The sequence below is a fragment of the Gallinula chloropus genome, assembly GCF_964237585.1.
Source record: "Gallinula chloropus genome assembly, chromosome: 16".
In the NCBI taxonomy this organism is placed as follows: Eukaryota; Metazoa; Chordata; class Aves; order Gruiformes; family Rallidae; genus Gallinula; species Gallinula chloropus.
Genome location: NC_140101.1, coordinates 894,654 through 1,027,735, shown reverse-complemented (window position 1 = coordinate 1,027,735; position 133,082 = coordinate 894,654). Strand labels below are relative to the sequence as shown.

General features: G+C 59.9%; 12 protein-coding genes across 12 annotated transcripts; 7 read left to right on the top strand and 5 right to left on the bottom strand.

The window, feature by feature from the left end:
- Positions 1-4,849: 4,849 nt before the first annotated feature.
- On the top strand, positions 4,850-14,477 carry TPX2 (TPX2 microtubule nucleation factor; the record flags this gene model as incomplete). Its single annotated transcript, XM_084271426.1, has 17 exons — positions 4,850-4,952; positions 5,211-5,333; positions 5,504-5,612; positions 6,414-6,545; positions 7,071-7,121; positions 7,245-7,367; positions 8,260-8,393; positions 8,694-8,851; positions 9,547-9,718; positions 9,870-10,008; positions 10,536-10,752; positions 10,999-11,097; positions 11,755-11,931; positions 12,068-12,214; positions 12,734-12,845; positions 13,509-13,696; positions 14,152-14,477. The coding sequence occupies 17 exons, from the start codon at positions 4,850-4,852 to the stop codon at positions 14,260-14,262; spliced, it is 2,295 nt and encodes a 764-aa protein (XP_084127552.1). The 3' UTR covers positions 14,263-14,477.
- Positions 14,478-19,477: 5,000 nt separating this feature from the next.
- On the top strand, positions 19,478-28,615 carry MYLK2 (myosin light chain kinase 2). The gene is made up of 12 exons (XM_084271680.1): positions 19,478-19,553; positions 20,503-21,959; positions 22,087-22,406; positions 23,332-23,437; positions 23,660-23,753; positions 23,929-24,038; positions 24,639-24,780; positions 25,053-25,123; positions 25,340-25,468; positions 25,794-25,946; positions 26,313-26,445; positions 26,882-28,615. The coding sequence occupies exons 2-12, from the start codon at positions 20,560-20,562 to the stop codon at positions 26,960-26,962; spliced, it is 2,739 nt and encodes a 912-aa protein (XP_084127806.1). The 5' UTR covers positions 19,478-19,553; positions 20,503-20,559; the 3' UTR covers positions 26,963-28,615.
- Positions 28,616-31,565: 2,950 nt separating this feature from the next.
- Positions 31,566-33,154, bottom strand: FOXS1 (forkhead box S1; the record flags this gene model as incomplete). Its single annotated transcript, XM_084271638.1, has 1 exon — positions 31,566-33,154. One exon carries the CDS (start codon positions 33,152-33,154, stop codon positions 31,793-31,795), a length of 1,362 nt encoding a protein of 453 aa, XP_084127764.1. The 3' UTR covers positions 31,566-31,792.
- An 896-nt stretch (positions 33,155-34,050) lies between these two features.
- On the bottom strand, positions 34,051-37,249 carry LOC311197748 (interferon regulatory factor 4-like). The gene is made up of 8 exons (XM_084271543.1): positions 37,061-37,249; positions 36,378-36,567; positions 36,144-36,187; positions 35,750-35,849; positions 35,343-35,444; positions 34,857-35,252; positions 34,589-34,707; positions 34,051-34,473 (listed from the first exon to the last, which is right to left on the bottom strand). Exons 1-8 carry the CDS (start codon positions 37,232-37,234, stop codon positions 34,333-34,335), a joined length of 1,266 nt encoding a protein of 421 aa, XP_084127669.1. The 5' UTR covers positions 37,235-37,249; the 3' UTR covers positions 34,051-34,332.
- Positions 37,250-40,831: 3,582 nt separating this feature from the next.
- Positions 40,832-47,013, bottom strand: DUSP15 (dual specificity phosphatase 15). The gene is made up of 7 exons (XM_084271406.1): positions 46,905-47,013; positions 45,260-45,293; positions 43,691-43,773; positions 43,191-43,240; positions 42,546-42,620; positions 41,948-42,119; positions 40,832-41,788 (listed from the first exon to the last, which is right to left on the bottom strand). Exons 1-7 carry the CDS (start codon positions 46,923-46,925, stop codon positions 41,576-41,578), a joined length of 648 nt encoding a protein of 215 aa, XP_084127532.1. The 5' UTR covers positions 46,926-47,013; the 3' UTR covers positions 40,832-41,575.
- An 11,990-nt stretch (positions 47,014-59,003) lies between these two features.
- On the bottom strand, positions 59,004-60,583 carry PDRG1 (p53 and DNA damage regulated 1). Its single transcript, XM_084271349.1, has 5 exons — positions 60,461-60,583; positions 60,304-60,379; positions 60,101-60,175; positions 59,716-59,796; positions 59,004-59,391 (listed from the first exon to the last, which is right to left on the bottom strand). The coding sequence occupies exons 1-5, from the start codon at positions 60,542-60,544 to the stop codon at positions 59,309-59,311; spliced, it is 399 nt and encodes a 132-aa protein (XP_084127475.1). The 5' UTR covers positions 60,545-60,583; the 3' UTR covers positions 59,004-59,308.
- A 5,975-nt stretch (positions 60,584-66,558) lies between these two features.
- XKR7 (XK related 7) lies at positions 66,559-73,916 on the top strand (the record flags this gene model as incomplete). The annotated part of the gene is made up of 3 exons (XM_084271581.1): positions 66,559-66,989; positions 72,555-72,754; positions 72,885-73,916. The coding sequence occupies 3 exons, from the start codon at positions 66,559-66,561 to the stop codon at positions 73,835-73,837; spliced, it is 1,584 nt and encodes a 527-aa protein (XP_084127707.1). The 3' UTR covers positions 73,838-73,916.
- Positions 73,917-77,694: 3,778 nt separating this feature from the next.
- Positions 77,695-81,918, top strand: CCM2L (CCM2 like scaffold protein; the record flags this gene model as incomplete). Its single annotated transcript, XM_084271595.1, has 10 exons — positions 77,695-77,724; positions 77,991-78,158; positions 78,545-78,628; positions 78,745-78,928; positions 79,647-80,101; positions 80,192-80,327; positions 80,460-80,523; positions 80,683-80,833; positions 81,017-81,155; positions 81,371-81,918. 10 exons carry the CDS (start codon positions 77,695-77,697, stop codon positions 81,646-81,648), a joined length of 1,689 nt encoding a protein of 562 aa, XP_084127721.1. The 3' UTR covers positions 81,649-81,918.
- A 4,003-nt stretch (positions 81,919-85,921) lies between these two features.
- HCK (HCK proto-oncogene, Src family tyrosine kinase) lies at positions 85,922-94,836 on the top strand (the record flags this gene model as incomplete). The annotated part of the gene is made up of 12 exons (XM_084271384.1): positions 85,922-86,038; positions 86,472-86,514; positions 86,779-86,878; positions 86,992-87,090; positions 87,230-87,333; positions 87,744-87,893; positions 88,368-88,520; positions 88,814-88,996; positions 89,455-89,531; positions 91,928-92,081; positions 92,609-92,740; positions 93,459-94,836. 12 exons carry the CDS (start codon positions 85,922-85,924, stop codon positions 93,659-93,661), a joined length of 1,515 nt encoding a protein of 504 aa, XP_084127510.1. The 3' UTR covers positions 93,662-94,836.
- Positions 94,837-95,205: 369 nt separating this feature from the next.
- Positions 95,206-111,395, top strand: TM9SF4 (transmembrane 9 superfamily member 4; the record flags this gene model as incomplete). Its single annotated transcript, XM_084271421.1, has 18 exons — positions 95,206-95,295; positions 100,873-100,986; positions 102,470-102,569; positions 102,960-103,128; positions 103,209-103,338; positions 104,282-104,405; positions 105,219-105,337; positions 105,480-105,591; positions 106,104-106,174; positions 106,579-106,711; positions 107,236-107,317; positions 107,431-107,506; positions 108,260-108,343; positions 109,015-109,190; positions 109,492-109,555; positions 110,105-110,224; positions 110,739-110,828; positions 111,121-111,395. The coding sequence occupies 18 exons, from the start codon at positions 95,206-95,208 to the stop codon at positions 111,268-111,270; spliced, it is 2,004 nt and encodes a 667-aa protein (XP_084127547.1). The 3' UTR covers positions 111,271-111,395.
- Positions 111,396-118,474: 7,079 nt separating this feature from the next.
- PLAGL2 (PLAG1 like zinc finger 2) lies at positions 118,475-121,411 on the bottom strand (the record flags this gene model as incomplete). The annotated part of the gene is made up of 2 exons (XM_084271674.1): positions 121,128-121,411; positions 118,475-119,693 (listed from the first exon to the last, which is right to left on the bottom strand). Exons 1-2 carry the CDS (start codon positions 121,388-121,390, stop codon positions 118,475-118,477), a joined length of 1,482 nt encoding a protein of 493 aa, XP_084127800.1. The 5' UTR covers positions 121,391-121,411.
- Positions 121,412-125,721: 4,310 nt separating this feature from the next.
- POFUT1 (protein O-fucosyltransferase 1) lies at positions 125,722-131,299 on the top strand (the record flags this gene model as incomplete). Its single annotated transcript, XM_084271635.1, has 7 exons — positions 125,722-125,875; positions 125,958-126,079; positions 126,300-126,482; positions 127,021-127,133; positions 127,799-127,991; positions 128,886-129,128; positions 129,539-131,299. 7 exons carry the CDS (start codon positions 125,722-125,724, stop codon positions 129,725-129,727), a joined length of 1,197 nt encoding a protein of 398 aa, XP_084127761.1. The 3' UTR covers positions 129,728-131,299.
- Between the last annotated feature and the right edge of the window lie 1,783 nt (positions 131,300-133,082).

Below are 133,082 nucleotides of genomic sequence, written 5' to 3'. Positions count from 1 at the left end.
GCGGCGGGGAGAGGCGCCGCGCAGGGCGGCTGCGGGCGCTGAGGTGAGTCGGTTGCCGGGCCCGGGGCGCCTTCCCGCTGCTGGCGGCGGCGGGAGCGGGGCCGTTGGCTGCGCCTCGCCTCCTCCCGGTGCTGACCAGGCGCCGTCCGGTAAGCGGGGCCCGCGCCGCGGCCCTTCCCCGCCGCCCGGGCGGGTCTCTCCGGCTGCGGGGGCCGGTAACCGGCGCGGCCAGGCCGGAGCCCGCGGCTGAGAGGCGGAGGGGGAAGCGAAGCGGTCTCGGGGCCTGAGGTCGGCTGGCGGGCGGGATCGCACGGGGGCTCACGGCGACACCCGGGCCGGTGCCTGCCCCGTCCCTGGGGGGCCGGGAGGGGGATCGGGTACCCCGTGCTGCCGAGATAACCCCTGTGGTGGGCTGGGCGCCCCGGGAGCGGAGCGGAGCAGCGCGCTGGGCCGGGGGCAGCCGCCGAACAAAGGCTGCAGCGCCGGGCGGCTGCTGCCCGCTCCCGGCGGCCGCCCCGAGCCCGGCCCGGCGTGCGGCTGAATTCCGGAGCCCAGGGCCGCGGGGCTGGCCCGTCCCAAGCCAGCCCTGCTTCCTGGGGACAGCAGGGAAGGAAGGCAGGCGGCACCTGGCTTCGGGAACAGAAAATGCACGCAGATGGCTGGTTTGATGCGGAGGTTTGGGGTGGTTTTAAGCCGGAGGAGCCTCAGTTTAACCTCACAACAAAGGGAGGTTGGGCTATAAATGATTTACTCTTCCTTGAACAGCTCTTCTTAGAACGTCCTGACTCCACATCTTCTAAAACTTGAGCTGTCGGGGCTGTTTATTTTGGGCTGTTGGAAGAGAGGCGGGTCTGGGCTGTCCTCAGTCTCTGGGGGAAAGCTGTTGCTCCAGGACTTGGCTGCTGTGCTTGCTGCAGGCTGATGATAGCAGGAAGGGCTGGTCCCTGCAGCTCTCTGCGTGCTCATCTGTCGCTGGCGTAGCACTTGAAGGCTTTATCTGCCCCTTTGAGTATTACAGGGTGGAACAGATGTTGCCTCAGTTCTGCAGCCTGGATGGTGAGTTCAGGGGTGGTTCTGCACCGTGGAAAAACACGCTTGAGCTTTGGGTGAGGAGCATCAGAGAGGAAGGAGAAGCTGTAGGTCCAGAGTTTTAACAGTTTTTGCCTAACCCTGCTCTGGGAAAAGCAAGGATGGCTTCTGTTAGTGCTTGCTGGCATCACACTCGGAGAGTTCACCTGCTGGCTTTTGGTGGGATAGCTGTGCTGACAGGCCTGTGTCTCCAGAGAGCTGGTTTCCACTCCCTTGTGATGGTTTAATTTACATATTACCCCATAAAAAGCCTCTGAGAATTTCCTCTGGATTATCATCCCTATAAAAGTGAAGCAAAAAAGCTTTGGGTTGCAGGACCATAAAGAAGCTGCCAGGCTGAGTTAAGCCAGACACCTGGTTAGTGCAGCATCTGGTGGTTAAACAGCAGTCAGTGTAGAATACCCAGCAGAAAGCATCAGCACCACTGCTGCACGCTGCTGTGCAGCTTCCTTGGCCTTGAGGAAGCTTCTCTTGCTTGCTGCTGGCTGCTCAGCTTGGGTTTTGAGGCACGTGGACCAACTGGCTTCAGACTTACCTGCTGATGTGGCCTGGAACAGCCTTTTTGTCTATTTGGTACGATTTCCCCCCATTTCCAACCCTGTTTAGGGTTTAGCATAAGTACCACCTGTGTCTTACAGAGCTCCAGTAGTGTGATAAGCTGTTGTCTCAAATCCACCAGAGGCTTGTCTGATGACATTGCAAGGTGGCAAGAGAGAGAGTGGATCATCTCTGCACTCTCCTCCTGTCCGTTCCCTGCTGCTCCCCACACCCCAAACTCCCCCATCTTCTTTCTTTCTGACCTTGATTTTCTCCTCTCCCTCTGTGGCCTCTCTGCAACTCAAAGGCTCACAGGGCTGGGAGAGCCCTTTGTCCCAGGCCATGGGTGCTGCTGCTTGGTGACCATCAGCCCATGTTGGGCTGCTGCTCTGAGAAAGAAGAGGCTCTTCTGGTTAGATCACAGCTGTGAAGTGCTCCCTTGGGACTTGCTTGCTGCTGGGGCTCACACCCTGCAGCCAGGCCACTATTGTTTAGGTCTTGTTAGAGTTTCTCCTCTCCAACCTTGTCTGGACTAAATGGTTTTGGCAAGAAATGAACAACTACACTGAGGAAAAGGTGCTGAGCACATGGGGGATGGAATCCTGTCAGCTAATTTGGATTAGAGGGAGGTGTGAAGTTATTCCCAAATACCTACTGCACTTGCTGCGGGATCAGCCTTACTCAGGGTCAGGAATGCTTGTTCCAATTTAAGTTAATCCTTTTTCAAAGCTAACTAATCTAAACCAGGCCAAGGCACTCTTTTGGAACGTGCCAAAGCCTAGTTACTCAAAAGAAACCTGAGGTGCAGGGAAACCAGCCCTCTGCTCCTGTGGATGGCTGTGAGGCACGTGTGGCTCAGGGAGGGCACTGGGACCAGAGAGAGGGAAGGCTTTAGGTGGGCAGGAACTTTTATTAGGGGAATTTGGGTTGTCTCTGGAAGGGAGGAGAGCAGATCCTCCCCTCCTCTCACACCAGCAGCGTTCTGAACCAGGTGAAAGCTGATCCAGCAGAAAGGGGGTGAGGGTTCCCCAGCTGGCTCGCCCTGTGAACACCAGTGTCAACACACGTGGTGATGGATGTGGGGGAGAGCAGGGTTATGCTTTAACTGCAGCCTAGATTTATGTAGGGTTACAGTGTGCCTGTAGCCACCGTGCCTGCAATTAGGTAGTGACCCTGCTAATGAGAAGAAATTTCTCTACCTCCCTTGAGGTGGAGAGAGAGAATTTTGCCTCCTGTCTTTAGAGGGAAAGGAGATGATGGGGGTTCTGCTGTTGAAATCCCAGCTGGGTGGTTTAAAATTCCCCAAGGGGAGTGGGCAGCAGACGTCAGGCTGCACTTGGCCGAGCCAGTTCAGACTGCAGGAGCCTTGCAGGGTGATAAATCACTGGGCCAGTTCCTAACTGGTGGGAGCTCAGCCCCAAGCTGAGTCTGTGGGTGGAGCAGCGAGATGCCTTTCAGCACACTGCTGCTTCACAGCAAATCCTCTTCTGCCCAGGGCTCAGGGATGCACAGGGATCTGAGAAGCCTTGCTGCAGCATCACCTGCCTGAAACAGACCCTCTGGAGTTACTCTGGAGGAACTTTTACCTCTCCACTGGCTCTTTCAAGAAACTTGGAGTTTGACAGTCTGGCATTGATGTGCTCGGACTTCATTTCCATGGGAGGGAAAGAGAGAGAGAGAAGGGAGTCAGGGATGTGAGGGTGCTGATGCTGTGGAGGAATGTGGGCTCTACGCAGGAAAAAGGCTGGAAGCCACAGCAGCAGCGTAGCAGGGGACACAAGTAGCTGTGAAACACGATGCTGGCTGCTCTGGGACTGACTGGGAGGGTGAGGGGAGAATGCAGATGACGCATTTGATTTCTTTTTAAGAAGTGGCTGGTGTTGACAGAAACTCTATCCTGATTGAGGGCGGTAGGAAAGCATTTGATTCCAGCCATGTCTTGAGCTCAGTTACAGTTGGTTTTGGCACCGATTCCTCTGTTTGCCTTCTTTGGGTCCTACCCTGACATCTCCCCAGCCATGGAGCTTCTCTCATCACATTCTTCCCTTTAACTATCTCAGTCCTGAGCCTGGGGAGCTCCAGACTCCTCTGTGTGGCCGTCCTCAGGACGGTGATTGTAAACAGCCCTGGTCCCTCCTGAAGGCTGCTGTGGTTCAGTCCTGAACACTCTGTTATTTATGGAGCATCCCCTCTGGGTTGAGCTCTGTGTGGTCTGCCTAGGCAGCTGGGGTAGGTCTGAGGCTTTGTGGATTAAGACTCTGCTGCTTCAGAGCTGGTTGGACTCCTCAAGCAAAGTTCAGGTGATTTCCTTAGGGAGTGTTTCATAACACACCCTCGTGGGCCTTGCCCTGCAGCTGCACCAGGCCTTGTGAAGGCATCAAAACACCTTTGCAGAAAGGTTTTGTAACAGTTTGTAAGGGTTCATAACTCCATTCCTGGCTTTATTCCTCTTCCCCTGAGTTTAGTATCACCTGTTGACACAGGGACTCCTCCTGCTGTCAGTGCTCCACTAATTAACTGCAGGGACTGTTCTTGACAGGGTCAGGGTGCTGGGTTTGTTTATAGCCTGGCCAGCCCCAGGGTAGTGCTGTGGAATGCAGCAGGGACCCTACGCTGCCCTCCTTCACTTTTGCCCAGTAACAATGCTCCCCAGAACTCTGTTCCTGCTTTGGAAATCAATTTGTTCTGTAGAAGAGCATGTTTGTGTCACTAATTCTTGTTTGTAGCCCTTTGGAGGGAGAAAGACTCTGCTTTGCAGGGCTCTGGGCTCAGCATCATCATCATCTTGCTTTAGAAATCTCTGCCCTGGTAAGGCTGTGAGAGCTCTGCTGTGTGTGGTGAGGGAGGGAAGCACAAACAGGTTGCTCTGGAAAAGCTTTGTGTGTTGCTTCCTTGTAAAAAAATACCATTCCAGCACCTGGAGGTACAAAGAAAACCTGCAAAACTCAGGCTTTTTGGTCGTTTTGAACCTTAGCTTTGCCAGTCAGCAGCAGAATCAACCCCCTGCCCTGCTTATGGGATGTTCTGTCCAAGGGCTGTGAAGTAGAAGCAGGTAAATGTACCAAAGACTGTCCCAGCATCTGTCTCTAGAAACCATGCAGGGGAAGGGATGTGGAGAAGGATTTAGCTGCCACTTGCACTGGGGTTTGGTGTAACAGGTGCTTGTTGTCTGAAGGACTGTGGCCGTGCGAGCAGAGCTCCCGAGGGCAGCGTGCAGGCGACGATGTCTCGCTCAGAGTCTCGCTACTCCTTCGACGTCCCAACCCCCTGCATCAACTTTGCAACCCTGAGTGATGATGACACACACAACGCAGACTCCTGGTTTGGTAAGTGGCTTCCAGTGCCTGGGGTTGTTCTCTCTGTGGCTGAGGGCTTGGTGTGGGGCTTGTTTGGGGCCTGGCTTGTGTGCTGATGGATGAGTCGCGTTGCTCACTGCATCACTCATCACTTGTGGGGGGTTTTGGGTTTGTATATAGACTGATTGTCACCTCTGACTTGACAGGTGGCTTTAACATACTGAGATCCTGAGGTATTGGTAAAAATTCCCAAAGCAGTGTGTGTAATGAAAGTCTCTCTCCTCACAGATCAAAAAGCCAACCTGGAGAATGTTCCTCCTGAGGAAAACCTGGCAAAGGTCTCACAGGACAGCCCTGCTTTTCCAAAGCCTCCTCTTATCCTGTCTTCTGTTGCATCACAAGAAGTAACAAGTAAGCTGACATGGCATGGGAGGGAATAAATTTCACCTGCTTTTCCCTGGCAAAACAACAAGGTCTTAGTCTGGCTGTTATGGGGTCATCCTCATAGATTGGTGTCTAGCAGGGTCTCACTTCAGCACTCCTCTGTGTGTGTGTGATTTGATGTTTGTCACTGTTCTCAGGTGAAACCCATGGTGAAGCAGAATGTGTGCAGGCCAGTGTGGCTCCTCAGAACATCGTTGGATCCCTGACAAGCTGGAGAGCTGCTGCTCCTGCAGAGGCCTCTCAAAGGTGAAATACTTCCATTGGGTTTGCATAAAGGTTGATGACGGTGTCCCTAAGCAGGTCCTTGCTCTCAGGATGTACAGTTCTAGCTGTTCTCAGGTCATCCTGTGGGTCTGAAGCTCTCTGGCACAGAGATAGTGGATTGGGACAGCTTATCTGCTTGCTAAGCTAGAGGGCTGATCTCGGGGTGGAAATGCAATGCAGCGTCTCAGATACTTGTCAAATGAGACTTGGTAGCACCAGGAGCTCCTGGAATGAGGATATCTGAAACTGAAGTGGCTTATAAAGTTTGTTTATATCTGCCTGGGTTGGGCAGAACTCGTTCTTGATATGAATGCAAGGGGCTCAGTGTAGGCTCATATACCAGAGGGTATTGGGTTGGTGGCTTAAGCAATTCCTGCTGCGTTTGGGTGGTTGTGTTAAAGACACAGTTTGTCCAGGGGGCTGTTGGAGTTTGGGAATGCACTACTGTAAACAGTGTTCCACACATCATGTGTCTCCTCAGACCTGAGGAAAAGCTCAGGAGGGAAGGAAGGTTTAGATTAGATATTAGGGGGAAGCTCTTTCCAGAGAGAGTGGTGAGGGGCTGGAACAGGCTGCCCAGAGAGGGGGTGGGTGCCCCATCCCTGGGGGTGTTCAAGGCCAGGTTGGATGGGGCCCTGGGCAGCCTTGTGTAGCTCCAGGCCTGGAGGTTGGTGTCCCTGCCTGTGGCAGGGGGTTGGAGCTCTGGGACCCTTGGGGTCCCTCCCAACCCAGCCCAGTCTGGGATTCTGTGAAAGCTAATCTCTGATTTCTGTTCTACTCTAGAGCGGGGAGAAGACGGGCTCCAAAGCAGAAAAAACCACAGCAGCACAAGCAGCCAGCTAGAGTCAAAGTGGAGAGAAATGTGACTGCCATGGTTGATAAAGAACAGGCTCCACCCCTGAAAAGAATGAGAATGTATGTTAAAAATCCTCCTGTTTGGGGCTGGGAAGGGGGAATGCAACTATTTCTGTGGAAAGGATTTCCACATGGCCAAGAGGCTTCTCGGAGAAAGGTCAGGGGGAGGTGACCAAAACCTGATTCCTGATACAGCCATGTCATCTTGTTTGTGAAACCAGTAAGGCCTGAAGGAAATAGCCTGTTTGGAGGTAGAGATGTGAATGAAATAAGCGTGGCTTTCTTAAGATTCCTACTCCACACTCAGTGTCTGTCAGCTAGCTTTAAATTTGGCTTAACTTGTCCATCGGGCAGGAATCCTGAGCAGGATGTCACCAGGCAGTCATAAGCTGTGAAACAGTTGCAGCTAAAATATTTCTCAAATTAGCTTAACCTCTAAAATACCATCTGGTGATAAGCTGGAGGTCAGGAAGTTGGAAGTGCAGTCTATCAAATGTTGCTGTACCTAGATGAACCACAGTCCACCTGCCTCCTCAGGAAAAGCCTGACTTCCCAAAACTCAGTGATTCATCTTCCCTTCCACAGCCTTAGAGTACCAGGGAAAACTAGACGATCTATACCTGGGCCTGTGGTGAGGTAAGGCTGGTCTATCATACCTTAGAATTCACCAGGTGTTGGGGTGTGGTGAGAGCTGCAAGTGATCTTTCATTTAGAGCAGACTTAATTGGAGTGGTTTGCTGTAATGACTTCTTACCTCAGCTCTAGCAGCAAAGAGAAGCTGACAGAAGTATCTGCAAAGAGGGAGCCCCAGCAGAATCCTGACCTGTCCCCAGGGAGAGGGAGAAGCAAACTGACCATGCCCTCCACACCAACAGTGTTAAAGTATGTGGCTTTCTTAGGACTTTGCTGATCACAGTTGATTGAGGTGATAGATAGCCCTGGGGGGAGTGTTTTCAGCTTAGGCTAAGTGTGTGATGGTTCAGCATTTAGTAAACACGGGATCAGGACAACAGTATTAGAGCTGTTGGAGCGAGTCCAGAGGAGGCCATGAAGATGATCAGGGGGCTGGAGCACCTCTCCTGTGAAGACAGGCTGGGAGAGTTGGGCTTGCTTAGCCTGGAGAAGAGAAGGCTTTGGGGAGACCTAATTATAGCCTACTAGTACTTAAAGGGGTCCTACAGGGAAGTGGGAGAGGGGCTCTTCACCAGGGAGTGCAGGGATGGGATTAGGGGTGGTGGGTTCAGGCTGACAGAGGGTGGGGTCAGGTAGATGTCAGGAAGAAATCCTTTACTGTGAGGGTGGTCAGGCACTGGAACAGAGTGTCCAGAGAGGCTGTGGAAGCCCCATCCCTGCAAGTGTTCAAGGCCAGGTTAGATGGGGTTTTGGACACCCTGGTCTTGTGAAGGTGTCCCTGCCTATGGCAGAGGGGGTGAAACTAGATGATCTTTGAGGTCCCTTCCAACCCAAAGCATCCTGTGAGTCTATGAGAACGAAGTGTACCTTCACCAACTGAACCTGTGCAGAGGAAAGCTCTGGTGCTCAGTTGAGTGAAAAGCTGTTGTTACTGATGGATGAGGTGTGCATACACCCAGTGGGTATGCAGGACAGCACTTAGCTGCAAGCTTTGAGCAAACAAAATCCAGAGAGGTCTCTTTAAAAGAGTGTATTTTTATAGTGAATGATGCTATGAAGTCTGAGCTGTGCATGTTCCTCTGCACTAACATCATGCTGTGAAGCAGGGGGGCACATCTCAGGCTTTGACATGCTCCTGCAGGAGAGCCAATCCTTCGGGCAAGGTGAAGAGCACAGAGGAGCAGGAGCTGGAGAAGATGGAGCAGTTGCAGCGGGAGGTTATGGAGCTGCGGAGGAAGAACGAGGAGTCTCTGAAAGCAGCTATTGCTGGAGCAGGTGGGCTCGCCCTGAATTGCAAATTGAAGCTGTACTGCTCAGCTGGAGAGGGCTGTGCAAGTACTTCTGGAAACAAACACTTCAGATTTATAGTAAATACTAGGATTAGGGGCTTTTCATGTGGATCAACCCCTAAACTGCCTGGAAACAGGTTTGGGTTTTGTCCTGTTTTGAAAGGTTATAAACAAGGTCTACAAAAATTGTTAAAGTTGTTAGGAAGTAAATGGATTTATTTTCCTTTCCCCAAGTCCATCTACCCCCAAAAGGCTTCTAAACCTCTTCCATGCTCTTTTTCTGTAGGACAACCTGTGAAGAGACCTGTTGGTCAAGTAACAAAGCCAATTGACTTCCACTTCTGCACAGAGAATAGAATTAAACAGCACACTGAAAGCCAGCCTGGGAACGAGTACAAGGAGCTGGATTTCAGAGCAGTGCTGAGAAAGCACCCTCCTTCTCCGGTGAGCAGCAGCATGTTGCCAGCAGTCAGCTGACTACCTCTTGGCATCACCTTCTTTCTGCTTTTGCAACCTGTGCTGCTGGGTAGCCTGCAAGGAGGGTTACTGTGGGAGAGGCAAGCATTGGCAGGACAAGGGGGATGGGTTAAAGCTGAAGGAAGGAAGGGCTAGGTGAGATATTAGGGGGAAGTTCTTTGCAGAGAGAGTGGTGAGGGGCTGGAACAGGCTGCCCAGAGAGGGGATGGGTGCCCCATCCCTGGGGGTGTCCAAGGCCAGGTTGGCTGGGGCCCTGGGCAACCTTGTGTAGCTCCAGGCCTGGAGGTTGGTGTCCCTGCCTGTGGCAGGGGGTTGGAGCTCTGTGACCCTTGGGGTCCCTTCCATCCCAGACCAGGCTGGCATTCTATGTGCAAGCTCACTGTGTATCTGCATTGCCATGAGACTCTCAAAGTCCCTTTGGAAAAGGGCCTTTTAGTGTCAAATCTTCCAGTCCTTACACTTGATGTTTTAATCTTCCACTTGATACAGTTTCCTGATACGATCAGCTTGTGCACATCTCCAGAGCTGAGGCTTAGTCTAATGTGAAGTGTTCAGTGAGAGGAAAGGAAAGATGCTGTAACTCTGGGGATAGGAAGCATCGTTGTAGCATCCTGTGCTAACTGGCCACATTGACTGTAGCTTGGTGTTTTTTTTCTCTCCAGGGGCGGATGCCGAAGGGTCCCACTATCCCCAAACCTTTCAATCTGTCCCAGGGAAACAAAAGAAAGCTTGAAGAAGCCACATCAGAGTATGTGTCCCTTGCTGAGCAGGTAGAAGCGTTCCAAAAACGCACTCCCTCTCGTTACCACCTGAGGAGCAGGAAATCTGAGGAAGGTGAGCAGTCCTGGGGATGTCCAGCCAGGACACTGTCCACAGGGATGGTGGCAGAGCCAGAAAGATCCCTTTGCTACTGTACTGAGCAAACAGCCTGTGTCTGCTGTGGGCACTGTCACTAACTGTTAGTGTCTGTGACTTCAATTGATAGGCCCAGTTCCAGGAAGGATGCTGAAGGCTCGGCTGACAAACCCTAAGACCCCAGTGCTGCTAACAAAGCAGCGCTTCAGGCCAGCCACCTGCAAAACCACAGCAGAGTTGGAAGCAGAGGAACTAGAGAAAATTCAACAGTAAGTAAGGGTTTGCTCTAGCCCTTCAAGAGAAACTTGTACCACACTGGAAATACCTTTCTCATGCCAAAATGACACTTCTCAGGAACACCCTTTTTGCATAAAAGACTAAGCAGCATAAAAATACTGAGATTCTTTTAACTTCTGCAAAATCCTATGGCTCAGACTGTAGGGATGGGAAAAGTAGCCAAATCCCTTTGAAGAAAGTGCTCTTGAGAGCTGCTCTTGGGTTGAGTACAGCTTATGATTAGTCAAGTAAACCCAGCATAGCAGCACAGCCTGTGTATGCTGTGAAACTTTCCTGTAGAAAGAAGTTTTGTGGTTCCAAGAAAGCAATCTGTAAGATCTTCCTGAACATCTTGCTGCTTCAAAAGTGAAGGAGAAGCTGCACACAGTGTAGTGAGTGTGTGTGACACAACAGCTTCTGTACCTGACTCTTGCTCTTTTATGCTGTGAGAGATGCCACTTGCTAGAAGCTGAGTCTTGCCACGTACAGGATGTCAGTGACTGTTCTTTTTCCTGGGTAGGTACAAATTCAAAGCACGAGAACTTGATCATAAAATCTTTGAGGGTGGACCCCTCCTGCCCAAGAAACAGCCTGTGAAGGAACTCACACAACCCATTGGCTTTGAGTTGGAGATAGAAAAAAGGATTCAGGAGCGGGAGAGTAAGAAGCAGCAGGAGGAGCAGCACTTTGAATTCCATTCCAGGCCCTGTCCAACGAGAATCCTGGAGGATGTTGTGGTGAGAAGCTTAGTTATACCTGGAACTGGGACTGACTTAGTTATACCTACACCTGGGAATTGGGACTGAGGTGGCAATTGGCTTCAAAATGTTGGTAGTTAAGTTGCATTATGTATTTAATTGTCTTCAGCAAACCCTGTTTTTCACTAGGTAAGAACAGCAGTGAGTGCCTACTGGGCTAGGCTGTTTCTTGTAGTCTTGGTGCTTAGGCTTGGGTAACTCCTTACCACTGGCTCTTGTGAACAGGGTGTTCCAGAGAAGAAATCACTTCCTGTCACAGTCCCCAAGTCTCCAGTCTTCACCCTGAGGAGCAGAACGCGGACGACTGGCAGAGATGAAGAAAAGGTGAGTGTAAGCCTCCTGGTCCCCCTGTGCTGGCTGCCTTGGCCAGCCTGCCACACTTCGGCTGCTTGGCTCTGGTCTGGCTTGGTTAGCCCCTTCCCTCCTGCTAGGAATTCCTCCAGTGCTCATCTTCCTTTGTGCCATTCCTCTCTAACCATCTACTTGCTGGTACTTGTACAGAAACTGAGTCCTCCTGCAGAATGAAACAAACCAGCTTGAACAGGAAGGCACTGATGAGGGATTTTGAGGTGTTGCTGCTATGGAGGATGAAAGTAAATCACTGAGGTTTCTAAAGGATGGTGCTGTTCTCTGCTGTGTTACTGAGAGGGGCAGATGTTGGATAGGACCTTTCTTGTCCCTGCAGTTGCTCTAGGGCCCTGGAGGTGGGGAGCAGGATTCAGAATACATTGTGTCTTTCCTCCTTTTCCTCTAATGAAGAGGAGGGGAAAGAATTACAATCTAATTAGGATGAGTATTAGAACTGATAGTGATTTGGAAAGAGGGAGAGCCTGCCTGTGGATTGGTACTCTTTGGCTATCGAAGTATTGTGCTCTCCACCCTGATGCTGTTGTGACTCTGGCATCCCTGGCTTGCTTTGGCAGGAGTTGTACTCTCTTCTTTCCCATAAAAATCACAAATTTGAACCTAATACCCTTTTAGGAAAAAGAAGTGGTCCCTGTGATCAAAGCAAACCCCATGCCACACTACGGAGTGCCCTTCAAACCCAAGATGCCAGAGCAGCGGCACGTGGAAGTTTGTCCCTTCTCTTTCGACGCCCGGGACAGAGAGCGACAGATACAGAAAGAGAAGAGAATTGAAGAGCTGCAGAAGGAAGAGGTGAGAACTCACAGCTCCCTCAGGTCCCACTCCTTCAGTAAAGGGAGTGGCAGGATTTGCCTCTTGCTGGTAAACCTGCAGAGCTTCGTGCCTTTGAGGAAAGGTCAAGAAATAGTTGAAGCTGTTTCTTTTTCAGGTGCCCAAGTTCAAAGCGCATCCTCTGCCTTACTTTGACCATATCAAGCTGCCAGAAAAGAAGGTCAAAACCCCAACTCAGCCTGAACCATTCAATCTGCAGATTGATGAACGGGGAGCTGCCAAGCTGGAGAGCTGGAAACAGCAGGTAGGGTGAAGAGAAATAGGTACAGCCAGCCTTAAAGGCAGCTAGTGGAGTTGTGATTGACTTGGTAGTGTGAGTTGAACCAGACTGTGAGTTTGAGCTATGAATTATCCTGTCCTTGGCATGAGACTTGTAGTGTGGGTTAAAGATGGGGTTGGGTTCTTCTTCCCTTTAAGGTCAGCCATGGGGTTTACCACAACAGCTCAAAGTATTTTCTCAGCAGCTCTGTGTGGCTGGATCCCTTTCTGCTGACCATCTCTGTGCCTGAGGATTTATGGACATAGAAATAATATGCTGCTTTTCTGGTGCAAAGTCTGCAGTGGACACCTGAAACTTTCCTCAGGCTATTTCTGGCAGCAGTAACTGGCAGACAACATGTGACACAACTCTTTTGGCTTTAATTTTCTATGCAAATGAATTGCTCTGAGCCAAACTGGCTTTTCTGGTGTTGGGAGTGCTGGAGTCTGGGGGAGATGGTGGTCTTGTAAGACCTGGCACTTGATGGGCTCTCTTCTCTTGCAGCTTGAAGAAGACTTGAAAAGGCAGAAAGAGGCAGCATGTTTTAAAGCTCGGCCCAACACAGTGGTGTACCAGGAGCCTTTTGTGCCCAGAAGGGAAAACAAGCAGTTATCAGGTCGAGTATTTGCTACACAGGCTTGGCTGATAACTCAGAACTGATGCAATTAAGTGATGTTTAGACTGGCTGTTTCCTCTTCTTTATCAGCACAGCCAATAGTGCTGTGTGCTTAATCAACTAATTCCCTAACAGCTTGTGTCCCTGGGGAGTGGGGAGGGGGGGGAGTTTCCTCTCTGCTGCCCCCCTGTCCTGCACTAACAGGCAGCTGCATTTAACAGCTATGCTACAATTGGCAGATGATTGATGTGTGCTAGCTTGGGATGAGGGTAAATAGCATGCAAGGAGCTCCCTGTGGAGACAGCTGGCATGTCAGCAGCAGCTGTCAGTCTGTCCCTTCCATTCCCAACAACGAGGTGAAGGCATCTCCAGCTTAGGCTGGCTGAGACTTTGTAGGGTATTAGAACCAACCAAAAACTTGTTTGTACTAACAATTGTGTGCTTGCTCCCTCCTGTGAGGACACCTATGATGGGGTAACACCAGCCTTAACGCTGCTCACGTCTGGGCATAAGGTTTTATCTAGTCCTGAAGCCTGGAGGTATCTACTAACTACCCTTGCAAGGTGAAGCGCTCCAGAGGGAGGCTTCCATGTGACACTAGTGCTGCTCTGCTTTACCTGACTGTCTTTGCACCAATGTTATCTCCTCTATTTCTAAACTTAGAGAGCCTTTCTGGTTCTGTAGTTCCTGAAAGCTTTGAGCTGGCAACAGAAAAAAGAGCCAGAGAGCGGCAAGAATTTGAGAGACACTTGGCAAATCTGGGAGCCAGGAAGGAGCAATATCAAGAGATGCTCAGACAGCAGCAGGAGGAGCGTGAGAAGGAAGAGGTTGCTAAGCTCAGGCAAGAAATGGTAAGTGAAGCTATTTCTGAGCAGGGGCTGTGAAGTAACCCAAAGGGATGTGGGAATGTGCTCAGTGAATCGCTGTCGGTGCTGAGCTGCAGTAAGGCTGTCTTTTCAAGTTTCCTGTGGCAAACTGACTCTTCGTTAACTTGACAACTGATCTTTAAAAGGGGGGGGGAAAAAAGCAAACCCACAAAAAAAGGCAGGCAGCTCTGCTGAGGGGACTGAGTTCTGGAGCCCTACACACGTAGCTGTTGGAACAGAAGGATCTCTGTTAAAGCCCACAGCCCCAGCGTGCCGGGCACGTTCCTGGTGACTCACTCCAGTGCCCTAGGCAGTGTGGTTGTCTGGTAGACAGATGCCTGCCTTCATTCCACTGATAGCTTGCCTGTAGACCTCAGCTTCATCCTAATTGTCAGAGTTTCCTTTGTGTTCTACTTATTTGGAGGGTTTTTCCCCCCCAGGTTCACAAGGCAAACCCGATACGCAAGTACCGCAGCGTAGATGTGAAGCCCAGTGATCAGCCACTGACCATGCCCAAGTCTCCAAACTTCTCGGACCGATTTCGGTGCTGATGAGCACCCCTGTGATGACAGGAAGAAGATCCCATCCTTCTCCACTCCTGAGAAGTGGAGAGGGAGCAGTTGTTTTTACGTGACTCAACTCCTACACTTGGCCCTGTTATGTTGAATAGTTGAACTCCACCTGAAGCAGGTGGCTGAGGCACAGCATCCAGGCAGTGCCAGGCAGCCTCTCTCCCCTTCTAGACAGCTTCTTTTCTAAAGACTAAACCAGGTTTTGATATTGTATACAGATATTTTGTGCCTGAAGCAAATAAAAATTCCCTGTCTGATAGCTGTCTCTTGCTAGTGGGCTGAATCCCTCTCCTGCAGAGGAGCTTATGAAGGGTGAGCACACAAGGATGTGCACGTCTGGAAGAGCTGGGTTGTTTCTGTGCATCTGTGGGTCTTCAAGTGTCTGTCTGGTCAAGCTTAATGCAGACTAGAAGTCTAACATAAGTAACGTGGCTTGTGCAAGCCAGCATAGCACAGGTCTGGCTCGTTGGTGTTTAGATGAGTGCTGATGTGACTCTTGCCTGTGTTTTATAGCTCCCTGTGTATATTAGAGCATTAACCCTTCTGCTCTCCTCTAGCTGAAGACCTTCTATGTGGGAAACCAGTGGCAAGTGACTTGCTGTGAGCTGCCCCCCTGGCTCCTGGTTAAAGACTCCTCATCTCCTAGCACAGCCAGTGTGGGTAGCAGAGCCAAGTACAGCCCTGTGCTGGCTTGGGCTGGTTTGCTTCTTAGTAACTGGTGTGGGGCTGGTCTAGATTTGTGCTGGAAACTGTTGATGGCTCAGGGGTGTGTTTGTTCCTGCTGAGCAGTGCTTGCACTGAGCCTGGGGTTTTCAGGTCACCACCCCATGAGTGTGAGACTGGGGGTGCACAAGGAGTTGGGAGGGTCATGGCTGGGACCCCATGACCCCAACTGCCCAGAGGGATGTTCTGTGCCATATGATGTCATGCTCTGTGCTTAAAGCTGGCGGGAAAAGAAGGAAGAGAAGGGTGTTTGGAGTGAGCTGTTGGTATTCCCAAGTCACTATTAGGTGTGATGGAGCACTGCTGTCCTGGGGCTGGCTGACAGCTGCCTGCCAGGGCAGTGGGGGCTTTACCTATTAAACTCTCTTGCTTTACCTATTAAACTCTTTATCTCAACCCACGAGTTGTCTGGGTTGCCTGATCTCTCTTGTCCTGCTGGGAGGGGAGGGAGGGAGTGGCTGTGTGGGGCTCTGCTGCCTTAAACCACGACAGCACCAACAGCTCTAATGTGCTGGAGCACAAACCTCAGGTGATCAAACAGCTTCAGTTCTCATGGGTCTCTGCTGGGATAACTTTTGGCTGCCAGCATGACCTGGCATGAGGCTGGCAAGGGCAGCCTGTGTGTGGGAAGGGCTTGGTGATTCAGATCCATGCTTGGTGCTCCTTGGTATTGCTACTGGCAGCCAGGCTGCCATCCTCAAGCTGCTGTGCTGATGCTGTTGGGATTTTTCCCTGTCTCTTCCCATCCCCAGGCTGGGATTTGTCATGCCACAAGCCCTGCTCAGCCAGGCAGTCCTGGGCACTGATGGGAAGTGGTTAAAGTGTGTGTCTGGGTTGGTTCCCCAGCGAGCCAGCCTGGCTGGCTTGTGTTACAGCAGCGTGGCTGGGATGCAGGTGGGGATGTTGTTCTCGCCTGCCCTGCCGCTCGATTTAGCCGGGGTGTAGGGTTTCCCGGGGCAGGGGCAGGGCTTGGCTGGGCAGAGCCTCCTTTACCCGTGAAAAGCAGAAAGGTTAAAGTGTGCTGCCCAAGTTGTGACAACCCTGTAGCTAGGGAACGGGCGTGCTTGATGCTTTGCCAGACAGCCCCAGGACAGGCTGCTTTCCAGCTGCAGCCAACGTAGACTCTGGCTGAAGCTCCTGAATGGGGAGGGGAAAAAACCCAACAAACCACCCTGAGAAACCTTGGTGCTGGGTGGTTTGCTGCTGGAGCACCTGGATGTGGGACTGTGGACCAAGCCCTCTGAAAACCCTGGTGTGCAGCAGCTCTCGCCCTTCTTGCCCTGCTCCATCTCTCTCTCATGAGGGGGCTCTTTCCAGCTTATTTTCCTTTGCCCACAAATAAGTTTTGCCTTGTAACAGTGCCAAACCAGGGAGTCCTCACTCTTCACACACATCCCATCCCCTTTGGAGAACCACGTCCCTGGCTCGCCAGCACCACCGTGCCCCTTCCCAGAGCTCTGCTTCCTCACCTTGTCCCAAGGCTTCGTGCCTGGACACCAACCCTGACCCCCAATGAGCAGGTAAGACTGCAGGCACCCCGGGAAGGCTGGCTGCTGTCCAGGCAGCTGCTCCTGCTCTGCTGGGGAGCTTTCCTTTGTTCCAGGGTCCTTGGTCTGAGGGGTCTGTGGGGTCTGTGGGGTATGGCTGGGGCATGCGGGCTCCAGCTCCCCTGCGTGGTGAGTGGACGTGCTCCTTCCACCCAGGGCTTGCTGGGAGGGTGCAGAGCTGAAGGCTGGTGGAGTGGTGGCAGCACGTGCCTCGTGTGACACTGGTGACCTCTGGGTGCCAGGCAGCCCTCGGCCAGGGGAAGGGAGAGGCAATTCCAAACTGTACGTTGGTGATGACAGTCAGCGGGCAGAGTCCCTGCTGCCCAAGGCACGACAGCTCCCTGGTTGCTGCTGCCAGTGCGCCCTGCTGAGGGGGGGGATTCCCAGTCGCCCCAGCAGCGGGGGCTGTGCTGGCAGTGGGAGGTGTGGGCGCTGCGGTGCCCAAGGGCTGTGGATGCCAGTGATGCTCCAGTCTCTGCAGGTACCTGACTGCATCGGCACTGCTGGTTGGAGCCGTGGGTCCTGCATCTTGGTTCTCATCCCAGACTGGGTCCTGCCTCTGCTGTGGGGAGGAGGGAGACTCTCCAGCGCAGGGCCGGGCTCACGAGCCACAAGTGCAAGTTGTGAGGGCTGGAGCAGGAGAGCCCCAAGTCTGCTCCAGAGTCCTGGGCTGCATTCTGCTGGGCAAGCATTGCTGCTGCACCGAGGTGGTGGTGATACCTCAGCTGCTTCTGCCGTGCTGCTGCTGCTGAGATGCTGGTTTTGCTGCCAGGACTAACTGGGCTCTGGGAGGAGACAGCTCCAGCTGTGAGGTTTGACTTGACTTTAGCTTAAACCTTGCCTGGGGCTGCCTGTGCAGCAGGGTTGTGAGTCCTGACTGGAGACTGCAGCAGTAAAGAGGTGAGAAAGCTTCCTGGGCTGGTGCTGTGCTCCAGGCTCCCTTCCCTCCTCTCCAGCCACCACCCAAGGCCAGAGCAGCATCACCTCTCACCTCACCTCTCCCATCAGTGAGGGGTACTGGCCTTGGGCTGCTGCCCAGGGCAGGGGAAGGGCATCTTTTGTTTCCCCCTTGCACTGCTCACTGGTGGCCTCCTCTGTAGCAGCAAGGAGTGCTGAAGACCTGATCCACTGGCTTCTTACTCCGTGGGGATGCCCCAGCCCTCTGTGCTGCCCGGGGCAGGGGCCAGCAGCACCTCCTGGGCAGGGGCACAGCCGTGTCCCCATCCTGGCTTGTCCCACTCTCAGCATCTTCTGTGAACTGCAGCTCCTCTGGCAAAGCCTGACCCCAACCCACGGGGCACAGGAGCTGGTGGCTTGCTGGGAGCTGGGATTTGGTTACATGGATCAGCACTGTCCCTCTGCCTGCCTGGACAGTGCTGCCTGGGCTGTGCTTGCAGGCAGGGTGAGTGCTGCTCGTGGGATGCTGCTGGTGTCGGCGCAGGAGTCCCACACTGCAGCAGCCAGGCTTGGTTGGTGCCTGGCAGGACTCAAGCTCCACGTGGCCACAGGCTGGGGAGACTGGGAGGGCAGAAACCCAGCCATCAGTGGGCTGTGGCAAACTCATGGAGCCCAGGACCACCTGACCCTGGGGAGAGCCCCCTTCCCCAGCTGGTCCTTGGCCCGTTGCTGCCCCATCCTGCCCGGCTGCTGGCAGAGCCCTGGGGAGGAGCTGGGGGTAGCAAGGAGTGATCAAGAGCAGGACCAGGGTGCCTGGTATGGGCAGCTCCAGGGGCAGCAGCTCTGACATCTCTTTCTGTCCTGCCACAAGCTGCTCTCCCTGCTTTTACTGAGCTGCAGCCTCCCCTTTCCCCCTGAAAGCAGCACCAGCTGCAGCCAAGGGGCTGAGCCCTTCCTTCTCTGCCCTGTGCTGGCTGCCCTGGTGTTCCTGCTGCCCCCACATGATAAATGGATGTTCTGGGTTTTTAATAGTTGGTATTACTGGAGTGCTTTCTCCTGGCAGTGCTGGCTGGGGAGGACTGGGTCCGGTTACTGGGGATTCCTCCTGCAATCCCCCCCCCGCCCCAGCAGCAACCTGAGCAGCGGGTGGCTGTTTTCGTGCCCTTGGTGAGGAAGGCTTTCCTCACCTTAAGGTCCAAAGATTTAAAGTAAACAGGGCAATGCTGGGTGGGGGATCCAGGCAGAAGCCTGGTGTAGCCCCTGGGAGTCCATCAATCAAGCTCAAGTCCCTGTGTGGCCAGGCTGTGCCCCTGCCCAGCTCTGCTTGCTGCCTTTGCAGCCCGTGGTGTCTCGCTCCCCAGGGCTCTCCTATGCCTGGCTTCAGCCCTGCACACTCCTTGAGGCCATGCACATGTTGCACCTTCAGCAGAGGCAGGTGATGCCCATGCACGGCCTGACCCCTCCAGCAGAACCCCCTGGCCCTTCTCTCTCTGTCCCTGGTCCCAAACCCACTTCATTTTGCAGGAAATTGAAATCTACCTGGTTCCTGGAGGATGCTCCAGGCACTGTCTGTCACCTGGCTTGCAGCTGCTGCCACTTCCCCTTCAGTCACCAGCAGCAGTGCCCAGACCTGGGGTGCTCGTGGAGGGCTGGGTCCTGTGGAGCTGCTCCTGAAGGGCTGGTCCCAGTGGGCAGAGCTGGGGGCCAGCACCATCACTGGTGGCTGCCTTGTGTCACCTGTGGGGCCCCGGGAAGCGCTTGGCCATTTGGGCTGTGTCCAGCTCGACCAGAGCCGACCCCCACGTGGGACGTTTCTGGGGTGCCTGGTGCCCGCCCTGCCCAGGCAGGAGGCGGCCCCATCCCCTGTGTCTGTGTGTCCCTGGCCCGCGGGGCACAGGGAAGAGTGGCGTGTCCTTTGAACGGGCTCCAGCAGCGACAGGTGCTGGGAAAGGCGAAGCGGCCCGGCTCCCGCTGCTGTAAAGGATCCTCCTCTGCCTGCGCTAATCCGGCTCCGTTACACCCGGGGTAGAAGAGGCTGCTGCGTCCAGGCGCTGCCGCAGTGTGGATGCTGCCCTCCTGACCACCCTCTGCACCGCCGCACAGGTAAAGGGGACTGGGGGGGGGGGGTGTCCTGTGGCCGCCCACTTGGGACATGGCACTGGGGGTCCTGGGCAGAGCGAAGCCTTCAGCCCTGGGAGGAATGTCTCCATCCCCCATCTGTGGGACCGCTCGGGCAGGGGCTGCTCTGCCACGGCTCCTGTCCCAGTAAAACCAGGAAGCAACTCCACTGTTACTGGGATGGATGCTGGTGTGTCTCTCCCAGGGCTGGGCAGTCCTGGTCGCTGGACAGTTGCGCAGGCTGAGCAGGGAGGGTATTTGGGAAGGTGGCCGGGCAGAGGAAGGCAGCAGAGCCCAGGGCAGAGCGGGGATTTGGGGGTTGGGTGCTGGGTCGGAGGGGATGGGGTGGCAGCTCATGCTGCAGCTGTATGCAGGCGCCAGCAGGGCTCCTTGGTGGGGACAGCTCAGGCAGGAGCTGTGGTCACCAGCGGGCAGGAGGAGAGGCAGCGCTGGCAGCTGCTGGGGCCGGTGGTCCGTGTGGTCCCAAAAGAGAAGGGGCTGTGCCCGCACGGCTGCACCCGCCTGTGTGGCTCAGGGGGGGCTGCAGGGGGTCCGTGCTGCGAGCGGTCACCTCCCCTGATCCCCACCCCACCAGCCTGGGGCTGGAGCTGCCATTTACTGCCCTGCCATGGAGGGACGTGGCCTTAAATTGGCACCCTGGCTGCGCTGGGCTGGTTGTTTGCACACTGGAGACCCCGTGGCAGCGACAGGTGCCGGCGTCCGGCCATCGATCCGTCACCACCGGGCAGATTCCGGGGTACAATGGGATGGTGCAAGGGACCAGCCGGCCGGGTGGCAGGGACAGGGCTCCTGGCTGGGTGGCAGCAGCTCCCCTCCTCTTCTGCAGGAGCAGAATCGCTGCCTGTGTCCCACTGTGCCCCCCTGCAGCCCGTCAGGTCTGGGGAGCCCTCAGCTTCTCTCTTCTCCCCCATAGGAGCCTCGCCGGACCGGGAGTGCCGCAGGGCAGCTGCCTCCTGCCCAGACAGTCCCCATGGAGCAGGGCGGTGCGGTGGGCAGCACGCCCGGTGCTGGGGCGGCTGGTGGCACGACCCCCCCCAAAACAGAGGGCAGCACAGCTCCAGCGACCTCCCAGGCTGCCCAGCCCCACGGGGAGATGGAGCCGGCTCCCACCGACGCGCAGGACAGAGGGAAGGAAGAGCCTGGGAAGGAGAAGGCTGCAGGAGAGGCTGGAGGAGGGAAGGCAAAGCCGGTGGGGGAGACAACCTCGACTGCTCCGGAGCCCCAGGGTGGAGGGAAGGCAGCGCTCCCGGAGCAGGCAGCTTCAGCTACGCAGCACAATGGAGCGCAGGCATCGTCCGTGAAGGAGAAGGGGCCAGCTGCCACCAAGGCCCAGGATCAAGGGAAGGATGAGCCTGTGGAGGAGAAAGCTCCAACTGCTGCCAAGGCTCAGGATGGAGGGAAGGATAAGCCTGGGGAGGAGAAGGCTCCAATGGTAGGAGAGGCCAAAGGAGAGCAGGCAGAGCCCGCAGGGGCTCAGGATGGAGGGAAGGACGAACCCAGGAAGGAACAAGCAGAGGCTGAGAGAGGGAAAGAAAAACCTGCAGAGGCGGCAGCCTCGGCTGCAGCACAGGCTCAGGATGGAGGCAAAGAAGAGCCTGCGAAGGAGAAAGCCACGGCCCCAGGGAAGGAGAAAGCCACGGCCCCAGGGAAGGAGAAAGCCACGGCCCCAGGGAAGGAGACAGCCACGGCCCCAGGGAAGGAGACAGCCACGGCCCCAGGGAAGGAGAAAGCCACGGCCCCTGGGAAGGAGACAGCCACGGCTCCAGGGAAGGAGAAAGCCACGGCTCCAGGGAAGGAGAAGGCCACAGCTCCAGGGAAGGAGAAAGCCACCGCTCCAGGGAAGGAGAAGGCCACGGCTCCAGGGAAGGAGAAAGCCACGGCCCCTGTGAAGGAGAAGGCCATGGCTCCAGGGAAGGAGAAGGTTCCAGCTGCTGGAAAGGCTCCGGATGAAGAGGAGAAAGCTGCAAAGGCAGAGAAAGCCCCAGCTGATAAAAAACCTGCCAAGGAGAAGGCTCCAGCTGCTGCGAAAGCTCAGGATAAAGAGAATAAAGTGGCAAAGGCAGAGAAAGCCCCAGCTGCAAAAACGGCTCAAGACGGAGGCAGAGAAGAGCCTGGGAAGGAGAAGGCTGCAGCTGCTGCGAAGGTGCAGGATGGAGGGAAGAAAGCGGCCAAGGTAGAACCCCCCAAGGCTGCGGCAGAGGCTGGGACTGGAGGTGAGGAACCCACAGAGGCAGCAGCCATGGCTCCTGCAACGGCTGCGGGGGAGAAAGCAGCAAAGGTGGAGGAGACGAAGGAGCAGCAGCCGAGAAACCCCGAGCCCCCGCGCCCAGCCCTGCTGCAGAGCCTGAGCTGCCCCGCTGCCTGCCAGAGGTACCCGCGCCCTCCTGGGATGGGGGTCCCTGCCCTCGCTGCTCCCTGGGGAGCCCCAGCTCCCTCTGGGCAGAGGTGGGTGCTGGGCTCAGGGGGCTGCTGGCTCACCTCCTGATTGTGCTTCCAGGGAGGAGCAGCCCTGGCCAGAGGCAGGAGTGATGGAGATGATACCAGAGGAGACGACTGCAGCGGAGTCAAAAGAGGGTCTGACAGAGCCTGGCCCTACCCTGCCAGCCCCAGGAGCCCTGCAGCCCCCCGGCCCTGTGGAGACCCCTGGCACCCCCCAAGAGAGGACATTGCCCGATGCCGTGGGGCAGAACCCAGACGCGGCCGGGGCCACGCAGCACCCTGGCTCTGGGGGTCACCCATCCCTGACGGAGGCAGAGCCACCCCCCAGCCCCTACCTCACCCCCGATTTTGGGAAGGAAGACCCTTTTGAGATCCTGGGTACGGCACCCTCGGCGGCGCAGCATCCCCGGGGTCCCCCCCGCTGCCCGCGCCGCTCTCCCGTGCTGCCGGCTCCCGCGCCTGGCTCCCTGCCCGCCCGGTGGCCTTGGAGCTCCCGTGTCGCTGTCACCAGGGCTAAATGTGTCGCGTCCCCTTCCCGGGCAGCTCCGGCCCCAGCCTGGCACCGGCCCCGCGGCCGCCCGGGAGGAAGAGGAGCCCGGGGAGTGACAGCTGCCGCCTGGCCGGGGGCAAGGGACGGCGTGTCCCGACCGGGAGGGCAGTGCTGGGGCCGCGGGGGACCCTGCGAGCCCGGCGCCGGGGAGGGTGGCCCGGGAGCGGGGCCGGCGGGTCTGTCCTGGGTGGGCGAGCAGGACGTGGTGGCGCGGCCCGGACAGGGGTGACAGGGCTCGGACAGGGGTGACACGGCCCGGACAGGGGTGACGCTCGGCAGCGTGGCCTGGAGAGGGCGAGCGTGACACGCGGGAGGGCGGGAGCCGCGCAGGAGCCGCGCAAGAGCCGCGCAGCCGAGGGGATGCCGGGCAGCCGGGGGGGGGTCCCATGCAGCCGGGGGTCCCATGCAGCTGGGGGGATGCTGTGCAGCTGGGGGGGTCCCATGCAGCTGGGGGGGCCCGTGCAGCTGGGAGGGTCCCGCAGAGCCGGACGATGCTGCGGGCAGTGGGAGGGGCCCCGTGGGAGGGTGCTGCGTGTCCCGGGGCCGCAGGCAGCCAGCACACCTTCCTCTGCAGTCAGGCACTCGGAACCTGCCTGTATCCAGCACACACAAACTTCAGCTGGGCTGTGTGACCGGGTGCCTGTCTTTGCTGTGTGTTGGGGCGCACTCACAGCCTGGGGCACCCTGGGGTACCCAGAAGTGGGGTATCCCGGCTGGGCAGCTCTCATCCTCACCCCAGCTCTTTCCTGGCAGATGATGTCCCTCCGCCACCGGCACCCTTTGAGCACCGCATTGTCACCCTGCGGTCTGCCAGCGTCAGCTCCCAGTTCAACCTCAGCTCCAAGGACATCCTGGGGGGGTAAGGAGGGGCCCAAGGAGGGTGGAGGATGCTCGGGTTTCCCCCAGTACAGCCCTGAGCTGCTGCCCAGTTCAATGGCTCTGGGTTGATGGGACTTCTCTGGCCATGGTGGGTTGGGTGGGTGTGGAGGGGAGCCCGGGACAGCACCCTGGGCAGGTGTGGGGGTCCCCAGCAGCCTGGGCAGCTGATGGCACTGGCACCTCTTCCTCTCTTCCTCCCCAGGGGCAAGTTTGGGGAAGTCCACACGTGCACAGAGAAGGCGACGGGGCTCAAGCTGGCAGCTAAAGTGATCCGGAAGCAGGGTGCCAAGGACAAGGTCTGACTGGTGCCAGGGCAGGGGGCTCCTTCTGGCCATGGTGCTACCAGTAAGCGGCATGGCCGAGGCAGTGGGTGGCAGTGTCATGCCCTGTGTGTGTCCCCAGCACTGTGACACAGCCTGTCCCATTGCCGGTGGGTCAGCCAGGACTGACACCCCACACCTCCTTCTGCAGGAGATGGTGCTGCTGGAGATCGATGTGATGAACCAGCTGAACCACCGCAACCTCATCCAGCTCTACGATGCCATAGAGACACCCCGTGAGATCATCCTTTTCATGGAGTTGTGAGTGCCAGGGCAGCGTGGGGCCCGATGCCTGGGTGAGGGGCACCATCGCAGGGGATGCTCCAGAGATGGAGCAGATGTGTTGGCCCCTTACCAAGCAGAAACAGTTGCCCCAGGGAATGTCTCACACTTCCCTGTTGCCTCTCAGGCACCTCTCATGTGCTGGGCTCAGAGGCGGCTTCAGCTGCCTGGAACAGCATCTCCTTCCACTGTGAGTGTGTGGAAGGTGGAGATGACCCACATCCTTCCCACACAGCTCCTTGTCTCTCTGTCCACTTGTTCAGGGAAGCTGAGACTGTGCTGGGGCTATTCTGCTCTGCAAACCCTGCCTGGGAAAGCTGGGGTGTCCTGGGGTAACCCTGCTCCCCCCATACCTCCCCTGGGGGGCTGTTGTACCCCAGCATCCATCCATCCATCCATCCATCCATCCATCCATCCATCCATCCACCCATCCATCCATCCATCCATCCATCCCACCGTGGCTCTGCTCAGCCTCTACACCAGCATCTCCACAGTGGGGCTGGGCCAGGGTGCCCGGGGTGGGCAGGGGGGTGGCACAGGGCAGGGAGCAGTGTGTGACCCCGGGCCCGTCCCGTGCAGCGTGGAGGGGGGCGAGCTCTTCGAGCGGATCATCGATGACGACTACCAGCTGACCGAGGTGGACTGCATGGTCTTCGTCCGGCAGATCTGCGAGGGGATCCGCTTCATGCACCACATGCGTGTCCTGCACCTCGACCTCAAGGTGTGGGGCCGTGGGGGGCACTGCAGGGGCTGGACGCAGGATGGGGGAGGCCAGGGAGTGGGGTGGCAGCGGGGGTCTGCAGCCAGCAAAGTGGGGAGTGCTGTGTGCTGGCCTGAGCCCTGCCATGCCCATGAGGGCAGCGTGTCCCTGGCACTGGCCAGCTGTGGGAGGGGGGGGTATCATTCTGGCATGGGTCAGCCACGGGCCACCAGACCTGCGTGCTGGGGACATCCCCTCTCCGTGGTGGGGCAATGGTCTCCCTGTCCCCACAGCCTGAGAACATCCTCTGCGTCGCAGCCACCGGGCACATGGTGAAGATTATCGACTTCGGGCTGGCTCGAAGGTGCTGTCTCCCCCTCCCCAGTTCCATCCCTCTTCTCCTGTTCCTTTCCCACTCTCAGGTTGCTGGGAGCCCTGGGACCCACCCTGGGCTGTGGCTTTGGGCCTGGCTGCCAGCCCCAGCTCTCCTTGGCTGGCTGAGGGGGGCAGCGCCTGCTGGGAGGGGGGTTTGAGGGAGCAGCCTGTTCCCCTCCTGCTGACCTGCCCTCTCCTGCCACAGGTATAACCCCCAGGAGAAGCTGAAGGTGAACTTCGGCACCCCTGAATTCCTCTCCCCTGAGGTGGTCAACTATGAGCAGGTCTCCTACTCAACGGACATGTGGAGTATGGGCGTCATCACCTACATGCTGTACGTCCTGGCTGCGTGGGGCACAGCGACCCTGGCACGGAGCTGGCCCCAAGCTGGGCTTGTGCCCCAGGCACCCAGATGCTTGGTGGGCTGGTGGTGGGTGCTGGGCAGGGAAACGGGCAGGTGGGGCTGGGGACCAGGGAGCATCTGTGCCCAGGTGCAGGCAGGAGCACAGCACGGTGCCAGCAGCCACATGCCACTTCCCTTCTCAGGGCCACCCTGCCTTGCTCCTGGGGCAGCCCTGGACAGGTCTGCTCCGTTCTGGGGGGGGTTGGAGGTGCCACAGCCCAAGGGCACCTGGCTCCTCACCCACCTGTCCCTCCAGGCTCAGCGGCCTCTCCCCCTTCTTGGGTGACAATGACACCGAGACACTCAACAACGTCCTGGCTGCCAACTGGTACTTCGATGAGGAGACCTTCGAGAGCGTCTCTGACGAGGCCAAGGACTTTGTCTCAAACCTCATCATCAAGGAGAAGAGGTGTGAGGCTGGAAGCGGCCCTGGGGGTCCCAGGGTGGGAGTGCCCAGCTGTGTGCCCAGCCCCTGGGTACCACACGCTGCCCTCTGCACCAGAACCAGCACGACACCCCAATGTCCTGTGCCAGATGAGCCTCACAGGGCCCTGCCCTGGTCACCGGTGTCCCCAGCAGAACCCTGTATCCCTCCAGGGTCACCTGCCCCAAGCAGGATGTGCTGGACCACTCAGGGTCTTGCCCATCCCCATCCCTCCGGCCAGTTCATCCCCTACACCTTTCGGGGGTTTTGGGGCTTTTGGGTGGCTGGAGAAGGCAGTGGTTGGGGAACAGGCTGTTGAGCAGGGCTGACCTGGACTCCTCTCACCCCCAGCGCCCGGATGAGTGCTGGGCAGTGCCTGCAGCATCCCTGGCTCAACAACCTGGCAGAAAAGGCCAAGCGCTGCAACCGCCGGCTCAAGTCCCAGGTGCTGCTCAAGAAATACGTCATGAGGAGGCGCTGGAAGGTGCGTGGGGCACGGGGCTGGCATGGTGAGGGGGGTCAGTGCTGTCTGGGGGAGCTGGGAGGAGCTGCCAGCCTCTGCCCATCCCGGGACGTGGAGAATGGCTGTATTGTGAAGTGCTGCTGGCAGCTGAGGCACACGGGCTGGGGGTCACTGAGCCTGCAGGAAAGGCTCCCCAGCACCCAGGCCCTTGCATGGGTGCCCCTAAGGTGGGACCCCTGTCAAGTATAGGTGCCTTCATGCTGGTGTCCCATGAGCTGATCCCAAGAGCACCTTTTAGGGGCAGAGTGTAGGGGATGGTCCCCAGCATCAGCCCTGCGCTTTCCTCCCACCCAGCCCGGTTCAGCTCCCTGCTCCCCAGCCCCAGGACTGGGGCCTGGCTCAGCCCTGTAGAAAGCCCTTGCAGTAGGATGAGCATCCCTCCTCTTCCCCTGTGCAGAAAAACTTCATCGGGGTGTGTGCTGCCAACCGCTTCAAGAAGATCACCAGCTCGGGGTCGCTGACAGCGCTGGGCGTCTGAGCAGGGCCGGGGCAGCCTTGGCCGCCTGGGAGCCGAGGCCAGAGAGGGAACTGCTTGAGAGGGTCCCACGTCAGGCTTGCTTCTGGACGGCAGCAGGACCTCGGGGGGGGGGGGGTCAGCCCCTGCCCGCTCCCAGCGCAGGGGCCAGGGGCTGGAGCTGCACAGCCCCCTCCCTGCCCGGGCTGCTGTGGACCCCGCGCTGCTGCGGGCTGCGCTGCTCCCTGCTCTGTGTCCCACGCCAGCGGCGCTGCTCTGCCACATCCCCTGGGCTGTGCCCTGCATTGGCACCCAGCAGCTGGGAGACTGCTCAGGAGCCAGGACCCCGCCGGGCTCCTTCCCACCCCCACCGCTGCGGAGCTGCTCTGCCAAGCTCATCCCAGCCTGAGTGGCATTGCTGCACCAGGGACCTGCTGCTGGGGATGCTGGCAGCGCCCTCCTGGGACTCCAGTCCTCCCATTCCCACGGAACCAGTGCTCCCAGCTGGATTTCCCCCAGACTGTGAGGCTGCCCCTGAGCGATGGTTTCTGGTCTCATCCCCGGCCTGCCTGTGTGATGCCCAGTTTGCAGCATCTCTGCTCCGCTCACGCTTCCTTCCCATGGCCTCAGAGGAGAAAGGTTGGCTGAGGAGTGCTGCTCCCGGGGCTGCCCTGCGTGCTTGCTGCTACCTTGGACCCAAGACTCGCGTGTGCTGCCTGTAAATGCTGCAGCCCTGCCCTGCCTTCGCTCCTGCCGGACCCTGAGCTTCACAACCTCCCTTCCCGGCGCTGTGGCTCGGCATGAGGATGCCAGAGGGCAGGCGTGGACCCTCACTCACCCTTGCGCTTTGGCGCCGAAGCAGCTCCTCCCTGGCTGGCCAGGCGTGCGGGAGCGGAGCTGGCCTCGAGCTGCTGCTTGCACAGGAAGGGAGGAAGCAGCAAGCACGCTTCCAGCAGCATCCCCAGCTGGGAGCCAGTGAGGGAAGAAGGAGGCTTTGTGTTCCTCCTGCCCTCCCTGCCCTTCGGCTCTGCCAGCGGGGGGAAAAACACAACCTCTGCTTCACCCGGCCTGGCCAGATCAAGATGAGCGAGGCGGCCTAATGCAGAGCAGCTGGAGCGCGCTCCCCCGCTCCCCCGAGCATCGCTCCAGCCCCGACCACCAACACACAGGAACTGCCGGTCAGCGGCCCTGGCCGACAGCTCCCCCCGCCGTGTGCGGGGGCTCCCTGGGACCGCCCGGGCTTGGGGGAGGCGGGCGCTGCTCCTCCACCTCACCCCGACCCCCTTCCCCTCTGCCTGTACCCCTCAGGGCTCCCCAGTGCTGCCAGAGGATGGGCATCCCTTGGGCGCTGCAGCTTCCAGCCTTGCCTGCTGTGAGGAGTGAGATGGGGAGGGGGGGGCTGGCAGGGGGTCCTGGGCTCCCCCTGCCCTCCAGCTTTGGCTTTCGCCAACCCCGAGCTGGGTGTTTGGTCTGGGGCCGCCTCTGCCTTGTTTGCCTTGTCTGCCTGCAGGACACACTTTGGGGAGAGACGGGGAGAGGCACTGGCCCCCCCAAACCCCTGGCTGCAGCAGGTGCGGGGGCTTCAGGCTTGTCCCCTCCAGGCAGAGGATGCAGCTTGTGGCCCAGTGACAGAGTTCTGCCCAGCTCTTGCCTTCTTGTAAATAAATGTACAGGTCTGCCCGCAGCACGTGCCTTCCCTGGGATGCTGGGGATGGGGGGAGCTGCTCCCAGCCCCCTCCCTGAGCCCCTGCTCCTGCCTGCATGGGCCGTGCAGCTGCAGCGTGGAGGCTGCAGATAAGCAGGGAGAGGAAGGGAAGCGGCTTCTCTTTCTTCCCTGGGGTGGGAGGGATAGACAGGGGCCCGGGCTGGGCTGGGGACGGGGTCCGCTCGGTGTGCCCCAGGCAGGGCTGTGCAGCTCATGACACCCAGGGGCTCTGCGCCCTGTGCTGAGCACCCCCAGGGTGCTGGGGGGAGAGGGAGGGATGGTCAGGAGTGTTCTCATGGCCTCTGCCCAACTAGGGTGGGATGCCCAGGGAAGGGCTGGCAGGGAGCTGGTGCCCCTCTGCCCTGAAGCAGTTAAGGCTGCCCGGTCGCCCGGATGGCGGGTCCCGCCGCGGGCGTCCCTCCCAGCCGCTTCCTGCCGGCAGCCTTTGGCCGGTTCCTGCCGGTGACCACCCTGCGGGCCTGGACGCCAGCGCAGCCCCATCTGGTTTGAGTTACGCTCCGCGGCGGTGACGTCTCCTTCCTGTCTGGCCCCAGGAGCCGCGCGTCGCCCGGCTCCTGACGGGCTGCAGGGCCTCGGTGCGGGGTGGCCCGTGGGGCGGCTGGCCAGGCTGTCGGTCCCGGGGCCGCACGCTGCTCCATGGCACCGGTTCCTGGGCACAGCCTGTGTGGGCACAGCTGTGGCACTGGAATTCACAGGCATTGCCCCCCCCCCCCAATCCCAAACCCAGGGTGCTGGACCCCTATCCCACAGGCTGGCTTGGCATCCCCAGCCCGCTCCTTTCCTGTCCTGGGGCACCCACTGGGACCAGAGGAGTTGGGCTGTGAGGCCGGTACCCATGTGTGCAGCTGTGGCCCCATCCTGCGTTCCCAGCCAAGGGCAGGACATGGCTCCAGAGGACTGATGCCATCGGCCTGCCACGGCTGATTAATGTGGTGACAGGGCTGGTTCTAGTCCAGCACAGGCCACAGTACCCGACACCATCCCTTGCGCTGGGGGTCCTCATTGCCCCACAAACACAGGGTGCCCATGTCCACAGCATTGATCCCCAGAACCCCAGGTGCTGGTGCAGAGCAGCACCCTTCATTCCACCTCTCTCTGCACCCCATCCACATCGCACCCACACTGCTGCGTGAGCAAGGGGCCCCGTGGGCAGCGGGCCCCGCAGGCAGCACAGGAAGGGAAAGGGAGCGGGCAGACCCCCTGCACTGGCACCCTGCAGCATCACCAACAGCAGGTTCTCCTCATGACTGGGTGCAGCCCTGCCATGGTCCATGGGAGCGGGCAGGGGGCCAGGCCACCCACTGCGAGCCGGCAGCGAGCCGGAGAGGAGATAGAGCAGGGAGAGCAACGGGTCTGTGGCCAGGAGCTGGGAGACAGGGTGGGCACGGAGAAGGGAGCACCGGGAGAGCAGCCAGCCCTGGTCTGCACACCCAGGGTGGCAGAGAGGGGTAGCGTCTGTGAGATGGGGGGGTCCCCCCATCCCCAAGGGCTGTGTCCTGGGGGGCCGTGGGGTGCACTCAGTGCTACACAGCGCTCAGAGCAGGGACCCCAGGCTGTGGCTGTGCGTTCCCAGGTGGTGGTGGGGGTCGGGGCGGGCGATGGGCTGGGCTGTGCTGCGTGGGAACCAGACGGCCCCTGGGCACGGCTGCGCCGCTCGCTTCCTCCCGCGCCCCCGGGGACCGTGCGAAGGAGGGGGCTGAGGTCAGCCGCTCGCTGCTGGCTGCTCTGCAGACGCCAGCATGATCTAGGAGCTCAAATATTGTTTTCCACTGGGGAGGGAATGAAAAAAAAAAGAGAGGTCCAGTGCTGAGTGTCCATCTTCACTCTGCCGATGATCCCTGGGGCTGGGATGTAGCCATGGCCCCGCAGCGACTGTCTGGGGGCTGGTAATAGGGTTGACGTGGCTGCAGTGCTCCCCGTCCCTGAGTGATGCTAGAACCATCGCTTAGTGCCAGTGTGGCCCCCGCAGAGACCCTTTGGGACTGGCCAAGTTGGGATCCCACCCAGCCTTGGGGGGCCAGGGGGACTCTGCCACATGCCCACTGCCCACGGCAGTGTGGAGAGCCCCCACCAACCCAGCATCCTACTCCTGTGCCCACCCTGGGGCTGGCTGTGCCACTGGGTCTGGGCATTGCTGCTCCTGGAGTCTCACCTCTTCCAGCCTGGGGTGGTCAGGATGGGGGTACAGGGACAGCCCCCCCACTTTCCCAGCATCCCTCTGGCACTGCTCCAGCACAGCAGAGATGCTGGTCTGGCTGTCCTGGCAGTGTGTGGGAGGGAGCTGGTGGCCAGGTCCCAGTCCAGGGCTGTGTTGGGACCCCTGCCCACCACAGTACTCCCAGCTCAGATGGCCAGGGTAGGCCCTTGTGCCCAGCCTGGTGCTGGCAGCGGTGACTCAGCCGGTGCCTCCTCACCAGCAGCCGCCCACTGTGATTCAGGTCAGAGGAATCCACTTTCCCCAGTAGTTCCCATCACAGCCGCAGCCCTTGGCTCAGCAGGGCTCTGTGGGGTGCTCCAGCCTCGGGGAGTCTGCAGTGACCCACTGGGACCCCATCTGGGCACTGGCATGGCCCCAAGCAGGGACACAGAGGGTAGGGGGCCCTGTCCCACCCAGGATGGAGCCCCCCCAACCCACAAAGCCCCCGCACTCCTCCCCAGAGGCTCTCCAGGGGCAATGCCCTGAGGCTGGTGCTGGTCATGCCACGTGTGGTACCTGTGGCAAAGCTGGGCACTTTGAGCAGTCCCGGGCATGGGGAGGGGACAGCAGGGCTTTGCAGGGTCTTGCTCCTGCCACAACACATCTCCCTGTCCCTCATGGATGAGATTCCCCCCCTCAACCACCCAGGATGCCTGACATGCTGACAGGACCTTGTCCCCAGCAGGACCTGGGTGTGAGTGCCCTGACCTGGGCCGTGCCCCATCCTCCTGTGGCCTCACAGTCCGGGCAACGACTGCTGATGGCAGGTGGCCTTGGGGGTCACGTATCCCCCAGCCAGTGCCCGAGCTGAGGCAGAGGGTCCCCACTTGCCCGCTGCCCACCCTGAGCAGGGCGCAGAGACCACAGAGGCAGCGTTGGGGAACGTGCTTTATTGGGTGCCAAGGTTGGGGATACCCAGGGGGCCAGTCCCTCACTCGAAGAAGAACATACCGGGTGTCGGGTAGAGGCAGGGGGGCAGCCCCAGCGGGTAGCCACTACCCCCCTGCAGTGGGATCGCACCCCCGGCCCCCCACGGCTCCTTTTGCTCGCCCACCCGTGGCCCCGAGGCCCCAAAGGGCGGCTGGCGGGGCGTGGCGGGGGCCGGGGGGGCTGTGGCCAGGAGATGTTCCAGTGCCGCGCCGCACGGCCGCTCCTTCACGCAGAAGCTCAGCGCCTGCACCCGGCACTGGTAGCTGCCACCCAGCGCCTCGGGCCCCGACCGGCCAAAGGATCCGAAAACAGGCAGGGGGGCTTGTGCGTAGCCCTCTCCCTCCAGGAAGCAGGATGGGGGAGGCTTGCCGGTGCCCAGGAGCGTGCCAGAGAACGTGGGGGGCACCTGCCCGAAGGCCTGGCCCGCTCCCAGTCCAGGGGTGGCTGGCTCCTCGACCTCCAGCTGCCCCGGGGGGGTACCTGGGGGGGCTGGGGAGTCCTGCGGGGTGTCCCTGGGCTGGGTGGGCAGCAGGCTGGGCAGCAGGGCCGGGTGCGGCAGCCGGGGCTCCCCGGGCAGCGGGTACTGACCTGGCCGGGGCAGCTGCAGCGCTGCCGGGAGCCCCCCGAAGACAGTCTCCTTGGGCGGGCGGCTCTCTGGGGGGGCAAAGAACGACCCCTTGGGCTGCGGCGCGTCTGGCAGGTACAGGCAGGGCTGCCTGGCCTTGGGTGGCTGCCGCCGGGCACAGGGCTCGGTGCACCCCGGCACCCCGGTGACCTCGGGCAGCGTGGGGGAGCTCAGCAGCCGCCCCAGGGCTGCGGGTGAGGCGTAGCCCCCCTCTGCCTTCACACCCTCAGCCAGCGGGGTGGCAGGCGGCCCTCGCGCCCGCTGCCTGGGGGGTTTCCTGTGCCCCTCATCCGCCTCGGCGCTCGGCGCGTCCCGGGGGCTCCTCTTCCTGGTGAAGCGTCTCCGGCGCCGCAAGAAGCTGCCGTTCTCGAACATGTTGTAACAGTCGGGGTCCAGCGTCCAGTAGTTGCCCTTGCCGGGCTTCTTGTCGTCGCGGGGCACCTTGACGAAGCACTCGTTGAGGGAGAGGTTGTGGCGGATGCTGTTCTGCCAGCCCTGCTTGTTCTCGCGGTAGAAGGTGAAGCGGCCCATGATGTAGCGGTAGATGCCGCTGAGCGTGATGCGCTTCTCCGGGGCGCTCTGGATGGCCATGGTGATCAGGGCGATGTAGCTGTAGGGCGGTTTGGTAGCCTCGGGGCCGGTGGGCAGAGCGGGGCCGCCGGGGAAGGGGCCGCTGGTCGGCTCGGGGGCCGGCGGGCTGCGCAGAGCCGCGTCGCCGACGGGGAGGTCCGGCTGCATCGTCCCGTCCGGCCGCCGCCGTCCCGCGGCTCCGCCGCTCCCGCTCTGCCGCTCGGCCCCGGCACGGCCCGTTAAAACCCGGCGGCAGCCCAGCCTCCCGCGCCCGGCCGGCGAGGGGGCGGTGGGCCCCTCCTCTCCAGGGCCGCCCAGGGCGGAGCGGGGCTCCGCTGTCCAACACTGGTCCCTGCGGACAGACAGACGGACGCGCCGCCAAAGGGCTGCGGCCAGCAGGCAGTGGCCTCGGAGCTGGCACGGCTGCAGCATCCCCGAGGCAGAGGCGGGCCCCGCCGGGCTCGGCTGAGCCCCGGGCACGGCCCCTGGCTCCCCCAGCCGCTCTTCCCACAGGAGGTTCCCACGACCTGGGTCTCATCCTGCCCTGCCCACGGCTGGGGATGGTGGGGCTGAGCGGGGTGCTGCTGGCAGGGCGAGGACTGCTGCCAGCCCTGGGCTGCTCACCCACCCCCTGCGCACCCCAGTGCCTGGGTCCCAGCCCCCAGCCCGGAGTTGTGCCGGATCCCATGTGCCGTGCTGGATCTGAGCTCTGTGCCAGCTCCCTGTACCGCAGCGGGTCCTCACACTGCGCTCACCAGCTGGGGACCTGGCATCCCAAAGTACAGCACAGCCCCCGCCTTCCAGAAGTCCCTTCACCCCACCCACCTGGGGAAACTGAGGCACAGGCAGCAAGTGCCTTTGGGACAGGCTCCCATCACACTGGGTCAGCAGAGCAGCTAATGGGCACCCGCTGCTGCCTGCACCCCCTGTCCAGGGGCAGGACAGGACTGAAGCCAGCTCATGCAGCTGGGGCAGAGCTGTCTTTGCCCGCAGTACAAGACTCTGCCTGCGCTGAGTACCCCACACCCTTCATCCAGTGCCACCCCCCCACGCCAGAGCCACCGTTACCAAAACACAACCTTTATTTCCAAGGCTTGTGATGGGCGAGCCCTTGAGCTGGCTCTGCCCTGGCTCACAAAACAAGCACACAGTAAATCCACCCCGGATGGATTCCAGGGAATAAATACGGCAATCTGCTGCCCACCCACCCATGCCCGGCCCCGCAGCGCCGAGCGCCCCGTGCGTACCGGCCCGGGGAACACGGCTGCAGCGAGGCTGCGGGGCAGCAGAGCATCCCACCCCCAGGCTTGGTCACGACTGGGCTCTCCTCTCTCGCCTGCCCGGGCTCAGGGCTGGCAGAGCTGTTTGAGGACGCGAAGGATGTGGCTGGAGGTGCTGGGGGTGCAGGGCTGGGGGGAGTCCCGCAGAAGCGTCGGCCCCATGCGCTGGGCGTGGTGGAAGAGTTCCCGTGCAAACACCGGCTCCACCTGCGGAGCACAGAGCCAGTGGAAGATGGGCACAGGTCTCTGTGCCCCCCACCTGCGATGGCCCTGCCACCCAGCCCGGTGCTGCTGCAAGCGCCGTCCTTCAACATGTACTCACATGGGCCATGATGAGCTTCTGGAAGTGGTGCCCAGCGCTGGTGGGGTACTCCTCCCCAAAGCACAGGTGGATCTGGTACTGCGGCATGGGCTGCCCGTGGCTCAGGTACCCCCGCAGCTCTGCAAGACACCAGCCCCATCAGAGGACGCGGGGTCCCCACAGCCCAGAGCAGCTGCACCAGGGCAGGACCCACCCCCGTTCCTGAGGGGGTCGGGGTCTCCCTGGGCAGAGCCCGGCAGACCCCCCGCGCCAGCGGGCAGACACTTACGCTGCAGGAACTGCTGGGTGTCCAGCAGCTTGTAGGTCTTCTCCCTCTCTAGCTTGTTGGGCCAGTCCCTGTGTGGAGCCAGCGGCCCGTTCCAGTAGACCCTGCCCTGGCACTGGCGCTTCATGAAGACCCCCTCCGGCGCTACCCAGAGCAGCACGCCACGCTCCAGGTGGGGCAGCAGCAGCTCCAGCACGTCGGTCATGCCGGCCACCCTGCCGCTGCCTCCCAGCGCCCGTGGCGGGGGGAACTCGATCTGCTCCATGCAGGAGGGGCCGTAGAGCCGCTCGCTGTCGGCCGGCACGGCACGGGAGGTGATGCGGCAGCCCTCGGCTGTGCGGGTGGTGACCTCCTTCACCAGCACGTCGCAGTAGTACAGGCGGACGTGGAGCCAGCAGTCTGGGGTGAGGGGAGGAGGGTCAGCTTATGGGCAGCCCAACTCGGGGCGGGGGTGCACCCAGGGCACTGCCCAGCCAGCATAGTTCCTACCTGAGTGGTTGACATCCTCCACAGGGAGGTAGGATGGGGGTCCAGAGAGGAGGTGGCCGTGGGTTGGGTTCCAGCCATAGAAGACTCCCCTTACGTGGTACCCTGGGGGGCAAAGGAATGTGGGACGCTGTCCCTGAGGGCCCCCAGGAGCTGTCCTGGCCCCAGCCCCTGGGTCAGGTGGGCAGCAGGGTGCTTCCCACCGCTGCTGCTCGTTACTGGGCCTTCTTAAAGCCCATAAGCACATCCTCAAGTGGCTTTGCTCTGGGGCAGGGAGGGAGCCTGCAGGCTCCATCCCCACAGGCATTGCCTTCTCAAGGGACAGGGTTTGGGGCTGCAGAGAGTGGGATTGCTCCAGCTGAGCAGTGTTCCCTGCCCCAGCACCATCTCATTGCTGGGACCCTTCTCACCTCGCTCAGCTGGGTGGGTAGAGTGGAGGGTCAGTGGAGACACGTGGCACATTTCCATCGTGCCCTTCTGGCACTCCTCTGAACTCCCTGTGGTGCTGCCCTAGGGAGGAGAGCAGCTGTGGTGAGGGCTGAGCCAGCAGCAGGAGACCCTGAGCTGGCTCCTGCCTCCACCATGGACCCTGTATACCAGCAGAACCCCGTCCCCAGTCTGGCAGCCACGTAGCACAGGGGACCTGCAGTGATGCTCGAGGAAGCCAGCTGCCCAGTGGGACCAAAGCAGGCAGTGTGCAGGCAGGGGAACAGGCGGGAGACAAGGGGGGATTTGGGGCTCCCACCTTCTCCAGCCCGCAGGCAGCTCCTGCGGTGAACAGGGCAGGGCAGGGGGCTGGCTCACCTGCTGCTCCTCACCGGCTGGGGACTGTGTGTCACTGTTCTTCTCTGTGGAGAGCAAGGAAAACCCACTGAGCCCACAGCCAACGGCAGGAACAGCCCCCAGGAAGGCACCTGGCTGCCTGGGACACCCACAGAGGAAGGGGAGCGGGGAGAAGGGTGATGTCTGCAGGACACGGGGCATGGCACAGGCATCAGCCCCAAGTGTGGCGCAGGAGGAGGGATGGCAGGGATGTACCTGTGTCCTGGGTGCCGTCGGACACGATCTGGTACACTTTGTAAGGCTCAGAGATGTCCAGCTGGCTCCGCTCAGGCACCTCCTGGAAGTCGGTGCTCTTGTTGAGGGCGCAGCGGAGACGCGTCTTCCAGGTGGAGGGGTCGGCCTTGTCCGTGCCCTCATGGTACTTCCCCTTGTAGACAGCCCAAGCCTGGCAGGGACAGGGTGTCCTGCACTGCAGGGAGCTGCCAGCCCCCCTGGCCCCCCACTCTGCTGTCCAGGGGGAGCCCACGGGGGTACAAGTCCGCTGGGTGAGGGAGCAGGGACCAGTCGCACTGGGGGGGGGCAGTGGGGAGCAGGGTGGGAGGTCCCGGGAGAGTGCACTGTGCTGGGCAGTGGGGAGCCCGAGGGGTGCGCAGAGAGCTGGAGGGGGGTGCGGGGGGGGCTGGCATGGGGGTGTGCATGGAGCCAGGCCGGGGGTCTGGCAACGAGGAGCCCGAGGGGTGCGCAGAGAGCTGGAGGGGGGTGCGGGGGGGCGGGCACAGGGGTGCGCACGGCGCCGGGCGCATGGAGCCAGGTCGGGGGTACTGGGGAAGCGCTCAGGGTCTGGCGCCGGGGAGCGCCGGGGGTGCGCACGGAGCGGGGTGGGGGGTCCCGGGGATGCTCCCAGAGCCGGGCGGGGAGGTTGGGGGGGCCCGGGGTACCTTGAAGAGCGCCGCGTCCTGCTGCTGCCGGTAGTCCTGCTTGGCCGCGTGCTTCCAGGGGATGCGGAAGAGCGTCCGGTGCCGGTTCTCCCAGCGCAGCCCCGGGTACCGGCCGCTGTCGATCTGCGCGATCAGCCACTCCTTCAGCCGCATGGGCGACCCCGGCTCCGCCATCGCGGCCCCGCGCCCGGCCCGGCCCCGCCGACCCCAGGGAACGTGCCGGGGCGGCGAAAGCGAAAGTGACCCGCCGGCTTTCACTTTCCCTTTCCCGCCCGACCCTGCCGGCTCCGGCTGCGCCTCCAGCCCGGGGAGGGGTGTGTGTGGGGGAAGGACAGACACGGGACAGCCCGCGGGAGGGAGGGGGGACACCCGCTTCGCACCCGCACGGGAGGGGGGCACAGGGCACCTGGGAGCACAGGGGACACCCCTGCACCCACCCCGGGGCCTTCCCTTCAGGCTTTAAGGGCTCCTCTACGCTCCCCACATGGCACCCCACGCCTCCCCCCCCCCATCCTCGTGCTTTGGGGACTAGGACACCGTGTGCTCCCCCAGGACCAGCATCTCAGCCCACAGGTGTGGGAGCTGCGGGGACAGGCGCGGGGTTTCCAGGCCGGTGTGGGCAGTGACGTTCCCCCACCTCTCCAATCTCGTCTCTGTTCTAACAGTCTCAGCTGCCTCATGGGGCTCCGGGTGCTGAGTCGAACAGGAAACGGGTGGGAAGGGCCTAGATGAGCTGTGCCAAGGGCTGCCGGGGCCGGTGAGGGAGCCTGACTCATCCCACGCCTGTCCCAGCTCTCCACTGGACCCGGGGTTCCCAGCAGAAGCTGTCCTTGTGGATGAGACAGGGCACACGTGGGCACTGCACCGCTGGGCACCACCCTTCCCATGCACTGGGAAACAACATCCCACATTCCCACCGCTCTGCTCAGAGCTGGGATGCTTGGTGCACGCGTGAGTGAGACTGGGCATCAGCACTGGGAGAGGGTCACACTCAGCACAGGGTCCCAGTCAGCTCCTTCGCTCTTGGCTGGCTCCTGAGCATCCTTCCTCTGTGCTGCTGCTGCTGCCAGAAGGGTCTGTCCCTCCCTTCAACCAGGAGCTCAGCCATCCTTTCAGGAAGGGGAAGAGGGAAAGGAGCTCAGGGGAAGAGGGATTTCACCCCGTGAAGGGTGGGGATGGAGGTGGCTGGTGCCTTGCAAAGGGCTGTGCTGGGGCAGGGCTGGCAGCAGGGCCAGGTGGGCTTCACCCTCTGGGCTCACTGGGCCGCCCTGGTGTGCCACTGGTGTTGGCTCCTCCAGCACTGTCACAGAGCCACATGTCACTGCGGGGAAACCCGGCTCCTCTGCCCGGTCCTCTGCCTGCCCAGGCTCCTGCTGGCTTTCCTTTCCAGCTCTGAGTCAGAGAAAGTCACCTCTTGCAGGGAGGAGACACGATGCTCGGAGAGCCGGGGGGCTGCTCAGGAAATGAATCAGCAGCAGCACAGCCCCGGGCTTTCCTGCAGGGCACAGGGGCACAGCCACGTTGCACGGGGGGCACACGGAGCCACCCAGGGCTGCAGGAGCCAGCCACGCTGGCAGGGGGCTGCGCTCCTTCCTGAGCCTGCCTCTTGACCCCAGAGCAAAGCCTGTGGCTGTGCTGCAGGGCCCTGGCTACGCAGGCACTGCCTGCAGCGCAGCTCTCCCTGCCTGGGAGGAGGAGGAGGAGGAGGAGGAGGAGGAGGGGGTGGTAATGCTGTGGGGGTCCCAGTTTGGGGAGGGGGGGAGAGGCAGCAGATAGGACCCCGCCTGGCCGTGCCCTGGGGTGCTGCGGTGGCCAGGCTGGCACCCTGCCGCTCTCGGGGCGGTGCAGGAAACCACTGAGCTCTCTGCCTCCCGGCAGCGAGGAGGGGATTTCCAGGCAGCTGCCTGAGCTGGGGCAGAGCTGGGCCAGAGCCCTTCGCCCCTTGGCCGGCCAAGTTGTGGGCCACGTTCTGGGACTGACCAGGGGGAGGGTCTGCATCCTTCTGCCTTGGGACCCGAGCGATGGGCAGGGGTCATTGCACAGATTGCGTCCAAGGCCAGGAGATAATCAGAGCTGCTGGCTCGTTAGCCAGCCCAGCCTGATGGGATAAGCTTGATCAGCTGGGGATTTCACCTCGTGTCACAGCCAGGCAGTGACACGCAGGACCCTGGGATCTCATGACCCTGGCGTCAGCACCCAGCAGCAGCAGCAGGTTTCCCTGCTCCCCGTGCAAGGGCAGCAAAGCTGCTTCAAGCTGCAGCTTCTCACGCTGGAATGGGCTTCAAGAGGAGTCAAACATTAACTCCCAGCTAGCCCTGGCCTCGCCTGTGCAAAGCAGATCTGCCAAAACAAACACCTTCTGCTGTGCCAGTGCCACTGCTCAGTGCTGGGTCTGCCCCTGGGTTTGTGGTGTGAGCAGGGAAATCCTGGCTGTAAACACCTCAGCACAGGGTGCCCTGGCGTGGGGACGATGGGCAGGAGCAGCCATGCCCATGTCCATCCCAGCTGCGTGGTCCTGGGGTGGCCAAAGGAGAGCCCTGGGCTGGGGGTGAGGGAGCGAGGAGAGCAGCCTGGAAGGAGCTGGGAGCAGGGGATGAGGCACCCCCAGTTACTCCAGGGGCTCAGTCTCTATCCAGTGAGGTGGGAATTGAGCTCCCAGCCTGCCTGGGTCACCCCAGGGCAGCACCCAGCCTGGCAGGTGGGTGCTGGCAGCAGGGAGGAGCCCCGGCTCTGGAGCTCTGTGGGGTGAAACAGGAGTGGTGGGTTCATGGGTCCTGCCAAGGGGCTGCTTCCACGGGAACCTCCAGGCTCCCAGGAGCTGGACCTGCTGCACCACCCTCCTAAATTAGCCTCATATAAACAAAGCAGGAGGCTTAGGGTGCCAAGAGGTGAAGCTTGGTGTGGAACACCAGCCTGGGGCAGCTGGTGGAACAGTGTCTGAGCCACCAGCCCCTCCGGCCACTGCTGCTCCCTGTGCCCCTCACAGCACCTCGTCCCACACTGCCCCAGCAGCCAAGGGCTCTGGGGCCCTCAGAACACCCAGCTGGCTGCTCACCTTCAGCCACAGCCACTGCACAGGGCTAGATGAGGGGTTATTAATTACTGATGGGCATGCCCTATGCCACACTGATGTCTCCTGGGAGCATCCAAGGCAGAGGCAGTCGCTGCTTCCTGGGAAGTTCCTTCACTCTGGGCCCCTGTGCCTGGCACCTCATCAGACACAGAGCTGGTGCCCTGCAGGCACCTGTCTCTGTCTGGCTCCTGGGTGACACTGTCCCCTGTGGGAGAGGAGTGGCAGGGATGGGAGGACCCAGAAATGCTCTCTGCCTGCCAGCATGGGTGATGCTGATGGCCCAGCTGGGTGTCTTCAGCATCTTCCCCACCTGGGACTCTGCCCCAGGGGAAAGCTATAAATGGGGCAGGGCTGGGGAGGAGCTGGGGCTTCTGGTGCTTGGCTGGGGTTGATGTCCCAGCAGCATGGAGCCAGTGGGCTCCTGAACGTGGTGCTCACAGACCCGGTGAGTGGAGAGGCTGCAGTGAAACAGGCTCCATGTGAGTACCCACCTGCTGTGGCATCTGGCTTCTCTTGCCACCCTCCCCCAAGGCAGCAGGGTTGTCCCATCTGGGTGTGCAGTGTCCCCAGCCTGCTCCTCCCCCCCTCCTCCCTGGGCTGCAGCCACCAGGCTTGCCCCATGCTGGGACCTTCCTCATCAGCATCCCCCCTCTGATGAGGCCCCCGCAGAGGAGTCAGGCTGTGCCCGGGCAGGCTGGAGAACAGGCGTTTATTAATGGGGAGGGGGCACACCACATAGAAAGTCTTTAAGCAAAAGGCTTAAGGCTCAGCTGTAGTGAGGTCTGGCTGGGTTAAATGCTTAGTTCCCACCTTGTAAAGATTGTGCCCTGGGGTGGATGGGAAGGGGGTGCAAGGAGCTCCTGAAGCTACAGTGCTTGCTCAAGGCTTGTGCTTGGCTGGGCTGGAGCTGGACCTTTGCCTGGGAGCCAGTGCAGCAGCGTTCCCTGCTACTGCATCCCTCTGCTCTGCAGCCACCTCGGCCCTGGGCGCGTGTGCTGCTGGTGGGAAAACTGCTCCGAGGGGGTAGGCTGGCTCTCCCCTACCCTGTGCACCCCGAGGCCTGTGCAGTGGGTGTTCAAGTGCTAAAGCTGCTGCTGGCATCCCCTGGGGGCTGGCCCTGCAGCAAGAGAGACCCCTCCGCCCCAGGCAAGAGCCCACAGTGACCTGGGGGGTCTCAGCTGTCCTTTCACCAGGCGACCCCCAAAACGCTGGAGGTGAAGAGGCTGAGCCCGGCGAGTGCTGCAGAGCCCAGCAGTGCCCACGAGTCCCTCCCCAGCAGCGGAGCCGGGGCAGGGGGAGGCACACTTACACCCCAGAAGAGAAGAAGGAGCTGGGCTGGGCACAGCCCCCCCCCCCACAGCGCTCCCCCAGCCTGCTGTGCTGCAGCTCCTTCGTCTCTCCCAGGCTGCTGGCTGGTCCTTGCTGCTCTCCCTTGGCTGGGGTCACTTCAGACAAGCCGGGATGCAGGAGAAGGTCCTCTTCACCCGCAGCAGGAAGGGAGTCGTGCTCCTGATGTCTCTGGCTCTGGGAACCAGTCCTTGCAGAGCTCCCTCTGTCCTGGCTGCTCCTCCCCTCCCCGCTGGCAGCAGGGCCTTGATTTCTTCCTCGTCGTTGAAAGGGGACGCCCCGTACCTCTGCTTCAGGTGCCTGCGGACCTGGGGGAGGATGGAGAAGCAAACTGAAGTGCCTGTTTCCAAGGGCAGGTCCCAGCTTGCCAGCAAGGGGAGCAGGAAAGCAGCCCCCGGGGACGCTCTGAGACTGGTGAGCGGGGCTCGGGGGTGCAGCAGAGGGCGGGGGGCCGAGGCGGGTCCCACCTTGCGGGCTGCGCCGCTGCCGAACTCAGCCAGCTGCTGCCTGAAGCCGGGGTTGGGGTTGGCGACAGGCCGGACGGTGCGGATGGCCTCCAGCACCTCCTGGCAGCTCAGCTCTGTCACAGCCATGACGTAGGCGATGACCACGGTGGTGCTGCGGGAGATGCCGGCCAGGCTGGCAAGGGGAAGGGCAGAGGAGCTGCTGTCAGCCTGTGTACCCTGACCCCACACTCCCCCCCCCCCCCCCCCCACCTTCCTCCCCCCATGTGCTTTGGCTGTTTCGGCTCCTCTTCTCCAAGAACTTGCTCTCCGGGAGGTCTGAGCCCTTCCAAGCTCCTTTCCATCGGTGCCTGTAAATACCCACTCCTCCCTGGGGAAGCCAGGGCTGGGACTGCTGCCTGCCCCAAACCCTGCTCCTCCCGCTGCCCCATCCCCAGGGCTGCCTGGATCCCACTGGGTTTGAGGCACAAGCCGCCGCCGAGGCTGGATCTGTGGGTGCAGAGCCCCCTGGCACAGGCTGGCAGCCGAAGCAGGGGGTCTGGGTCTGGGCTGGCTGGGTCTGGGCTGTCAGGCACAGGGAGAGGGGGGGAAGGTGTGTTACCAGTGGACGAGGCAGTTCCCTCCGTGCAGGCGGCACTGGTGGATAAAACTGATGCATTCCTTGAAGTGCCTCTTGCTAGCAGGAAGAATAAACCAGAGAGAATAAGGGCTTCAGAGGTGGAACAGGCCTGTTAGTCTGCAGGCAGAGCAGCCCTGTGTGCCCGAGCAAGCACTACCAGCAACTGCCTGATGCTTTACAGGTGCTGCCAGCAGCTCAGGCTGCTCCTTCTCCAGGGAAGGCACTCATGCCATGCTGGGGACAGGAGCAGTGCTGCTGTGTGGCTGTGCTGGGGATGTGGGACTGCCTGGCTGTCGTGGGACTTGTGGGGCTTGTGCTGGGGCAGCAGGAGCTTGGCTGCTCACACCTCCAGCACACTTGGCTGGCTCCCTACCCTTTACCCGCTCTCCCTGCCCCAAACACCTCCCAGGGGGTGCTTGCTGCTCCTCTCCATCAGCGCTGCAGAGGGGCTGCCCCTCACCTTGCCCCGGGGCCAGGACCTGCCCCCCAGAGCTTACTGAGCTGGGATGCTGTGGCGATTCAGAGGTGGTTCCCAGCACCGGGGCATGGTGCCCCTCGCTGCAGGCAGGTTCAGGGTACCCTGAGCCCTCACCCCTCGTTGCTGTGCAGCCTCCCCGGGGTACTCACATGTTGGCCTCGGGGGTGTCGGGCAGGGGGATGCGGAGGTAGGTAATGTCCTGCAAGACACAAAGGAAGAAGAGGAACCCTGGTGCTGGGACCTGTGGTCAGGGTGTCAGGGGTGCTTGCAGCTGGTACAGCAGCACCTTCACTCCTCACCCCACTGTTGTCTGTGGGGCTTCGCTCTCCCAACACAGCATCCCCCTGCGCTGGGATGGGGCTGCTCTCTCCCTTGGCAGGTGAGTGGGGAGAGCAGGGAGGGCCAGGCAGCTCGTGGGAGGGAGTGGGGAACGAGATAAGGCTGGAGAGCTGGAAATAATTTCCCATTCATGTTCAGGGCCAGGCCACAGCCATAAGATGGCCAGTGTCCCAGAGGGGGGTGCTGCCTGGCTGCTCAGACTGCTGGGGGGGCAGAGGTGTATGTGCCATGGGATGCTCAGAGGGGAAGGGAAGGAAGACCCTGCAGCATGGGAAGGGCTGCAGTGGTGATGTCAGACACAGGACCTTACCTGCAGCAAGGGCTGGGGAGACTCATGGATTGAAACGATGTGCGTGATCTTGTTCCGGCTCAGCTGCTCCAGGTCTTTGGCATCTGAAGGATACAGCCAGGTGTTACCTTGTATTCTTAAACCTCCCTTCCCACATCTGCCACGCTCCTGCAGCCAGCCAGCACCCCAAGCTTTGCTCCAGGGGGTGGGCTGCATCACACCCCCTGCGTGCCTGGCACAGACATGGGCTAATGTGCCAATGCCCTCCAGAACCCCATGATGCCAGACAGAGACCTCCATCCCTGGGAAGGCACTCGACCTTGCTGCTCCTCCTGGGCTGAGCACCCCCCAAGTCCCTCCTCTGCAAGCAGGCAGCTTTCTGCCTGCCTGTACTTGTCCCCAGGCTGGGGAGATTAGTGCTCTGCCTGCACCCCCCCTGTGAAAACACACGTGTAGTGACAGGACTTGCTGCAGCCTGAGGGGTCTGCTTCAGCCTGGGGACTACAGGAGTGGAGCTGCAGTGGTTCACATCAGCCCTGAGGTTGGCTCATCCTGCCCAAGCTCCCCTTTAGCACCTGAGCAGTGACCTGTGTCAAGCACCCTGTGTGTGTCCTCTCTGCAGTCACAGGCAGAGAACTCGGGTATCCTCAGCTCCTGGGCTGATGCTTCAGGATCCCTGGCTGGGATCCTGGTGGCTGGTCCAGCACAGCAGTAGTTCTGCTGGGGTCATGCTGCTCTTGCTGGCTGAGCAGCTGTGTAGCTGTCTCCCTGTCCTGCCAGGATGGGGTGGATGCTGTGTGAGCTGCTGCAGGGTGGCTGCGAGAGCTTCCCCAGCTCAGGGACAGGCTGCTGGGATCGTTCCTGGCAAGGCCATGGTTCCCCCTCAGCCTCTTCCCCCCCGAAAGCTGTTAAATAAGGAAACAAAAGTGAAGGCAGAGGGTTTCTGCCTCATTTCCCCACCCTGGTGCCTCCGCTCCTCCTGCTGCAGACACAGAGCAAGCAGCAGAGCAGCGCCCGTGCTGGGTGCTGGCAGGACACCAGGCAGGGTGTGCAGGCAGGGAGGCAGGGATGCAGCAGCAGCGAGTGCCACGCGGGGTTTGCACCGCAGCCTGTGAGACCTGCACAGGAGAGTCGCTGGCTGCAGCCAAGGAAACCCTGGCACAGGACCACACAGCCTGAGTTAGCCCACTCTGCGCTGTCTCCCTGCTGCCAAGGCTCAGCACCTGCATCTGCTTGGGCCTGAGCTCCTCCAGCTCCCCGGGCTCAGCAGGGGAAGGGATCGAGGGACGTCCTGAGCTGGGTTCAAGCAAAGCAGGATCGTGGGGAGCAGGATGGGCTGGGGAGCAGCTTTTCTCCACTGGCTAGAAGATGAGGCACCCTGTACTCCAGGAGAGCCCTCAAGCCCTCCCGCTGGGGCTGGCCAAGCCCTAGAGAAGCCGAGCACCCACTGCTGACCCCCCTAAGCCAGCCTGGAACAAGGCACTGTGAGGCTGTGCGGGTGGGGAGCTCCCTGGCAGCACCAGGCTGTGGGCAGGGACAGGCCCAGCTGCCCAGCTGAAGGATGTCTGTCTGCAGCACGGCTCTGCTTACCGATGAAGTTCCCAAGGTAGAGGCCAGGGAGGATCTGCAGGACACAAGGAGAAGCGGCAGCGTGAGCATCACCGTCGTGCTGTGGTACCTGCCGCGCCGGGACCTCCCTCCCTGGGAATCGGCCACCTTGCCCAAAAAAAGCCCCAAATTCTACCATTAAGTGACTGTCACCAGCCCCAGGGCAGTTGATTCTGGGTGCTCCTGGGGCTGCCACAGCTCTGGCATCCAACACCCAGGGCTGGAGGCAGCCCTGGCATCCCGTCCCACGCCCTCACACGAGCCAGGAGTTGGCCACAACTTTTTTTTATTGCTCTTTACTTCTTATCAATAAACTCTTTGTTGGGGCTTTTTATCTGAGCTCAGCAAGCTGCACACACCTCCATACAGCCTTGGACTATACCCACGGCTCGTGGAAGTCCTGCTGCCTGAGGCACTGGAAAGCAACAGGAAGGGAGAAACTGAAGGGGGGGGGGGGGTCTCCAGAACTGGGGGTGCAGTGGTGTCCCCCCCAAGCTCTGCTTCTCCCACTCTGTACTGCAGGAAGCCCCTTTGTAACAGATTCCTCTGGACACTGTGTCTTCATCTTATTTTCCTTGTAAAATTCCACTTCTCATGACAGAAGGATAATTACTTGGCAATGCCTCTGCTAATTGCACTGCGGCTGCAGAAGTGGGGTATCTCACATCCCTTTTTACCTGGAGCTATTTTATACTTTCCCTGTCTCCCAGAGTGGACAGCGAGGGTCCCAAGGCTGTTCCCCCCACACTGTCCAGCCAGTTCCTCTCCTGGCTTCTCCCTGCTGCGATGTTTGATGCCTGGAGCAGGCAGACGTGATTTCCACCAGCACAACTGGCCTTGCACTTACCTCACTGTTCCGGGTTTGGAATTTTTTCTCTTGGTTGAAGAGCTTCGATGGGGTTTTTTATGATTCCTAAGACTTTAGATCAATTCTGTATCGACAGGGCACCTTTAACTTGCAGCTGCGGCGCGGAGGGGAACGGGTAGGAGCGCGTCAGTTAGCAAGGGCAGCTCCCAAGGGCAGAGCGCTGAGCCACGAATAGCGGCACGCTGCATCCCAGCACCCTCCTGACCCACTCCTGGCTGGAGAAAAGGGGCCAGCACAGCCCCGCCTGCAGCACTGGGAGCCCCCCCCCCAGCTAATGAGTGGGTTTGGAGCTCCTCCAGTGGGTTTGGGGCTGGGGAGGGGCGCTTACAGCTTAGGAGCTGGAATTTCTTGCAGGAAGAAGGTGTGTCTGTTCACCCGTGGCACGGGGAAGCTCAGAAAACACTCCCCGACCCCTCTGCCCAGCGATGCTGAGCCCCACGCACAGCCCGGCCCCACCGAGCAGGGGGGTCGGGGTCGCACAGGGCTCCTGGCGTGTGTTCGGGAGCCGGTGCCTTGGAGAAAGGTCCCCCCCTTCCTCGGAGGGGCTGTCACCCTGCCCTCCACGCCCCCGGGGCGGCTGTGGGGACAGTCCCCGGGCCGTGGGCTGGTGCAGCGTCCCTCCTTGCCCCTCCAGGGCGGGTAAACAAGCCGCCCCGGCAGCCCAGCCCGGTACCGGCAGGTGAAACGCCGCCGGGCACACGCGTCTCCCGCCTCCAGCGCCGGGCTCGGGGGCTCCGCCGCCCCAGCGCTCCCCGTTACCTGGCTCATGCCGTTCCCCATGGCCGGCAGCGGGCGCCGCGGGGGGGGACGGGGCGCGGGTGCCCTTGTCCCCGGTGCTGCCGTCCTCCCCGTCGCCGGGCGCAGCCGCCGTCCCCTCTCCGGCCGCTCCCCGGTCGGGTTTCCGTCATGGAGAGCTGGGCTCGGCCCCAGGAGCGCTGCCCGCGGCGGGCGGGCTCGTTCCCAGCGCGGCGAGGCCGAGTCGGGGGCAGGAGGGGACCGAGGCCGCTTCCCCCCGCGGCTTCTGCCGAGGCCCCTGAGCCGGCTGCTCCGGCGCTGCCGCGCACCGGCCGCCGCTCTCCCCGGGAGCAGACAAAGGAGGAGAAACTCCCCCTCTGCGCCGTGGCGTGGGAGCGCGGGGGCCGCGCTGGCTGCTGCCTGTCGCCGCTGCCCGCCGCGGCCGCACAAGGCTGCAGTGTTGGGAGAAGAACAAAACCTTTGTCCCGCTCCATCAAGGAAGGTCTGTGCGGCCACGCAGCCAAGCGCCCGGCGGCATGCCCACCCCTGCCCGCGCCGCGCCCACCCCGGCCCCGCGCACCCGGCCCCGGCCCCGCACACCCGGCCCCTGCCCCGCACACCCGACCCCTGCCCCGCGCACCCGACCCCGGCCCCGCGCACCCGGCCCCGCACACCCGGCCCCGGCCCCGCACACCCGACCCCGGCCCCGCGCACCCGGCCCCGGCCCCGCGCACCTCGGGGCTGTCCCCGAGGGCAGGCAGTGCTGCCCAGCTACCCCCCTGTCCCGCCCTGCCCGGGGACCCTGCGCGGGTCTCCCGGGGGCTTTGCCGGGCAGCCGGGGACAGGGGTCCGTCCCGGGCCGGATTATAGAAGGGTTTAAAGTTGTTCACTCCCCCCCCCCTCTGTCAGGGGCCCCAGCAGCCGTGCCACCTTACTGGGCCACTGCTGGGGTCACTGGGATCGGGGAAGTGCCGGTGCTGGTCCCGCTCAGGGGACCCCACTATCCCTGAGCCCCCTGGGGTGACAGGCCGAGCTCCCACACGGAGTGGGGGTCCCTGGAGGCACAGGGTGAGGGGACACAGGGATGCAGGGTGGGGGCACGGGGATAAAGACAGGGTAGGATGCCCAGGGCGGGATGAGAGGAGACGGAGGGACTGGGTGGGAGGGTGTGGGGGGGTTGGAGCCCACAGGGTGGGACGGAGCGGGCAGCGGGAGCTGAGGTGACCGGAACAAGGTGGGGCCGCAGCCCGGGGGTGGGGGCTGATGCCCGGGAAGGGGGAGCAGAGCGGGTGGGCAGACCGGGGGGTATGGGAGGGGGGGTCCGGCCCCGGGTCCGGTCCCGCGGGCGCCCCCTGCCGCGCAGCGCCGCGGTTGCCATGGGGACAGGCGGGGGCGGAGGCCGCAGCCAAAGGCGGGGGGGGGGGGGCATGGCCGGTTCCCGGGGCCGTGTGTCCGGCTTTGCGCATCCCCGGGGCAGCGCGTTAAGCGCCGGACGCTCCGTGTGCCGCTGGGGAGCGGTGCAGCGGCTGCCGGGCCTCTGGGCCGGGGGCGTGAGGTGTGAGCTGCGTCCCGGCTGCCCCGCACAAGGAGCTTTTCCCTGGACGCCCCGTCCCGCCCCGCGGATGCTGCGCTGCGGCGGGGCCTGGGAACCGCAGCGTTTCCCAGGGTCTCGTTTGCACCTCGGGGGGGATGTTTAACTGGGAGAGGTGAAGCTTGGAGCTCGGGGGGGCCGCCCTGTCCCCCTCTGAGCAGGATGCGTCCCTGCGCTGAGCCTCTGCGCTCCCCAGCGCGGGCACCAGCAGGGGCTGGGGGTGGTTTGGGACGCTGGGCAGTAACCTCCGGGGCTTCAGGAGGGGTGGGGATGGGCTCCCGAAACACCTGCCCGCAGGGCTGGCGCGGGGAGGCTGCGGGGGAGTTGGGGGGACATGGATTGTAAGACCTGCTCCTTTCTAAGCTCCCTGTGTTCGTGCAGGAGGACAGCAAAGTGAAGTCGAGCCTTTTTTCTCCACAAAGCAGCAGCAGTTCTCAATGGAATCACCTTTTCCTTTTCAAATTGTTATTCTCCTCAGCGTACATCGTATGGTTGATCCCCAGAAACTTCCCGAGGGCAATTAAAGTGAGTCAGGCTGCGGGAGCATTTGTTGAGCTGAACCTTCTATTTCTCTTTCCACCTAGCTGAGTCACAGGAGCTGCCTGGTGAGGAATCTGAAGGGGTTTCGGAAGCAGTTAGAGGAGCAGGAAATCTCCAGGCAACAAAATGTGCCTTTATTCCAGAGCCTTGCAAAATGCCTCCAGAGTGCCACTTGTTTGTGGAAGAATTTTGCAAGCATCCTGGCATGGGTCGGGTTATGAAACCGGGGAGTGTGTGCTCTCCCAGGGCACGTGGGACAGGGATGAATGGATGGATCCCTTCGCCCTGCGGGGGGAAATGTGCAGGAAACCCACAGGAAGAACTGGGCAGAGCGGGGTAACTGGGAGCAGCCGTGCTCCGGGCTGGTTTCCTGGTAAACACGTACTACCAAAACACTTCTTGGGGAACAATTTCTTTCAGCAGGCAAGAAACCGGCTCAGTTTGTTTGTAGAGCCAGAGTGAACTCGGTGGTGAAGGTGTGAACTGCAGAGTTCTTGTCTGGAGGAGCAGGCTGTGCTCCCCAAGGGGCTCCTGCTGTGGGGCTGTGGCCAAGCTCATGCTCTGAGATCTCAGTTGGGCTGCAGGTGTGTGAGAAGCTGGGGGTGTGTGGGGGGCAGCTGCCTGCCTGGCTCCTGGCTGAGCAGCATTCTAGGGCAGCCCATCAAGATGGAGCTGTGAAAACATCTGCTTGGCTTTAGGAAAATCCCACTGTTAGGTGTCAGTCTGTGTGAGTCCAGCCAGCTTACTGAGCAGACTTCACCCTGAGAGTGTGAGAGATCATGGGAGGCTCCGTGAGCAGCCTGGAGCCCGAACTGGGGAGATGTGGTTGGCATTAGCTTCTCCCTGCTCTGCAGTTAGAGACCCAAAGGGGAGCTTCATGTTCTGGATCACATTTGTGTGTGTCCCCCCCCCCCCCAACCCTACACCTACTGCACTGAACGCAGCGACTTCCACTCCATCCAGCACCCTGGGGAGCCAAGGGAGAATTCCCATCCCTTTCCAAGGGACGACACCACAACGTGATGCTGAGAGACACCTTGTTTCTGCCAGGTGATTCAAGCTGTTTAACATCATGAGTGGTGCATCATTATAAACACCCCCATCTGTGAGCGAGCAGCAGCTCTGCTCTGCGCAGGGGCTGGCGAGGGGGCTGGGGCAGGAGGAGTCTCCTTCCCCTGCCAGTCGGCAGGGGCACGCCTGTGAGAAGCGACTGGGAGGTAATTATGCAAACGAACATGTGAATTACAGCCAGGAGGAGAGCAGCTAGTGATTATCTAACTCTACAAATGGGAACGTGTTAATTGGCAACAAAAAACCCTTACATTTAAGCTCATTTTTTGTGCCCACAACCTCAATTAACATAGTAAATAATCGAGGGGAGTAAACAAGGGTGTATGGAGAGCCTGTGATTACTGAGATTATACCAACAACTTAAATAGTTTGTGGCTGACCTCAAAGCTCAGAATAACCTCTGTGATGCTCCTGTCGGTCTGTGCTCCTCAGCAGCCCCGGGTTGTGACACCTCAGGTTGCCTGCTCCCACACTCAGCTGCAGTAGTAGGTCAGGACGTGAAGGGGCTGCAGGAGTCTGAACCTCCTTCAGAAGGTGCCCTGGGCAGCCTTCTGTCTCAGGTTGCTTCTCTGGGCCACTCATCACCCCCTCTTAATGCACCGTGCAGCCTGGGCTGCCCTCAGGGTTTGGGGTTTTTGGTGTTTTGCTCTTGCTTGCCATAGTTCTCTGACAACTTCCATGGCTTTCCAGTTTAATTAGGTTCTCCTGTAACATACACACGTTTAAAGTGTGACTTAGCAAAATCCCTGACAGCATGTGTTGTGTTACTTGTCTTTCAGCAAGCATGTGACAGGGTTTGTTTCTCTGGTACCCTGGAACATCCCCACAGGCTGGCTGCCTGCTCTGCCCCCTCCTCCAGGCATCCTCCTGACCTGAACACAAGCTCTTTTGCACTGGAGGGCTGCTGTTGGATCCCCTTCCCCCAGAAACCATAAATAACCCTGCCTGCACACAATCAGATGATGAATCAGGCTGTGCAGAGCTTCTACGCTGCAGTTCTGGAGGGAGAGGGGGATGCTGGTGGTAAGGGCAGTGGCTCTGCTCTTCCACCCGCAGGTTGGCAGGTGACAAGGTGAATGAACAGCTCTCTGTCTTCTCCTTGGGGAATACCCAAATGGCTTTTTGGGTTTGTTTTGAGGGTTTTTTTGCTCTTGCTTCATCCTCTCCTCCTGCAGGTGACTTGTTCCCCTGTCTGCCTGGTGCAACGCTCCATCTCCCCTCCTCAGGGCAGCAACAAAGGTGCTTGTCGTGGCTTTGCCCAAAGGCTCAGGTGCTTTATCTGGGGTCTGTATTCTCCTGCTCTGGGTAGATATTTACACACAGACCTCTGATCCCAGGCCTGACACTGGGCAGCGACACCAGTGGCACCAGCACCTGTGTGACATCACACCTTTCTCTGCGCTTCGCAGGCTGGAAGCTCGACCTGTTGTGGTGACAGCAGGGCAACCCCCCACTGCCACCCCAGAAATCCCACTGCCGTGCCTGAACCCCCAGGTTCTCCTTTCTTCTGCCCCCAGCACGTCCTGCTGAAGGCCTGGTTATGCAGAGGAGGAGCTGTGGCTTTTCTAATGTGCAGTTCACTCTGAACAGCAGAGCTGACCCCTGTGTCTGTCTGTCTGTGCCGTAAGGAAAGGTAGGAAAAATAAGGAATGCAGAGTCCTGCTGCTGGGTGTTGGCTTCATCAGATGAACCTTGTCACTTCTGAGTCCCCCACACACCTCTAGGGTTTGGCTGCTGCTGTCACCCTGTGTCTCTCCTGTCTTTTCCCACTGGAAAACTGGTGTCACCAGATCCCTGGAAATGTCACTGTGAGGAATCAGCCAGGACCAAGGCTGAAATGTCAGTCCTGGTTTTATTGTTGGTGGCTGGGTTTTGGCAGCCTTTCTTCTCCCCTGGCTTTGCAGAGCATAAGGACAGGATGATTCAGGGGAGAGAACTATTTGATTTCCTACGTGCCACACTTGCTACTGCACTGACTTTGATTAACACATCTTCCCAAAAGGTATCCCAGCTCAATTTGATGGCTCAGAAGACAGGAAAATCCATCACTTCTCTCTGTGAAAGTTCAGCAGAGTTCATGCTTGCTCTGAATGATCAAAAGCCTTTCCAGAGGGGGGGTACAGCAAGCTGCCCTGGGTGAAGCTGCACTGAGGTTTGGGAGACATGGAGAGCTTTGTGCCAGCCACGAGGTACAGCACTAGCTCAGGGCAATCACTCTTTCATGTTGTAGATACCCTTCTTGATTACTTCCCATTTTAATTCTTTCCTGCACTCTTCAATGAGATCAGCAGTGCTGGATTGCAGCTTGTGTGGCTGAAGCCTGTGGCTACAGACAGGGAAGATAATTAATTGACAGTGGGGCAGGAGAGGGCTGTTCAGAGGGAGAATCCCATATTGTTCAGTGCCTGTGTGTCTTTGGTCCTTCTCTCTCCTTCCTTCCAGGTGTTCATCCCACAAACGTGGCCGTGAGAAAGGCAGCAGCTTCCCCTGTGAAGAGAGGCTGGGGGAGCTGGGCTGGGTCAGCCTGGAGAGGAGAAGGCTGTGGGGGGACCTCACTGCAGCCTCCCAGTCCCTGAGGGGAGCAGAGGAACAGGAGGGGAATCAGCTTGTTAAAGGGCAGAGACTGGCAGGACAAGGGGCTGGAGTGAAGCTGAAGGAAGGAAGGGTTAAATTGGATATTAGGGGAAAGTTCTTTGCAGAGAGAGTGGTGAGGGGCTGGAACAGGCTGCCCAGAGAGGGGGTGGGTGCCCCATCCCTGAGGGTGTTCAAGGCCAGGTTGGATGGGGCCCTGGGCAACCTTGTGTAGCTCCAGGCCTGGAGGTTGGTGTCCCTGCCTGTGGCAGGGGGTTGGAGCTCTGTGACCCTTGGGGTCCCTCCCAACCCAGCCCAGGCTGGGATTCTGTGATCCTGGGAAGGTGAGGGGTACGTACTGTCTGCAGACTGCTCCCTGCTGCCTGCCATTGGGGCTCTTCTGGCAGATGCCAGCCAGCTGACCTCATCCTACCAGCTGCTGGGCCGTGTGCTGCAGCCACTTCACTGCGCTGCCTTGTCTCCTGACGCCCATAAATGTGATTCCAGTGACAGCAGCTCTGGGAGGGAGGCTGGGTTCTCCTTTAACCGTTGCTCTGCAGCTGTCTGTGCTCCTGTAAGGCTGATCTTTTCTGACCTTACAGCTGCTAACGCTCTGTCGGTGCCTGTCTGAGGTGTGGGTGTCTTTGAGCTTCACCCTTCACTTCTGAGACCCCCGTGCTACGGCAAGGTCGGTGTTGCTGGACACGACTGTGGCTGTTCTGCTCCCCCTCTCTCAAGAAGTGGCAGCTGAGAGAGAGGGAGAGGAGAACAAAGAGATCTTAAATGGGATGTCAGATGCCTCGTGAATCTGAGATGGTTTTTGCTTGAGTAATGGTGTTGAACTTCCCTGTTTATGGGCTGCTCCCCTCTATAAATCTCCCTTGTCCCTCTGGGGAGGGGAGACTTTGCAGTATGCTGATAGAACATGTTGATTGCTGTTAGGGAGCCTCTGATGGGGACCTGGGGACCTTTTTTCCAAGAGCTGTACAGTTGTCATGCTTGGAGAGTCTAACTGCACTGGGGGCAGGTGGCTCTTACCTCCTGGTCTCTAGGTTTTTACTGGAATCCTCGCTGGGCTGTGGAGACTGCAGGGTGAGGACTGAGAAAAAAATGAATGATGTGGAGTAAATGTGTGGTCACCTGTGGGGAACAGCTTCGTGTGGTGGTGTTTGGGTGTCTTAGGGCTGCAAGTGAGTGACTGAGGAGCTCAGACAGTGCTCAACCTCCAAGTGTGGGACAGAACTGGTGGACGTTCTCTTTGTGGATGAGCAACACTTTGATCCACAGCCTCCAGAGTGTTCAGAAGGTGATTAGCAGTGACAAACACTGATTTGAGCTCTGCAGCTCTACAACATCCTGATCCCCCTCTGCTCTGCCCTGGTCAGGCCCCACCTGGAGTGTTGTGTCCAGTTCTGGGCTCCCTGGGATCAAACAGCCAGGGATCTCCTGGAGAGAGTCCAGAGGAGGGACAGAGATGATGAAGGGGCTGGAGCATCTCCCCTGGGAGGAAAGGCTGAGTGAGCTGGGGCTGTTCAGCCTGGAGAGAAGAAGACTCAGGGGGGACCTGATTAATGTTTATCAGTATCTGAAGGATGGGATGCAGGGGAAATGGGCAGCCCCTTGTCAGTGTCTGTGGGGACAGGACAAGGGGCAATGGCTGCAAGTTGGAGCAGAGGAAGAACTTTTCCCCAGGGAGGGTGAGGGAGCCCTGGGACAGGCTGCCCAGGGGGTGTGGAGTCTCCATCTCTGGAGAGATTCCAGCCCCGTCTGGACGCCGCCCTGTGCACTATGAGCTGGGGAGCTGCTTGGGCAGGGGGTTGGACCCCATGAGCTCTGGGGGTCCCTTCCCACCCCTGTGACTCTGTGACTCTGTGAAGCCCCAGGGGGGTTAATAAATGCACAAGGGGTCACAGCACCAAGCCAGCTTCTTTCCCTGGCACAAGGAGTGTCGTGTGATGCTTGTGTTTCATAGGTAGGTGCCTCCAAGCTGGCTGAGCATGAGCCAGTCTGGAACTGCAAGTGAGCTGTAGGGAGGTTTGAGCTGTTTTGCATGAGGAGAGCTGGTGGCCAGGAGCAATACAGCTGGCTTTGCTCAGAGTATCAGAGTTCTTATTAACTGGGAACAGCACCCTGAAGCTTTGCCCGAAGGATCTCTAGTCCTGTGTTGTGAAACCCCGCCAACCTGGCTATTTCTGGAGTGTGTTTCCCTCTGAGGATCAGCATATCACAGGCCAGAGATGGGTGGTCACTATCAGCTTCTCTCCTGCTCAGCACTGATACACACCCAGCCGGTGCCTCTGGCTGCTGGCACTAACCACCACCCATGGCTGTGACACAGTGGCAGATCCCACCTGAAAGGGCTCCCTGCTAACCCTGGAGGAAAGGGCTCCATGGGAGTTCAGGGCATTTAAAACAAAAACACCCTTTAAACCATAGTTTGGCACTAGATTTTAATTAGTATTATTTTTTTATATAGAGAGAGTTTTTTTCCTCAGTGGCTCAGTGAAAAACGTGTCTCACTGAAGTTCTGCTGAAGTTCTCAGAACTCTGCCTGCTGCCTGTGCAACCCCGGTATTGCACCAGCAGGAAGCCAGAAGTGCAACTGCCTTGTCATTACAGGAGCTGAGAAAAACAGAAACAGCCAAGGGGGCTCCAGAGATGAGGGGCAGAGAGCACCCCGGCTCTGCCAGCCTGCGCCACGCAGTGCGAGCAGCGCCCTGGCTGCGGGAAATCCACTCAGAGACGACTTAGGCTAAGGGTGTTCTCCTGCCAAATGTCTTCTCTAGTTTGGGGTTGGGGTTTTTTTAACTCTTCCCTCTGTCTGTCTGTTCAAGTGGAGCTGGTACCCCCGTTACAGCCCCGTGTGCTGTCAGCAGCACGTACTCTGTGCCACTGGGCACAGCTTTGTTTCTAAGCAGCAGATAAATGCAGCTGGGCTGTGGTGCTGGGTAGCTCTGGTGTGCACAACCTGCTCTGCTCATGACCCCAAACCATGTTCCTGCTTAGGTAGCCTGTGTGGAAGGAGCTGGAGTAACTCCAGTTGGTTGGGAAACGAACGGGCTGGGATGAAAGTCCTCAGACAGCACTGCTGGGTGTGGACACTGTGCTGCCCTGGGAAACCCTTCCCAGCAGACATCCACATCCCACTGCTGAAACAAAGGGTTAACGCTCATTCTGTGACTCCTCCTCAGCATGCACTGCTGCAGCTAGACTCTGGGTTTCACTCTCTGCCTTTCTGGAAGCTGGAGGGATTTTTTTTTCCTCCTTTTTCAGATTTTTTTTCTCCAGCACCATCAGAACAGGAATAGAAACTCTGCAACGGGCTCAGAATGTTCCCTGGCTCGGTGCATGGGAAAGAGATTTAGGGGTGGATCTCCTATTGCTTCACACTTACTCCTGCCTGCTCCAGGGCAATGATTTTCTGTGGACAGGCGTTTCTCTCAGATGAACCACTGGCAAAACTGTGTGTTTCTCCCTAATTGGCGGTTGTATTTCCTCAGCTGGCTTCTGGGGGGGACCACTTCACCTCCCCTCGCTGCCAGTAGCCAGGAAGACTGTGAACTCAAGTGTGGTGGACTCAAAGCCAGGCTTTATGTTGTGGACAGGGAGGGCAGGAGGACAAAGATGTTTATTACCTTCTCAGGGGGGTTATTAAACCGCCTGGGATGGGTGGGCTGGTTCCGTGTCTCTCTTGGCAACTGATCATGATGCTCCCACCTTTACAGAGACCAGATGATGGGCTTTCCAAACCCAGAGTGAAGTCAGTGGTGGTGCTGCCTCTCTGGAGCAGGGAAACAAAGCAGCAGGGGCTGGGAAGGGAACACAGGCTGGGGCTGGCACCAGGGCTTGGCTAGCAGAGGCTCTCCTGCGCTGTGCCTCCCACACTGAGCACTCCTGGAGCACTCTGGTCCCAAGCAGCTTGTCTTGCAGCGCTTTGTGACTGACTTGGCAGCTGTGCTAAGCTCAGATCTTACGAGGAGGAAGATGCCCACAGCTCTCAGCTGTCCCCAACCTGCCTGGGGGGTTATTCCTGTGTGCAGAGGGACACTGGGCATTGCTCAGGTGCTTTGCCAGGTGGATGTGAGGTTGCAGGCTGGTGGGGCAGGAGAAGCGTGTTGGACCTGACAGAGAATGACAGGCTGGCAGCAGAGGGGGGACCTGGGGACTCTGGTGAAGGGGAACATCCCAGCAAGCAGACGTTTGGGGGTGTGCTCATCCAGTGCTGGCAGGGTGTCCTGCTGGTGTGCTCGAGCTCTGTGCATCAGCAAGAGGACAGCACACCCCTTCCACTCCAGAAGGAAGGAACAGGAACAGGCGTGGGGGGCTTTTATGGGGTTGAGAGACCAGGAGGAGCAGAGGGGCTGTGAGCAGCCAGGCTGCAGCAGCACTGTGGAAGACAAGCGTGGGGCTGTAGTGGGGACAGCCCTGTCTGTAGTCCTGCTTTTCAGGTGTTCTGTCACAGCTGAGTTCTACACACACCAGCTCTGCTGTGGTGACTGTTCTCTGGGGTGTTCCTGTGGGGTTGTACTTGGGCTCTGAAGCTGTACTTCTGAGAGGCTGAGGTGTGCTAACTCAGGGTGCCTACAGCCAGCTCTGCTGAGGTGTCTAACTAAGAAAACACCAGCACAGTTTCACCCCACAGTGGGACGTTCCCTCAGGGCTGCAGGAAGGAGCAGCAAGGTGATGTGTAACCCCCCACTCACAGTTCCATCACAGGATGCTGCCCTGGCAGGGAGAAACAACTGAAGCAGCTTTCCAGGGATCTTCCTGCACAGCACAAGGAGGGATGCTGATCCCAAGCCTGGGATGGGAGAGATCTCCATGGATGAAGCTCACTTTCTCTTCCTCACCATGTGCAGTGGCAGTTCCCCCTTTTCTCTGGACGCTGCTGGCTCAGCACAAGATGCTGGCTGGGCTTCCCAGCCCACGCAGGGGATGCTCCTCAGCTGCCCATCTGCCCTTGCAGAGCTCAGTGGAAGAAATCAAAGGGGCTAAACACCTCCTGCACAGAGAGACAAGGCTTTTGGGGAGGGCACCTGATCCTCCTCCTGCTACTACTATGGAAACATGTCAGAGCAGAAGAACCTGTTGCCATGATACTGCAAAAATAACCTCCCTGTCACATGTTGGGGAGCTGGTGACTGGCTGTACCACACAGGTTATGTAAGAGTGTGGCAGGGGCTTGGCACCCAGTCACCACCTGCTTCCAGAGAGATGCAATCTTGTGAGAGAGCCACAGGCAAGGCAGTTCAGGTGGTCAGCTCATGTTGTTTTCAATCCAGGTATCTGGAAGCCCGATGTGGATGGCCTGGCTTCTTGCAGCTGGACATTCAGAGTGTGTAGTGTTAGCTACAGGGGTTTAAAACATGGGTCAAGCTACAGTAGTTGGCTTTTTAGATTTAAAAAAAAGCCCCAATAACCACAGCTCAGTTTTAAAGGGAGTCTGGAAGTGGTGTTGTTTGGAACTCTGCATCATGTGAAGTGTGTGTGGAACTGGACAAGGCAGCACAGGGCTGCTTGGAGGAGGCACCTCTGACCTGTTAAGCTGGAAGGTGCTCAGGGAGGCAGGAAGCTGGTGGTGCTGGTTTAGCTTTGCATGGCCCTGCAGAGGGCAAGGGACCAGCTCTGAGTTAGTGCAGGGTTTGACAGAACATGTTCCACGGCCACACAAACAAGGGCAACTATGGTGTCTGAAGTCTTTAAGCTCTCTCCAGAAATACCTTTATGGCAGTTGATAAACAAAGGGCTCAGCAGGACCCACTCTCCTCTGCACAGGGAAAAAATAACCAGTCAAACTGCCTGTAGTCCATTACTAATTGTGATTAACTTGTAAACAATCTTGTTATGGTCTCATCCAAGTTGTGCTGGGGCAGCAGGCTCGGGCTGAGGAGGGCAGCATAGAAGACAATAAATGTTAAAACCTTTGAAGAAGCCATTGCTGGTTAAACCAATTGTGCTTTTACAACAAGGCTGGCTCAGTGGCTGTTCCTGCTCAGCCCTGTTCAGGCTGCTATTTTTAATATTTTATCCCTTCATCTACTTTTGAAAGTCTCTTTTCTACAGTCTCTTGGACACTAGGGCATGTTTTCCCAGTGAGACCAAAAGGATGCTGCCTCCCCCCATCCTTCCCTACACATCTTTACAGAGATTCCTGACATGCCCTGGCTGGGCAGCTTTGCTTTGTTTTAATACCACAGGCTCACACAACTCCTCTTCTGTGCTCTGGGCAGGCTGCTGATTCCCAGTTCCTCCCACTTCTGTTCCTGAGAGGACAATGAACCAGCTCTGAAGTGAAAGCTCCAGAAGCACTGGCATCAAAACCCAACAAGGAACACACAGGCTGCGTTAGGAATGCCCCACTACCGACTTTATTAATCCCAGTTCCACCCCAGCCACGGGTGTTTGCTCACTGCTGTGTCCCAGCATGTGCCTCCAGGCAGCAGCTCCACCACACCAGCTGCTGTGAGGAGCAGGAAAGGGTCCGGGATCCAAGGAAACTGCAGCATCAGAGCTCAGGAGCCAAATGCTTCCCATTCCCATTGCAGGAACCTCACCCAGGCACACCAGTGTCCTCCTGCAGACCCTGAGGGCTGTGGCTCTGGCAGGGTGAGCTCCACAGGTCACAGCCCAAAGCTGTGTCGTGCTGGTGGTCACCTCAGCCCTCCAGGATGCGGTTGATCAGCTTCATTTCCTCAGCGCTCATGGGGTTCAGGTTAAACCCCTTCAGCTCAGCTTTACCTGAGGGAACACAGGAAGATCAGGATTTTGGTACAAAACAAGTGAAGCAGGCCAAGTGAAACTCTAGACGGGCTGTGGGGAGGGCAGGGACAGCCCTGGAAGCTGCTGCTGAGTCACCCTGGTGAGAGGCAGGAGCCTGGTTAGTGTTCTGGTGGGTGACAGCTCCTCACCGTGAGCCAGAGGATACTGCTGGAGCAGGGGGGGACTGCAAAGCCAGCAAGAAAGAGGCTGCAGAAGCACAGGGAGCTCAGCAGCTTCTGGACCCTCCCAAAACACGACACTGGCTCCCAGAGACTGAAAGGGTCCCAGGAGAAGAGTGTTCACCTTGGGCTTCGAAGAGGCGGTTGACCTTCACACGCAGCTCTTTCCGCAGGTTGTTTATCTCCTCATCCAGATGTTCCTGGTCTGAGACAAGTGGGACAGGAGTGAGGAGCACTGTGGGCTCTGGGGCAGAGCCAGAACCTCCCGTGGGATGCTCGGTGGGGATGCCCAGGCCTGGGGTGAGGGGGCTCTTCCCCAGCTGCCTCGGGGTCCCACCGTGCCCCCCACTGAGCCCCCCGACACTGCCCAGGACAGCCCAGCAATGGTGACAGCCACGCTCTGCCCGCGACCACCAGCGGGAGGTTCTGGGCTCCCCAGAGCCCGGGCAGACCCCTGTTTATGCCTCTAAAAGCTCGTTACAGCTCAGGCCCCGGGCAGCCGGCCGTACCCTTCCGCAGCATCTCCTTGGTCTGCGCTTTCGGCAGCTCGATGAACATGTTCCCGAAGCAGACCATGGCCTTGCCTGCGGGGAGAGGGGGGAAAGGGGCAGGGAAAGGGTCAGGGGACGGCGCTGCCCGAGCCCCCGTCCCTCCTCCCGTTCCGCGGGGCTGCCGGAGGCCGCAGCCGGCCGGGCCCGGGCCTGGGCCTGACCGTCGGGCTCCGGATCCTTGTGCAGCGCTCGCAGGGCCTCGCGGTTCCGGTTCCGCTTCACATCCAGGTCCACGATCTGCACGGGGGGAGAGGAGAGAGAGAGAGGCGGCTGCGGGCGGGGTTACCGGGGCAACGGGAGGCCCCCGCCGGGCCCTACCTGCTGCCGCGCCGCCAGCACGTCCTCGGCCAGCTCCTCCACCTCGGCCAGGTAGCGCAGCACGAAGGCCGGGTCCCGCGCCATGGCTCTGCCGCCGGGTCCGCCGCCCGTTGCGGGCCGGGCGGTAACGGCAGCGGCGCGGGCGGGTTCCGCGGCGGGAGGGGCCGAGCCTCGGCGCGCGCCCCCCCGCGGCCCCGCGCGGCGCCGGACCGGCGGGAGCGGCTCCCCCGCGGCTGGGGCGGGTGGCGCGGAGCGGCCCGCGGGTGGGGGGGGGGCTCGGCGGGAGCGGGGACCCCGGCTCCGCGCCCCCGGGATGAGGAGAGCCCCGGCCCCGCCGGACGCGCCGGGAACCGCTTGTGTCGGTGCGGGCTGGGGGGAGCTGTGGGAGAGGAGACCTGGGGGCGCCGGCGGGCGGCAGGGGGGCCGTGAGCCAGCAGAGAGACAAGGGGATCCTGGGGGCTTCAGGAGGAGTGTGGGCAGCAGGTGACAGGAGGGGATCCTCCCCCTCTGCTCTGCCCTGGCCAGGCCCCACCTGGAGTGTTGTGTCCAGTGCTGGGCTCCCTGGGGTCAAACAGACAGGGATCTCCTGGAGACAGTCCAGAGGAGGGACAGAGATGATGAAGGGCCTGGAGCATCTCCCCTGTGAGGAAAGGCTGAGGGAGCTGGGGCTGTTCAGCCTGGAGAGAAGACGACTCAGGGGGGACCTTGTTAATGTTTATCAGTATCTGAAGGATGGGATGCAGGGGGAAATGGGCAGCCCCTTGTCAGTGTCTGTGGGGACAGGACAAGGGGCAATGGCTGCAAGTTAGAGCAGAGGAAGAACTTTTCCCCAGGGAGGGTGAGGGAGCCCTGGGACAGGCTGCCCAGGGGGTGTGGAGTCTCCATCTCTGGAGAGATTCCAGCCCCATCTGGACGCCGCCCTGTGCAATATGAGCTGGGGAGCTGCTCTGGCAGGGGGTTGGACCCCATGGGCTCTGGAGGTCCCTTCCCACCCCTGTGACTCTGTGACTCTGTGACTTGCTGCCCCGCAGAAGGATGGAGTCTTCAGTGGGGCTGAGCATCGTTGAGCACCAGCACCTCTGCCCTGGAGGTGGGGGGCTCCTGGGCCAGCAGCCAGCCCCAACCCCCAGCCCCACTCCCCACAGCCAGAAGGAACCCTGCTGCAGGTCCCCACGTGTGTGAATTATTTATGCCTTGTCACAGCTCATCCCCTCTGCCCCCTCCTCTGCGAGCACCACGCTTTTCTTCTTGCCGCTTCCTAAGGACGTGCCTGTGTGGGGCAGCTGGGCTCCCTACAGCATCAGGTTGCCTTTCTGTCCCTTTTTCTCCCCAGAAAGCAATAAAGAGCACTAAAAGCGTGTGGTGATGAGCTCAGATTTCATTGTGTGCAGCTGGGTGGCTCATCCAGAGCTCAGGGGTGAGGGCCTCCTGTCCCTGGGGAGGGGAGCAGGCTGCAGCCCTGGTGTCTCAGCTCAATCTCAGCCAGCCCCAGTGTCCCCACTCTGTGCCTGGCAGGGACCAGCCCCAGAGAAGCTCAGAGCAGACACAAAGCTCTGCCAGGGTCAGTCTTCTGCCCTGAACAGCCCTGCCTATGGGAAAGGGGAAATATCACCCCTCAAAATGGCTTTTATCCCCTTCTTTTCACCCTGCCTGGCCTGTGAGCAAGAGGAAAGGGATAAATGCGGCGTTGGAGATGCAGGGAGACCCAGCACTGATGGCAAGGACTGGCAGAACCTTGTGTGAGGAGAGGGGCCTGAGGAGCCCGTCTGGACACTGTCCCATGTCCCTGCTCTGGGCAGAGCCTGAAGCAGCACCGGTTCTCCCTGGGGAAACTGCCTGGTTCCCAGCTCAGAGCCACCAGCCCTGCTCCCCCCCCAGCTCAGGCACTACACGGGTGCTGGTCCTGCTCCCGTTGCTTACTGGTACCGATGTGCACACTGGCTCAGGGTTCTGCATGCTCAGCCTTCCCAGAGCACGTTGTCTGACCTTCAGCCTGGCCGTGCCCAGCTGTGGGTGCTCCCTGGTCACACCAGCCACACCACGTCTCCATCTGGGCAGTGCTGCTGTTGGCTGGTCACAGAGTTGTTCTTCCTGTGGGTTTGTCCATCAGAGCCCTGGGGCTGGGGCAAAGCAGCACCAGTCCCACCAGCTCCCCTCCAGCCTGGGCACCGCTGCCCACTCTGTGCTCCCTGAACACCCCCATTCAGTGCCTGAACATCTCCCTGCTGATGCTCAGAGACATCTCTTGGGTTTCCACATGCAGCCCTGTCCCCAGCCAGCCCTTGCTGCCTGCCTGGCAATGCCACTCAGCATCGTGTGACTGTGGTGATGCTGTTGTTTCCCCACTGATGGTGGGGGGACCTCCAGTTTGTCTTGGATTGGTGCTTTTGTGGGAGGGAGCCCCCGGTGACCTGCCTGGGATACTGAGCATGGGCTGGGGGAGAGAAGCAGCACCAGCAGCAGGGAGGGGACAGGACCTGACCTGTTGGTTTGTGCCTTTGATGGGACTCATCTTGGAGAGGAGCTCCCCAAAGGGCGTGTGGTGATCTCCAGTGCTGCAGCACCTCTCTTCTGCTGGAGACAGGGGTGACCGTATGGGAACAACAAGGGACAGGGATGGAGGGAGCAAGGCAGCACTGGCCAGTGGTCACCACACTTCTGTGGGCAAATAATCCCTTAAGGGAGATTACCCAGATCAGAAGATTACTGGCCCTAATCCCATAAGGTCATTTGTTACAGTTAACTGGGGAGATCTCAGTCTGCAGCAGCGTGTGCTAAAATAAGGCAGCTCCTGGGGAGCGGTGGAAGGGAGCACTGTGCACAGCATCCTGGCCAGCCTGGGAGTGATTCACACCCGGGCTGGATTTTTTCCTGACATCAACCAAAAGAGGCAGCAGGATTGGGGCTGGATGCCAGTGCTGGAAAATGCTCCTTTTTCGGTGGGGGTGGCTGGCTGGAGATCTGCAGACTGTTTGGAGGGCCAGCTGCTTCCTCTCTGCTGTCTCAGGGTTGGCTCCTCTTGAGTCCCGGCAGGACAGGGGCACCAGGGTCTGCTGCAGAGTGGGGTGCAGGACGTGGGGGTGCAGGACATGGGGTGCAGGATGTGGGTCTGCTTTCCTTCTGCAGCCTCACACTACAGCATCCACCATGGAGTGAGTGGCTCCAGCTGACAGGCATGAAGGCAGCATTCGATCCTCCTTGCTTTGATGGGATCAGAAGAGAAGAGCACCTGATTCTCATGATGTGTGATGAGACCCTAAGTAGAGCTGGAGCTACATTTACCTCCCGGGGGGCACATTCTTCAGACCAGTGACAAGGAGCCCCTGTGGGCCGTGAGAGCCCAGCCATCTGTCCTGCTGCACGTGCATGGACGTGGCCTCTGGAGACTGGGGTCTGGCTGCAGAGTTCGAAGCTGGAGCTGGTGCTTTGTAACCCTGATGTGGCTGGGTGGTGGCTGAAAGGTGGCTGAAGCCTCCCACCAGCAGCCCAGCAAGGTGAGGGGGAGGGGGAGGGAGTGCTTTCACAGCCTGTGCAGAAGGGATGGGGAGGGGGATAAGGATGGGCTGCCCGTGTGCTGGCAGCAGCAGAAGGAAGCACAGTGACCATCTGCAGCTGCCAGTGATGCACAGCGGAGACAGGGGGGTGTCTTTGTTGGGCTGCATGGAGGGGAAGGGGCTGCTCTGCCCAGGAATGGGGGGGTGGGGGGGCAGCTCAGCACAGGCACGGGGGAAGCCCCAGCTGGGTCTACTGCGGCAGGAGGGATCACAAAGCCACAGGCACCAGGGAAACATTCCCAGGGCAGCAGGCAGTGGCTGGTGCTGCGCTCTGCGGGCCTCTCCCCAGCCAAGCTCTAAGGCAGCCACAAATCATCACGGCGCCAGGGACAGGCCTTGTGCCTGTGAGCTGGGCTCAGCCTGGGGACCAGAGGGCTGTCTGCACCAGGTACACCTCTATGTGCCCTCCTGGGAGCCAGGCAGGCAGAGGGGCTGGCTGCCCCCGCTGCTGGGGGGTGCTTTGCTTTGCTTTGCTGGGTGTCTCATTGAGGAAGAGGGAGGGTTTGGTGTCAGTGTGTTCCTCTCCCTGCTTGCAGTGCTTTATGTATGCAGCTCGAAACCCTCCCTGCCTGCCTGGCTGCTGACAGCTGCACAGGAAGACTTCAGGGATGTTTATAGGGTTTTTTTCTCATTTTTTCCTGTGGCTGCTGGGGCCTGTTGTTAATATCAATCAGGCTTCAAACCACCCTCCCCACATTCTCAGGCTGGGGATGTTTAGCTGCTGTTTCAAAGGGGTTGTTTCAGGGTCTTTGAAGGAAGGTGGGTCCATCTCTTCCAGGTTACCAGGTCCCTTCTCCTTGGTGTTGTGCTCCCTGTTGTGGCAGCACTGGCTCTGCTCCATTGCCCTCCTGGGATGGGCTCCCCAGGGACTGAGCCCAAACAGGGATGGGGCTGGCCAGGCACCAGTGGGGGCTCTGGCCAGTGGAGCCCATCCTCCAAAGGGGCTCTGTGCCCGTCTGGGGGCCGATGAGAGGTTCCTTTCTTCAGGCTCTGGGATGCTGGGAGCCTCCCCTCCCCCAGCCAGGCGTTCATCGAGGGGATCTGTCAGGAGCATCTCAAGGTTAGGCATTTAAGTCACATTACCCCTGATAATACATGCAGCACGGAGAGAGCCTCGCCGGGGCCTGACTCTGCTCCCTTGTGCTGACTAACGCCTTCCCCCCTCCTCGCTTGTTCCTGTGGAACCCAGACTCCCCCCCCCAGGTTTGTGCTGACCCCCCTTAGCGGCTCTGCCAGGAGGAGTTTGGAAGTTGGCTGTGTTTCCTGGGGTCAAGCTTGCTCCCCCTCACTGAACGCTGTGGCGTGCTCACCGTGGGCCAGGCTCTAGCTGTGCCTGTGGCTCCTCTGTAGGCAGAAACACAGGGATGAGTCCTGGGGGCTGAATCGCAGCGACCCAAGAGTCCATCCCCTGTAGGCTGGAGCTGCCTTCATGAAGCAGCTGTCTGCATGCAGTCACCCTCCCTGGAGACGAGCTGCAAAGGAGCAAAAGCTCTTTCCCTCCCAGCAGCGGGGAGGATGCCGGCACAGTGCCACTCCTCATGTGTGTCCGTGTCCCGGAGGGGCACCAGCCCCCCAGCACTGCCAGCCAGCCCGGGCCAGCCTGGCTCTGGAGACACTCTGCATCTGAACTCTGATGGATAACAAAAGGAAGAGAGATGGTGGGGCAGAGCTGAGGAGCTGGGCAGCATCTAGGCACGCGTGGGCACAAACCCCAGTGCCCCAGGTCCACCCAGAGACCTTGGCACTTCCACCTCATTGTGTAGGGACTTCCCTGAGGATGGGGCTCTCCCTGCGAGGCAGGTGCCTGCTGGGTCTCCCCCAGGCTGCCTTGGGCAGCAGCCCCGTGGCCTCTGTCCCTGCGCTGGCCCTGGGGGAGCGGAGGCACTCGCAGCATCCCCATCCACCAGACCTCTGTGCATCTCGCTCTGCCCTGGCCTGTCCCAGGGCCGGACCCGCGAGCCGGGTCCTGCTCGGGCTGAGGGCTGACCCTGGGGGCCGGGGGAGCCCGAGGCAGCTGCCCGGGGAGCTCGGGCCCTTGCCGAGCTGGGTGGGTGGTGTCAGACAGCATCGGGCTGCCCGGGGGGGTTACACCGGGGCCAGAGTGGAGAGCGGGGGGGTGCTCGGTGGGGAGCCCGGCGGGTCGGGGGAGCCCGGGGAAGCAGCCGGTTGCCCTTCCCGGCGGGGGGGGGGGGAGGGGGGCGGAGCGGGGAGGCGCCCACCGGCACCGTGCGCTTCCCCCGCCCCCCCCGGGACCCCGCGGCGGCGGCGGCCGGGGGGATTCCGCCCTTTCCGGAGGGGCGGGGGCGGGTCGTGGAGCGGCGGGGGGAGGAGGAGGAGGAGGAGGAGGAAGGGTGGGTGGCTCCCGGCGCCGCTCGGGGGAGAGGCGGGGGGGGGTGTCGGCGGCGGCGCCGGGCTGGGCTGGGCCGGGCCGGGCGGCGGGTACCGGGCGGCGGGGGCGGGCGCTGCCGGGGCGGGCTCCGCGGCGCCGTCCTCCCTCCGGAAGTCTCTCCCGCTCCCTCCTTTCTCCTCCTCTCCCCCGACAACATGGCCGCGAAGTCGGACGGCGGCGGCGGCGGCCCGGCCGTACGCTTGGAGAGCCCGGAGGGAGGCGGCGGGCGGCGGGCGGGCGGCGCGGCCCCCCCGGCCAGGCGGTACCGGCTGCGGGACGGCTGCTGGGTGCTCTGCGCCCTCCTGGTCTGCTTCGCGGACGGCGCCTCGGACCTGTGGCTGGCGGCCCACTACTACGTGCGGGGGCAGCGGTGGTGGTTCGGGCTGACGCTGCTCTTCGTGCTGCTGCCCTCGCTGGTGGTGCAGCTGCTCAGCTTCAGGTGGTTCGTCTACGACTTCGCCGCCGGCACCAAGGACAGCGCCGGCAGCACCAAGGACAGCGCCCGCGGCCCCCGCGGCTGCTGCCGCCTCTGCGTCTGGCTGCTGCAGGGCCTCATCCACCTGCTGCAGCTGGGGCAGGTCTGGAGGTACGGGGGGCTGGGGGGGGGGGCTGGGATGGGGAGGGGTCCGGGATGGGGCTGCTGCAGGGCCCCGTCCACCTGCTGCAGCTGGGGCGGGTCTGGGGGGGGGGGTCTGGGATAGGGGGGGGTCTGAGATGGGGAGGGGTCTGGGATAGGGGGGGGTCTGAGATGGGGCTGCTGCAGGGCCCCATCCACCTGCTGCAGCTGGTCTGGAGGTAGGGGGGTCATGGAGACAGGCTGGGGCTGGAGGGAGCATCAGGGTGTAGTGGGGCTGTGGGTGGGGATAACAGGGTGGGGGATGCTGGTGGGGATGGTGGGGATGCTGGTGGGGATGGTGGGGATGTGGGTGGGGATGGTGAGGGGCAGCAGGGGATCAAGCAGTTCAGGGGGGGTGTGGGGCATGAGGCTCAGCCCCTCCACAGACACGGCAGGATGGGCGGAGGGGGAGAGGCCCCAGCAGAGCCCGGGTGTGGGTGGGTGTGGGCAGGAGCTGCTGTGAGGAGCCCACAGCCCAGCTGGGTGGCACAGGCCTGCTGACCCCCGTCCAGGCGCTGCTGGGCCTGCTGGGGGGCCTCCTGGCAGCGGCAGCTGGGTCCTGGGGGGTGTGTGGTGCTTCTGCTGGGCACCGAACACCTCCAGCTCAGAGCCTTCTCCTCGCACCTCCCCATGCTCCCGCTCAGAGCTCGCCACAGCCTGTGGGGTCAGGGTGAGGAGGGGCTGTTTGTCCCCAGCCTGGCCAGATTCCCTGCCAGAGCTGCATCTCTGCTGCCTGGCCCTTCCTGGGCCTGGGGAGAGGCAGGCTGTGCAGGCAGCGTGAGCGGCGGCTTGGGAGACTCGAGCAGGTTCGAGGCCCTTTGCCGGTGTCTCCGCAGCCTCTCCAAAGCTCGAGCCGATGGTTTATTGGCACCTTGCTCCCCTGTGCCGTGGAGCCGGCACTGCTCCCTCCCAGCTCTGCCGAGCGGCATCCTTGGGGCGCTGGGGAAGAGCTGTGGCTCTGACATCAAGCTGCTGCTTCCAGGGGAGGCTGATGCTGGGAGGGGAGTGGAGACAATAGCAAATTCCCGGAACAATGCTCAGCGCTCCCGGCTCAGGTTTCGGTGCTGTTTCCCCTCCCAAGGAGCTCCTGTAGTACAGAGGCTCCTCCACCCCCTGCTTTTCCTCTGCTGCTCCTCCTGGGATGTCTAACTTTGTTTCACAGTGCGGCGTGTGAGGCTCTTGCCCCTTCCCTCCCCAACACAGCCACTGCCTGTCCCTCCCTGATCTCATTCCACCCCCGTGGCAGCTCCCGGTCTTTGCTGGCTGCAGGGTGGGTGCCAACCCTGCCGAATATTCTGAAGGGGCTGGTGAGGGAGAGGACGGGAGGTCTCTGGTGCACTGGCCGCTGAGCCTGCCTGCAGCTGGCATTGGCTCAGCATCCTGTGGGCAGTGGCCTGATCCTGGCCCGAGCTGGGGCTGGGCTGTGGTCAGGGGCTTTGCTCCCAGGGGTGTCAGCTGTGCTCTCCTGATCTGCTGCACCACAGAGGATCTTAAGCCAATTAAAGCGGTAACTCTCAGCACCGACCCTCCAGGACATGTTGGTCTGAAGCTGCAGCTGAGGCTCTTTCTAATCTCAGGATTTGGGATTAGCTGGGGTGACCAGTTAAATGCAGTTTGCTAAACCCATTAGCGAGGCCGGATCCGGTGCAGGTGGATGTGGCAGTTAAAGAAGTGCTGGATAAATGCTGCCTGTGAAGGGAAGGATTCTCCCTGGCCAGGGCACCGTGCCCCTTGCCAAACCTCTTCCCCTTCCCCAATTTACCTGCCTCCTCCCTGCCTTGCCACCTCCTCAGCATGTCTCACCCCTCCAAATCCTTCCCTGTGCAGTCCTGATCCCCAGCTGTGACCCCCAGAGCAGCTCTGAGCACTCTGAGGTCATCCCAAATTCAAGCTGCTGTGAGTTAGTTGTCACCAGCGTGTTCGTGGTGCACATGCAGATGCTCCACCGTGGATGCTCTCTGGGGACAGGGACGGTTGCATGACCATGTGCTCGTGTGAGCAGCAGCAGTGCAGGCCCCCTCATGGGCTCTGCTTCTTGGCTGGTTTTGCAGCTCAGGAGTTGTTATCCACTCTTCTCACAAAGAATCACAGGCTTTTTCACCCAGGAAACAGGGAAGGGAAGGGACTCTGCCCGCCGTGCATGCCTCCCACCCGGCAGCGTGCCAGGTCCCTTCTCCCACCTCCATGGGCTGGCAGCTGCTTCGTGTGTCTCTGTGGGTCCCGTTCTGGGGACAGCCCTGCCTGTGCCCGTTGTGCTCCCATGTCTTCTTTAGCCCAGGCTGACCCCTGGTCTGGCTTCCTGGGGGTCACTGCGGCCAGACCCAGGGTGCCCTCTCCACCCACAGTTCCTTCCTGAAAGCCCTTTATCAGCCCATGTTCCCTCATCCTCTGCTGGCTTGAGGACCTGGTGTCACCCCTCAGTCCTGAGACCAGTACACCCTCAGCAGCTCCTGGGGTGGGCTCACGAGGGGTGGCAGAGCTGGGACCTGCAGGTTTTCCCCCATGGCCCCTCTGCTCTCCAGGGCTTTGCTCTGCCTGCTCGGGGGCAGGGTCCTCTTGGGTCTGGGAGCACCCGACTTTGGATGTCACCTTCTCCTGCCACAGAACCCAGTGCTGGGGTTGGTCTCTTGCTGGGGGTCCCTGCCTGGCCCCCCTGTGCAGGACAGGAGCTTTCTAGTGCCAGAACAAGCCTTCCCTAAAGCACCCCAGGAGTTCAGGGGGGAGATGGGATGTGGGGGCTTTCACCGGTGCAGTGACAGGCTGGCCAGGCGCACGTGCAGCTGTCCCCAGTGACCTGACTTGGTGGGATGTGTAAGGGATTAAAATGGCTGCAACAGGAAAGCAATTTCCTCCGTGTTTAAATGAAGGATTAAGGGATGATATCCCAAATTACCTTCTAGGAAAATCATAACTCCATTTCGCTCGCTGTTAGACCTGGGGGTCTCTTGTCCTTTCCATCTGAGGATGGTGATAGTGGATTTAGTTATACCCAGGGCAGGGCTTTGCTCATTTGCACTTTTTTTTTCTTCCAACACTTGAAAACCAGGGTCAGTAACTGGGAGCAAATGGGGCTGCTGATGGCAAACCCAACTCTGACAAACCTGGCCATGGGGAGGGTCTGGCAAACCCAGCGTGGCTCCAGCACTCCTGGCACCTACCCGAGCCCAGCACCTGAGAGGGTTTGGTTGGGTTCCTCTCTGTCGTACAGAGGAGGGAGCAATTAGCCTTGAGAGCTCTCGTGGTCGGTTTCTGTCCCATCATCAGTTTTTGGAAAATGAAATGGTTTTTATTCTCTTTCCCAAGCGATTGATCCTGTGTTCCCCGGCAGCTGCCGCAGCGGGTCGGGCAGCGCTCGCCGCGTGCTGTCAGCGTGGGGATGCTCCTCTGGGCTGAAACACCCCGGGATGATCAAGTGCATAACAAATAGGAACCAACATTGCGCTCTGGCCAGTTGATGGGAGATGAAATCTCGTTTTAATGAGATCTGTGGAGCTGATGGGAAGGCGGGAGAGGAACTGTGCCCCTGCTGACAGCTGGGCGGAGGCTGCGGGTCACTTGTTGAGCGGCTGAGGAGCTGAGGGTGGCACATGGCAGCTGTGCCACAGGGGTGGCTCTGGGGTCTGTGAGTTGGGGGCTGCTGTGCAATGCAGACAGCAGGATCACGGCGCTGACGAGCCCAATTAGCGAGGCTGATTACAGGGAGAGCGTGAGGTCACCAGTGCCTGGGCCTCCTTTGTGCCCTGGAGCATCCCGGGCTCCGCATCGCTTCTCCTGTTGCTGCACCCTCCATCCGCAGCCCATCTCCTGGCTCACATCCCCCTCTGAGGGGAATCTGCCCTGTGGGGCCGGGAGGAGCACCTGGCAGGGAGAGGGGCTGGGGGCAGCGGCCGCACCGGCCTCACCGGCCTCGAGCAGGTGGCACCAGGGTGCAAATCTGTGCCGGGAGCTGGGTGGCTGCAGCCTCTTCCCCCGAGCAGCGAGTGACTGATGGGCCACAGCAAAGGCTAAAATCAGCTGCTTCCCCCTGAGGTGGAGGTTAAAGCATCATTCTGAGGGTGGATCAAGGAAGCCGGGGGGGACCTGGAGCTGGGCTGCCCAGGGGGTGGTGGGCTGCCCCCCACAGCCACCAGCACTGGCTGAAACTGAGTGGAACTGTTAAAATGATGGGGTTTGCTGACAGCTTTTGGGGAGGGGGGGTTGTGGCTCCCAGCAGGGCAGGCAGGAGGGAATGAGCAGGCAGTGCTGGGGACACTGGGCTGTCCCTCCCCAGGGAAGACCACCAGAGCCCCGTGGGACCAGTGTGCCCACCCTGCCCTCCTGCATGCCAAGGGCTGCCCGGGGCAGGAGCAGATGGCAGTGGGGTGGCACAGGAGCCTCGGTGGCCCCGGCTCATGGCCCCAGCTGTAGTCGTGGGGCTGTGCAGCCCAGGGGTGGGAGCACCCAGCCGCCCCTGCAGCAGGAGCAGGGCTGTCTCCTGCTTCCTCCTGCTGACAGATGAGCTGAAAGTGCTGGGCTCAGGGTTTCTCCCGCGCTCCAGGCTAATGGAGTCGGCTGGCAGCGCTTTCTGGAGCTGATGGAGGGGCCGTCGCTCTGCGTGACAGTTTTACTCAGCCGGGAGGAAGCTTTATGGCCCAACCTCCCACTTCATCTTTCAGTTTCCCTCCCCATCCGGCTCCCTCCGACCCCTGAGGCCCCGGAGCTGCCGGCCTGTGGCACAGGCAGGGTTCCCCGGGGATGCCCGGCCCCTCCGGCCCAGTGTCCCCTCGTGCGGTGCCCGGATCTGGCCCGGTGCCACAGGAAGGGGTCCCTGGTGGCGGTGACTCAGCCGGTGCGTGCGTCGGTGCCACGCAGACCTCCGCTGACCCCCGCCTGACAACCAGATGGCTGGGGCTGGCGTGTGCCTGCACCCACAGCCCTGCCAAGAGCCCGGGCAGTGCCGGCACAAGCACCCAGGTGCTTCCTGCGGGCAGCGCGGCACGACCAGCTGGTGCCTCGGTCTTGGCAGGGGCAGGGGGAGGCAGGGGCAGCTCTGAGCCAGCCAGGACAAAAATATCCCCTTGGAGAAGCAGCCGGATGCGGTGCTGGGCTGGAGCCAGGGCCCCCCCAATCCACAAGTGGTCAGAGAGCAGGGCTGCGGGCAGGATCCCTGGCTGAGGGTGGGAGCCAGACCCTGCGTGGGGGTCTGGGTACAGGGGCAGTACTGGATGCCAGAGGAGTGGGGCAATGGCTGGGTGGGCAGTGGGGTGATGGCCAGGTAAGCCCCAGGGCAGCAGGGTGCTGAGCTGGCTTTGCACAGTCTACCCCTTCCTGGCATGTTGGGGCCCCGGGGTGGGACAGGGATGTGCTCAGCACCAGCACTGCCCTGCAGCCCCCTGCACCCTCAGTGTGGGGAACTTTCCACAGCCCCAAACTGGGGGGGAAGCACTAGCTGGAGCAGCTGGCAGTGGTCCTGCCTGGCACGGGCAGGAGGAGGTGAGCTTGGCCACCCAGGCCAAAGGGGCTCCTCTCACCCTCCTGCCCCCCCCCCTCACACAGGTACCTCCGCACGCTGTACCTGGGGCTGCAGAGCCGGTGGCAGGCCGAGCATCGCCGCCGGCACTTCTACTGGCGGATGATGTTCGAGAGCGCGGACATCAGCATGCTGCGGCTGCTGGAGACCTTCCTGAAGAGCGCGCCCCAGCTGGTGCTGCAGCTCAGCATCATGGTGCAGCAGAACAGCATCGAGCCGCTGCAGGGTAAGGTGCCTGGCCCCGGCGCTGGGGACAGGGGATGACCCGCGGGGGGATGACCCGCGGGGGGATGACCCGCGGGGGGATGCTGGGCTGGCTCAGGCTCTCACTGCCGCTCCCTGCTTTGCGCCCGCAGGGCTCTCAGCCTCAGCCTCGCTGGTCTCCCTGGCATGGATGATTGCCTCCTACCAGAAGGTGCTGCGGGACTCGCGGGAGGACAAGATGCCCATGTCCTACAAGGGGGCCGTGGTGCAGATCCTGTGGCACCTCTTCACGATCGCCGCCCGCGCCATCGCCTTCGCCCTCTTCGCCTCCGTGTTCCAGCTCTACTTCGGCATTTTCATTGTCACCCACTGGTGCATCATGACCTTCTGGATCATCCAGGGCGAGACGGACTTCTGCATGTCCAAGTGGGAGGAGATCATCTACAACATGGTGGTGGGCATCATCTACATCTTCTGCTGGTTCAACGTCAAGGAGGGACGGAGCCGCTACCGCATGTGCATCTACTACGTCATCACGCTGTCGGAGAACGCCGCCCTCACCGTCCTCTGGTTCCTCTACTACGACCGTAAAACCACCTCCGACTTCGACGCCTTAATCCTCGTCTGCGTGGTCAGCTCCAGCTTCGCCCTCGGCATCTTCTTCATGTTCATCTACTACTGCCTCTTGCACCCCAATGGCCCCATGTTCGGCCCCCATGCCGGGGGCTGCATTTTCCGGCAGCAGCCAGCCCCAGCACCGGGGTCCCCCACAGACGCCGTCACCAGCCCCCCTCGCTCGCTGCCGCGGACTACAGGGGGGGAGAGGGACGGGGCACCGGGGGAGCGGGACAGCTGCGTGCCCGTCTTCCAGGTGAGACCCTGCGCCCCGCCGGCACCAGCCGCCCGCGCCCCACGGACAGAGGGGCCCGTCATCCGCATTGACCTGCCCAGGAAGAAGTACCCGGCCTGGGACGCCCACTTCATCGACCGGCGCTTGCGGAAGACCATCCTGGCACTGGAGTACGCGTCGCCCACCACCCCACGCCTGCAGTACCGCACCGCCGGTGCCCCCCAGGAGGTGCTGGAGTATGAGACCACCGTGTAGAGGCGGGGGGGCGGGGGGGCTGTGGTGGGGCCCTCCTGGTGCCATCCCAGCCGCCCCCCTGTTTTCGCAGCCATTTGCCTTTCTGTTGGGTTTGCTGGTGCTGCGGTGCCGCCACGCCGAGCGCCCCGCGGGCGGGGGCCGGGGAGGGCTCTTGGTGCTATCCCGCCCTGTGCCGCCCTCCTGCAGCTGAGACCCCTACCCCATGCCACGGTGGCTGCCCTGGCTCCCCCCAGGGCTTGTCCTTGCCAAAATACCTCACCGGTGCCTGAGCCCAAGGCGGTGGGTGCTGCCGCCCCGCAGCACTCGGCCGTGTCCGTGGTGCGGGACGGGGAGTGGGGACACCCCGGTTTAGGGCCGGTGGCTGAGAGGGGTTTGGGGCACGGTGGGGCACAGTACAGCCCAGGAGGGCAGCACACAGTGACACGGGTGCCTGTGCCATGGCAGGGCCGTGGGGCTGGAGTGTGGCTGCACCAGGGGGTGTGTGTGGCTCGTTACCCCCCGGGAGCTGGGGCAGGGGATAGTCGGGGTCCAGGTAATTCCCCCAAGTCTCCTGCTTCTCTGACACCCTGCAGCACCATCCCCGGGGAAGCCTCTTCATCTCCATCCTCGGTCCCTCCTGCTCAGGGTCGAGCCATGTCCCCAACTCCACAGAGTCCCTGTTGCCCTGGGACCCCAGACCCTGGCCTGGGGGTCCCCTGTGGGTGGGCACAGCCCCTGCTCCCCCTGGCTCTGAGCTGGGCCCCTGCCTCTGGCCGGGATGGCTGCAAGCCATCATCTCCCCTGTCCCCATGGGAACCACTTCATCTCATAGGGTTTGTTTTCACCTGAACGGTGACATTTTGTGTGACATTTTCTACCTCCACTGCCTCCTCCTGCCTGCCCCTGCCTGCCCCTGCCCCCCCCCAGGAGTGGGGCTGTCCCAGGCTCCGGGTTTGAATGTGTCCCTGGTCCTGCCCGGATCCGTGGCGTGCCCCTGCCTGAAGGGCTGTGCTGAATGTACCCTGTGCCCCCCAGGGCCAGGTGTGTCCCAGGGGTGTGTGTGGGGTGTGTGTGTGTGTGTGTGTGTGTGTGTGTGTGTGTGTGTGTGTGCAGGGTGCTGGCAGGGGTTTGCAGGGCAGGGGAGCTGCCGGATCCCATGGCCATGCACCACCCCAGCCCCCCAACCCCGCACCCCTGGTCCCTGTGCCTTCCCCACTCCCCTCGTGCCCCCTGCAATGGCCATGCAGGGTCCTGGCCTCCAGCTGCTCCACGCCACGGTGTCAAGCCCTGTCCTGGGCTGGGGACCGTGGGCTGCCCCACTGTCCAGTCGTGCCACGAGGCACTGAGGCACCCCATGAGGCACCCCACGAGGCACCCCACAAGGCACCCCACAAGGCACCCCACGAGGCAGCTGGTGTGGGAGAGCTGCCCCTGGTAACGGCTCTGGCTGCCCCCGACCAGGACAGGGCGCAGGGTCCCCGGGGGACGGTGCGGGTGCCCAGCCCGGGTGCCCAGCCCCGTGGCACGGCCGGGGTGGGCGGGTGGGTGGTGTTGGTGGCATCACGTTGTGGTTTTTTTTCCCCATTTCTCTGTAGCTGGAAGGCCGGGGTGACAGCAGGCTGGGGCGGGCCGTCGCTATGGTCACTGGTGCTAACTGGTGCTAACTGGAAGCCTCGGAAACCCTTTAGGAGTAGGGTGCAGAGCATGGCTGGGGCTGGGCAGTGGGCCGGGCCTCCCCTCTCCGACCCCGCAGCCCTCCCTCACGGCCGGTAACCGGCAGCCCCCGGCGGTGGGTGCTGAGCCGTGGCTCGGGGGGTGGGGGCTCTTTTCCTCAGGGAAGGTCGGGGGCAGCGGCCGGGGGACCCGGGCTGGAGCCGGGGCTCCCCCCAGACGGCATCGGGCGGGGTCGCCGCAGCCCCCGCGGCGGCGGTTCCGAACCGGGTCCCGCTCCCGGAGCCGGGAAGCCACCAGGGATGGGCCGCACGGGGACCGGGGCGGCTTTTCGGCTCCCCCTTAGCTCCATCCTCCATCCCCTCTCCTCGGCATCCCCCCCCAAGGGCAGAGAGGAGCCCCGGGCGGGGCGACCTGCACCCCCCCCCTTCCATGCCCATCACCCCCGGGCTTTGCGTGGGGACCCCGGGTCGCGCCGGCGGGGCAGGGGGACACTTTTCTATGCACTCAAGCCACGGTACCCCCGGCCCCGCGCCGCTCGGGGCGGGGATTGCGGCGGAGGCAGGCGGCCCCGAGCCTCTGCCCCGCGCAGTGCCGCCCGGCCCGGGGCGGGGGGTGGCACGGGACCCCCACGGGACCCCCTCCCAGCCCCGGGGCTCGGCCGCATCCCCGCCGTCCCCCGAAGCCAAACCCAGCGCCCCGGTGCCGACCCCCGGGGCTGGGAGGGGCTGGGACCTGGGGCGCTGTGGGACGGTTGAGGGGGGGGGGGGGGGCGGCTCCAGGGGGCCTGGTCACCGGGGGGTGTCACCCCCGGAGGTGGCGGCGGGGCCGCCCCGGCTTCAGGGAGTGAGGGAAGAGATGGGCCGGGGCCGGTCGTTGCCGCCGGGGGCTGCTGGGGGCGGGGGGGGGGGGGCTGCGTCCCGGTGGGTCTCGGTCACGTCTCCGGCCCCGCACGGCCCCGGGGCCCGGCGGCCGCTGTCACGTACTGTAAATACTCTGTGTGCCACCTTCTCCCCCGGGACCCTCGGCGCGGGGGGGCACGCGGGGGGCCGGGGTCCCTACCAAGACTTTTTTGTATACCACAAACTTTTTGTATATTTTTAATTTTGCTGCAACATGAGATATTAAATTCATTTCAATAAGCCCCGTGGGGGAGAACCCGTCCTTGCCAGCACCTCCAGCTCATGCCCTGGGCTCCACAGCCGGGCAGGATGCTGCCCCTGCACCCCTGGGGCGCTCAGACCCGCTGCTGTGGGGAGCAGGGGGGCTGCCGAGGTGCTGCCCGGCTGGTGACGGTGGCCCTGGGTGGTGCTGGCCTGGCTGTGGCAGCCGGCAGGGAAGGGGTGTGCGGGCAGGATGCAGCTTGCTGGGGAGGAAGCCGCTGGACACAGCCCTGTCGCCAGTGCTGCTGGGCCAAACTCCTCCCTGCCAGAGGCCCCGATCCCCAGCTGACTCCCAGATCCATGGGGGGGCTCAGGCCCCGTGGGTGGCTGTGGGGACAGGGTGCTGGGTGCAGCTGCATGAGCTCCTGTCGGTGCTGTTCCTTGAGCCAGGGCCCCATGAAGGCCAGGCAGGATGGGGCAGCAAGGACCAGGAGCCCCCAGTGCTGTTGCAGGAGGATGGGGCTGATGTGGGGGTCACAGGGCAGCAGAACCATCCCCAGGTCCAGGGGGGAGCCCCGTGGCAATGAGGGAGGGGCAGGTGCTGCTCTTCAGACAGGTGCTGCTCGCACTCCCAGCCCCAGTGCCTGCTCTGGTCCCATCCCAGCCTACTTCAGTCCATGCCTCTTCCTAAATCCTATCCCAATCCCTGCCCTAGTTCCAGGCCACCCCCAGTCCCAGTCCAAGCCCCTGTTCCAGTCCCATCTCAGCCTACTTCAGACCCTGCTTCCGACCAAGCACCAGCCCAGCTCCAGTCCTAATTGCGGCTGTAGTCCCAGTCCCAGTCCCATTCCCAGTCCTGTTCCAGTCCCAGCACCAGCACCAAGCCCAGCCCAATCCCAGTACCAGGCCCAGCCCAATCCCAGCACCAGGCCCAGCCCAGCCCAGCTGAGCCCAGCCCAGCCCAGCCCAGTCCCAGCACCCCCCAGGAGGGGCAGGAACTCACATCCCAGCCATCCTGGTGGAGTTTCCGACACAGGAAAACGCAGCGGCGCCGAGCGGGGCGGTGGGGGCGGCCATGCTGAGAGGCACCGCCACGGCCTCCCCATGGACTGCGAGGCCAAGAAGGGCAAGAAGGTGCGTGGCCCTGGGGTTGGTGTCCTGGGGGGCTGGCAGGAGGGCGGGGGGAGGCGAGGCACTGGGATGGGGGGACTCACACTTCCCTTCCCCCACGGTGGCAGGGTGTGGAGAGACGGGGTCCTCACCTGCCCCCCCCAAACCACCCACACGGTGTGAATCTGGGCTCAGTGAGCAGAGAGGTGCACAGCCCCTCTGGGCTGGGGGTGGGTGCCAGGGTTGGGTGCCTGGTGCTGATAAACCCCCGTGCCCCTTCTCCCTGCCAGGGCTTTGTGTCGCCCATCAAGCGGCTGGTGTTCCCCAAGGCAGCGCGGAGGCCAGCGGTGCGCAGCAGCGTCTACCGGCGGCCGCTGCACTCGGTGCCCCTCTACCCCCCCGACTACCTGATCGACCCCCAGATCCTGCTGCATGACTACGTGGAGAAGGAGGTGAAAGTAAGGGGGTGGGGGTTCCCCAGGGGTCCCTCAGGGCCCTGCCTGTGCACAGTGGAGGGGACGAGGGTCCCCACCTGTGGTAGCCAGGAGGGTCCTGCTCCCCCTCCTGGGTGAGGTAGGCTGGGGATGCAGGAAGGATGCTCCCATTGCAGGGTGTCCTGGCAGCCCAGGGGTCCTGCTCCCCCTCCTGGGTGAGGTAGGCTGGGGATGCAGGAAGGACGCTCCCGTTGCAGGGTGTCCTGGCAGCCCAGGGGGATGCATCCTACCCCTGGGGATGTGGGTGCTCTGGGGGAGGCTCTGAGCTGGGGAGGATGTGTAGCCCCAGTGCCCTGGCTCCAGCCCCCCCCCCCAAACTGCCCTGGGTTTTGTGTGTGTGTGTCCCCAAGTTTTTAGGCCACCTGACATGGGTGACAGCCTCTCTGAACCCCTCCAGCCGGGATGAGGTGCTGCAGCTGCTGGACACAGCCCGGGTAAGAGGGATCCCAGCATCCTTAGTGTGCCTCCCCCAGCACTGCCCAGAGGGTGGGTGCCAGGTGCCCCACACCACAGGGTGCCCACACCCCTGGCACTTGTTCTGCCCCTGCAGCAGCTGAAGGAGTTGCCCCTGCAGACGACGCCAGAGCAGGACAGCATCCTCAGCCTCTCCGCACGCTGCCTCCTGCTCACCTGGCGGGACAACGAGGAGCTGATCCTGCGCATCCCCACCCACGAGATCGCTGCCGCATCCTACCTGCGCGATGATGCCCTGCACCTCCTCATCCTCAAAACCGGTGCGGGCGTCTGGCTGGGGCCACTGGCCATGGCACAGCCAGCCCTGAGTCCTCAGTGTCCCCAGGACACGGGGGAGCCAGAACCTGGGGGGTGATGGGGAGGTGCCGGATCAGGCCAGGGCAGCAGCACGAGCCGAGCCCAAAAACCCGAACTGAACCCCCGGCTGGGTGGGGATTTGCTTCCCCAGGGCTGGAGGGGGGCACGCCGCAGGCTCCCCACCATCCCTGCTCTGTAGGGCTCCCCACTGCCCCGGCAGGCAGGTCCCAGCTGCGCTCCCAGCCCCGGTTGCCTCTAATAGCAGGAGGAGTGGAGGCTGGAAGCGACCCCCGCCCTTTCCCCGCACATGGAGCCCGGAGGGGCGCAGGGGCTCCGGAGCTTTGATCAGCAGACCCGGGCTCAGCTGCCAGCCGCAGGCAGGGTCCTCGGGGAGGGGGCTGAGCCAGGCCGAGCTCCAGCCTGCAGACGGAGCGGTCCCCTAATCCCCTGCCCTGCTGCCCCTAATCCTCCCGCCTCTCTGCCCCAATCCCCCTGCCCAGTCCCACTGTCCCCAGCTCACTGGGGCTCCCTCCCGCCCCCCGTCCCTCCATCCCTCTGCATCCCTCCCAGCCCGTGGGAGGGGGCAGCGAGGGCAGGGCCTGGGGAGCCGAGCAGGGTGGACAGCGCAGCCCCCCCCGCCCCCTCCCCGCCCTGACGTCCGATCTCTCCTCGCTGCCCCAGGCCTGGGAGTGGACCCGGTCCCCGCCGGAGCGCACCCCGAGGCGGCCCCGGCCGGTGTTCCCGAGGCGTTCCCCGCCGAGAAGCGGCCGGGGGGCTCGTGGCCGGAGGGGGGTCGGATGGGGGGCGCGATGGAGCGGCGGCACACCATCTGCAGCCTGGACTGGCGGGCGGCGCGGGGCGGGCAGGAGGGGCGGCAGGGCGGCAGCCTGGAGCGGCGGCGGGGCGGCAGCTGGGAGCGGCGGCAGCGCGGGCGGCCCTCGGGCAGCTGGGAGCGGCGGCGGCCCTGCGGCGGCAGCTGGGAGCGGCGGCGGCCCGGCACCGCCGGCGGCAGCTGGGAGCGCGGCACCGGCTTTGGCAGCTGGGAGCGGCGGCACGCCGGCAGCAACCCCCTGGACCCGCAGGAGCCCTGCCCCGACGCCTACTCCAACCTCATCATCCTCGCCGTGCCCAACAGGGTGAGTGGTCCTGGCCGCCGGCACACGGGTCCCCACCGGCACCCACCCGCCCGGCACCCACCCTCCCTCCCTCTCTCCCTCCCGCTGCAGGATGCCGCCGAGGAGTCCTGTGCGCTCATCTGCCAGGTCTTCCAGATCATCTACGGGGACCAGAGCATCGAGTGCGTGGACCGCGCTGGGTACCACTACACCTCCACGCCCACGCGGCCCTGGCTCTCCAGCAGGAGTGAGTGGCTGGGGACGGGCAGGGGGATGCCGAGCAGGGCGGCACTGGGATGATGGGCAAGGCTGTGCGGGCACTGCAGGTTCCGTGGCAGAGCTTTGGCTGCACGCTCAGACCTTGGCTTTCCCTCCCCAGGCGAGAGCTGCCGCACAGACGGGACGTACGGCTACGATGCCGACTTCAGCTGCTGCAGCTCCTTGTGAGTCTGGCTGCCCTCAAAGATGCCCCTGCCTGGGCTGGGTGCCTGTCCTGGCTGCAGGGATGCCCCAGCACTGCCCAGCAGTGGGTGCTGTGCAGCAGGAGGTGGCAGCCGGGCACACGATGGGTGTTTGTGATACGCTGACCCCCTGTTCTGCAGTAGCAACGGCTCCCATGAGACCTTCGAAGCATATTACAGTGGTGCCTCCTCGCCCTCCTTCCACCGGTCCCACCACAGCCTGGCCACTGCCTGCAGTGGCAGCGACCAGAGCGGCGTGGGGCTGGAGCAGCTGCAGGACTACATGGTGACGGTACGGGCACGGGGATGGGTGATGGGTGATGGGCTCTGCTCCGTGCCAGTGGCTGGGGAGGGAGGGCTGTGGGCAGACCTGAGCTCCCTGCACCAGGAAGAAACCGGCAGGTTGTGGAGTGGGGAAGCTGGAGCTGTGCACTGCCAGTGTCCCCAGCTTCAACCTGTCCCTGTGTCCCCACAGCTGCGCAACAAGCTGTCACCTCAGGAGATCCAGCAGTTTGCCCTCCTGCTCCGCGAGTACCGCCTGGGCATGCCCGTGCAGGAGTACTGTGGGGAGCTGCTGCGCCTCTACGGCGACCGCAGGAAATTCCTCCTCCTGGGTGAGTGTCTGGGGTCCTTCTGCAGCCACCCTGTGTCACCCTAGGGATGTCTGTGCATCCCTTGGGGATGGGGTGCTGGATGTGCTCCATGGGGTGTTGGGATCTTACTGCTGTGGGCTATGGGATGGCACCAGACCCCTTGCAAGCAGCCGGTGGGGCTGGCTGGCCCCGTGTGCCAGGCAGGGTCACCCCTTGGTTCATGGTGCCCGCGGCAGGAATGAGGCCCTTCATCCCTGACCAAGACATCGGGTACTTTGAGACCTTCCTGGAGAGCATTGGCATCCGGGAGGGGGGGATCCTCACCGACAGCTTCGGCCGCATCAAGCGCAGCATGAGCAACACGTCGGCCTCCGCGGTGCGCAGCTACGACAGCTGGTCCCTGCGCTCCGAGTCCGAGTCCTTCAACCGCATCATCACCGACATCACCCATGACATTGAGGCGCTGGCACGGGACGAGGAGGAGGAGGAGGAGGAGGAAGACAACTACCTGTGAGGGAGTGTGGAAACTCAGTGGGTGCTCCCCGCTCACCCACACAGTGTTACACTTCCGAACCTGGATGAGTTGGGTGCACAGCTCTGCCCCAGGGATGAGGGGTGTAGTCCCCTACTTTGTCACAGCAGGAGGGGACAGGGGTTCTGCACCACTCTGGCAGCTCTCAGCAGGGGTGACAGAATCACAGGGCAGCTGTGGAGGTGGGAGACCAGCCTCCCTTCCCTCCTCCCCTCCTTTCCCCCCACCTTCCCCCCGCCAACAACACCATGTGCTGTTATTTCTGCAGACTGCAATAAAATGCCAGGGCTGTGAGTGGAGCAGGTTGTTGCCTAGGGAAAGGCCATGGGGTGGAGATGCTGCTGTGGTGAGGGGCAAGTAGGGGTAGGGGGGCTGCTCACAGTCCTGCCAGGCACTGTGCCACTGTTCACCCTGGTGCCATGGAGTTGGGGAGCTCCTGACCACGCTGGGCTGGCTCAGAGGGATGCTCCTGGCAGTGTGGGACTCTGTGGAGCTCAGAACAATGTAAGAGGTCAGTGAGGGTGTGCTGGGATGAGGGGCTGGTGGCCACAGCTGACCCACTGCTGCCTGGGTGCACCCCAGTGAAGCATCTGCCTTCCAACACAGTGGGAGCAGCAGAGAAGACTGTTCCTGCCAGGAAAGCACTCCAGAGCCCCCCCAGCCCCGGGGATGCGCTGCGCAGGGACTGCCAGCTCAGTGTGCCCTGTCTTGCTGCCGAGCATCCCGCTGAGAGGGCAGGGCAGGGGGCGGCACGGGGGGAGGCTGAGCCGCAGACCCTGCCGCAGGCAGCCCCTGTCCCTGTGAGGGACGTTCCTGCGACACTCGGCCGCTGCGGGACTGCGGCTGTTTCAGCAGAGGAAGTTCCTGCCCTGGGAGCCGGTTTCCTGCAGCCCTCCTGCCCCCGAGGGACGGGCCCTGCTCCCCCCGGCTGGTCCCTGCCCGTGTCCTGGGTGGGGGCTGTGGGATGGTGCCGCAGCCCCAGGCTGCTGGGGGGGCAGGGGCACCCTGGGGCACCCTGGGGCTGCCAGAACACGGGTATTTTTTTCTTTTAAAATTTACTTATGCAAATCCTGAAGCAGGTGACGTGCTTGTCACCCTGTCACTTCCTCTGAGGCTCCTGAGCCAGAGCAGGGGCTGGGCTGGCCCTCACCACAATGGTCAGTGTCACGCTAGAACCACAGGCACCGTGGGTGCTGCTGGTCCTGTCCCCAACTTCAGGGCTGCTCTGGGTGACCCAGAGCAAAGGCTGACGTGCTGGTGGGCTGGGGAGGGGTCTGGGGATGACTTTTGGCACTGGTACAGCAGCGCCAGGAGAGACACAGCAAAGCCCATGAACCAGCCCCCCCATCCTGGCCTTTCCAAGATGTGCTGTGCAGCATAGATGCCATGCCCTGCACCCCCTGTGCCCTGCACCCCCATGTCCTGCACCCCCCCCACGTCCTGCACCCCCATGCCCTGCACCCCCATGCCCTGCACCCCCCGTGCCCTGCAACCCCTGTGCCCTGCACCCCCATGCCCTGCACCCCCCGTGCCCTGCACCCGCCATGTCCTGTACCCCCCATGCCCTGCACCCCCTGTGCCCTGCACCCCCCGTGCCCTGCACCCCCTATGTCCTGCACCCCCCATGTCCTGCACCCCCCATGCCCTGCACCCCCATGCCCTGCACCCCATCACGGGGCAGCACTCAGGGGGTTCTCCTTTCCTCCTCCCTGGGGATGGAGCCCCAGGCTCACACCGTGACCGGCCTGTGCTTGCCGGTGTCCCCCACTGCCAGCCCTGCAGCAGGCGAGGGAAAAGCCTGGGTGCTGCTTTAGGGTGCTGGGCCCCAAATGCCCCGGGCTCCCGGGGCCACGGCTGGGCAGGGGGCTGTGGCACTCATCGGGAGGATGTGAACTGGACCCCGATGGCAGCGGGGTCCCGCGGGCAGCACGGATGCTCTGGGAACCTGGTTCCGCTGCCTTCTGCCCGTCAGGGTCCCGCTTGGACCGGGAGGGTCCCGTTTGGTGTGTGAGGGGGGTCGGGAGTCCTGCGGTCCCGGGACAGCGCCGGGAGGCGGGGCCTTACCGGGGGGGGGCGGGTCCTTCCCGGGGCAGGCGGGGCGGCGGGAGCGCAAACGGGCAGAGCACGGCAGCGGCGGCTGCCCCGGCCACGGGACGGGGAGCAGGACCGAGACCGGGACCGGGACCAGGACCGGGGCCAGGGCCGGGACCGGGGCCGGGACCGGGGCCAGGGCCAGGGCCAGGGCCAGGGCCAGGACCAGGACCAGGACCGGGACCGGGACGGGAACCGGAACCGGGACCAGGACCGGGACCAGGACCAGGGCCGGGACCAGGACCGGGACGGGAACCGGAACCGGGACCGGGACCAGGACCAGGACCAGGACCAGGACCAGGACCAGGACCAGGACCAGGACCGGGACGTGTCCCGGGACCTTGGGGAAGGTGAGAGCCGAGCCGAGTCGTGTCCGGAGCCCCGCGGGCGGCGGGGCCGGGCGGGGGGAGCCCGTTGGTCCGTCCCGGTCCCGGCCCAGCCGCCACAGCCTCGGCTCGTCTGCCCGGGTCCGGCCCGGCCCGGCCCGGCCTCTCTCGGTGCGGTGCCACCTGGGGGCCCCAGGGAGGTGATGCCCGGGGGTAGTGGGGAGGTGATGCCGGGGTGTCCCGGGGCAGTTCTGGGGCGGTGGGCTCTGCCCACTCCTGCCCTGCCAGCGAAGGCGTGGGGCGGCGAGGGCACAGGACCGCGGGCAGCCCCGGTCCGGAGTGATCAGCTCACCCCATCCCACCTGGTCCACTGCCTGGTCCCCAGGCTGGGACAGCCACAGGGGCTGCAGGACACAGCTCTGCGGGGTGGGACACACCAGGCACGGCTGCTCCGACAGCATTCCCTGTGCCAGCAGGAGCTGGGGCACAGCCCACGGCCACCCAGCCACTGAGTGTGGCAGTGAGCTGGGATGCTGGGGGGCTGTGGGTGAGCTGGGATGCTGGGGGGCTAGGGGTGAGCTGGGATGCTGGGGGTGAGCTGGGATGCTGGGGGGCTGTGGGTGAGCTGGGATGCTGGGGGGCTAGGGGTGAGCTGGGATGCTGGGGGTGAGCTGGGATGCTGGGGGGCTGTGGGTGAGCTGGGATGCTGAGGTGCTGGGGGATGCTTGGATCCTGCTGAGGGGATTGTGCTCAAAACGGCCAAATCCTCCCAGCCGGTGTGGGACCAGCACAGCCAGTACCTCCTGCAGTGCCAGCAGGGACTGTGGCAGGTACTTCCCACCTGGTGCTTTGTGGGGTGGCCAGGGGGGATCCAGTGCTGGGCTTTGCCAGTGGCCAGTCCTGAGCCTGAGCCCAGAGCATCTCCAGTGAGGGGGACGTGCTGGCTGGGGCTGCTGCTGCTGCTCCTGCTCTGTCCTGGGGAGTGGGGCTGGCTCAGGCATTGGTGTGCTAGGAAGGATGAGGAGTGACCACGGGGTGGCTGGCTGGGAGGTGGCAGCAGTGTCCCTCAGGGGCCACGGGAGTGCTGCTGGTGCTCCCCCAGGGAGGCTGGCAGTGCCATGCACGTCCACTGCAAGGCTGAGGCCAGCACTGAGCCCTGAGCTTCCTTTCCTGTCATGGCCAGCACCTTCTCCTTTCTCTGGGCTGAGGTCTCCCCCGGACAAAGGAAGTGTCACTGCGGGGGGGTTTCCCCACGCTCACCACTTCTTGCAGCACACTTTGCTGCTGGTGCTTCTTGGGGACCTGGAGAAAGTCGAGCTTTTGCTGGTGTGGTGGCTGCTGGAGGCAGAGAGCAGCAGAGCAGCCAGGGAGCACTGACCCTTGGCAGTGTGGCACCCAGAGTGTCCTGAGGGATGGGGTGGCCCCAGGCACCAGGAGTCCTGACCTGTAGGTCAGCCCCTGTGTGACAGGGTCCTGCTTTGCAGAGAGGCTCTTTCTTGCATTCCCAGCTGGGAAAGGCTTTTTGGGGAAGGGCTGTGAAGCTGCTCCATGGCAGCTGCCGTCACCTGCCCAGAATTCACCTCCTGTGACTTCTCCTTTCTCTGCACCAGAAGGTTCCTTTCCTCCTCGCACCTCACTGGGTGCCTGTTGCCCCGTGGCCACCAACAACCTCAGCTCCCCCAGGGAAGCAGAACCCTCTGCCCGTGGCTCTGTGGCCCGTGGGCTCCCCGTGCCGTGTGCCGGGCTCTGCCACGCCGGTGGGAGCTGCTGGGAGTGGGGCTGGAGTGGGGCTTTCACCCCTGTCGCAAGAGCTTCACTTCCCCTCCCCTGGCTGCAGGATGGGTTGCGTGAAGTCGAAGGAAGCTGCTGTCCAAGAGAAGGTGACAAAAACCAACCCCAGCCCCAGCCTGCAGCAGGGTCACTACGTGAGGGACCCCACGGCCACCAACAAAAGGGTGAGTCAGAACTGGGGGCGGGGGGCTGAGCCACTGGGGGGGGGGGGCTGAGCAATTGTGGGGGTTCCAGCCCCTCTCCTTGTCGGGGTGCCAGCACTGAGAAGGGGGTCAGCTGTGTGTGCTGGCAGTGCCTGTGACCCAGGGGAGGGGGCTGGGCTGTGGGATGGGAGTTCAGCCTGTGCTGCAGCAGACCACAGTGTGAACCTGATGGGAATCAGGGGCTGTGGGAAGAGGGGAGAAGAATGAAGGTGTTGGGAGGGGACAGGGATGCTGATGCTGGGTGGCTTGGTGTGTCAGGTGGTGCCAGTGCTGCTGCTTGGGTGCTCTCCTGCCATTGATGCTGGGGGCTGGCACTGCAGAGGGGCCAAGACCCCCGTGGGGTGTGAGTCTCTTCCCCCTGGGACGTGACTCTCTGGTTTTGTCCACTTTCCAGAACAGTAATGTCCCCAGCATGGCCGTGTCCCCATCTGAGGATGGTAGGTACAGGGAGGGCTGCACGAGGTGGCAGCGTGTGGGGAGACTGTGCCTGGGTCCTCTCCTGCGGCTGGGTCCTCCCCAGTCTGGGCTGAATGCTGCTGGTCCCAGTGGGACTGGAGCTCTGGGCCTCCTCAAAGGCCAGATGTGGCCACGGCCACGATGAAGAAGGCAGCGCTGGGCACTGCAGGGGTGTCCTGGCTGCACAGGGCAGGGGTGGCCACCCCAGCGTGGGGAGGGCTGCCCAGGGAGCTCCCTCACCGCAGGCTCCAGGGACAACGTGGTGCTGGCACTCTACGACTACGAGGCGATGCATGCTGGGGACCTGAGCTTCCACAAAGGGGAGCGGCTGAAGGTGCTGGAGGAGTAAGTGCCCCCTCACCCTGGGGTCTCCTGGGGGCTCGTGTGGCACTGCTGGGTGGGCTTTCCCTGGCCTTTGCCCAGTGCCACAGGCCAACCCAGCACCGTCTCTGTTGCAGGATGGGGGAGTGGTGGCGAGCACGGTCCCTGGCAACAGGGTGTGAAGGCTTCATCCCCAGCAACTACGTTGCCCGAGCCGACTCTCTGGAGACAGAGGAGTGAGTCCAGCCCTCGGGGGCACGTCCCAGCCCTGCACAGTCCCGTGCTCCCCCCGCAGCTGTCCCCAGCCCTGCCCCGCTCCAGCCTCCCCTCTCCCAGTCCCAGCAGCATTCCCGGGGTCGTTTCTTTCTGCTCCAGGTGGTTTTTCAAGGGGATCAGCCGGAAGGATGCGGAGCGGCAGCTCCTCGGCCCTGGGAATATCATTGGCTCTTTCATGATCCGGGACAGCGAGACGACCAAAGGTCTGGGGGGTCCCTGCTGCAGGGGGGGAGCAGCTCCCTCGCTCGCTGCAGAGGAGCTCAGGGGATGCACCCCCATGCTGGGGGCTCTGCTTTGCCACGGGGCAGGGACTGGGGGTCTCATGCTCCCGCTCTGAGTGTCCCTGCAGGAGCCCATGGCACTGCCACACGTCTGAGCCCCACGGTGGGGACAGGGTAGTGACAAGCCCCTCTGGGGCTGGTTTTGGTAGGTGGGATGCAGGTGCAGCTGGGACTGGGACTGGAGAAGGGGTGGGGACAGCACGGTGGGGACGGGTGCTGCCGTGGTGGCCCTGCCAGGCAATGGCACCGTGTGTGCCAGGAGCGGGGGATGGCTGGGCACAGCGGGGCCGTGTCCCCAGGCCGGGGCTGGCAGCTCACCCCTCCCCACACAGGCTGCTACTCGCTGTCGGTGCGGGACGGGGACGACCTGCACGGCGGCACCGTGAAGCATTACAAGATCCGGACGCTGGACAGCGGCGGCTTCTACATCTCCCCGCGCAACAACTTCAACACGCTGCAGGAGCTGGTCCAGCACTACAAGGGTGAGACCCGGGGTGCCCGGGCCCCCTGCCCCAAAGGGGGGTTGGTCCCTGAGCCCAGCAGCCTCTGGGCAGCCGGGGAGTGCAGAGCCCAAGGGGATCCTGCCCATCGAGGCCTGGCCCCTGTGGTGGGTTCAGCTGTGACACGCAGCAACGCCTGTACCTTCCCCTAGCGTGGTGTCCAGCTGTCTGTCTGCCACAGCAGTGGGTGTCCGTGCCCCCAGACACCCGAAATGCTCAGGACTTCCCCTCCCTGGGCAGGCTGGTGTCCTGGCTGTGCCACCACAGTCCAGTAATGGGTGCTGCTGGTGGGACTGGGATGCAATGGCTGGTGTTTGAGGTGTCCTTAGTGTTTGCAGTGGGACATGTGGTGCCAGGACATGTCTTGTGGCCACAGAGGCTGCTGTGGACTCTGCCTCAAAGCAAAATGCAGCTGGTGAGAGATGCTGATGGATGGCTCTCTGCATTCCTCTGCAGGGCAAAGCGATGGGCTGTGCCAGAAGCTCACCTACCCTTGCTACGTGCCCAAACCACAGAAGCCATGGGAGAAAGATGCCTGGGAGATCCCTCGGGAGTCACTGAAGCTGGAGAAGAAGTTGGGAGCCGGGCAGTTTGGAGAAGTGTGGATGGGTGAGAGCAGGGGGAAGGCAGCTGGGAGGAATGGTGGAGGAGGAAGGCTAAGGATGGGAGAGGAGGTGGTGGGATGATGGGGTGGAAGAGGCAGGAAGGGAGTGACCTGCAGGAGAGGAGCGTGGGGAAGAGGAGGTGGCCTTAATGCAGGGACTGCTCTGCGCTGGGTGGGGGGGATTCAGCCCTTGTGCAGCAGCTCCATCTCCAGGAGTGGGTGCTTTGGGTCCAAAATCCCGTGCTCCCAGCGCCTGGGCACAGGTCAGGCTGACAACGGTCTGTTGTGCCCCCTGCAGCCACCTACAACAAGCACACCAAGGTGGCGGTGAAGACCATGAAGCCGGGCAGCATGTCCGTGGAGGCCTTTCTGGAGGAGGCCAACCTGATGAAGACCCTGCAGCACGACAAGCTGGTGAAGCTGCACGCGGTTGTCACCAGGGAGGAGCCCATCTTCATCATCACCGAGTTCATGGAGAAAGGTGCTGCCCACACCCTTGCGGGGTCACTACAGGCCTGGCCGGGCCGTGGTACCCGTGTGCCCCAGGGATGATGCAGGATCAGCCTCTTCTGCATCTCTGGGGGCAGCTGGGGGCTCTGGACCAGCTGCTGGGGCACTGGGAGGGGAGCTGGCTCCTGTCGCTGCGTGTCAGCGCTCTGGGGCAGGGTGCTGGGCAGGGGGTGCAGTGACAGCCCTGGGAGAGGGAGGGATGGTGATGGGGAGAAGATGAGGAATGCTCCACAAGATGGGAAGGAGCCTGCAGTGGGGCTTGCTCCTCTACTAAACCCATGGGAGTGGGGAGGGGGGTCAGAGGTTTTTTCCTGGTGGAGTTCCTCAGTCATGCTCAGCTCCCAAGCTGCCCACAGGACCTGTGCCACCCTGAGGGTGTGTGCAGGTCCTGGCTGAGCCACCAGCCCCAGCACCCTTCCCTGTCTGCAGGGAGCTTGCTGGATTTCCTCAAGAGCAACGAGGGGAACAAGCAGCCGCTCCCGAAGCTGATCGACTTCTCTGCCCAGGTGAGGAGGGAGCAGCCCTTCCCCAGCTCCCCACTCCCCCTTGTACCCAAGAAAGGTGAGCGAGGGGATGGAGGAGCCCAAGAGCTTACCTGGGACGTGTGGCAGTGCCAACCAGAAGCCAGGTTTGAACAGGCAGACACGGGGGTGCAGGGAAGGACCCTCTGAGGTTTCCCTGCAGCGCTGCCCTCCCTCCCACCCCGTGGGTAACCAGCTGCCTGCCCACCAGCCCTGTCCAGCTGCCCGTGCTGGAGCAGGTGTGTGGGAAAGGAGAAGTGGTGGCTTCCTCCCTGCCAGCCCATTACCTACTGCAGGAAGCCGCTGGCCTGTGCTCCGAGCTGCATGGAGCCCGGAGCTGGTTTTGGCTGGGCTGCTCCTTCCAAGGAGCCAGGGCATCTTCTAAGGCTGCTGTGGTATCTCTGCCCCATAAGATGCAGCCCACGGTGCTGCTGTTCCTTGTGGAAGCCATGGGTGAGGGTTGGAGCTTGTTTTCACTGCTCACACTTGCACTGTCCCTTCCCCAGGCCCAGCAGGAGCTGGTCAGCACGGCCCATCCGAGCCCCCAGCTCCTCGGGCAGCAGCCATGGCAAAGCTCTACCGTTGCTGCCCACTGCTGCTGCTGTGGTACTTACCTGGGAGCAACAGGCTCTGTGTGACACAGCCTCAGCTGCACACTTTGTGAGAGCCCCCCAAACCCTGTGCAGCCACACAGCCACCCTGTGCCACCCCAGCACCAGCTGCAGGACCCCAGGGCTGCATCCTGCACCCCCCTTTGTGGCTGGACCCTGTGCCAGGACCCACCCAGGGCAGTGGGAGCTCTAGGCTCCAGTACACTCAGTGGGAACCCCACAGCCCTCCCAGTTCACAGCGCCTGGGAGCTGGAGCTGGGCAGAGTTTCTAGAAGGGAGCGTCACACGTTGTGTGACCCCACAGTCTGTGGGTCATTAGAGTCATCGACCAGCCCAGGGGCTGTCAGGGGCTGTGGGAGGGCAGCTGGCAAGACAGGAGGAGGCAGGGCAAATCATTTGGGGAATGTTTTCAGGAGCTGATGCTGAGTGTGCTGGTGCAGCCCTAGCTTTGCGTGTGCAACCCTTTGGGCAGCCACTCTTCTCCCTTCAGCATGACCCTTGATGCTCGCTGAATCCAAGGACCCCTTGAGCTAAGCTTGGTACCTCCATGAAGTAATTCCTAGAGGTACCAGTGCAACAGGGAAGCCAGGAAAGGAGCACAGACCCCAAGGACTTCCACCAGGTCACTGGCCACTGGAGCGGCTGTGCCAGGGTCTGCTGCTCAGCTGTGCCCTCCTGCACACCATCTGTTCCCAGCAAGCTGGCTCTTGCAAAAACCTCCCTGCTCGGCTCTGTCGCTCAGAGAGGCGGCTTTCAGCAGCTCTGAGAGGGCTGGAGCGCTTTCATGTGCAGGCAGCAGGCGTTGTGGGCAGGCAGGCAGCGAGCCTGGCACCCAGGCTTGTGCTGGGGCTGAGTCACTGCGAGCACAACCCTGCCTGTGGTCATGGAAAGAACCTTTCCGCTCTTGCAGTGCTTGTTTACTTCTGTATTTTGTGTGGAGAGCTCTGTGAGCACCGGCACCTTACCCTGGCCTGGCTTGTGGGGCTGTGACCGGGGCGGGGGGAGCGTCCCCTCTGGCTGGTCGGGTCCCTTCAGCTCAGGGCTGCTCGTAGCATCCAGCATGGGGTAATGTGGCACAAATCTGGGAGCTGGTGGTGCACAGACCAGCTCATCTCGGCCACTGGGTGCAGAGACCTCAGAGGATGGAGCTGGGGGGGGGTTTCCTCAGGGGTGGTCACAGGCATCCTGCTTGCAGGGAGAACTGACACATCCCAGGCATCTCCCCAGCCTCCTCAGGAGACACCTCACCGCGCTGTTCTGTGCCCACCAAGGAAGCTGTGATGCTGGCTGACCCTCACTGTGATTAAAGGCCATTTGTTGCTCCCTTAGTGGAGAGAGAGGATAGTTTGCTCCCTGCCTCTCCCAAGCAGTCGGTGATGTATCTGGAGGCCGGTCTCCAAGCAGAGAATGAGCGGCTGTGGGTGAAGCAGTTGCACCCTGCCCTGTGGACAACCACAGACACTTGCTGTGAGCACAGCAGCTCCTCAGATGCCAGTTCTCACTGCTTTTCTCACACTGGGGCTTAAATGGGTCACGTTGAGGCTGGTCACCCAAGCCCTGACCTCTTCTGCAAGGGCTGCCCTGTGTGGGGAGCGGTTCCCACGCAGGAGAGCCGCTCACACCTGCTGCAGCTCACCCCCCTCTCACCCCCTTTCACCCCCTCACCCCCAGAAGTGTTTAACCTCTTCCCATTCCCAGCAGTGGCCGCGCTGAGGGGGCTGGGTTCTCTCCACCAGCCACTTTGCATCTGTCTCTCTCCCCTTTTCACAGATTGCAGAAGGAATGGCTTATATTGAGAAGAGGAACTACATCCACAGAGACCTGAGGGCTGCCAACATTCTGGTGTCGGCGGTGCTGGTGTGCAAGATCGCAGACTTTGGGCTGGCCAGAGTCATTGAAGACAACGAGTACACGGCCAGGGAAGGTGGGGGAGCTGCTGGGGGTGCCTGGCCACTTGCTCAGATGATGAAGGGCTGTGGGATATCTTAAAGCCTCTTATCAACGTTGTAACCTTGGTGGCAGGGACCCTCAGAGGGATGTGATGCATAAACGGCCAGATGAGGGAACCTCCTCTCATTTGCATTGCTTCACATCTTCCTCTTCTGCTTGTTTCCTTCTTGTTCCCCATATTTCACCACCAGATTCTCAGCATTTACATTAGAGCTCATGTTTCATAGAATCAGAATCCCAGCCTGGGCTGGGTTGGGAGGGACCCCAAGGGTCACAGAGCTCCAACCCCCTGCCACAGGCAGGGACAACAACCTCCAGCCTGGAGCTACACAAGGTTGCCCAGGGCCCCATCCAACCTGGCCTTGAACACCCCCAGGGATGGGGCACCCACCCCCTCTCTGGGCAGCCTGTTCCAGCCCCTCACCACTCTCTCTGTAAAGATCTTCCCCCTAATATCCAATTTAACCCTTCCTTCCTTTCCTACTGGATCTCTTTGTCCAGGTGCCAAGTTTCCCATTAAATGGACGGCGCCAGAAGCCATCAGCTACGGATCCTTCACCATCAAGTCAGACGTCTGGTCCTTTGGGATCCTCCTGACTGAGATCATCACCTATGGGCGCGTCCCATACCCAGGTAGTCAGGATCTCTTAAAAACCTGGTTTCTCTGTTTCTAAAATAGAAGATCATGTTTTTAAGGTGAAAGGATGACAGACTCGCCCCAGGCTGCGCTGCACAGCCCTGGGAGGATGGCTGTTGTACACCACAGATCCCTGGCTCACAGGGCTGAGTCACCACACTGATGTGTGGGTTCTCTGCATCCTGCAGATAACACACGTTTAAGTACCACATGAGCTCATGGCTGATAGCTGGGGCAGGTGTTTTTAGGAAGCAATCTGTAAGGCATCATCATTAGGGACCACCCTGTATTTTACAGTCATTGCTGCTTTGGTACCTTTTCTCCATGGGAAATTACATGTACAGGAAAAGTACCATGAAGGACCTGGGGTGGGATAGAGGGCAGTTCTGGGGGACCAGTTCTGCCTTCACACTAACTTACTGTTATTGGAGGGAATGGCTCGTTAAAGACTCAGCAAATTGAGAAGTGTAACCTTTATTTTTTTTGAAATTTATACAAAACTATTCTCAGCAACTTGGCTGTTGTTTCCCTGACCAGGAGAAGGAGTTCCCCCTTCCCAACCCCTCTAACCTGTCTTTGTCCTTCCTAGTGAAGAAAACTACCCAATGGGTGGGTAGTTTGGGGCTTGGGGTTGGGTTTGGGGTGGCTTTTTGCCTTTTCAAGAAATCAGTGATAAGCCATGAAACACCCCCCTGTCCTGCCCTGTTCCTTCAGGGATGTCGAGCATGGAGGTGATCAGAGCCCTGGAGCAGGGGTACCGGATGCCCCGCACAGAGAACTGCCCCGAGGAGCTGTATGACATTATGATGAGATGCTGGAAGACCAACCCGGAGGATCGCCCCACCTTTGAGTACACACAGAGCATTCTGGAGGATTTCTTCACTGCAACAGAGAGCCAGTACCAACAGCAGCCCTAACAGAGGGGCTCGGTGATGCCAGCGGGTGCCCCGCGCCATGCCTGCCACGTCAGTGGCAAAGACCACATTGCCCCCTTGCTTTCCTCACCCTGTCCCACTCGTGCTCTGCCTGCACGTGCCTTCCTCTGCCAGCCTGGCCCAGAACCACATCCCTCCTGGTGTTCCTGGGCTGGAAGCAGGGCCCAGGAGGAAGCCACACTCAGGCCAGCCCTCTGCGGCTGTGGGACGGAGGAGAAGAGACACAGGGCTGTCCTTTGTGCCTTTCCCATGTGCCAGGGTGCCTGTGAGGCAGCAGGGCCGGGGAGCGCTGCCTGGCTGGCAGCTCCCCGTGCCGGCAGCTCCCCGGCAGAAGGGGCCTGGCCTGTGCCAGCTACAGAGCAAAAACCAGTGACTGGGGGTGTGTTTTTTTTTAATTCTTCTGAGATCTTATCGTGCTGTTTTGCAGAAGTAGGTGTTTGGGCTGAGAGGCCCTTGAAGACAGGCTGTTGTGTTCTGGTTGTGCTGTGCAGCACCCACACCCCCTGGCCCTTGCATGTTGGGGAAGCCCCAGTGGATTCCCAGCCGGACACACTGTGATGCAGCATGTCTGCTCATCCTGGGGTTTGCCTGGGAGCTCTGCAGACCCATATGCCTCCCCCTTGCCTTCCCGGGTTTCCTTCCGAAGGCTTTTTCACGGCACCCCCCCCCTCTGCAGAGCGCAGCTGGGGCGAGGGGGGGGTGTGTGGGGCTGGGTACGGACAGACACTGCCGGCCATTCACAGACCCCTTCCTGGACAGCTCCCCGCAGCTTCGAGGGCAAGGAGCCCCGGGCAAGGAGCCCTCTCCCTGCCGTGCCAGAGCCGCGCTGCTCCCCTGCCAGGCAGGATGCTGGGGCAGCTGAACTCTCAGCACCGAGCCGGCCCTTCTTCGCATCGTTGTTTATTTTCAGCACTTAACGACGGGTTGTTTGGGGGAAAGGAGGAAGTAGCAGCCTTTTCCAGGCTGCCCTGTACCCCTTGCAGCAGAGGACTGGCCCTGCCACTGCATCTCCCTCAGGCAGAGGCGGCCGCCGCTGCCTCCCTGCTGGGACCCCCGCTTGGGAAGTGCCTTTTGTAGCCAGTAAAGTATTTATACGTCTTCTGGGGTGGTTTTTGAGGGGTTTTTCCTCACGCTCCCCAGCCTGGGGGGAATGGGGGTGGTTGCAGGGGGGCGGTGCAGGGCTGGGAACCCGCAGAGCCCCTCGGAGCGGGCCCGGGGACCGGAGGGACCGGAGCGGGTCGGGCCGTTCCAGCGCCCCCCCCCCTCCGCCCCAGCGCCCGCACTCAATATGGCGCCCGCGGCGTCGTGCCCGCCTCCTGAGCGAAGGCCGCTGCCCTCAGCAAATATGGCGGGACGGGCCGCCCCCTTCCCCCGTTGGGTCCGCGGGGCCTCGCCTCTCTGGGGAACGGAACAGCAGCGCCCGGCCTGGCAGCTGAGCTGGGCTGGGCCGGGCCCGGCGCCGCCTGCACCGGCGGAAGAGGCTCCGCTGCCCAGCCCAAAGCCGGCGCGCCGGGGCCGCTGTCGCCATGGCGACAAGTCCCGCAGCCAACCGCGCGCCGCTTCCGCTGACGTCCGGCCCGACACGTGTATCCAAGATGGCGGCGTCGGCGGCGATGGTGAGTATGGCGGCCCGAGCGGCCCGGTCCCCGTGCGGCCCCGCGCCCTGCCCGCCCCCGCCTCGGCCTCGGCCGCGCCCGGGCAGCGCGCGTCGGCGGGGGCGGCCCCGGCGCGGGGCCGCTGCGAGGGGGCTCCGGGTCGGGCCTGGGGGTACGCGGCGCCCGGCCCGCAGCCCCGCCGGCCTCCGCGCCGCCGCCTTCGGCCCGTTCCCCCGGGCAGCGCCGGCCCCCGCCCGGGGCGGGCTCTGTGGTTGCGCCTGAGGCCTCGTAGGCGTCCCGCGTCTCCCCAGGGCTGTTCCCGCGGCGCGGTGTGGCCGGAGGAGGGCAGGGGAGAGCGGGGCGGGGCAGAGCTCGGTGCCCGCGGGCTCGGCGGCAGGTCCGGCCCCGAAACCGGCCCCGTTTCCTCGATCCACGGGGTTGTCGGTGCGGGAGGGGCCGGCGGGAGCAGAGGCTGTGGCGCTGCGGCTGTGCGGGGCAGCAGGCAGCCGCGTCTTCCCGCTGCGGCTCTCTCGGGGCAGCCGTTGGTCTGCGCCGGGCGCTGCTGCCCTGGGCGGGGTGTTCAGGAGCGGCAGCAGGTACCGGCGCGGGGTACAAGCAGCTGCCTGACCTCCCCGCGTCTCTGCTGTTGTCGTCAGTGAGCCCTTCCCGAGCTCTTGGAGAGCTGGAGAGGTTTCCTGGGGGATTGGCTGGGGCAGGTGAGCACGGGCACCACCCCTCGGAGCTGGGGTGGGGTTAATCATCTGCCTGATGCCTCCTAGTAGGGGAAGACGGCTTTTCCTCCTTGCTTGCACAGAAGGATGTTTCCTTGGTGTGCGGTAGGAACAGCTGGGTGAATAAATGGTGTGTGCTGATACAAAGGTCGCTGCTGGCCGGGGTGGGGGATGTGAGGTGAGTCATGTGCTGGAGACTGGCAGAAGCTGGAAGGGAGGTTGGGAGAGTGGAGCTTTTCATTTATCTTGCTTGAAGCCTCTCCACTGCTGGCTTTCTCCCAGGCAGGGAGGAGGGAGTGTCTGAGCTGCCTCTGAGAGCTGGAGATGGTCCTACCGGGAGTTTCCTTGTAGCCTTCTCCTTTATGAATGGCAGAGAAGGCTGCTGACAGCTCTCCTGGTGTCAGAGGAGCTCTCTGAGATCAATGGGAATGCAGCACTTGTCTCCTTCCCAAGGGCTTTCAGTGACCCCTCTGAGTGCAGGGGTGAGCTGGGCAGAGAGGCAATAAAGATGAGCTTGTCCAAACAGCTGTTAAGAGCATCTAATGAGGCAGCCCTTAAAAAAGGGGAGTGGGGAGTGTCAGGCTGGCACCTCAGAGGGGGTGAAGAGCAGGTGCCTTTGGCAGTGTGTCCTGTTAATGAGTAAGTTTTACTTGTGGGATAGAGCTGCTCTTTGCTGATACAGGTGGGTTTTTCCCCCTCACAGAGTGTCAGGCTGAGTCTTTCCTCTCTTTCTGGTGCTGTATTAAAAAGCTTCACTAAGTGGAACAGTGTGTCAGAGCTTCCTGAGTCCAGCTGCACTGAGGGCTCAGCACAGGTTGTGTTCTCCCTGTTTCTCCTGGAAACTGCCTTTGAAAGTGAAAAGCTCTTGATTGTGGCTGTTAGATGTCCCTCTTGTCTCTCCCTGGGGAATAGAAAGGAGGTGATGCCTGTCACCTCGTTCATGTGACACCCACCACTGCTGCTTCCTGCTTCCCTTTCCTCCCCCTGAGCAAACACTGCATCGTGTCCTCAGGTTCATACCTGGGTTATGAAGCTGTAAAGGCTTAAGCCAGCTCTGGTACAGTACCAGCCTCACTAAAGTGCTAACAGGATGCTTGAAACTGCCGTTACTCAAAGGTTACTCAAAGGCTGCTCCAAGCTGTCAGCCTGTAGAAAACACCTGCCAGTAACCTGGGCAGGGATGTGTGGCCCTTGGGGTTGCACTGGGGCGTGTTGGCACAGTGCCTCGGGGAGCAGCTTCTGTTTCTCACTTCCCTGAAATCACTGGTGGAGTCCAGCCCCTGGCAGTGGTGGCTGCAGGCTGTGGGCAGACACACCTGTGTGTGGCAGTGGCAGAAACACACGTGGTGGGGCTGGGATTGAGGGGAGTGATGCCCTTGCTCTGGCTTTGTGAATTCTCAGAAGCTGGCAATGTTCTTTAAGGCTTTCTAAACGAAATAAATCAGGGAAACCTGGTATTCCTTGTGAATACAAGTCCAGTGATGGTTACCCAGAAGTACTTTCTTGGTGAAGAGGGTTTGTGTGCGACTTGTGTTCTCCTTGCTGCCCCCAGGACACCCTTAGACTGGCTGCAGGGGAGGTTTGATGCTTCGTTCCAGACTTAATTACAGGGGCAGATTCTGCAGATCTTCCAAGAAAGATCCCACAGACCCCAGGGCAGCTGCTGCTGCCCTCAGAGGACGGGAGTGCTGAGCTGTGTGGCGGTGGTTGGTGTGGCTGTGCTGGCAGAGAGCTGCCTGTTCCTGGTGGGACAGGCTCTGCCAGGGCTGCTGCCAGGATTTCCCCAGGCTGCCTTCCACCAGCCTGAGAAATCCCAGTGTGGCTGCTGTGTGCAGAGGGAATACTGTGGGATTAGCAATAGTTCTTTCTGGAGAGAAGGAGGCTTGCTGTCCTTCAGCAGCCCTTCTGCATGTGATGGGTCAGTGGGAGCCGTGCTTCTCCCCAGGCTCTGTGATCTGGGGGGCAGGAGGGGTTGATTGTGCTTCTGTGGTTCTCTCGTTCAGGTCCTGTTCCCCTAACAAAGGGTCTCTTGCAGATGTGTCTCTGCACGTAGCACGTATAGGAAAACAGGTGCAGTGAATCCAGATCAGGTTTGCTTGCCTGACACTGGGATTTCCTTGCTCTGGAGGTGTGCTGATCTGTCCTGCTGTTTGTTGCTTCCCTGTTTCATTTCCTGGCACCTCAGATGCAAGGCGGTCACCTGAAAGGTCTCTGTGAGTGTGTTTTGACATGTAAATAAGTGGTTCAGGCCATGGAGGTGGTGTGTCCTGCCTGCTGGAAGGCTGTGCCTCCCCAGGGCCCCCTGACTGAACTGGAGGAGAGCTCTGTCCTGCGAGTCTTGGTCTGGCGTGGGAGATACCTCACCTGGGAGGTGCCTGTGGGCTCTGCTGGTGGCCGGACCAGGCCCATGAGCTGTGCAGGTGTTTTGACAGGTGTCTGTGGTGTCATTGGTAAGGTGCTGCCTTTGTTGGGAGAAGGTGAAGCACATCTGTTGGCAGGGCAGCAGAGATCCTGGTAAGAAAGGTCCCTGGCATCAGCTGCTGGGTTAGGATCCTGTGCCAGGCACTTCCTTCAACTGCCACTTCCAAAGCTCCCCACCTGTTGCACAGCAGCCTTCCCATTTCTTGCTACCAAATGTTTTTCCCCACAAGGCTTTTCCACAGCCCCCCCTTGTCTCTCCTGCTGCCTGAGTCATCATCATCTGTATGCAGAGAGCCAGAGGTGTCACCAACAATCCCATCTCCTGAGTGCCTTCCCCAGCTCTGTGCTCATCTTGTCACCTTCCAAGCTCTTCAGGGCCAGGATGGCACCCATGTGGCTCTAGGTGTTCTTGAGTAACGCTGTGCTGTGTGTGTCTGGCCCTTCAGTGGCAAAGGAAGGGAGAGAATTGCTGCTGGAGAGCCCGATGGAGGACGAGAGTGCTGCTTCCTTCCAGTGCCCCCTCTGCCTGGGAGATCCTTTCCTGCTGGGCTGGAGAGTCACAGAGCATTCCTGTACAAGATCAGAGAAGGCAAAAGCTGGTGAAGCACAGAAAACAAGCCCCACGTTGTTCCAAGGTAGATCAGTATTAAAGTGCAGGTGACTTGTAGAGAGCTTCCCAGATGAGGCTCTTTTTGCCTGCTCTAACTGCATCAGGCTGCTCAGAGTACAGCTGAACATCTCCCTGGCAAGTAAGAAGATCTGGCTGATAACTTAGTATTAAGACTGTTTATGTACCTGCCCAGCATTTGCATGTTAAATGCACTTGGGATTTTAAAAAGACCCCAATATTTATGACTTTTTTCCCCCATCCTGTTCAGTGCCAGCATTTCTGATGCTCTGTTGACCCTCGCTGGTGTCTGGGTCAAACTTGCCTTGCTGGCCTCAGGACAAGACAGGAGGAAGGTGATGAAGAGGAAGGGGGTGTGGGGATGATAAACCCGGATTATTTTTCCCCCTGACCTGGTGAAGGGTCCCTGTTGTAGAGCTGCTGTTTCCAGAGCAGTGCCCCTGGCAGTGCCAGTGCTCTGGGGTCTGTGTCTGCACCCAGAGCTCCTGCCAGCCACTCTGTGGGTCCTGGATCCCAGGTTCCCTCTGCTTTCCCCATGGATTGCTGCCCACCAGGAGTGGCCACGCCAGGACTGGCCCTTTGGGGCAGGCTCCATGGGTGGCTGCTGGGAGCCTGGAGGTCAGCACACTTCCTTCTCTGCTGCCTGTGGTGTTCAGCTTGTACCCACCAGCCAGCCTCGTGTTTAATTCCCTCATGGCCTGCCCAGGCAGTTAATTATTAATTGGTGGGAGGGTAGTGCTGAGCCAGAGCAGGTGCCAGGCTGGTGGTGGCTCTTCTCAGCTCAAGCCCATCTCACTTGGTCTGTTCCCTCTGCCTTTCCCTTCTGTATTTCCCCTTGCTGTGCCTGTAGGGGTGCAGACCTGCTGACTGACTCTGCCTGTGCTGCTGGGGACGTGCAGGGGAAGGCAGCAGCTGGGTTTGTTGTCGCTGCATCATTAGTCTGAGCTGTCCCAGAGCAGACTCTGGGTTTTGTGTGGTTTCCCAATGCTGCCTTACACACAGGGGCTTAGGAGAATGGGCTGAAGGTAGTAATACAATGAGATTATAGCCGTGTTGATATGCTAAGCCAGCCAAGCTGCTGCTGACTGATACTCTCTAAAGCTTGGCTTTCACTGCACAGCCTTCCTGCTCCCCCTGGGCTGGGTGACTGCTGGTGTACAGGGTCTGGCTGGTGCTGCAGCCCCCGTGGAACTGATGGAACCTTCCAGCCTGAGCTGACTCCCTACCCCTGGAAAAAGGGCTGGAAACATTTCTTCTGTGTTACTGAGCCTGGGGGGGAGAGGGAAGAGGAGTGGGATAGGCAGGAGTGGTGATGTGACCATCCCTTTGGGTGCAGTGGGTGGTTGTTCCGTGTCACACCTTGTCCTGCACTAAGTGCTGCACCCCAGGCAGTGGTGTGGGAGCATCAGTCTGCAGGTGGATGAGGGATAGCTGACACGTGGGGCTGACAGAAGCTGGTGTTTGGGCTGAGTCCCTCCTCTCTAACGACCTGTGGAGTCTCCTGAGGCAGTGAGATGGGTGGGAGCAGGTGACAGCCTGTGAGATGAAGCCTGGTCCTGATGAGAGCACGTCTGTCTTGTGGTGAAGTGCAGCCAATGTTTTCCCAACTGCAGAGGAAGAGGCAGACACAGAGTGGAAAGTGACTTCAAGAGCCACAAAACCAAGTTAATAACAACGTCTCTGGATTTACATTGTGTTTGATCCCCTGGCTGTGCAGCCTCTGGAGTGTCTGGGGTGAACATGGCCAGTGCTGTTGCCCATCTCTGATGCTCTCCCTGTGTTTCTGTTGTATTTTAATGTTGTTTTTCCCTTTGGCAGGAAAGGCTAAGATCCCTGCTGGCCTTGCTGTTGTTGCTGCACAGTGCAGACTCTTTCTATGTGCCTGGTGTGGCTCCCATCAACTTCCACCGCAATGACCCTGTAGAAATCAAGGTGAGATGAGCTGAGCTGGACCTCTCAGTCTGCTTTGGGGTGGGGGGTTTTTAAGTTTTCTTGTGTTTTGGGGTTTTCCTCCTTTATATCATAGCAGCTAAGCAGGACTAGGAAGCCAAATTTGGGGATCCTTTTACTAAACTTCTGAGGGAGGAGAGTTTATTCTTTTCACAAGGTTCCTGCTGGGTGTTGGGGAGAAACACCCCTCAGCTGGTCACTGTCATCCTCTTGCCCTGCAGTTCCCAACATGATTCTTCTTCTTGCTTCTTGTATCTTCTACCAAATTCCTCCAGCAGTTGCAGCAAAGTCCTCAAGATGCTTCTCTGTTTGGGAAAAGACCCCTCTGTCTCACTGCAGCTTTGAAGTGAATATAGTCAGAGGTTGTACTGCTTCCTCAGAGTGCTGACAGAGGCTGTGCCTTTAGCTGGTGGGTGAAGGCTGGAATAAAGAAGTGGTTTGAATCAGACCTTTTTGCACAAGCCAAGTGAAATCCATGATAAGCCCAGTCCAAGTGCAGCCAGTTGTCTGTGAGCATTGCAGGTCTAACAAGCCAGCCTTGCTGAAGAGCTGCTCCTGGGCAGTGTCACTGGTAGTGAATGATGGAGCTGCTTCACCCATACAGGAGGAAGCTGGGCTTTGTTTCCAGACATCAGCAGTTTATAGCCCATTTCATTTATTTTTCTAAAGCTGTGGCCTCTGTCTCAGCAAAATCCAGCACCCCTTGGGGATGGTGAGGTTGGCTGCTCCCATGTGAAGCACAGCACAGTTTGCTCTCTGGCCACAGGCTGCCAGGGCTATTTTAAGCAAATGAGGCTTGCCTGTGGCTACAGTAGCCTTCCCAGAAGAAAGGGGTATGGGAATGGCTGTTCTCAAAGGGGGTTCATGAGCCAGATGCTTCCTCAAGTGATAAGGCAAGTCAGTGTGACTGCCAGCACCCTTCCAATAAAGCAGCTTGGCTGCAGTACAAACCACCCCTGGGTTTTGGTGGCCTTGGCTATCATGGTTTGTCTCTGCACTTCCCTCAGGATTTGAGGGAACACTCTAGAAACGTTTGGGTTTTGTCACCATCCATTATCTTCCCAGTCTGGTGGCTCTCTGGCTTTCCTTGCAGAGATAAAAACTGCTGAGCTCTCTGTATTGTTGGAGACCAGTGTGACATGCAAGGTTTTTTTGGGGGAAATAACTGCAGCCTTGGATGAAATGGGACTCTGGAATCTCTCCTGAGCTCTTTGTTTTGTCTTAGGACTCCACTGAGTCACAAGCATTGTGAAACCAATGCACCATGCTCCTTCCTTCTCTTTCCCTGTGAATGACTTGCTAGTAAATCACAGGCTCTACCTCCTGTGCAAGGGAATCCCAGCTTCCAGACAGGAGCCTTACAGGAGGTGTCTTGAAGTCAGCTTTAGCTTCTGGCTGAGGTTGAGAGAGGATAGGCAACTCTCTGAGTTCTGTCCTGGGGATAATCCTTCCGTTCTTCCTCCAGGCTGTGAAGCTCACCAGCTCAAGAACTCAGCTGCCATATGAGTACTACTCCCTGCCCTTCTGCCAGCCCAACAAGATCACGTACAAGGCTGAGAATCTGGGTACGTGTCTGCTGAACAGCCTGTTCCCCAGCACAGCAGTAAGTGGGCTGCCATTTAGGAGCTGCCTGAGGGTCTGTTTACAGGAGTAAAAGCAATTGCAAATGTCATCTCTAATAAAGTGTTTGTGGAGAGCCTGCTTCCTCTCATTCCTTGCGTGCTGGCTGTTTGCAAACGAGGGTGTCTGTACTGGAAAGAGAAGATGCCCCTCCTGCTTCATGAGCAGTGCTGGATGCTTCCAACCCAACAGCTGAACTGCCCTTCAGCCTTATCCTGGCATCCCTGGTGACAAGGGCTGACCCTGCAGCTGTACAGCCCTGCCAGCCCAGGGGCAGGATGAGCAGGGAGGAGCCTGGCAGCCTCCAACCCTGCTCTTCTTGTCCTCTATTCCAGGAGAGGTTCTTCGGGGCGACCGGATCGTGAATACCCCTTTCCAGGTGTCCATGAACGTGGAGAAGAAATGTGAGGTCCTGTGCAACGTTCCCAACAAGCCAGTCACTCTGAAGGTGGAGCAGAGCAAGCTGATCGCCGAGCGGATCAGGGAAGATTACTATGTCCATCTGTGAGTCCCCCTGAGCCTGGGTTTGTGTCAGTGGGCACTCTGTGCTGGGGACAAGTTTGATGTGAAATCTGTGTTCCCAGCATTGCTGATAACCTCCCTGTGGCAACACGGCTGGAGTTCTATTCCAATCGTGAGGAAGAGGAGAAGAAGAAGGAGAAGGATGTGCAGTTTGAGCACGGATACAGGCTTGGGTTTATGGATGGCAACAAGGTAGGGAGTCTGGATGCTGCCTGAGGGGTGCCTGGGGGAGCTCTGGGTGTCTGTCAGAGGGTGGTGGGAGTCTACCAGAGACTATCAAAATTGGGAGTGAAGCCAGAAGGTTTTGTAATGAGTGGAAATGGGGGACAGAGGCGGCTTCTTGGAAAAAGGGGGTGGGTGCTGCACTGCTGGCACGACAGCCAGGAGTCCCAGCCTTGCCTTGCTGTGTAACACTGGACACGTGGTGGCTTCCCCTCAAAGGCTGGCTGATCTCTGATAGTCTGGGAGCATTTTGTAGTAAAACCCCAAAGAGAACTCAAGTGTTCATGGGAGGAAAAGCTGCTTGAGCTTGTACCCTGGCACGTGCATTCCTGCAGACCCTTTCCATGGCTGTGTGACCCAAGATGAGCCCTTTGGCTTGGGGCTGTGTGACAAGCAGCTGCAGCTGCTGGTTGTACAGGCAGCCCTGATGGCTGGAGCCAAAGTTCTCATGGGTGACTGACCCTGTGTGCCAGCTTGGGGACATTGTACTTTGTTCATGTAATAGGTGATGTAAGAGCCTTTTGAAAACACAAGCTTGTGAGTCTGGGTGATGTGTGTCTGACCAGCAGAGAGAGCAGGCAGGAACCTCAGGCTTGTAGCTGCTGAGCTTCTTCCCAACCTAAATTTGATGACACTACTGCTACTGAACGTGTGCTTGAGATGTGAGGTATAAATACTGTTTTCCAGGCCAGAAACACTGTCCCTGATGCCTGGAGTGGTTGAGGTGTTGCTCTTTCAGCATCTCTGTTCTCTTGTTCTTGGAAAGCATTAGTCTGATCTTGACAATGCATCTGGGAACAGCTGGGGTCTTCAGTTTTCTGTACTGAAGCTGCTCTCTGCAGTTGTTGCTTCTAAACTTTGCCTGTCCCTTCCCTGGGGTGCTAACATGACATTTCATGTCCCTGTGTTTCAGTTCTACCTGCACAACCACCTCTCCTTCATCCTCTACTACCACAGAGAGGATGTGGAAGAGAACCAAGAGCCCACCTACAGGGTTGTTCGGTTTGAAGTGATTCCCCAGAGTATTAAACTAGAAGGTGAGACACAGGGAGGGGAGCAAAGGAGGGGAACCTCTTGTAGTGCCAAGAGTTGAACACCACTGGTGCATCCACTGGCACCCTGATCCTTCTGTTACACTCTTGGGGCACTGAAATGGGGGAGTCTGGATTACAGGAACACTAAACCCCTTTGTTATTAAGTAAGCATCAAAAATAGAGAGATACCCTTGAAATGCAGCCCATGGAAGAGTAAGTCCTATGAAAAGATTGGAGTTTGGGGTTTAGGGGTTGGGATTTTTGTGCTGTGTCATCTAGCATGAAGTAGGCACCCAGCTCTTACCTTGGCCCAGATCCCCCACTAGGACACTGTGCAGCCCAGGACCCACAGAGTGTTTGGATCTGTTCTAGGAGGACTGAATGTTCAAAACAGTGGCTGGGGAAAAGCATTTCTTCTCAAAGAGCCCAGCATGAAACAGGTGTCTTGAAGGGAGGCTGCTCATTGTGGGTGTCACCACGTACAACTCCAGCAGCACCAGGCTCTGCCAGAGACAGCTTGTTTCTCAGTGTGTCATGTGGAGTAGAGGATTTGGTCATGACATCCTTGGCTTCAGAGCCTCTGGCTTTTATCCTCCCAGTTAAGGAAAGCCCTGTGTGTAGCTTTCCTTCAGGTTTTTTAGTGGTGTCCATCTCTGGTCAGAGGGATAGGTTTGCAAGGCATGAAGCAGGTGAGGAAGGACCCAGTGCTTCCTCTGTGGTGTTTGGAGTAGCTGCAGCCCAGTGCCTTCAGCATGGGGGGAGAGGTGGTGCCTGAGGGAGGCTCTGACCTAGTGCATGCTGTGTTTTCCCTTACAGACTTGAAGGCTGATGAGAAGAGTATGTGCACCCTGCCTGAAGCTACAGGCTCTGCCCCTCAGGAAATAGATCCTTCCAAAGAGAACCAGTTGCTCTTCACCTACTCAGTCCATTGGGAGGTGAGGGAGTAATGGGAAGCTGGCTGGCAGCTAACTGCCCCCCTGGCTGGCTGGTAGTCAGGGCTCCCAGTGCCTGCCACAGAGGGGTTGTGGAGGACACTGGGAATGTGCTGGTGTGAGAAGAACTTCCCTGCTCTTTCAGGAGAGTGACATCAAATGGGCTTCTCGCTGGGACACGTACCTGACCATGAGTGATGTGCAGATTCACTGGTTCTCTATCATTAACTCCGTTGTGGTCGTCTTTTTCCTCTCAGGTGAGTGAGCTGTGGGCTGCAGAAGCTGTTACCATGGGTCTGCAGGGAGCTTTGAGCCTTGGCTCTAGGTGGCTGGAGGAGGATGTGGCCGTGTCAGAAGGGGCAGGAAACGAACACCAGCACATAAACCCTCCCAGTTTGGGCAGTGACCCCTGGGGTCAGACAGTCACCCTCTAACTGCCAGAGTTGAGGCAGGAAAATGTGGTTTATGCACATCTCAAACGTGCAGGGAGATGTATAATATAAGAGGGGAAAGATGTATAATGTAAGAGGGGAAAAAACCCAAGCACCCTACAGGAAAGCCACAGTGCCCTTTCCCACTGGAATCCTGCCTTCCCTACTCCCTGGGGGGGTTGTTTCTGTCTTCCCTGAAGGCTGGGTGAGGTGGCTACTGACTCAGGGCCTCTCCTAGCCAGAAGGGTGTGTGGATGGCAGCCCTGCAGCTGCACAGCCTGGGAGCAGCACAGGCATGTAGAAACCTCTGAGCTGAGCTGGTCTGTGCTTGTTTCCAGGTATCCTCAGCATGATTATCATCCGGACCCTCCGCAAGGACATTGCCAACTACAACAAGGAAGATGACATTGTATGTGTGTGTTCCCAGAGCTGGGATGGGGCTGGGGGGAAGCACAGATGAGGAGGAACCTAATCTGAACCCTTTGTGTTGCCTCTTTTCTTGCCTCAGTTTCCCCTCAGGCCCTGAAGGTGGGAGGGGCTGTCACACCTGTGTCTCTGCACAGTGGCAGATGGCTGGTTTGGGTGTCCTCAGACCTGCATGATGACTGCAGAGAGCTCCACCATGTGTGCCCTGGCACTGGCACTTCAGGGCTGAGCTGGTTTAGGCTCAGGAGGGAAGAAGTTTAACTGGAGTGATACAACTGTAGAAAAACTCCAGGCAGGGAAACCAGTGTCTTGCAGTAGCTCTGGCAGACTCTTCATCTCCACTGTTAGACCATATCTAAATGCCTTCTTTTCCTCTTGTTGCTACAGGAAGATACAATGGAGGAGTCTGGTTGGAAACTGGTGCATGGAGATGTCTTCAGGCCTCCACAGTATCCTATGATCCTCAGCTCTCTCCTGGGTTCTGGAATCCAGCTCTTCTGTATGATCCTGATTGTCATCTGTAAGTGGCACATGCTGCATGGGGTGGCTGCAGTGAGGAGGGGTGTTCAAGGGCACTTGCAGCTCCCATCCTATGCTCACCTTAGCCAGGGGTCACGTTAAGGCCGGTTCCTGTTGGGGGGCTGACCAAGGTCGTCCCCCTGTGCTCAGTGTGGCTGAGTTTCTAGGTGACATTTCCCAGCTCAGGGCATCTTCTGGTGTTCCTGTTTCCAGTTATCAGGATGCCAGCCTGGGAGATAAGAGGCTGAGAGACTTTTGCTGTGTGTGCCTGGCCTTCTGAGCCACACCTGCTCAAATCTCTGGGGAAACTGAGGCTAAAGGATGGTCTGTGGGGTGAGGTCAAAGCTGTGGCCCCTCTTTGGCCAGTTCTGGGGGCTGTGGATGCACAAGGCTTTGAAGGAAGCAAGGTCTGTGCAGAAGGCAGAGGTGCCAGGCAGCTGTGGTCTGTGTGTGGGACAGGACCCTGTTCTCCAGGTGCTGGTGGATGTCAGAGCTGCTCTTCCCTCTCCTTTCTCCCCTCTGCAGTTGTGGCCATGCTGGGGATGCTGTCACCTTCCAGCCGAGGCGCGCTGATGACTACAGCCTGCTTTCTCTTCATGTTCATGGGGTAGGTGTCTCCTCTGCTTCCCACAGCAATGCTGTCCTGCCTACCCCTTCCCTCCCCTCCCTCTCCCCAGCAAGAAAAGGTCATTTTCTTCCTCTTGGCTTGTTTCTCTCCAGGGTTTTTGGTGGATTCTTTGCTGGCCGCTTGTACCGGACTCTGAAAGGACATCGATGGAAGAAGGGAGCCTTTTGTGTGAGTCCTCTGGGGTCTGTGCTGGTTATCCAGCAGGATATGTGGATGGGTTCTGGGCTCCCTGGGATAAAACAGACAGATCTTCTGGAGAGAGTCCAGAGAAGGCTATGGAGATGCTGAAGGGGCTGGAGCATCTCCCCTGTGAGGAAAGGCTGAGGGAGCTGGGGCTGTTCAGCCTGGAGAGAAGAAGACTCAGGGGGGACCTTATTAATGTTTATCAATATCTGAAGGATGGGCTGCAGGGGGAAATGGGCAGCCCCTTGTCAGTGTCTGTGGGGACAGGACAAGGGGCAATGGCTGCAAGTTAGAGCAGAGGAAGAACTTTTCCCCAGGGAGGGTGAGGGAGCCCTGGGACAGGCTGCCCAGGGGGTGTGGAGTCTCCATCTCTGGAGAGATTCCAGCCCCGTCTGGACGCCGCCCTGTGCAATATGAGCTGGGGAGCTGCTTTGGCAGGGGGTTGGACCCCATGGGCTCTGGGGGTCCCTTCCAACCCCTGGGATTCTGTGATAAGCCCCACATGTATCTGTGGGTAGCTGGGCACAGCCTGGCTGTACCACAGAGATTTGGTGTGGATTGAGAGCTCGTAGCTGTAGGTGAAAGGGTGAACACCAGAGCACGTGCTGAAGTGAAGCAGGAGGATGATCTGAGCTCCCTCCCACAGCCCATCCACAGCCACAGGGATGCACCCCCCACTTGTGCCTTGTCCCAGGGAGGAACAGCATGTGTTCTCATAACCTGTGGTTGCTCTTGCAGACAGCAACCCTGTATCCAGGAGTCGTCTTTGGGATCTGCTTTGTCCTGAACTGTTTCATCTGGGGGAAACACTCCTCTGGAGCGGTAGGTGCCACCTTCATCCTGGAGTCTGCTGGGTGGGAGGAGGGTAACGGGGCTGTCAGAGACTTGCTTAGTTTCACTGTGTCATTGTAAGTGTGGGTGCCAGTGCTGGGATCAACAGGACAATTGTAGAATCAATTAGGTTGGGGAAAAAACCTTTAAGAGGGTCTGGAACAGCTTCCCCTATGAAGAGAGGCTGAGGGAGCTGGGCTGGGTCAGCCTGGAGAAGAGAAGGCTGTGGGGGGACCTCACTGCAGCCTTCCAGTCCCTGAGGGGAGCAGAGGAACAGGAGGGGAATCAGCTTGTTAAAGGGCAGAGACTGGCAGGACAAGGGGCTGGAGTGAAGCTGAAGGAGGGAAGGGGGAGATGAGATATTAGGGGGAAGTTCTTTGCAGAGAGAGTGGTGAGGGGCTGGAACAGGCTGCCCAGAGAGGGGGTGGGTGCCCCATCCCTGGGGGTGTTCAAGGCCAGGTTGGCTGGGGCCCTGGGCAACCTTGTGTAGCTCCAGGCCTGGAGGTTGGTGTCCCTGCCTGTGGCAGGGGGTTGGAGCTCTGTGACCCTTGGGGTCCCTCCCAGCCCAGCCCAGGCTGGGATTCTGGATTGGAGTTGGTCGTCAAGAGTTGGTCTGGTTGGAGACTTCAGCCTCACTTGTGTGACTCTTGGTGTGATTCCAGGTGCCTTTCCCTACCATGGTGGCCTTGCTCTGCATGTGGTTTGGGATCTCCCTGCCCTTGGTCTACCTGGGTTACTACTTCGGGTTCCGCAAGCAGCCCTACGACAACCCGGTGCGCACCAACCAGATCCCCAGGCAGATCCCCGAGCAGAGGTGGTACATGAATAAGTTTGTTGGGTGAGTGATGGGAAGCACGGTGAGTTAAGCCCCCTCCCCTCCATCTCCTGGGGCTGCTGACCTCTGCACGCAGGTGGCAGATGTGTTTCCTTGAGTCGTGTGGTGGCAGAGAGACTCTGGGCAGTCTCGACGGGGGGTGAGCGGTGGGACGTGCTCAGGAGTGGGAGCAGCTGTGCCTCTTACTGTCTGAAATGTATTCCAGTGATGTGGAGCTGCAGAGCTTTTGCTCTGTGTGGTTAGAGGGGACTTCTCGTGCCCAGGCAGTCATATTCTGCTGCTGACAGCTCTCCTGTCTCTGTAGGATCCTCATGGCTGGCATTCTGCCTTTCGGAGCGATGTTCATCGAACTCTTCTTCATTTTCAGTGTAAGCACCCAACCTGCTGCTCTCCTGAACAGGGCTCCTCTTGTGCCAAAGCTTTTGGAAGGGAGGGGGGGCTTCTGCTGGAGCAGTCTCCTGTTCCTGCACCTCCTGAGGGAGCTAGCTGGTGCCCTCTGGGCTGTTTGGCAGTGTTTCCATAGAGAGAGCAAGCTGTGGGTCTTGTCAGCCTGTTCTCTTGCCAAAGACACCTGGAGATGTCTGTAGGATGCTCCTTGAAGGATGGTGGTAAAGATGGAAGCTTCCTGTAACGTTAAGAGCAGGACTTTTCCTTGACACAGGACACTGACTGAGCCATCCCTGGACAGGGTGGAATTTGGAGGGGACTGAACAAGCAGCCTCATAACTGTCTGGGCAGCTTTTTGCCACCTGGTTCTGCTGAAGTAACGTTATGAAATGTATTAGATCTGCAGTTTCACCTACATGAGGCTGAGGGGCTCCTCATTTTCCCTTGGGGTAGCTGCTGGGAGTTGATTTCAGGTTCACTGATTGATGACAGGAGCGTGGTAACAAATCTCTGCTGTATCTTTGTTTCAGGCAATCTGGGAGAACCAGTTCTATTACCTTTTTGGCTTCCTCTTCCTGGTGTTTATAATCCTGGTGGTATCCTGCTCCCAGATCAGCATTGTCATGGTGTACTTCCAGCTTTGTGCTGAGGTAAGAACTCTGCATGTTGTAGCTCCTGGAAGAGCACAGGTCAGGGTGCTGCTGCTGCTCAGCAGGAATCCAGCGTGGCCCAGCCTCAGGGTGTGATTGCTCTTCACCCCTCTTGACTCCAGGGAGATGTGAAGCTATTTCATTATCTGCTAGGCTGGGAACTGTGGTTTCATACCTGAAATTCTGCTGGGAGCAGGGTAGTTTTTGCTGATGTCTCTTCCCAAAGAAACCATTGAATTCCTGCAGGTAGAGAATGAAACGTGGGGCCAGAGCCTGAGCCCTGTTCCTTGCAGCAGGTGCTGTGGTCCTGCCCTGGCTTTGTCCACTGTCAGCTTCTCACCCTCTTTATTTGGAAACTCTTCTGTGACAAAACAGCTCCCCAGCCCCAAACTGGTTTTCCTTTGAAGGAAAACAGGTGGAGCTCTTCCTGTGCCAGAAACTTCACCGCTCTCCTGGGACTGGGACATGGGGAAAGGAAGCCTGGGGGATAATGCTGAGGCTTTTCCCCTGTCAGGATTACCGCTGGTGGTGGAGGACCTTCCTGGTGTCTGGAGGATCTGCCTTCTACGTGCTGATCTATGCCATCTTCTACTTTGTGAACAAGGTATTGCTACTCCTCTTGTGTGGAAGTGCCACCTTTTCTGGAGGAGATGGTTGGGTTTGGGAAGGGAAACGAAACAGTGGGGCCACCTACTCTGTCCCCCACCAGCTGATGGTGTTACCAGCCCTTCTGGAGGGGAGAGGTGCCTGTGTTTCCAGTGTTTCCACCTTGAGGGGGATCTCTCTTGAGCTGGAGAAACACTGAGTGGAGGGTTTCCTCCCTTTGTCAGGTGCCTTGTCAAGGGCACTGCCTGGCTTGGGGAGCTAACCCTGTGTGTTTTGCTCTTCTGTTCCAGCTGGATATTGTGGAGTTCATTCCCTCCTTACTGTACTTTGGCTACACAGCCCTCATGGTCCTGTCCTTCTGGCTCCTCACTGGCACCATTGGCTTCTATGCAGCCTACATGTTTGTCCGGAAGATTTATGCTGCAGTGAAAATAGACTGAAGATGCAGAGACCCAGCAGAAAGCAGCCACCTGCCTGCGTGTCCCCCTGGCAGTGACAGGGACAGCATCTCCCAGCTCCGTTAAGGAAACAAAACCCACTGGGAGAGTGACAAGAAATAAATAACTCCTCGTTTTGGAATGTAACTTTGGCACAGTGTACATGGATTCTGGCTACTTCCTGGGGGGGAAAAGGGGTCTGTAGATACCTTGCATTTTAACTTTATTATCCTGTTCCATATTTGAGGGAGTTTTTTAGCAGAGAAAGGTCCCTCTGTGTAAGTAAATCCTCTTTTTGCTAATTCATCTTTTTTTTTTTTTAATGTTGATGAGGAATGGATTTGAGACAGCAGTGGAGACACTGGTGGAAACCTTTTCTTCCAGCCCCTAGGGTGCTCTAGGATTCAGGGAGATTCTTCAGACAAGGATCAGCTGGGTTTCTTGCCTGCCATCGTGTCTGCACAGAAGAGGGAGCTTCAGAAGAGGGAGCTTGACTGTGGCAACACACAAGGAGCCTCCAGGCTGACCCAGCCTGAGCCTGCCCAGCTCTGACCGCAGGAGTCCTGGCTTCAGCTTGTTTACAGCCTGGTGGAGGTGCCATTCGGAGCCTGGGAAGTGCAATTTCACCCTGACAGAGCTTGAGAACTGCAGCCCTCAGCATGGCTTCTGCCTCCCTCCAGCCCTGGACAGCGCGTGTGCCGCTCGGGACTGAGGGAGGGTGGGATTTCCTCCTCTTCGGAAGGTGCAGCGGGATGTCGTGATCTGGTGGAAGCTGGTGCTAGAACACAGGACTGGAAGGATGTCTGAGGTGATGTGGGGTCTGTTCTGTCCACAGCTGCCCCCAGCTGTGTGAGGAAGGGGGGCAGGTGTCCTTCCCGGGACCCCGCAGAGCCCTGCGGGGCGCAGGCTGCTGCTGCAGTGCCAAGTGACCCGGGGCAGTGTTGGGCCTGAGCTGCTGGGAGGCACGTGCAGGCAGGGCTGGGGACACAGGGACAGGCTCCAAGGAGCTCTCCTGCTGCCAGGAGCGGGCTGGCTCCCTACCTGCCCCGTGCTCCAGCTGCTCTTGCTGCTCTCTTCTCCTCCTCTTAGATTCTCTACCTCCAGGGAACAGACGTGTGCACCCCTAAGCTGTACTTTGTTCTTCTCCACAAACAGCCCAGGCATCAGCACAGCTGATGGGAGCTCTTCCTTGTCTGTGGCTGGATGCCCCAGTCAGCCCATGGGAAACTCTCCTTAAGAGAGGTTAAAGCTGTTGATTTGACTCGGGTCACTTCAATGATGTTTACCAGTAAAAAGGTTCCACGTTACGGGGAAGGCTCCCTCCATCCCCAGACTAGCTGGGCCCAGTCAGGGCTGTGGGGCAGAGGTGGGTTTGGGGTGGGTTTTCAGTGAGATCTGTGAAATTTTGGCCTCTTGCTGTAAGAGCAGTAAGGTCTCCAAACACCCTGCTGCCACGGGTGATGCAGTCCCAATCCAGAACAGCCCAGAGCACTGATGTGTGCACCCTTGAGGGGTTTGGGGCTTTTTTTTTAACCCCATTTGCCATCAGAGTTTCCCCCAGGCCATACAAGGACCTGTCCCTACCAACAGCCTTGTCCCCTGCGGGGATCCAGCTTCCCGGGCAGCTTGACTGACAGCTGCCTCAGCTGCCCATCATGCCAAAGTCTAATCAGCCAGGAATCAAGGATGGAAAAGGGAGCAGGGGCTGTGTGAGCCAGCTGTGCTGTGGAGCCCTGTGTCGGTTCTGATTTGGGATCCCTCTCTGAGATTCTGGTCGTTCTGGTTTTGTTTCGGTTTCCCCCCTGCCCCGTGGAGAGGCTCAGCCAGCATTGATTTCTCTCCCTTCCCAAAATGTTTCCTCTGTATTCTTTGTAATTTTTAATTACTGTATGTATTCTTTGTGTCCTATTGTAAATAAATCTGCCATTGGCCTGTTCTGGGTTCTCCTAAGCCACCTCCTGGGATCCTCTTTTCGTAGCCTGTTGGGCACCTGCGTGGGCTGTGACGGGTGCTGCAGTCAGAGGCAGAGCTTGGGATACTCTGGAATGTTCTTTGGACTATTTCTCTCCCTGTGAACTTGACTGAGCAGTGAGTCTCTCCTGGGTGGTGTGTCCTGTGTGCTGCTGCTGTGTAGTGTGAAAGGGTCCAGTGGAACTGGTGAGTGGGGGTTCTTTGTTGTAGCACTGGGTGTTTGGGGATCACTCCTCCCAAGGCACACCCAGCTGGAGCTTGTTTGTACACAGACATTGTGTGCATATTCCAACAAATTTCTGGGAAATTACTACAGATCCATCGTTATTCTGGGAATTGGGGGTCCCACTTTCATAGAACCCCAGCCTGGTCTGGGTTGGAAGGGACCCCAAGGGTCCCAGAGCTCCAACCCCCCTGCCACAGGCAGGGACACCAACCTCCAGGCCTGGAGCTACACAAGGCTGCCCAGGGCCCCATCCAACCTGGCCTTGGACACCCCCAGGGATGGGGCATTTTCATTCTTTCATTCTTCCTTCTCTGGTATTGCAGCTTCTCAACTAATTGGAGTCGATGGGTGTTCTTCCTCCTCATCCTTGTCTTCCTCAAGGGTGGCAGCTTCATCCCACCACGCTGTTCAGTTCATTAAAGATCATGGGTGGCCCGACCTCTGGCTGCACATCCAATTACAGCCAGAATTCCACCTGCAGAGTGTCTCCCTCAAGACTCTGCTCAGCTGCAGCGTTTCCTCCTCCAGGCCTTTCCTCTGCACAAGGACCTTTTCCAGGGCTTTCTCCTGGGTATGTTGACCCTCAATCCGGGGTGTGGTGTTTGTTCTGGCTACAGTTGGTTTCACAAAAGGTCTTATTATTAATCATTTGCATCCCTGCATTGTAATTAGAATGCCACTGGCCTTGGGCTCCCGTTCTGGATGTGAGCTGAGGGTGCTGCAGCAGCTCTGCTGCTGTGGGTGATGTGCTGTGTCACTCGTGTGGTGCTGATGGAGGAACAGCAGGACTGCAGGGTGACTGCAGGGTGACTGCAGGGCGACTGCCGGGCTCGGAGCGCTGGGCAAAGGCCCTTTGGAGCAGGAGGTGGGGATGTAACTGGTTCCTTCCTGGGTGTAGCTGGGAGGTGCCGGTGCTGCAGAAGCCGGACAGCCCTTCCTTGGCTTCCAGCTTACGCCTCCCCGCGCTGTGTGCTGCTCCTGGGGGTGCACCCAGCACCTGCTGAAGATGCTGATGGAGGGAGGGAGGGTGACTCCACCTTTCCTGGGGCGTTCTGCCCACCGGAGCGATGGGTGCCCGTGGCTGGGAATGGGTAACGGGGCGCTGGTGTTGGGGGCTGCTGTGTGACTCTGGCCATCAGCTGCTGAGGCCAGAGCAGGCAAATACCTTTAAAAGTCATCGAAATTGCCCTTTTCAAGGGGAGAAGAGCCTAAGGAAGGTGTCAGCTCCACCCACAGGACGATCTGTGCTGATCTCTGGGGTTCAGGTGGACATGAGAAGCCGTGTGGCTGTGGTCTGTTGCTGTGGTCAGTCCTGTGGGACCCCTCTGCTCCGGGGCAGCGCTGCTGGGGCACTTGGAGTGTGAACTAGATCCCCCTGGAACAGTACCTGAGCAAGAAACTGGTGTGTGGCTTTTAAACTGCTCTGCAAGAGCGGGCAGGGGGAAGGGACAGACAGAGCTCTTTTCCTTTCTGCAGCTGGTGGCTGATGGTTGTAGTTGGAGCTTTAAGGTTTGGTTCTGGTTCTGAGCGTGTGCACAGCGTGGCCCTGGGGAGCTGGACGTGGTGGGGTGACCTGGACTGGGGAGGGGGCTCTGCTCGACTGGGGAGAGGGCTCTGCTCCTCTCAAATGCTCCCACACAGGCCGGTGATTTTAGGAACTGAGGGACCAGCCCCCTCTGACAAACATGAGCAGGAGATGATGGGATCGGCTGTTGTGACACCCACATCAGGGCGCTGGGTCCTTTTCCTGGCTCTTCATTCTTTGCTTGGAAGAACCAAGTCAGGGTTCGTGCAGGGACTGAGCCTTTGTCTTGCCTTGTGCGATCACCTCTGAGACAAGCCAAAGGCCCCATTCCCCTCCAAGAAAACACCTGGGGCGGATTATTAAAAGCAATTTAATTAACAACTTCATTATAAAACTGCTTTCAATTTGGACTTCATTTTGCAAAGCAATGAGAGCTCCTCTGGGTGATCACCTGGACATTTCCTCATGGCACTTCACACCTTTACAAGTCCAACCCCCTTGTTTCCAGCCCCCAGACACTCTGTGCAACAGGTCAGTCGCTGCTGTCAAAGTGCTGGAATGTTTTGGTTCTGGAACAGTTGAGCTTTAACAATGGGAAGCTTCTGGCTGGGGCAGCTTCTGGCTGGGGCAGCAGTAGCTGCAGGAGGGGAGCTCAGGCCCTGGCTGTGTGGAAAGTCAGCACAAGGAGCCAAACTGCAGCCCCAGGGAGAGATCCTGAGCCTTTTCCTTCACAGCAGGATGGGCACAGGCTCCGGGTGGAGCGATGGGCTCTGGGCAGCCGCTCCTGAGGCCAGAGCTCTGCCAGCAGCCCAGGGGTAGCAGTGGGGATGTGACATGGCTGTGGAGGCTGCTCAGGAGGGATGGAGCTCTGTGATCCCTGGGGTCCCTCACAACCCAGACCAGTCTGGGATTCTATGAACAGCTGTGGAAAGCAAATCACACGTGCAAATAATAGCAAAATGAATTCCATTTATTCTTTTGACAGACTACTGGTAGGAAAAAGATGCCTGGCTCTAAGTTTAGCTACCACTGCTAAAGGAATTCCAGTGATGACATCTGTTCAGAGTACAATGCAGGCAAAGAAAGCAAGCAAGCTGGGTGTTGTGAAACAGAAGATGGCATTGCATAAATCTGATCCTCCTCACTCCGTGGAGGGATCAGTTGTCAACCTTTGTTTCTCATAAAAACCTTAATCTATAAAATCCTCTCAAGTGGAGATGGGGATAAGGCTTGCATATCGTTGGTGAGTGTGGGGAACTCTTTGCAAAGAGAAAAAGCAACAGCAGACAGGCCTGAGGTATTCAGTGACGGTAAACAGAGGAGCTGGGATGCCCCATTTACCTTTTCTGTGTTAGAGAACAAGAAGGCACTCGTTGGACTTTGAAGGCAACAACATTTTACAGTGGAGAGAAGGAAGTACTGCATTTAACTCAGGGAGATCATTGCCACAGGGTATTGCTGAGGTAAATAAATCTTATATTACATTTTTTGATACAAAAGTATTATTTGCAGCATCGCTGGCTAACCTAAAACAGCTGCTCTATGTTTTGGAGAATCAGTGGCTCACTAAACAGTCATTCTGGGAAGAATCACTAAGCTAAATTAAAAATAAAATTCTTGAGTAAAATGGAAGGGGGGACAGAGCCTGTGGCCAGCCAGGCACAGCCACCTCGTGCTGGGGGCAGTGGCTCAGCAGGAGGAACAGCACTGGCTGAAAGGGCTGTACTGGGGGGTGGGACAGCGTCTGGCATCGCTGAGGGAGCTGAGATAACAGAGCAGAGGTAGACTTTTGCATTTCCTAGATGTGTGGAGAAGGATACTGACTGATTTCCTGGTCTCTGTTGGCCTGCGATGGTTCCTCTGTGCTGAGGTGTGAAGAGCTGTGTGTCTGTTCACAGGCACCCACTGAGGGACAGGGAGATCAACCTCTGTACAGCCCCACCTGCAGCACAAGCACCCAGGACAACGAGAGCAGGAGATGAAGCTGAATGACATCAGCAGCTCCCAGTGGAACCCTTTGCCCTCAGCAGGTAAACAGTCTGTGGAAGAACTGAAGAGGTGAGGCAGGGAGCAGGGGAAGCAGGGCTTTAACTTCAGGAGGAGAGAACAGAAAGGCCAGTGGTACCAAATTCTGAGTGAGAGGGTGACCTCTGGCCCACACCCTCAGCGCCTGTTAGAACTGTTAGTGTTGGGGGATGTGCTCCAAATACACTGATAGTGCCTGTGTAACGCTGGGACCAGTTTCTCCTCCTGATTCCTTGATGTTACCACCCTCAGGCTGAGGCAAATCCATACCTCTGGAGAGCACTCCATGGACAAGCTGAAGGGCACTGACCTCACCAAGCTGCTGTGGTAAAAACCAATCTACAACCTGACACTGTTCCTCATCTCAAGGGAACCTACGAGCAGGGGCCTGGAGCCTGTTCTGATCCGTGCCTGGCACGGCACCCGAGCTCCCAACCCAGCCTTTCCACGTGCTTTGGTTTCCAGAACAGGCACAGGGGCTGTTTACCTGTGGCAGACACTGACCAGGGCTCTGTCCGTACAGAACAAGCCCAAGCCAAGCTGAGAGAGCTGCTCCATGCTCCTGCCAGGTGGATAGCTAGAGAGACAACGCAGGAAGCTGCTGCCTGCAGAGGCTGAAGTGGTCCGAAGAGCAGTGTGTTTCCCCATGGGGGAAGAACATGATAACGTGAAGAGAAATCAGGGCAACCTGACTTCCTTGTGTAAACAGTGTTCTAGCTACACCAGACAGAAACCCAGTGTGTTCTGGTGCCTCCTATTTTTGTAATGGTGGAAACGGGGTTGTGTTGTGTAAACAATGTTCACTGGACTGAGTGTGACCTAAGGGCTCCTCAAGGGCTGAGGTGGTGGCTCTGAATTCACTGTGTAAACGGTCTTGTTGCTTAACACTGATGTGGAGTAAGCTGCATTCCGTGGAGTAAGCTGTACTGGGTGATGGGATGAGAGGTAGTGGGGAAGGACAGCCTCTTCCCCGTTGGCTTCACACAGAGGGGGTATCCCCACTTCTCCTCCTTCTCCTGGTGGAGGCATTGGCTGGTTTGCCAGAGTTGCAGTGTGATAACATGAAATGGAAGCTGGACTCTTCAAAAGTTTAGCCCAAGATGAAAGAGTCTCAACTCCTTCTCAGGGACAGTCCCTTCCCAAAGAGGAACATAGCTCCAGGCTCTCAGGGAAGGTCAGTGCTAAGCGTGGCTCCTGATTCACAGATTAAAACTTAGAGAGAATATCTCCAGTCTATTAGCTGACATCTCCTCGCTGTACAGGACTGGGACTTGCATGGGGGGTGTCTGCTGTTCCAGTCTACAAGTGCTCCCTCCAGAGATCAGCAACTTCCTGCCTGAAACAGCTTTGCAAAGCTTTCACCCCCAGAGGGAAGGAAGAGTTGTGCGTTTTTAAGGCTCTCCACAGAAGGGCGACCGCCGGGGCTGCTCTCCAGGGCTGCTCTCCAGGGCTGCTGCAGCTTACTGGAACGCCTGGTGGAAACGTGGCAGTGTGGTTGTGCTCAAGCTGGAGGTGAAGACGGGGGGCAGTGAATGAAGGGGCCCAAAGTTCAGCGAGGCCCCGGCTCCAGGAGACTCTTGAGGTTGGTGTTGCAAAGTGGTAAGCAGTGGCTGCGTCTCCCCCTGTGAGTAGCCCATGACCAGTCCCCCCGACGACACGGGTGGGTTGCAAGGAGGAAGATTTAAGGGGAGGAAGCCAAGAAGATGAGAGAAGTCCATGTTAGCAGCACAGAGAGCCTCTGAGAGGTTAGCAGGGCTCTTGGAAAGCAAAGCCTCATCCAGGGGAGGTGGCTGAGGCGAGGAGGACTGAGGCTCACCAGATGAGAGAGACAGGCTGCCAGGGAAGTCTGACAAAAAGCTGTCCACCTCTACTTTGGGTAGTTTCTCAGGCAAATATGAGGTAGATCCAAGCTGATACTTTGGAGGAGGTTGCGGTGGGGAGGAGATGGGAGAAGACTCCAGAGGGTAGCTCATTCCCATTGGAAGAGAATTGGGAACCAAAGAATGGGGCATCCCTGAGCTTGGCATGGTTTGGAGATGCGTGCTGTACATGCCCACAGGCAACACGCCAGGGAAGCTCTTACCACCTATCACGTCTCTGGATGCCACGCACAGGACGGGGCTCAGCTCCTCTTTCACAGCCACAGACGAGCTGCAGCTCAGGAGCCCCAGCATGTCAACCGGCTCTGTCTTAATCTTCAGCAGTTCCTGGGAGTGGCTTTTCTTCACGTGCCGGGTGAGGTGGTCTTTGCGCCCAAACCTCTGGGCACAGTACTGGCACAGGAAGTCCTTCCGCCCCGTGTGCACCACCAAGTGCCTCCGCACGTCCTTGCGGGTGTAGAAGCGCCTGTCGCAGTGGTCGCAGGGGTGCTTCTTCTCCTTCGCCCCGCCGGACGCGCGCCTGGAGTGCGCCTTGAGGTGCTCCAGCAGGACCTGGGTGCTCTCGAAGGTCTGGAGACACACCTTGCAGCTGAGGTCGCCGCTGGCGGCCGCGTGCATGGCCAGGTGCCGCCGGAAGCCCAGCTTGGTGTTGTAGTTCTTGCCGCACTCGGGGCAGTGCAGGGCCTCCTTGTTGGGGTCGTGGGTCTGCAGGTGGTTGCGCAGGTGGTCCTTGCGGTGGAACATCTTCTCGCAGTACATGCACTGGTGAGGCTTCTGAGCAGAGTGCGTGGCCATGTGCCTTTTGGGAGAAAAGCAGGCAGGTTTAGAGCAGCATCCAGCCCCTGGGAGAACAAACGCTACTTCTCCAGAGCTCTCCTCGTGTCCTACACTTCACGCACCGAAAAACCCAGGTGGGGTTTTAGCAGCACCCCAGGGTGCTGCCCTGAGAGCCTGAGCAGAGGGGGCTTCCCAGGCACAGCCAGTGTTTCAAGCAGCAGCTACAGAAGCTGCCTCAGCACTGCCCTGGAATGCAGCACCTCCACACAGGTCAAATCCAGTTGGCTACTCAGCTCCTGTTCATAGAATCACAGGGGTGGGAAGGGACCCCCAGAGCTCATGGGGTCCAACCCCCTGCCAAAGCAGCTCCCCAGCTCATATTGCACAGGGCGGCGTCCAGACGGGGCTGGAATCTCTCCAGAGATGGAGACTCCACACCCCCTGGGCAGCCTGTTCCAGGGCTCCCTCACCCTCCCTGGGGAAAAGTTCTTCCTCTGCTCTAACTTGCAGCCATTGCCCCTTGTCCTGTCCCCACAGACACTGACAAGGGGCTGCCCATTTCCCCCTGCATCCCATCCTTCAGATATTGATAAACATTAATAAGGTCCCCCCTGAGTCTTCTTCTCCCCAGGCTGAACAGCCCCAGCTCCCTCAGCCTTTCCTCACAGGGGAGATGCTCCAGGCCCTTCAGCATCTCTGTCCCTCCTCTGGACTCTCTCCAGGAGATCCCTGTCTGTTTGATCCCAGGGAGCCCAGAACTGGACACAACACTCCAGGTGGGGCCTGGCCAGGGCAGAGCAGAGGGGGAGGATCCCCTCCTGTGACCTGCTGGCCACACTCCTCCTGATGCCCCCAGGATCCTGTTCTCTCTGCTGAGGCTGTCAAAGGGGGACGTGACAGTGTGTGACAAGACATGCCTGTCTGCTGGTGAGACGGCTTCGTTGCGTCAGAAGGGATCAGGCTGTGGCAACGTCTGGTGACAGCCTCTGCAGACTGACACCACCCTGGTATCTTACAGTAACAGGGTGGCTCATCTAATTTCAAGTTCCTAGTGATCAGATCATTTTTGCTGTATTTCTGTACATAAATGGGGACTCTACTTCAGGCCAGAGCAACAGCTGCCATGGAAATATTCCTGGGGTTAGAGGTAGGGCATGTAACCCACAAATGCTATCCTTGCTTTTCACTCTGGGGGTTTTTCTGCTTCAATTTCCTCCTTAGTAAAACAGAAAACAGCTTGAGCTCAGGATAAATTATTATCTGAGGTTCTAGGGAAGGTGCTTAAAGAGATGCCAAGTATGGTAATGTCTGGGACTCAACGGCTCTGCAAGGTGACAAGGGCATTTCCCCTCCACCACCTTCTCAGAAATTCAAGCACAAAAACACGATGGAGGGGGTTTCCCCTCCTTTCTGGCAGGGGAGCACTGCTTGGCTGAGGCACTCAGCAGTTACCTACCTATACAGCTTGTACTTAGAAGCAAAGGCTTTGCCACAGTGCAGCTGAGGGCAGTTGTATGGCCTCTGCTCAGGGTGAGGAAGCGCGTGAGTTCTCAGCTTGTCCACACTGCTGAAGGAGGTCTCTGATATTTCACAGTGGCATTTTCCCTGACTTTCGGTCTCTTCGCCTCTTGGTCTGGGGACTAATTTCCAGTCTGACTCTTCCTCCTCCTGCTTTGCATCTTGAATCCAGTTGGGAACACTGGGGAAGAATGCCGTCATGGCAGAGCTAGTGGAACGTGGCCATGTCAAGCAGAACTCCGGCCTCTGGGCATCTCGCCGTGGTGGTGTCCTGGTGCAGCTGCCTTGGGACCCTCTGTGACCAAACTGCTTCAACAGCAAACCATCTCCATCTGAAAGCACACAAGGGTTGGTGTTAAGACACTGCAGCTCACACCTAAGCACACAAACACAGGTGAGCATTCAGCAAGCACTGCAACTGTGTCCAGGCAGGGGAGACTCATAGCTCCACATGTCTCCTGTCCACCCTTAACCCCTCTTAGCTGGATGAAATGATGTTCAACTTCTTCCAAATAACGCTTTTTCAGGTCCTAAGAGCCAGTGTTACCTGTTATATGCCTTGTCTTCTGAAACACTGTAGGTGGGTGTCTCTCTGTAGCTCTAAATAACTCTCCCCATGAGTTTTGTGAATCACTTCTTATCCCTTTTTAGGTTGTTTTCCACAGTCTCTTCTCACTTGCTCCTGATCTCTGCTTACATGGAATTCCCTTCTAGAGCTTCTTAGAGAAACTGAAGTTCTCTTTTGGGTTTAGTTTGTTGTTTTTTTCCTTTGTCATCCATTCTGCTCCCAACCTGCTGCACTGTTCAGACTGTTTCCTAGCAAACCCACCTGAAGCACCACACAGCTGGGGGAGAACACTGGCTGTAAGCAGTAGCATCACACCTTTTTCAAGAAGGCAACAGATGCTGCTTCTCTTCAGGGTATGATCAGTCAGTGTATTTTCACTTTTCTACAGCAGGGTGGATTTTGTCCCTCTGGATTGGGAAGTCTGCTGCAGTTAATGAGCAATTTAATTCTTTTTATTCCCTTTACATGCTCATCCACTGATAGTGGAAGCTCAAACTGTTTCCTGTTCTACACAATAAACCTCCTCTTATCCTCTGCTGGCTTTCACGTTGATGAGAATCTGCATTAATCTCTCTTAGCAGGATGTTCTTGAGTGGTGTTTGTCTTGCACCGTGTTCTTGCAGGGTTCCACCACCCCCAGGCTGGTAAACGGTTAGCTGAAATAAAAACCCCAGAGGTGTCTTTCACAGAATTTAGCTGCCTGAGAAACTCTTCTTAAAATAGCATCAAACCCTCAAGCTCTTTCTTACTCCAGGATTGCTTCAGAGGGAGGAACTTCCTGCCTGCACATCAACACAAGTGCCAGTTGTGGGCAGGATGTGCAACTAGGAGGGAACTAACCAACCCCCATTAAGAAAGTGCCCTGTGAACGTTATGAATAGGTGAAATAACAATAACTGTAACTACAGCATCACTCACAGGACCAAGAGTGGCACCCTCTGCCTGGAACACACCAGGAAAGGGGACAACTCCAAGAAAACACGTCTCTGTGAGGTTTGGGAGTGTTCATTAGGAGCAGAATTCAGGTTTGTGTGGTTGAATCCACTCCGAGCAGAACAGACAAGAACTGCTGAGGTGCCACTTTGGCACAAGCCAGGGGGGTGTGACAGCTGCTCCTCCCCATCAGGGGACAGGAGACCCTCAGGGGACAGGGGGTCCAGAGCACTCTCCCTTTGTAGGTGTCTGAGGTGGTGCAGACTTCAGCCCTGTGTGGGACCTGTGCTGGAGGAGTTACCCACCTCCTGCCTCAGGGCTGTGCGTGCGTCCCGGGAGCCTCTGCCACTTCTGCCAGGTAGTTGCTTCTTCCCCTCTGAACAGGCTCAGCCATCCGTGCTGGTTTCCCAGCTACCTGAAAGGAGACAGACTTGGAACGTGGCTGTCTAACAGAGAGAGAGGTGCATTAACTACCCATCACCTTCAGAGCAGGAACCCAGAGACAAGTGAGTTAAGGCACGGCAATCTCTGGGGCTGATCACTGTAAAACTGAACCCACTCTCCTTTAAAACTGTGTGGCTCTGGTGAGAAAAAGGGCTCTACCTGTTTGGGTCTGTTTCTAAGTCTAAATGCATGTCCTAGGACACTCTGACAGCTGCAGAACGAGGAAGAAAAACCAAGATGAGAGTCTCAGCATAGTGTCAGTGGGAAGTCAGCACCACAGCTCATGCTTGGCTAGAAACCCCTCTGCACGCTCAAAATACATTCACATTTTTAAGAACTCCATCAGTTTTATTAACCTTTCCTCAAAGAACATTTCCAATGTATTCCCTGTTGACTATAACTCTGCAGCCACCGGAGAGAAACAGTCACTGCTCTGTGGAACCACTTCACCTACACTTGGTCAGAGAGTATCTTGTGCACCGTGGTGTTGGTACCTGTGCTGGAACACCCAGTGCTCTCAGAAGGTGTTGTACTGGTGCCCAGCTGCGTGGGAAAACCCTGTGACCTAAGCTGGGAGGCAAATCTGTGAACTGCCCAGGTTAAACATAACCAGGAGAAAAGAAGAAGGAGCCTGGATGAGTCCTCTGACCAGACACCACAAAGCTGTGCTGCTCTGGCTGGAGCGGGCAGGCAGCAGCAGCGGGAGGCAGCGCCTGGCAGGCTGCCTGGGGTGCTGGTCACACACATCTCCTGTGTCTGATTTGGTTTTGGCTAGTGTTGGCTTCTACTTTCTGAGCCCTGAAATGCCTCTGCTAAGGACCTGCTGCAGCACTGCCACCTCTTCACTCCTGCTGGGACAGAGGAGTTGGCCTGGGGCCTCCTGCGGCCCCTCAGCTGCGCTGGCCCGGCTGCAGCAGCGTGCCTGAAGGAGCTCACCTTGCTGCAGAGCAATTCCCAGCCCCGTGTTTCCTCCCCCGGGCCCTGCTCAGGCTCCCTGAGCCATCTGAGGCTGCCAAAGCTCCAGCCTGCCCAGCGGACGGCGGCAGGAAGCAGAAGCCAGACTCCCCGGCGGGTGAGGAGCCCCCAGCCAGCTGGCACCGGGACCCCGCCAGCCCAGCGCCGGCACAGCCGCGGCACCGGGATGCTCCTGTGCTGGGTGACTGTCCCACACCCCCACCAGGGACCACAACACCCCGACCCCCGGCAGGGCCGCCCCTCGGAGCAGGGCTTGCAAAGCCCCCTCCAGAGGGTAACACAATCCCCCCCTCCCCTCACAGTGTGCCAGCCGAGCCAGCCAGGGGCTGCACCAGACCTCAGGCTGCTCTGGGGACTGTTCTGCATCCTCTCCTGTTCCCCAGTATAACTGGGGTTTTTAATCATACGGGGCAAAACCATGGATACCTGACCTAGATGCCTTGTGAGTACCTCTGGGTGTGAAAACCACACTCCTACCTCCCCACACATCCTGCACTGGCCATTTCTGAGTCTTCCTACAGTCACAAACACCACCCCCTACACAGAATCACAGGGGTTGGAAGGGACCTCGAGAGAGCATCGGGTCCAACCCCCAACCACATCACTGTGACTCCCCAGTTTCCCCCAGGAACCCCATGATTTTCTAGCAGCCAGTAACTTCAGTTCTTTCTGGTAACTTGTTTTCTACATCCAAACAGGCTCGTTTTTCTAGTTGTGCTGCTCAAGCCTCAGTATCAGTTTCCCCCACTTGACAACTGATGGATTTTGGAAGAACCCCCCTCTGTGCCAAGTTTGCATCCACCTTTAAAACCCCAGGAAAAGCGGCTGCTCCCCTCCCACAGCACACAACCCCCCCCCGCCCCCCGCCATCCCCACAGGGTGAGTTTCCCACCTGTCGGGGCAGGGAGCAGACAGCAGACGGGACTTTAAAAGCCCCGAACCCCTTTCCTGCCCCACCGGGGAAGTCCCAAACGCCAGCATGGCCCCGGGATGACTTACTGATGCTACCAAAACCCCCGCTGTCTCACCCGCTCAGCTGCGCGGCGGCCGCGCTGGCTGCCCCCGGGCTGCGAGCGGCGGAGCCCCGAGCTGCTTCCCCCCCGCCCGGCTCCGCCGCTCGCCCCGGGAGGGAACGGGGCCTGTGTGTCCCCCCCCCCCCCCCGCCTCCCCGAGAAGGGCCCGTGGCTGCCGCCGCACCGGTGCCGCGGGGAGCGCACGTGCCGCCCCCCCCCACCCCCGTTACCATGGTGCTGCCTGAGGGGAGGGGGAGGGGGAGGGAGAGGGAGAGGCGGGCCCGGCCTACGCCCCCCCCCCCCACCTCCTCCTCCTCCTCCTCCTCCTCCCACGGCCCCCCCCTCCCCTGAGGGGACCCCGCCACCGAGGGGAGGGGGCCGCCGTGACGCCGCCCCCCGCCCTCGCCGTCCCCCTCCCTCCCTCCCCACCCCCAACTCACCCCGTTCCCCCGGGCCCCGCCAGGCGCGGCTCCGGCCCAGGCCCCGGCGGCCCCATTGTGCGGGGCATTGTGGGAGTGACGTCGCTGCCCCGCTTCCGCCTCGATGGTGGCCGCTTCCTGCTAGAGAGGCCGTTCCGCAGGGCCCCGGGGCATGTCGGGATGGGACGGCCTCCCGCAGCCCTCCGCCGAGCCGCCATGGCGGTGCCGCCGGGCCTTGTCCTCCTCCTCCTCCTCCTCGCCTCGGTGACGGCGGCGGCCGGCGCCGCGCCCGCCTGGGACGCGGCCGGTTACCTGCTGTACTGTCCCTGCATGGGTGAGGCTTCCCCGCCGCCGAGCTGCCCCGGCGCGGCCCCGGCGCGGCTGCCGGCTGAGCCCCGCTCTCGCCCCCCTCGCAGGCCGCTTCGGGAACCAGGCCGAGCACTTCCTGGGCGCCCTGGCCTTCGCCCGCACCCTCAACCGCACCCTGGCCGTGCCGCCCTGGATCGAGTACCGGCACCACCGCCCGCCCTACACCAACGTGAGCCCCGCGGGGCCGGGAGGGGAGCGGGGGATGGGGGATGGGGGGGGGGGGCAGGGCCGCGGCCTCTCCCCGCGGGGCTGGGGTGGGGGGTTGGGGGGGGGGGCAGGGCCGCGGCCTCTCCCCGCGGGGCTGGGGTGGGGGGTGGGGGGTTGGGGGGCGGCGTCGCGCCCCGTGTGCCGCCGTGAGCGAGCCGAGGGTCCCTGTGCTCCCTCCCCAGCTGCACGTTCCCTACGCCCGGCTCTTCAAGCTGGAGCCGCTGCTGCGCTACCACCGCGTCATCAGCCTGGAGGACTTCATGGAGAAGCTGGCGCCCGCGCACTGGCCCCCCGGGCGGCGAGTGGCTTACTGCTTCGAGGCGGCGGCGCAGAGGAGCGCCGACAGGAGCTCCTGCCCCATGAAGGTGAGGCCCTGCCCCAGCCCCTGCCCCAGCCCCTGGCACGGTGTGAGCTGCTCCTGTGCCAGAGGTCCTGCCTGGCTCAGGTCCCTGTTGATTTGCAAGCACAGGAGCTGTGCACCCCGAATTCGCCACCCCCTCTCAGCGTGGTGTGCTGCACCGTCCTGCTCTTCCTTGTCAGTGAATGCCTGGTGTTCGGGCAGGTGGTTGGAGTGAGTGGGGTTTGTCACTTCAGGCTCCATGGTGGCTGTCAGGAGATCTGCCCCTGTGGTGCAGTTGCCCACCTGGTTTTAAAGTAACCTCTTGAATACAAGTTTGGGAGCTGTGGTGTTGCTGTTCTTTTAAGACAGCCTTTGTGTAGCTCCCAGTTAACTGTCTTTAATGTGTTCCACACCTTCCTGAGGAGCTGGTGTGTGATGGGCTGTTGTACTCAGCCTGCTGTCCTCTGACAACAAACCCCTTAAGCTCTGCACCCCAGGGTCTTGCTAACCCTGCCTTTTGGGCTCTGCTGCCCACAGAACAAACTCTTGTCTCTCCTTTGCAGGATGGAAACCCATTTGGTCCCTTCTGGGATCAGTTCCAGGTGAATTTTGATAAGTCTGAGCTCTTCAAGGGAATTTCCTTCAGCTCTGCATACAAGGACCATTGGATCCAAAGGTAGCCAGAAGATGGAAGAGTGCTGGCATGCCAGTAACTCATGGAAACAGCTGGGCTGCTGTGTAAAGCCTTTGAATTCTGGGGGAAGAGGTGGAAGTGGTTAGTTAGCAACATCATTCAAATTCTTCCTGCTTTTCCCATTAAATAGCCACTGAACACACCCATCCTGTGGGCAGCGCTGGGTGTGAGCTCAGGCTGATTTGATTTCTGAGCCAGTAATACTTAGTCACAGGTTGGATTGTTTGCATATGCAGTTATTCTTCAGAAAGAATTTGCTTCTTGGTTGCTAATTATAAACTGTAGTTTGCTGGTTGTTTTCAGAGCCAGTTTAGCCATATCAGTCAGTGTGGGTGCTCTAGCCTGGGGTACAAGCATAACCCCTCGTTGCTGTGCCTGTGAGATTCATTCATCTGTCCAGTGATGTTAATCCCTTTCTTCCTGGGGCTGAGATCAAACACAGTGTCTGAGTTTTGCTTCATTGTTCTGTTTGTTGGCTGAACAGTTAGGGTTTGTCCTGGGTAAATTTGGAGCAATAAGTACTGTGAGTTTGGGGTGTTGATACTTCTGTTCCATCCTTCACTCAAGTCCTGTGCCATAGTCTCTGTGCAGGGTGCTGCATGTGAGGTGAGGTCACGTCTCAGTCTGCTGGTGGGTTTTCTCCACAGGTTTTCACCCTCTGAGCACCCTGTCCTGGCCCTACCTGGAGCTCCAGCCCAGTTTCCAGTCTTGGAGGAGCACCGACCTCTGCAGAAGTACATGGTGTGGTCTGATGCCATGGTGAAGAAGGGGGAAGGTTATATTCACTCCCTGCTGCTCAGGCCCTACGTGGGGATTCACCTGAGGATCGGCTCGGACTGGGTATGGTTCCTGTGTGAGGCTGGTGGCTGGACACTGGTGGTTAACTGGTGGGAAAAGCTGCTTGGGGAGGAGCTGCAGTTCAAAGAGTCACAGGGCTGGAAAAGACCTTTAAGATCATCAAGTCCAACCATTCCCATCCTAAGCTAAAGCAGAGCCCTGAGCACCTCATCTACCCCTTTTTTAAGCACATCCAGGGCTGGGGACTCAGCCCCTCCCTGGGCAGCCTGTGCCACAGCCCCACAACTCTTTCAGAGAAGAACTTTTTCCTCCCATCTGCTCTGACCCTGCCCTGGGGCAGCTTGAGCCCATTGCCCCTTGGCCCAGCTCCTGTCCCCTGGCTGCAGAGACCATCGCCCACCTCTCTGCACCCTCCTGGCAGGGCAGGGGAGGTGGGGAGAAGGTCTCCCCTCAGCCTCCTCTTGCCCAGGCTCAACACCCCCAGCTCCCTCAGCTGCTCCTCAGAGGATTTGCCCTCCAGCCCCTTCCCCAGCCTGGTTGCCCGTCTCTGCACTCGCTCCAGGACCCCAATGTCCTTCTGATGCTGAGGAGCCCAGAACTGGACCCAGCACTCGAGGTTCAGCCTCCCCAGTGCCCAGCCCAGGGGCACAATCCCCTCCCCAGCCCTACTGGCCACACTGTGTCTGACACAAGCCAGGCTGCCCTTGCCCTTCCTGGCCCCTGGGCACGCTGCTGGCTCATGGTCAGCCTGCAGCCACCCAGCACCCCCGGGTCCTTCTCCGAAGGCTGTTCCGTGGAGGCAGCCCGAACCCTCCTGGTGTTCCGTAGCTCAGGGTATTCCTCTTCCACACAGGTTGCAAGGCTGCTGGTGGGGGCTGTGGTCATGTTCTCTCTCATTTGCCCTTCAGACCTGATGTAGCTCCCCTCTCCCAACAGAGGAACGCCTGCAACATGTTGAAGGACGGGACAGCCGGGCCGCACTTCATGGCCTCGCCGCAGTGCGTGGGCTACGACCGGGGCGCCGCCACCCCTCTCACCATGGACATGTGCCTGCCAGACCTCAAGGAGATCCAGCGTGCTCTCAGGCTCTGGGTGGAGAAGACAGAAGCTCAGTCTGTTTATGTGGCTACTGATTCTGAGCCCTACACAACAGAAATACAGCAGCTCTTCCAAGGAAAGGTAAGGCTTCCAGAACCCCCTTCTGGCAGGGGTGCTTTAATAAGCACCTGCCTTGGATTCTGGCCATGGGCAGCAGGCAGTGTGTTATTCACAGACAAATACTGGCATCTCAAAGTAAATTTTGCTCATGGCAATAAAAATTATACCATAAAACTCCTCTTTTCCTAGAGGTTGATGAGCATTATCCTGCACAGTAGTAAATTTCTCCTTGAAAAACCCTTCCATTGAATAAACCTCAGCGAGTTTCAAAACTCTTTTGACACTTAGCTATTCATATATGAGTTACAGAGCAACTCCAGGCAGGGTCTGCTTGCTTTATGCTCTGTGTACCCATTTCCAGTGTTCTGCCAAGGCTTTTGGATGGCGGGCACAGGTGACTGACTGAATTTGCTTCCCTTGTTTCCCTGCAGGTCAAGGTTGTAAGCCTGCAGCCAGAAGTGCCTCAGATTGATCTGTACATCCTTGGCCAGTCTGATCACTTCATTGGGAACTGTGTCTCCTCCTTCACCGCCTTCGTGAAGAGAGAGCGGGACGTGCATGGGAGACCCTCCTCGTTTTTTGGCATGGACCATCCGCCCAGGTTACGGGATGAATTCTGACCAGGGGAGGAACAGGCTCTGTAGTTCTCAGTGCTCTGAGCTGGGTACCTTGCTGAGGGACCACTTGGTGCTAACAGTGCTCTCCTGCCTGCAGAGCACGCTGCCAGGCTGCTGCAGACCGGCTTCAGCCCTGTGATATTCCTCACAGTCCCTTCTGGCCTGTTCTGTCTGACTTCTCCTTTTCTCCCAGTGTGAGGTCAGGCAGAAAAGACATTTTTAATCATGGAATTTATAGGAAATGATAAACTATATCTAGTTTTTAAGGTGTAGCTTGCATAGCTCCCCATTCTCAGTATGTGGAGTTTGCCAGCCATCCTGATGAGGCAGCTGCTCAGATTTCCTCCTCCCTATTATTTTAATCCCCCTGTTAAATTGTAAATTTTACCTGGAGATGTTGTGAAGCTCCTTGTCTGACCTGACCAGGAGGAGTTCTTTTCAGGTCCAAAGCATTGTGAAGAATATCACATTCCCTGGAAAGGGGTGTGGGATAAAGCTCAGGGCTGGAAATGAGCCCTGGGTTGTATCGAGTGCTGCTGTTGCCTTACTGGACTCATTCCATTTCAGTGCCTCAGTTTCCAAAGAGATTTCACATCTGCTTCACAGTGGAGCTGTGGGGCACCCGAATCTCCTCACTGGTGCTAGAGAAGCACAGGGGAGCCTGTTTGAGTGTGACTGCTGCCTGTTTGTCCCATTCCTGTGTGGAACTGGGGAGAAGGCCTTTGTGGGGATGTGGGCAGGAGATCTTCTGTAGCCAGTGAAGAGCTGGAGACTTGGGGCTTGTAGCTTTGTAGCTGTTGATGTCAGGTGGAGGCCTGTGGTAGGAATGAAATGGTTTTAGGTGAAGTCTTCTAAAGTAGCTGTAGTGGGGTTTATGTCGTACCTGGGTCTGTGTTAAAGGTTTCTGCTTTTGTACTTTATAAAATGACCCCTCTGAGAACAGAACTCCCATCTGTGAGGGGAGATCCCTTTGGGGATAACTGTGGGAAGTGTCAGCTGATGGTGACATGTCAGCCCAAAGACCTCCCTTTGGCCCAGTGCAGCTCAGTGCTGGGAACACGGATAATCCCAGTGGGGCGTTGCAAGGTGACTGGTGTCTCCTGCTACTCCTGTCACTTTGTGTCCAAATACCAAGTCCAGATCTCGGTTTTTCCTGTTTGGAACCTGCCCCTTCCCTGGAGCTGTGGTTCCAGCTCTGGCTGCCTCTAGTGCGTCTGAGTTTGATGGTGGGTGTTTCTCCTCCTTGGAAACGTTTCTGAGCTCTGGAGGAGTTTGAAGGTTGAGGGGAGGGATGGCAGAGACTCATCTCCATTCCTCAGTGCTGGCTTCCACAGGTTCATGGAACTGGGTGGGTTTAGGGCCTCGGGCTGCATCCCAGTGGAGCTGGGTGGCTGGACACCTCCACAGTACCTCACTGGGTGAGCCTGGGCGCTGCTCCCAGGGCTGCCTTGCCTCCTACAGAGCAAGGGCGGCCTTTCCCCCGGTGCTGGGCAGACCGTGTGTTAAGAGAAAGGGTGGTGGGGGTGTGGTTTTGTTTGTAAACGGTATTTTTGTAATAATAAAAACCTGATTTTGTATTCACTTGGCTTGCACTGGGCTCCCTCCCTCCTTTCCTGGCCCCTTCCCTCCTTCCTTTCCTGGCCCCTTCCCTCCCTCCTTTCCTGGCCCCTTCCCTCCTTCCTTTCCTGGCCCCTTCCCTCCTTCCTTTCCTGGCCCCTTCCCTCCTTCCTTTCCTGGCCCCTTCCCTCCTTCCTTTCCTGGCCCCTTCCCTCCTTCCTTTCCTGGCCCCTTCCCTCCTTCCTTTCCTGGCCCCTTCCCTCCTTCCTTTCCTGGCCCTTTCCCTCCTTCCTTCCCTGGTCCCCTCCCTCCCTCCCTGGCCCCCTCCCTCCCTCCCTCCCTGGCCCCCTCCCTCCCTCCCTGGCTGCCGTCCCCGCTCAGCAGCCGGCGCATCTGGGCACAAAATGCGACGTTGGGGGTTCTGGGGCGCGCCCGGGCTGTGCCCGGCGCTGCCATAAGGCCCCGCGGGGCGGGGGGCGGCGGCCCCTTTGTCCCGGCTCCATCCGGGCTCCGTTGGCGGGGGGGGGGCGGCACGGCCGGGCCGGTCGTTAGGGAAGTGCCGGCTTGGGGGTGGGCGCGCGCGTTGCTAAGGAAGTGCGTCAGAGCTGGGGGCGGGGCCCCCCGCGCTGCTTCCGGCGCCGCGGAAGGAGGCGGCCGCTCGGCTCCATGGTGACGGCGCAGGTGAGTCCGCCCGGCCCGGCCCGATCCGGCCCGGCCCGGCCCGCGTGTGCGGGGGCCCCGCTGTCCCCGCCCCACCGCCCCGCGTGTGCGGCGGGACCCGCTCCGAGGAGCGCCCGGGGCGCTCACCCGGGAGTCGGTGCGTCGGTCCCCGCCGCTCCGCCCGGGTGTGACAGCGCGGGGCAGCCGCCGCCGGGGCAGCGAGCGAGGGAGGCGGCGAGCCCTGCCCGCCGCCAGGCTGCCCGCGCCCAGCCCGCGGGCGGGTGGCCCCGTTCGGGCCGGTGTCCCCCCGTCAGGCACGGCCCGTTGTCCCCGTCCGTCGAGCCGGGGGCCCAGGGAGCCCCGCAGCCCCTTCCCTGAGGCACCTGGTGTGGCGGCTGCGGGGGCCGCAGGTGACGCTCGGGCGGATCCGTAGCCAGAAGCGAGCTCAGGGTCCCAGCTGGAGCAGGCGCCCGGTGCCTGCTGCCTCCCCGGGGCGGGGGGACGCCCGAGGGGTGCTGTGCTGGTGGCGGTGCCCTGGCAGCAGAAGGCACGCCGCGGCAGGGCGGCACTCGCCAGCCCGGCTCCAGCGCGGGGGTGGATGTCCTGTGCTGTCTGTGCTGTCAGAGGAGAGCAGCGGCCGGAGGGGCGGTTGGCTTGTGGAGGAGTAAAGGACACAAGCAATTAACACAGGACACAACGAACCCACCAGTGTTTGAGAGATTTCAAGCACAAGAAAGCAGTGGGGGGTTTAAAGCGGTGGCTGAGGACGTGCAGAGGGACAGGCCTTAAGCAGCACACCAGGAAATCTTCCTGAAATCTTGAAACTTCAGCCAGGAAGCGGAGAGGCCTCAGGGCTTCAGCCTGCCAGAGGCGGGTGGGAGAAGCGATGTGTGAGTCAGAGCACAGAGGGCACGGCTGGCTGAGCTCTCCAGTCCTGGCTCCTGGACCCCTCTGAGGAGAAGTGGCTGCCTCAGCTTGTGTGCAGGTTGTGGAGTTGCTCCTTTTGTTTTTCCAGGCAAAACCTTGTGTTGAGTAAGAGAAACAAACCTGCTGGGATTTCTGCCCACCTCCGGGTCACCTGCAGCATGTTCCTGAGATGCATTTGTCTCAGCTGCACCTTGGTCCTTACAGACTCAAGTCA

Coding starts and splice junctions, on each gene's coding strand:
- MYLK2 (XM_084271680.1), top strand. CDS start 20,560: ATGGAGCAGGGCGGTGCGGTGGGCAGCACGCCCGGTGCTGGGGCGGCT. Junction 22,407..23,331: donor AGACCCTTTTGAGATCCTGG/GTACGGCACCCT, acceptor CTTTCCTGGCAG/ATGATGTCCCTCCGCCACCG. Junction 23,754..23,928: donor AGCAGGGTGCCAAGGACAAG/GTCTGACTGGTG, acceptor CTCCTTCTGCAG/GAGATGGTGCTGCTGGAGAT.
- LOC311197748 (XM_084271543.1), bottom strand. CDS start 37,234: ATGGCGGAGCCGGGGTCGCCCATGCGGCTGAAGGAGTGGCTGATCGCG. Junction 35,445..35,749: donor TACCCACCCAGCTGAGCGAG/GTGAGAAGGGTC, acceptor TTTGCCCCCCAG/GGTACCACGTAAGGGGAGTC. Junction 34,474..34,588: donor AGAAGCTCATCATGGCCCAT/GTGAGTACATGT, acceptor TGTGCTCCGCAG/GTGGAGCCGGTGTTTGCACG.
- DUSP15 (XM_084271406.1), bottom strand. CDS start 46,925: ATGGGGAACGGCATGAGCCAG. Junction 45,294..46,904: donor TGGGGAACGGCATGAGCCAG/GTAACGGGGAGC, acceptor TGTGTCCTGCAG/ATCCTCCCTGGCCTCTACCT. Junction 43,241..43,690: donor CTCCCCAGCCCTTGCTGCAG/GTAAGGTCCTGT, acceptor TGTGTCTTGCAG/GACATTACCTACCTCCGCAT.
- PDRG1 (XM_084271349.1), bottom strand. CDS start 60,544: ATGGCGCGGGACCCGGCCTTCGTGCTGCGCTACCTGGCCGAGGTGGAG. Junction 60,176..60,303: donor CAAGGATCCGGAGCCCGACG/GTCAGGCCCAGG, acceptor CTCTCCCCGCAG/GCAAGGCCATGGTCTGCTTC. Junction 59,392..59,715: donor CCGCCTCTTCGAAGCCCAAG/GTGAACACTCTT, acceptor GTGTTCCCTCAG/GTAAAGCTGAGCTGAAGGGG.